Source organism: Peromyscus leucopus, chromosome 3, assembly GCF_004664715.2.
Source record: "Peromyscus leucopus breed LL Stock chromosome 3, UCI_PerLeu_2.1, whole genome shotgun sequence".
Taxonomy (NCBI): Eukaryota; Metazoa; Chordata; class Mammalia; order Rodentia; family Cricetidae; genus Peromyscus; species Peromyscus leucopus.
In genome coordinates, this window is record NC_051065.1 from 136,787,909 (window position 1) to 136,932,087 (window position 144,179).

Genomic DNA, 144,179 nt, shown 5'->3' on the forward strand with positions numbered 1-144,179 from the left:
TATGTGTGAGTGTGAGTGTGTGTGAGAGTGTGTGAGTGTGTGTGTGTGAGTGTATGTGTGTGAGTGTGTGTGTGTGTGTGTGTGTGTGTGTGTGTGTGTGTCCTGGAGGGTAGAGACGGGACACTGAGGGGATCCGGAGGCCGACATGGACTCTGATATGCAACCATATGAAGATCCATGTGCCCCTTCTTCCAGAGGCAAGGGAAATGACTCCTTTTGGGGGTGGAAAACCCATTTCACAAGGTCCTAAGGAATGCTGGCTTTTATCTAAGTGCCGTAAGTCCTTCTGTAGTCTAGCTTGAGTTCATTTCTCGACATATGGACTTCCTGATCTGTTTGGTAAGGCACCTGTTTCGCACGCATGAGGCACAGGACAGCAAAGCACTCCAGGTGTAGTCTTAGGAATCCAGTTACTTTACAAAGTACATAATGAGAATGAGCAGACCCCTGCTGTACCTCTCCCTGCCCCCAAACGTCTGCTTTGTAGAAATCATGAGCAACTGAGTCGCACAATGTGCCTCATGTATTTAAAGGGAATTCATTATTTTCCCCACAGATTTCATTTTTTTTCTTTGCTCCCCAAAATGTAGGTACTGGGGGTTCTTGCATCTTCAGTCCTCCTGCTGCTGTCAGGTTTGAACTGACTTTCACGGAATGCAATGCCCCTAGAATTTAGTGTTCATAAAACTGATATCCCATCTGTTCTGAGCGAGTGACAAGCCATCCACCTCTGTTCACTTGGTCACTTTCTAATCCGATTTCTCCCACGACTTGTAGCCACCACTTCAGAGACAGCCAAGGACCCAGCGTTGAGCTGAGAACATTGTCTGCTTACTGTGATCCTCACAACAGCTTCCCCCAAATAACCTTGTTCACCCCGTATAGACTGAAGGTGTTAATAAGATCGACACAGGAGCCGAGTGGCGATGGCGTAGAGCCAGGTGAATCTCTGTGAGTTCGAGGCCAGCCTGGTCTACAAAGCAAGTTCCAGGAAAGGCGCAAAGCTACACAGAGAAACCCCACCTCGAAAAAACAAAACAAAAAGATCAACACAGGACATAAAGCTAGCAGAGAAGCCTTGATTTAAACTCAAATCAGCTTTAATTCTCAATTCAATTAGCTTCTATTGTCCCAGAAGAACATGTGTTTTCAAAGTAAATGATTATTAAGTTAAATTAACTAATTAGTTTTAGAATAGTTAAAAGTTTGTGTGAACACAGGCCTAAATTAACCCAGAACAATGCTACTTGGCAAAAATAAAACATCATGATGTGAGCAACATGCAAAATTTCAAATTTTTAGTACTATGTTGAAAAAGTAAAAAAAAAAAAAAAAAAAAAAAAAAAAAGAATTTAAAAACAAAAAGGTGTAGTCAATGTTAATGAAATATTTTATGGGACCACTATGTATGTCAAAAATATTAGTATAACCAACTAATTATTGTATAATCAACAAAATTATTGAGGTGTGATATTTTATGGTTTTTGGACTAAGTTTTTGAAGTCTGGTGTGTATTTTATACTCACTAACAGCAATGTCCAGCAGGACACTAACTTGTTTTGCATATATATGTATTTGCGTGTGTGTGTGTGTGTGTGTGTGTGTGTGTGTGTGTGTGTGTGTGTACCCTGTGCATGCAGTGTCCATGGAAGCTAGAAGAGAACATCTGATCCTCTGGAGCTGGCTGGAGTTATAGACTGTTGTGAGGTGCCATGTGGGTTTGGATTCTTGAACATAGAGTTCAGGAACCATGAGGTTCAAGATGTAAATTTAAGATCAGCATATAAAGAGGGAATGTACCAAGGAAGACGTGGAAATGGCTACTGGTGCAAACCTATAGCTCTTATTTTTGATTTCTAAAATTGTTTTTATTATTTTTATATAAGCTAAAGACACCAGTACAAAGTACATAATCACGTCTTTGCTTAGCACACATTACACCGTTTTCACTGCCCTGTCTTGGTGTCGTATGTTCCTGTTAGCCTTTATATTTAATGTGTCAGGTTTTCTTCATTTCCTCCTATATATTCTTTGTTATTTAACTGAGTTAACGTCATGTCTTCCTAGCCAATCCCAGACCTGCAGTCTCAGGAGGCTCTCAGTAGAAAGATCCAAGGAAAAGACCCTGAAACTTGCCAGCACTAATCAAAACATTGGCTCCATCACCTTTCCTGCCTCCATAAAACACAGAGCGGATAATAAAGCCTCTGAAATGCGGCTGGGAAAATCAGGCAAATGGTATGTGGAGAAGCATGGTGTGAGAAGTAAGTTCTCAGTAAACACCGAGGTTGATCCTATGACACAGCAACATGCTTCTCCAACGCTCGAGTTGGAGGCACTTTGGGGCCTTTCCAGCCTCTTAGTTCAGCCGATACTCAGTGAATGAAAGCCGTTCCTTTTTACACTCTGGAACTCTCACACTCACTTCCACCTCGACAGCCCTCTAGCCATGGCCAAGCTCTTATCTTTAAAGCTAGCACTTTCTGTTTTCAGTACCGACTCCTTGTTTGCCTCAAAGATAGACGTGTAGTAAGCATATGCTAAGCCAAGACCAGGTCCGAGAAGTCAAACCCTGTCCTCGATCAGGCCTTATTAGTTTCATGATTTTCCTCCATCAAATGCTCCTGAGCTTCCACGTGTGCTCACAGATGGTATACCCCGACCCCTACCTCACCCGCACACCCCATCCCCTCAGCGTTATCTTCACCTGGCTCTTCCACCTCCTGACACACACTTCCCACCCTGGTACCAAGGATTAAACCTCTGGCCATCACACGAGGTAGGCGGTGCTCTGCCACGGAGCTGGTCCCCACCTTCTCTTTGTATGTTCTGACTGGAATTGTTTTTTTCTCTTGGTGAGGACACACCATCCCCAGGAACTGTGCTTCTGGGACAAGGGGCACTTAAAACTCACTACAGTTGCTTCCTCCTTTTAAAAGTCAAATTCATTGAGGTGCAAAGTGATTTGGTGTTCCTTAACATCCCTTTCTCCAGAGCACATACAGACTTTAAAAAAATAAATAAATAAAACACAAGGAAACCATGATTTTTCTGTGGAGTGGCAGGTGCACAGCAGGAACCCAAGAGAACACTGACAGCAAACACCTGCTTGATGGGTACGGACCCTGTGGGCTCGTGTGCTATTGGGAGAATAAGACAGGGCGCAAGTCACAGAAAAAAAAAAAAAAAGGCTTATTCTTACACAAGCACAGAGGAGCCAACGTGAGAAAAGACGGAAGCATACTCCATGCGTGAGAGGAGGGGCCTGCCGATCTATCTGCCTGAGGTTGACAGGTACTCAGTCTCAGCATCTTCGCCAGCCCAGCCTGTACCAGTGCCCTGCTTGTCCTGACTCCCTGTGAGGTTAAGTCTACACCTGGGGCTGTGAGTTTTACAATGTTAATGAGATAAATGTGCCTTAGTGATTTTTTTAGGGTTCCACTATTGTCTTAAACCAGCTGCCAGCTAAATATCTTAAAATATTAAAATCTGTTTAAATCTATTGCTTATGACGGCTTTTCTCACTTCCCTTCACCTCCCACGCTCCCCTATTTCCTGCAAGCTTGTTGACCATGTGGTGTTTGAAGATGGATTTGAACTCATTTATGTTCTCTTTGCCTTTCATAACTTGCTGTTTCCCTCGGTTTAGAAGCTGCGTTGTCTCATTATGACCCATGTTCCTTCATTTTCTCAGAGTGAAAACCAGACTCTGCTTCCTGCCGCCGCCCATCCACCTCCTTGCCACTCTGGGGAAACATCCTTGTTTCTGGGGAAACATCCCCAGTTTCCCCAGACTCAGATGGACCCCAGCTGTTCTCAGGCCCCGGGCAACCCCTGCACCTGATTTGGGGACATCAGTGCTGCTGTGTGTAGAGAGAGCAAAGTGTACCAACCCGGGTTTGTTTCTCATGAGGCGCTGACCTGTTTATTACATCCTGTTTCCTATAAAATACAAGAATGGTGATAAAATCCAACAACTTGGAAAAACAATCAAACCAACATTATGGCCACCATACCTACCATTTTTTAAAAGATTTATTTATTCATGTGCTTTATATATCTGAGTGCTCTGTCTTCATGCACACCAGAAGAAGGAATCTGATCCCATTATCGATGGTTGTGAGCCATCATATGGTTACTGGGAATTAAACTCAGGACCTCTGGAAGATTAGTCAAGTGCTCTTAACTGCTGAGCCATCTCTCTACCCCCCCCCCCACACACACCTACCTTTTTTATACCAATGTTTCAATCTGCCTCTGCAGCTTTCTTGATGACTAAAATTAAAATTTTTCAGTTACATTTTATTTTCTCAGAGAGAGAAAGAGAACATGAATATGCAAAATCACAGTGTGTGTGTGTGTGTGTGTGTGTGTGTGTGTCTCAGAGGACAGCTTAAGAGAGCTCGTTTTCTCCTTCTACCATGCTGGTCTTAGTGTTAAGTACCTTTACGGACTGAGCTCTCTTGCTAGCTCTGGGATAGTCTTTTAACTCACATCTTGCCCTATCCTTGTTTCTTCTTCTTTTAAAGATATATTTAATTTTTAAATCTATATGGTACATGCCCAAGTATGCAGGTAGCTGTGGAGGCCAGAGATGTCAAATCCCCGTGGAGCTGGATGTATAGGCGGCTGTGAGCTGCTTGACATGGGTGCTGAGAACCAAACACAGACCCTTGGCGAGAGCCGCACGTGCTCCCGGCCACGGAGCCCTCTCTCTCCGACCCCCACCATCTCTTCTTGAAGAAGACCGACATGCCTTCCCACTCCCACTCTGTTACGCTGGAGCTGGCGTTTTCTCGTCACTCAGTTAAATTGGTTTCAGCTGAACACACTTTAAATCAACTACAGAAGATACAGCTATTGTGCGCACAGGAAGGGGAAATCACTTCTGCAGTTTAAAGGGGGCTTAAAGAATACCAACAACAGTGGAGCTGGCGGTGAAGTTCAATGCGTAGCCTGCTTCCTCGCCATGCATTGAGCGCTGGGTTCCATCCCCAGCACCACACCAGCCAGACGTGGTGTGAGTGACAAGCCTATAATCCCAGCAGTCTGCGATGGAAGCTCCAGGAACAGAAGTTCAAGGTCATCCTTGTTCCAGGTCACCCTTGTTCCAGGTCACCCTTGGCCAGCCTGGCACACATGGGACCCTGTCTCCAAGGAGGAGGGGATGATTGGTTGAACACCTGCTGGGCACCCAGCACTTCATAATACTGTGTTTTACCTGAATGAACACACTTCCTCGCCTGAGCTCTGTTCTTGGCTGCGTTATTAGTAGCTCACCTCCACCGGCAGCTCTGGGGTTGCTAGAAGCTACTAGGCATGTCTTGAAGCTTCTCCAGGAAGCCTGCTTACGCTGTGTTCTGCTGTGGCTTGCTGAGCAACAGGCTCTCTCCAGAGGAGGCCTCTGCCCCAAGCAGAGGCCAGTTGGTGCCATACTGTAATGTCCCGTGTGCTGCCACAGCTTTTCCAGTTCCTGACACTGTGGACCCGCAAAGTGACGAAGCAGGCAGGGTAGGCATCTTTGAGCAAGCAGGGATCATCACGTTCTGAGTGTGATGGAGCCTGTTAGATGCAAAGATAACTAGATTTAGTATCCACCAAGTACTCTGTCAGGTCATCCCTTGAGGTTTTCATTTTGTTGTTGTTTAATTCCAGGCTCTGTCCGGAATCCCCCTGGACTGTGGTATTCATCTACAGAGCTGGACTAGAGACACATTTGCATAATTTGGCAAATGAGTGCTATAGTTCAGTGTTTGGCTGTTTCCCTGGGAAACAGTGAATTGCCTCTCAGGCGGCACCTCAGCCTCACGTAAGTGGCTTCTCTGTGGGTAAATTCCATTAACCACTTGGCTCACCTGCCCATGTCCAAACCCCAGCACCAGTTGTGGCTTAGTATTAAACTGTCGAATGTGCTAGAATAGACATTAGTTTCATTAGATTCACTTTGGAAAGCAGAGAGTGAGCACTGGCAAGTTTAGGCAACCTGCCGCCATTCATATGTATGTTTAGCAAACAGCCAAATAAGGTTCAAGTCTGACCCCTCACATTGCATTTATTAAGAATGTCAAGCTGCATTCTGGAACTTCAAAAAGCTCTTCATTGTCTCAAGCAAGACACACCCCACCATTCTGATGCTTTTCCTGCCTTTGCAGACACCTTCTAAGAATGCATCACTGGCCGAGCAGTAGTGGCGCATGCCTTTAATCCCAGCACTCAAGAGGCAGAGCCAGGTGGATCTCTGTGAGTTCGAGGCCAGCCTGGGCTACAGAGTGAGTTCCAGGAAAGGCACAAAGCTACACTGAGAAACCCTGTCTCGAAAAACAAAACAAAACAAAAAAAAGAATGCATCACCGAACCAAGCTGACAGTGCCTCTGTCTGTACTTCAGAGAACGTACCATGCTTCTTTACTGCTCTTCCAAGCTGTCGCTTCAGTCACTGAGAACATAATCCCTCAGGCACTCCAAGGGACAAGAACTAAAGGAAAACCTGCTTTTCCACCAGAAGGCAGAGACCCTTCATCAGGATCAAAGAATCACCCCACCCCTCACCCCCCTACTCCCACCCCCCAGCTAACTACATCAATGAAGTCCACATCCCTGTTTCCTTCCATTGTGTTTGAGGTGAGACAAGAGAGCTATTTGCAAGACCCAGGGATCTTTATTACAGCTAAATGACCATCTCCAACTTATATTTGCGATAGTATATAAACACAGCCAGCTGAGTGGAGAGCAGGCAGGAGGAGGGAGTACCAGCAGGAAGAGGAAGGAGGGAGCTTCACAGTGACCCGTGGCAGGTGCAGCAGTCCTCGGCTCCAGCTCCGCCATGGCGCACAGATGCTGTACAGGATGGAACCGTGAGGTTGAGGCAGACATTGCTCACAGGATACACAGAGGATTTTCCTAGAATAAAGGAGAGGAAGAATCCAGGAAACATGGCCACCAAGGGAAAGAGACAAGCCTTTCGTCTTGAAGTATCACAGGCGCAGATGTACAATGCTAATCAATAAGAATGTTCGGTTGTTTATCCCTTGCTGTTGATTGAGACAAGACTCCTCTATGGCATTCCAAACTCATCAGAATTCTACCAGTCATCTTCAATATTTTTTATTAAATCACTGGTCTTTGTTAAAAATACATTTTTTAAATTTTTTGTTATTTATTAATATTTTAGCATACAAAATAATGGGTTCATTATGATAGTTGGTTTATTATCTATCATCTGTGTATGTATCTACACATCATTCTACCTTAATCATGTTAACCCCCACATTTCCCTCCCCTAGCCCTTCTCCCTATTCTCACTGGTTCAAATCCTTAAATGCTTTGCTATTGTTGTTGTATAGTTTTTGTTTTTTGTTTTAAGACATGGTATCACATTTTAACCCAGTCTGGCCTAGAACTCACTCTAGCCCAGGCGGGTGTTGATCTTGTGCCTCAGCCGCCCGAGTGCTAGGATTAAGCCATCACATCAGACTTCAAACTCCGAAGTCGTGGGTCACCCTGACTGCTCTGACTTTCAGCAGCTGCCTCTGCAGATCTCCGGGGATCCTGTTGCTGTTTGTAGTCCACCAACCAGGCACAGATCTGGACATCTCCTCATATTCCCACAAGTTGGGCACAAGAGACAAGACACAGATTTGAAGGATTCGGGGGTGTTTTAAGTTACTACGTGGCTGGCTAAAACACAATCACCACAACTGGAGATTTGTTCATTCACACTCTGCACCAACACAGACCAACTGCAGGGCCCTCAATACCTACATCTGTTCACAGAAATAAAACATACTTCCTTAGGGGAATACACACAAGTTCTTGTTTATTTTACACAGCTTGCTCCCTAACATCATCAGACTTCAGACCAGTGGGTCTCCCCTGACCAGTTCTGTCTGGGCAGACCCCAGCCTCGCTGCTGTGTTCCGCTCACTCTTCCTACTCTTCCCTCAGCTCCTTCTGCCTGGAGAGTCCCTGAGAATCCTTAAAGTTTCCTTTTTTGTTATGTAAAATTGATGTCTGTATAACTAATTTGGATAGTCTGCGTGCCAGCCCAGGTGCAGTGGCATGCACTTGTAATCCCAATTCTTCCCCCCCCCCTTTTTTTCCTCCTTTTTTTAAAATTAGATTTTCTATTCATTTTACATATCAACCACAGATTCCCCTGTCCTCCCTCCTCCCACCCCCCCATCCTTCCCCCCAACCCATCCCCCATTCCTACCTCCTCCAAGGCAAGGTCTCCCCTGGGGAGTCAGCAGAGCCTGGTAGATTCAGTTGAGGCAGGTCCAGGCCCCTCCTCCCTGCACCAAGGCTGTGTAAAGTGTCTCACCATAGGCCCTAGGTTCCAAAAAGCCGGCTCATGCACTAGGGACAGGTCCCAATCCCACTGCGTGGGGGCCACCTAAACAGTTCAAGCTAAACAACTGTCTCACTTATCCAGAGGGGTAATCCCAATTCTTGAGAGCAATCAGGAGGTCAAAGCCATCCTTGCTACATAGGGAGTTGAAATAAGCCTGAACTACATTAGCCCCTACTAACTACCACCAAGGAAAGAAGGAAGGATGAAAGGAAGGAAGGAAAGAAGGAAGGAAGGAAGGAAGGAAGGAAGGAAGGAAGGAAGGAAGGAAGGAAGGAAGGAAGGAAGGAAGGAAGGTTATATGTCTAAACCCAAACTGGCATTGGGCTTCCCTATGTAAATAGTACCTAAAAATAAGTATTTCTTCTACAGAAAAACATGAATTTGTTAACACAGGAATTGGACTGGGCGTCGGAGCTTATGTTTGTAATCTGAGTACTAGGGAGACGGGCAGAAGGATCTCGAATTCAATGCCTACCTGGGCTACAGAGCGAGTTCAGATCCAGTCTAAAGTTAGCAAAGACCTGTCTTAAACTTTGTTATTTAAAGTGAATAAAAGGGCTAAGAGTATAGCTCAGATGTGGTGATATTTTATTTGTGCTCTAACAAATAAGCTTGCCTGGGGATCAGAGGGAAAAGCCAGCCACTTTATTAAATATAGTGGTCAGGAAGTGGTAGCGCATGCCTTTAATCCTTGAATTCGGGAGGCAGAGAGTCATCCAGATCTCTGTGAGTTCAAGTTCACACTGGGAACAGAGCCAGGGGTGGTGCCACACATCTTTAATCCCAGCACTAGTTAACCATAGAGGTCTGGAGGTCTGGACAGACAGACAGGAAGTGATAGAGCTGGGCGGAAAGAGGAAGTAAGATGGCAGTGCACAGAAAGGTATACAGGGCCTGAGTATACAGGAAGTAGCTCTCTCTGGAGACTGAGGATTTCAGTCAGAGGATTCGTGGAGTTGGTGAGGTAATAGGTGGTGGCTGTGACTTGTTCTATCCCTCTGATCTTTCAGCGTTCACCCCAATATCTGGCTCCGAGTTATTTTTATTAATAAGACCGTTTAGTAATTCGTGTTACGCTCAGAGGTAGATCACTTGCCTAGCCTCCATGAGGCCCTATGTTCAATCTCCAGTAAATGGATGAGTGAATAAATGAATGAGAGGATGAATGGGAAAAAAGTAAAACTAGCAAATGTGAGTGCAGAGGGAGCCTTAGTAAATATACAGCGTATACGGGAGGAACAAAACTCCATGCATCCCCTGGCTATGAGCAGTGATTGCCCGTTGTGGTTGACCTATCAGGCAATCGGCTCAGGACGACTTCCCTGAAGCATTCTTCCTCTACAAATCCAGAGCAGAATCTCTTCCTCGGTGCTCACCACCAAGTCTTCAAATTTCAGTCTCATTATTCTTTGGTAAAATTTCCTTTGAAAGGTACCCATGCTGAGACGAGGAGACGAGAAGTGAGGATTCTGGACCAAGCAATTGTGTCCTTTGGGTGCAAATATGGGAGCAGCACTGTAGCAGAAGCGTGGGAGAGCCCCTCCCACGTGCTGCCCAACATAAGCAGCACCAGATGAGGTCGTTTGCTCAGCACAGCCCCGCGTGGGACCCCGGCCTTCATTCCCTCCTGTTTTTGAGGGTGGGCTGTCTGTGGAGGGCTGCTTTCTGGCCCATACACCGACGGCTGTCTTTGGTGTGTGACCTCACAGGTCTGCTCCTGAGCCTCCATCTCCATGACATAGTCACCCCCAAAGCCCCCCCCCCTCCTGACATCATCACCTGAAGCACAGGATTTGGGCACACTGATTTTAGGGGCAAACATGAAGGACACAGAACACTGCTGTCAACCACGCCAACCCACTTGCTCCACTGTTTGGTTCTGACCCTTGAGACTCTCTTAGTACAGCCTGCCTCCCTTAATTACGGCCTATGTGCTAATAGTTTTACAACATAAAGACGTACAATTCCGTCTTAAAGGATTCAGGGGAGACTGTTATCTTGGTCTCACATTTGAAATTCTTGTCCCAGTAACACAGTATCGCCAGAGGATTCCAGAACTGCCTTTGCTGGTTGTGATTCTTTAGTCCACCCCTTTGTTTCTCGTTGCTCTTTGTATTTGATTGCCTTCCTTCACACTTGTAATTTCCAGGAGAAATTTTAATAAAAACAACATAGTTTATGCCTCCTCTTCTTCTCCTGCCTCAAAAAGTGAGACGAACAATGGGTTAATAAGAACAAACCCAGTAACGGTAGAGCCACCACCCACAGCAAAGGCGCCTACATGCTTCAGATGAGTGCGTGCTTTCTACAGCCTGTGTTCGTTTTCCAGGCATCCACCAAAAGGTTCACTTTGTTGCCATGGCAATGCCTGACAGACACAACTTAGAGAAGGGACAGTGTTTGGCTTGCTGTTTGAGGGTGTAATCCATCATGTCGGGGAGAGAAGCTGTGCCACGAAGAGGAGCTCCAGGTGGGATAACGGGAGCTGGTCACATCGTGTCAGCATTCAGGAATGAGAGAGAGGGAGAGGGAGAGAGAGAGACAGAGAGAGAGATGACCCATTCTATACCTACTTTCTCATTTTTATTCCATCCGGAACCTGGGCCATGGGATGGTACCATTCACCTCGGCAAGCAGGTCTTCTCTGTTCAGTTAGTCCTCTCGGGACACACCCTTGCAGACATGTCCAGATGTTTCTAAATGTCCCATCCAGATGATTTTAAATCCCCACCAAGTTAACAATGAGGATTAAGCACCACAAATCCAGGCCTTGTCAAACTGTCACTTTTAAATCATAGTATTCCACTCTCATTCCTAAAGTCTTGTGATCTAATAATGCAAAATGAAAGAATGTATTGCTAAATGCCTTAATATTGTTCAAAAAGACCCAAAGAATCTTGTGAGACCCATGGCAACCCATGTAAAATCAAGCAATAAGCTACATGTTCCATTACATAATAAAACAAATTGAACATTCCCATTACAAAAGGAAAGAATGGGGAGCACAGCACGGAATATCACACTGAAGCATGAGAAAGCCCGACAGCACAACACCAAGTCCTACATCTCTAGGTCCATCACGAAGGGCTTGTGATGGAATCATCTGGGCTCCAAAAGCCTTGGGTAGCTACACCCCTCCAGCTCATGTGGCCTCTCCAACACTCCAGCAGCTTTCCTCGCAGATATTCCACAGTGTTGGCACCTCCAACACCCCGGGGGTCCCCACTGCAACTCAAGCCTCACCAGTTTCATGCAGTGGCCTCTAGAGCTGTATCGCTGAGAGACTCTGACTGTACCTCATATCACTTGGCCTCAGAGGTTTTCTGGGACCTTGGTGCAAGCCTCTATGTCTTCCTTAATCTCCACATGTACAAAGCCATTTTGATGTGGGGGAGGGGACCCCTCTGGTGGCAGTCTCAGTTGATGGCTCTCTCCTTTCAAACTAATTTGAATACAAGCTGGAGCCATCTGCAGGTGGGTCTTGGACTCAGGCCACCTTACTATGTCCCAGTGCAGAACAGGAGGCTCCCCTTTATTGACTCGAATCCTTTTAACAATTGCAGCTGCCTTGTTTGAACCCTTCTTGTCTGCAGTTTTAAGGCCACCCATGTTCCCTCCTTCATCAACGGTACATTTTTCAGATTGTTCTGCTCTGTCTTCTTGTAATTCTGACTAAGAGCACTAAGCAATAACCATGCCACAACCTGTTGTTATATTGTCTTGAAATCTCCTCCACCAAACAACCTGGTCCCTTGCTCTTGAATTTAGCCTTACTCAAGGTTTCCTTCAAGACACTGGCTGAATAAAGCCAGATTCTTCTCCATAATATAGCATAAACGGCCTCTAGTCTCATTCTCAATGGAGGCCTTTTTCCCTTTGAAATTTCATGAGCCGGCTGCCACTTTCTGAACTTATCTCAGCATTCTGGTCTTCTGGACTCCCACCAAAATGGTCTTTGAGTTCTACTTACAGCATCCTAGGGCTTCTTAGTCAGCGCCTGCGAACTCTCCCACCCTCCCTTCATAGATCGCCTCTGAGAGTTCAAGACCCGCCTGCTCAGGTTTACCATAGCCACGATCTCACTTCAGTACCAAGCTGCTCTATTCCTTACTGACTCGTTGCTGTGGCAACATATTGAACAAAAGCAACTTCAGGAAGGCAGGCTTTATTGGCTCGTACCTTGAGGGCACAGCCCATCAGAGTGAGACAGGCATGGTGAGGAGAACAACTTCAGCTATGGCTGAAAGGAGGAGGCCGGTTGTGGTGGTATTGTGTTCCCCAAAATATTGTGCACCCTAATAAACTTATCTGGGGTCAGAGAACAGAACAGCCACTAGATAAACATAGAGGCCAGAAAATGGTGGCACACACACCTTTAATCCTAGCATTCCAGAGGCAGAGATCCGTCTGGATCTCTATGAGTTCAAGACCACACTGGAAACAGCCAGGCACGGTGACTCACACCTTTAATCCCAGGAAGTGATGGCAGGAAGCAGAAAGGTATATAAGGCAGAGGACCAGGAACTAGAGTTTTTAAGCTTTTAGGCTTTTGAGCAGCAGTTCAGCTGAGATCCATTCAGATGAGGACTCAGAGGCTTCCAGTTTGAGGAAGCAGAATCAGCTGAGAAGTTGGTGAGGTGAGGAAGCTGTGGCTTGTTGTGTTTCTCTGATTTTTTCAGTATTCACCCCAATATCTGGCTCCCGATTTTTTTTTTATTAATAAGACCTGTTAAGATTTGTGCTACAGCAGGTCACACTGTGTCCATAGCCAGGAAGCACAGCAGAATCAGTGCTGGTACTCCACCCACTTTCTCCCTTCCATCCAGTCTGGGACCCCAGAAACCCACCTTCCTCCCTCAGCTAATCCTTTCTGGAAATGTTGTTCTAGCAGTTTGTCTCCTAGGTGAATCTAATTCCCACCAAGTTAATAATCAGGACTGACCATCACACTCTCTAAGCACCATGGCCACCATCTATCACGCAGCACAGCCCACCCTGACTTGTAAAATGACCACAGCAGCCTCCTCTTCCATAGAAACGGAGCCTGGTGAAGGCTGAGTGCCCACATGCTTTCTCTGGGAGACTTGGGATTGAACTCATCATGCTCCACATCAGCCGTGCCCAGAGCTCCAGCCCTCAGTATTGCCCCTCCACCAGCGTTCTTTCCTCACCATGCTGCTCTTTCTCCCTGATCTCCGGTGCCTCCCGTCCTTTATCCAGCCCCCTGTGTCCTCAGGATTACCTGTGCCACAAGCAACAAATGCCTTGTTATGCTTTATTTCTTCATAGACTATTTCCTACAGCCTTTGGCTATCCCGGCAGGAAAGAGAGATTAAAGTCTTAGGGATATGGTGCAAAGGTCATAGAAGTATCTTAGGTATTGGAAATGTGAGTCTTCATCTTACCTTTTTTCGGGGGGGGGGGGCCGTGAGACAGGGTTTCTTCATGTAGTTTTGGTGGCTGTCCTGGATCTCACTCTGTAGACCAGGCTGGCCTCGAACTCACAGAGATCCGCCTGCCTCTGCCTCCGAGTGCTGGGATTAAAGGCGTGCATCACCGCTGCCCGGCCCTCATCTTACTCTCTTAATCTGCCCGTGTTCACCGCCATTCTCCAGTCTGCATATTTATCCTTTGTATACTGATGTGCTTTGTCATCTGAAAAGAGTTGTTTAAGACACAGCCTCTGGTCTTTGATTTTTAGACGATGTAGCACCACTCTCTGGCCCTTGCTGTGAACTGCTGCTGCGGTGGTTTCTGTAGTTTACTCTCCCCAGGCGGCTATTGCCTGGAGTGGTCTTCTGCTCTAGCAAGGCCTGCTGTGTACCTCACCGATGCTCTTGCCAAGTGGGCGTCCTGCCCAACAACCAGACTCCAGCTCCTCTAGCCCTTTTATTCAATGCATTGCCCTCCATCTCCTCAGTCGGCCACCCTGAGGTGTTTGGACCCGCAATGCAGGAAATGCAGCACTGCTTCAGACACTGCCCTCAGGTCCTGCCCCCAGACTCTGCATCCGCACTTCCCTGGCTCATCTGCCCTTCCAGATCTGTCCCACTCAGTTCCCTCACTCCCTTTCTGCATCCACGTCCCTCCTCAGTCATTTGCTTGTCGTTGCTGTTGTGTGGTTTTTAGACAGGCTATCAGGCCGGCCTTGCTCACAGGCCTCCCCACCCACCTGGTGCCGGGATTGCTGTATACCGCTCCGCCTGGCTCTTCATTCAGTTTGCTGTTCATTACAGTCGCCTCTTTAGATACTTTCCCCCCAATTTTTCGAACCCGCTAATTTTTCATTGTGCCCACCTAGAAATTTTCCACTCCTAAACAGGCCCAGTCACTCACTTTCCTGTGCCTATTCCTAAGCAGTTGAGCTTTGCTGGAGAAAAATCATAAAACTGAGTGACAAGAGTCAGTATCCACAGTCACTGACCTCACCGCTCACAGCTAACCAGCCTTATGGCATGCCTCATAGTTCCTTCACCCTTCATTACAGGAGCTTTCCAAGGTCACCCTTGCTCTGTAGGCCTATGGCTGCTCGAGCTCTCCTCTGACTCTGAGGAAACCCGCCTCCTTCCTCAGGAGGTGAACTTAAACCAACACACACACAGACCACTGGGGCTCGAGGTCCAGCGGCACACGTGTTTTAAGCATCACATAAAACTGTCTTCAGATGTCTTGAGAATCCTTTGCTTCCCGGTTGCCTGAAGTGTGCTCTCTTAATTATCTCTCCTCAGGTATGCCCCTCCCCTTCCTTTATACCAGCTCTTTCCTGTCAACATTTAAACAACCCAACTTACACTCTAATAAAAATACCCCCTGTGCTGAGGTCCGATTTCCAGGTAGCACTGTTTCCCCTCCACTTTTGGCAAGAGAGACAGATCTTTTCAACGGCTGAGTCAACTTCTGGGAGCAGCCTCATTTTCAGGTTCTTGGCTTCTATGAAGAGAGAAGAATCCTGAGTGCATGGATCCGGAGAGTCACCTCCACAGTTAAAGTGCTTACTGCTCTGGCCGAGCTCTTGGGGTTGGTTCCAAGCACAGAGCCACTGTAACTATGGTTCTGGGGATCTAACACGATCTTCTGGCCTCTGTGGGTACCTGGATGCACATGTTGCAAATAAACTCATGAAGGTACAAACACATAGACAGATAAGTATACATGAATCCCATGTATAGTGCCAGTTATTTTTAGTAATCCTATCCACTGGCATTTGATTTAAGGAGCAGCTCAAAATACATTTTTTGGGGGGATTTGTTTGTTTGTTTGTTTTGGGGTTTGTTTGTTTGTTGTTGTTTCTTGCCTGCACTAACCATTCCTGGCCCAAACACCAGGACCAGGACCAGTTAGGCTAGGGCAAGGGAACCAGTGCTAACCAAGCAACCCTAATCCTGTGCCAGAAGGCAGAATTCCTGCCTATAATCACCCACAGGGTCTGTCCCAAGCTATATCCTAAAGAAGACCATATCCCTGAAGGTCCTGCAAAGGTGGATGCCACCAGCTAGGAAACAGACATGCCAGAAAGGCCATTCAAGTGACCTTGTAAGGGGTTGCAGTATAGATTTTATAAATTTCATTGGGGTGGGGAGCTTACTTCTATTTAGATTGATTGGATTTTCCAATGGTTTAAATACTTTGCTTGGAAAGACTGAAGATGCACACTTTAAATTACTTCTATGAAAGATGCACACTGATAATAACACACTTATTTCCCCAACTTTAAGTCAATGTTGGAAGCAATGATAGTTTGACCCACCAGTGCCTCTGTTTTTATCCCCTAACCTCAATTTAAATGTAAGCTCTCCTCTCACATCTGCCCAGATGGGTATAAAATCAATGTCCCAAGACAGAAGTCACGATCTCTGTTAAATCTGCTGCCCTTTCAGGATCCTAGTGCTCAGCAAACCGCTCTAACAGCAACCTTGCTGAGCCTTTCAGATGTCACCCTTGAGTCCTTCCTCTCCTTGATGTCTCAAATTTCATAAGACATCCAGTCGATCTGTTTCACTTTTTGGATGAGTTGAGCCCATCTCCACCGTACCCATCCTCCCCCGGGTCTCCTTTAACTCGTGTGTACCACAGAAACAGACTCCAAGGAATTCTGTGGTTCTGTGTCTGCCCCTCTCTAGGACATTACCTCCTTGACACATGAGTCGTCTTTTCAAAAGTCACATGGTGGCCTGAGGAGTTGGCTCAGTAAGTAGGGAGCTTGCCACATGAGTGTCAAAACTTGAGTTTGGATCCCCAGAGCCCACGTGCAGTCAGATGCAGTAGTGCTCATGCGTGACCCCTGCCCGGTCACAGGGGAACTCCCAGGCAGCCGGTTACTACTGTCCACGGCTGCAAACCAAGAGACCCTGTCTCGAGCTGGAACATTAGTACCGACACTAAAGGCTACCCTCTGACCTCTACATGGGCACCATGACATGTTCACAGACACACATGCGCATACAGATTTTAAGTGACTTGATTCATGTAGGGGACTAAGTTAAATCCTCAGCATCACAAATTTAAAACAAAACATTCACCCTGTAAAGTCCCCTCTCTGACTTATCCAGCCCACGGCCTGCCTCCTCCGCCTGTTCTGGTGTCTGTTACCACCTGACTCGTAGCTCTCAGTTTCTCCAACACACCTCGCCCCTTCCCACCGCGGCGTTTTGCACAATCCATTCCCCCGCCCAGCATATGTTCTCTTCCTTGCCATTTCCCTAGAGCTCCGCTTAGGGACACTTACGGTCTCAGGGGAGCCTCCCTCACTTTCTGGAATAGATTATGTTAATTTCCCGTGTGTTCCCAAAGCACTCTCTACTTTTCTCACCGTTGACCTTAGCTATCCACCGGTCTGGTGTTTGTCTGCCTCAGTAGATCATGAGTGCATGATCCGCAAGGACACTCACGTATCCACATCATTCACAATTGTGTCCCCAGAGCCTTGCTCCTGAAGGAGCGCGGAATGGAGGCTGGCTGCATGATGGATGCACACCACCCAGCTCTTCCTGGTAGAGGTTTCCATTTTGATGTGCAGCCGGAGCTAAAGTACTAGCGGGCCATCACGTGTATGCTTTCCATAAGCCCTTCGACCTTTATTTTCCATTTCATAGAGCTTGTTATGTAAAATATACTGCTCCCTTCCTCTTCTCTCTCTTCCCAGGGATGTGTCATGGACTGGTGTGTTTTTATTGGACGAGGCCCTGGTAATCCTGCTGTTTATAGCTCTGACCTTTCTGTGTGCAAACACACAAAGTGAACTTTGCTTTACCTCCAGCCATAATGTACCTGCTAATTACCGGCAGGCAGGCTGAGTCCCACGGCCCCTGTGACCAGTGTGGCAAGACCAGAACGGTGTGGGGGGAAGAGAGGACCAAGAGACTCTGCTAGCGGCTGTCCAGAGGGGCTCACCGCGTCTCCACAGGCAATCAACTCCAGGGGGCATGGTGCTGAGGTGAGCCGGGTCATGAAGACATCACTGCTGGCCTTGGCTGTGTGGATACTGCTCTCCCAGCCTGGGCGGACAGTCTGGACCCAGGTGAGGCAGAACTGCCACGACGGTAACTACCAGATCAGTGTCCTGATGATGAACAATTCAGCCTACAAAGAACCTTTGGACAACTTGAAGGACGCTGTGAATGAAGGCCTGGACATAGTTCGAAGGCACCTGAGAGAAGCCGGTAAGAATGTGGCGAAGGAATCCTCCTTTCTCTGTACCATCCCTTGCTGGGCTTCTGGGCAGAGACCTTGCAGACTGCCTGACTGTCCAAACTCCACTAAGTTTATCTCAAAAGCCCCATCCTTTCCTTCCTCTCGCCCAGCCTGAGACACCATGCTTCCTTCTATAGCTAATCAGATGCAAGATGTGGGCTGGACCTGAGATCTCAGAGGGGTTCTGGTCAAGAAGGGAGAAACTCATGTAGGTATTGAACCTTTCTCTGGACCCTTCGTTCGTAGAAAGATTTTTCTCTGGCCATGTGTGTTCGTTCTTTCCACCTCCCATGGCTCTCACTAGCAGATATAACCAGGGCTAGAAGTTTGCAGTTGAATTAGTTGTTGCCTTTCTTGGCCTTACCTTTTATAACTAAAAGTCAATTTTATGATTTGACATAAAATATGTGAAGGAAAAACAAGAGCCTACAATAATTGTGCAGCGCCTGTATACTCTTTCTTGGCGTCTTGCTTGGGGGAATATGATGAGGAGGATGGCACCGGGACAATTGTGCATCCTCTGTGTCACCTCGCATTATCCCACGAGTGACTTCCTTAGTCATCATGTGAATGCTCACAAGGTGTCCCTTAGACTAGATACCTTTTTTTTTTTTTTAAGATTTATTTATTTATTTATTATGTACACAGAAGAGGGTGCCAGATCTCATTACAAATGGTTGTGAGCCACCATGTGGTTGCTGGGAATTGAACTCAGGACCTCTGGAAGAGCAGTCGGTGCTCTTAACCTCTGAGCCATCTCTCCAGCCCGAGATACCTTTTTAAAGTATCTAAAAATTCTCTTATAGAAAAATAACTAATTGTTTTTAATTTCTTGTGATAATTTTTACAATACTACAAACCTTTTTCTTATAGTTTTCTCTGTTCTCTGAGACTACATTACCACAAATAGAATTACTGAGTCAATAAGCACTTGATACATCCTAATGGTTACTTTTGGTCTTAAAGATGGTGTATATTTAATTTTCTGTTTAAATCTTGTGGGATTGAGAGCAAGGGTCAGATGTAAATAGGAACTTACTATGTGCATATACGTCATCTTCCAGTTGTGTCCAAACTAGATTCAGATGCATATGAACCAGTCTGAGCCAGACCTGTAGTAGAGCTAGGAGGCTGTGTAATAACATGTACATATTTACTGAGGTCATGTAATAACACACACATATTTACTGAGGCAGGGTGGTCCAATGGGAAGGATGTTGAGTTTGAAATCTAAGAACTTGGGTTAAGTTTCTCTGTGTTATCCCGTATTAAGCATCCCCATCTCTCTGAGACTCCATTTGTCTCCTGAGTATCTGTCATGTGCTAGGGAAGTTCTGGAGAATTTCTCACACCATCTCTTCAGTTACCGCAACCCTGTAGGGTTGCCATGTCCATCACTTTCCGTAAGGTCCATTTAAAGGAGATGTAGATGCGTTTCTGTCTGAGTCCCACAAGTGTATCATACTGCCACTGTAAATAACACACCATTAACTACACTTCTCACCAAGACAAAGCAATGGGATATTATCAGCAGCAAAAATGTCCATTCTGATAGAATTTGGTTCGCATTCCTGACTATTTACCACCTGTACAACCTGAAGCAAGTTACCTAGCTTTCCTGAAGCTCAGTTTCCTCATTTATAAAACCAGGATAAATGTCAGTCATGGTGTGTGTGTAAAGTGGGGATTCAATGAGAAAACCTAGGGAAGGCCTTCCAGCACCGAGTACTCAGTAAATGACAGTTGTTTTCAGTGCCTTTGGGAATAGTGTTGATGTCATTAAAAGAACATGTTGCCTGATGCACCAAATAGATAGTGAAGGGGATTGGTTCACATCTCGGTATCCGAGTTCATGCAGCCTGAATTAGAAAGTCTGCTCCACCACTTACCAATGGAGTGACATTTTCACTCATCTCTTCTCGTCTGTAACAGTTATAACGTGAGGTGGGAGACTGGGTTCATATGTAGACAGTTGCATAGAGGTGGAAGAAGAAATAGAGATGTCTAGAAGCTGGGACTTGATAACCCATTTGTAATATGATCATACATACTAAACACAAATGGAGCGCTTTAGAGAAGAGAAAGACAGGTTGTAGTCTAAATTTGTCGAGCATGTCATTTGAAAACTAGTTTAAAACACTCTATGAGGGCTATGTTGGGAATATTGATAATTTAAAGATTGTGTATGATATCCCAACATAAGTGATCAGGGTTTTTGTTTGTTTGTTTTTAGGACTTAGTAAAGCTATGTGGATATTGAAGAATAATTAGAAAGTACTGTGCGGAAATGGTAGAAATAACGTGAAAAAAAGATTCCTTCAGTCCCAAGGCCTCAGCTCCTTGAGGATATGTGTTCCATGGCTAACTACACAGTCCACACCCTGTGTATGGTCTCATGTGCTGAGGCCCTTCCTCCCCAGACCTCAGCTTGCAGACACCACTTCATATTGACCCAACCCCATACTCAAAGCCCGGGGGAAGAGAGTGAGAGCTCTGAGACCCCTGTAAATTCTTCAGCTTTCTCCCATCTTCTGAGGACCTAGCTCACTGGTGGGTGGGGGGTAGCTAGGATAAGGATGGAAAACATTACTTGGGGGATGTCTTATTTAAGGTTTCAACTGCTGTGATAAAACACCATGACCAAAAGCAACCTGGGAAGGAAAGGGTTTATCTTGTCTTACACCTTATAGTCCATCATCAAGGGAAGTCAGGCCAGGAACCCAGAGGCGGGAGCTGATGCAGAGGCCATGGAGGAGTGCTGCTTCCTGGCGTGCTCCCCGTGGCTTGCTCAGCCTGCCTTCTAACGGAACGGCTGCATCTCTGCAGCAACTGAAGGGCAGAATTGCTTCTCTTCTGGGGAGAAGGAGGCCTCAACTGTTAGGAACACATACTTGTAAATGCTCTAAAGAATCTCTTCTGTTTTGAGTAGACTTTACTCTTTTAAAGATATTATTCAAATGTGTCATGTCTAACAAACCTGGTTTGACCTCACCTTTACGTGTACGGAAACCAGAGTCGGGGAGATTCAAATGGCTTGTGTAAGAACACACAGAATGTCCCTCATAACGCCACTGGGCTTTGCTGACTTCCAGGCCATTCCACATTTGTTCTAAGCTTTCCTGTCACTGTAAGGAGACCAACATTTCAGAGAAATCGCTGTTCAAATAGTTCTGCCAGCTTTTAATTATCTTTAAGATGTGGTACTTAGCAACACCCAGGAATTTTACCAGCATGACTTTATCTTTACCTAAATATAGAAACTCTGTTATCTAAACACCCCAAGCATGGATAAACACAGGTCACTTTGGCTTTGGGACATGTTTAATATAAAGAGTGGTGTTCTAAGCCAGGCACTTTAATCCCAGCACTCACAAGGCAGAGGCAGGTGGGTATCTGTTGAGTTTGAGGCCAGCCTGGTCCTCAGAGTGAGTTCCAGGACAGCCAGGGCTACACACAGAGAAACCCTGTCTCAAACCAACAAAGAGTGGTGTTCTAGGCTGTGAGATGGCTCAGTCTCTAAGAGCACTTGCTGTTCTTGCAGAGGATCTGGGTTCAGTTCCCAACACCCATAGCAGCTCTCGACTACCTAAAACTCCAGTTCCAGGGCATCCTATGCCCTCTTCTGGCCTCTGGTGGTACAAGTCCAGGCAATCATGCTTTCAACGTCAAAGCCCATTCTTTATTTCACATGAGCCAATGGGATGGTGCTCCCGATGCAGCTTTGGGCTCAGACTGGTTTCCTGACATTTTAAAATTACTAAGTGTACCTGCACTAACAACTATTCCCACATCCAAAATGTACACCTGGTGAGTTTTTGTTTTCTTTTATAGTTTTGTGTTTAAAAAGAGGTTTTTGTGTAGCCTAGGTTGACTGTGAATTCCAGATCCTCCTGTCTCCACTTCTCATCAAAGCTCCAGCTCCCTTCAGCACCACTCCATGTTCCCGAACACGCCCTTCCACTCCACGGTGCCGTTCCCAAACATGTCCTCCACTCCACGGTGCCGTTCCCGAACATACCCTTCCACTCCACATTTTCGTTCTTGAACATGTCCTCCACTCCATGTTCCCAAACACGCCCTCCACTCCACGTTGCCGTTCCGGAACATGCCCTTCCCCGATTCGTCCCTCATTCCCTGGTAACAGTCCCGTCATCCACTTCCTCAGGACACCTGCAACCTCTTTTCTCAAAAAGCATCCATAAGCAATTTCTTACTGGCTCTACCCTCCAAATATATTCAAAATGCAACTACCTGTTGCCTTCAGTTTGCTGCTACTAGTTTATTCCAAGCTAGTCTAAGTTGTCAGTAGTCCCTAACTAGTCTCCCTGCTTCTCTTTTTGTTCTGCACAATCTAGTCTCCCATCAGAAATCCTTTAAAAATGATTCTGAAATATTATAATTTCTTTATTCAAAATGCTCCAGAACTATCCCATTCTACAATGGCACATACATGCCTTATACGATCTTTCAGTACCACCCATGTCTAGTCTACTCCTCACTCACTAATAGCAAGTCCTCGGGCTTACTTGTTGCTTCTGAGACATGCCAAGGATGGCCCTTATCTGTTCTTTGTGTGTCCCATATCCGGAAACTGTACCTTTGTGTGGCTCACATTCTTACATCTCTCAGGTCCTGGCGCCCAGAGTGGGGCTCCCATCACCACGCCAGCGGCACTAGCACCAATCTGTGCGGCCTCCCAGAGCGTGTGTAGACCTCAGGGAGCCAGGGTCTGGTTTTACTCAACGCTGTGTTGTGAGCTCATAGGAGAGTTCAGGGAACAGTGCAGGAGTGGAGTAGCCCCGAGTTGACTGTTGGATGGATGCTCAGCAGAGACCAAGGAGGAGTGCACCTCACATGAGGGAGCAGCAACTTGGGAACATGGAAGAACAAGGCGCCATCTGGATCTGCTTTCCTAACGCTTTCCAGTCCATGATGGAGGCTTGCAAAGCCATAGTTATGAGAAGATGAGAGCTGTGAACATAATCAAAGTGTTCTTACACTGGACTGTGGTGATTTCTTCTCTATACATACACTGAAAATTATCAAATCACACTTTGATCCAGATTGTCATAATGGATGAGTTCTATTATGGGTAAATTATATCTCTATAAAATGAGAGAAAGAAAATTTTAGCGAAGGTAGGAGAGAGGGGAAAGAGAGAAAAAGAACTCAGAATTAGAATATACTCAAAGCTAGACTTGGGTATTGTGTCAGTCAGGGTTCTCTGAGGAACAGACTGATAGAATGAACTAACATATATCTATATATTAGTAAGGGATTGACTGGAGTGACTCACAGGCTGTGGTCTGAATAATCCAGCAAAGGTCGTCTCCTGACAGTGAGGCCATGAATCCAGTGTTCAGCCCATGAGACTGGAGGTCTCAGCAGTCCCAATCGGGTGCCGGAGTCCCAGGGAGTCCTGGAGAGCGGCTAGTCCTCAGTCTACATTAAATCCTGCAGAAGTCGGCTCTAACACCAGTGAAGGAATGGTTCAGGATGGACGAGCTTGCCCGTGAGAGTGAAGGCAGGAGATAGAAAGGCTCACACTTGCTCCCTCTGTCCTTTGCATGGGCTGCCACCTGAAGGAGTGGCCCAGGTTTAGGGTGGACCTTCTGACCTCCTACGATCTGGACCCAGGGTGGGTCTCCCACCTCGAGTAATCCAACCAAGAGAAATCCCTCACAGGTGGGCCCAGCTGCTTGGTTTTAGTTATTTCCAAATGTAGTCAAGTTGACAACCAAGATTAGACATCACAGACACCTTCCCTCATCCCAGAAATCCATTAGCAAGGGCTGTGTCTCACAGCTGGGTAAATAGTGGAAATATAACACTGCTTTCTGATTCGTTTCCCCTAATTTCTGGTAACAGGCCTAAATGTGACTGTGAACGCGACTTTCATGTACTCTGATGGTCTGATTCATAAGTCAGGTGACTGCCGGAGCAGCACCTGTGAAGGCCTGGACCTGCTCAGGGAAATCTTAGTAAGTGCCTTCTTTTTGTGTGTGGGTCACACATGCCTAGTCTGGGGTGATCACCGTGTGAAATGCAGGCATGGTTACACAAAGCATCTTCTGCATCATTTCCTGTGTAGATCACACATGCCTAGTCTGGGGTGATCACAGTGTGAAATGCAGGCATGGTTACACAAAGCATCTTCTGTATCTATTCCTGTGTAGATCACACATGCCTAGTCTGGGGTGATCACAGTGTGAAATGCAGGCATGGTTACACAAAGCATCTTCTGCATCTTTTGCGAGCATGCTGCTGTATAATCTGATGCCAGGGTACCCTGACTTTACACCACAGAGTTCCCAAGGGATGGGGGTTCTCCTGGAAAACACTGTATACACTGTGGTATAAGGGGAATTTTTATTTTAAGTTAATTTTAAAAGTTTTAAAAATTTATCTTTTTAAAGATTTATTATTTTGGATATATGTTTAATTTTCATTTGTTATCGTTATATATTACTTCAATATCCTACTGTTACTAATAGACAGATCATCCTGAGGGGGAAAAAGTGAATAGGGCCAGGCAGTGGCGGTTCATGCCTTTAATCCCAGCACTATGAAGGCAGAAGTAGGTAGGTCTCTGTGAGTTCGAGGCCAGCCTGGTCTACAAAGCAAGCTCCAGGACAGCCAGGGATGTTACACAGAGAAATCCTGTCTCAGAAAAACAAACCAACAGGAAAACATCACAGTTAAATGATTTAATAAATTAAATGGACCTAAGACACATATAAAGAGCATTCCACATAACACTGTGAAGTGTATTCTTCTCAGCAGGCCATGGAATAGTCTCTAAAACAGATAATATGCTAGGACACAAAGCAAGTCTCAACAAATGGAAGAAACACAAATGGAATATAGCTAGAAGTCTACAGCAAGAGAAACTGCAGAAAATTGACAGACCTATGGAGATTAAACAATATACTATTATGTAATGGATGGGTTATTGAAGACATTAAAAGGGAATTTGTTTACTCTCCCTAGAATCAAATGAAAATTAAAATACGACATACTAAAATCTGGGGTACAATGAACACGTTCCTAAGAGGGAAATTTATAGCTGTGAAGGCTTACATTAAAAAATCAGAGAACACGAACACACACACACACACACACACACACACACACACACACACACACAAATAACCTAATGATGTATCTTAGAGCCCCTGAAACACAGGAGCAAGGTGTAGACAGAAGTAATTAAGATCAGAACTCACATTAATTAAGTAGAAATGGAAAAAAATACAAGAATCAATAAAACAAAAAGTTAGTTCTTTGAAAAGGCAAACAAGATCAACAAAGTCTTAGCCAAACTAGCTGAAAGAGAGCTGGACCAAATTAATAAAATTAGAGGTGAAAATAGAGACATCATAACACAAACCAGTGAAATTCAGAAAACTGTAGGGACATACTTGGAAAACTAGTTTCATCAACTGGAAAATCTAAGAAGTTTAGGTAAATTTCTAGATGTGTATGGCCTACAAAGTGAGACAAAGATGAAATTAACAACTTAAACAGATCTGTAACAAGTGATGGAATTGAAGCAACAATTAAAAAAAAAAATCTCCTAACTAAAAGGAGTCCATGATGGATTCAATGCAGGATTCTACCAGGCCATTAAAGAACTAGTACCAACCTTTCCCAAATTATTCCATAAAACAGAAAGGGAGTGAACACTCCCAAACTCTTTTTATGAAGTCTGTTCTGATACCAAAGCCAGGTAAAGATAAAATAACAGCAACATTACAGCCCAATCTCCCCATAAGCATAAACACAAAGATTCTACAAACCAATAAAAAGCCCTGTGAACTAAATTGAAGAAGACAGCGGAGGACCGAGGAGGCAGCTCCGTGAGTAAAGTCTGTAAGTATGAGGAGACCTGAGTCTGGCTCCCTAGAACTCCCATAAACAGCCAGGCAGGGCCGTGTGTGCCTGACTGTAATCTAACAATGGAGCGGTAGAGGCAGGGGGATCCCTGTGGCTTGCTCGAAAGCCAGCCCAGAAGAATTAGCAAACCCCAGGTTTAGTGAAAAATCATATCTCATGAATTAATGTAGAGAGAGACTGAGGAAGGTATCCAGTGTCGATTTCAGGCTTGTACCTGTACCTGCAGTAGTAGGTATGCACAACACACACACACACACACACACACACACACATCCATCAGAAAGATCATTCACAATGATCAACTAGCCTCATTCTACAGGTACATGGGTGAGTTTAATAATAAGTCAATAGATAATAAAAAAATCAATAACCCCAATACATCACATACAGAGACTCAAGGACAGAAATCTTATTACTATTTCAATAGATGCCTTTGAAAAAACATCCAACATCCCTTCATGATAAAGGTCCTGAGGATATTAGGAGTGGAGGGGATATATGTATGTATGTATATATATATATATATATATATATATATATATATATATATATGCATATATGCATATATATGTGTGTGTGTATATATGCATGTATATGACACACATACAGTTGTCATAACAGATGAAGAAAAAGGCATTTCCACAAAGATGAGAAACAAGAGGCAAAGGTGTCCACTTTTTCCACTCCTGTTGCTAAAATGTTGAAAGTCTTAGCTACAGCAATAAGACAAGAGAAGGAAATAAAGTGATACTAATAGGAAAGGAAGCAGTCAAAGTATTCTATTTGTAAATGGAAGATTCCATGTGTGAGAGCCCTAAAGACTCCAGGAAGCTCTCAGAGCCACTGAATACTTTCAGTAAAGCATCGGGACACAGCATTAGCATAAAACCCAGGAGTCTTTTTCATATGCTAGTAGAAATGCATATAAGAAATCAGGAACACACAATCGTGAAAATCACAAATTCACAATTTCCCAGAACATAAACCTTAGAATAAACTTAAGTGAAAAGCCTCTACCGCATTCAACTTAAAGCCTTGAAGAAAGTTGAAAAGGACAGACACCAGAAAACGAAAAGCTCAAGTGCTCAAGGATTGAAGGAATTAACTGTAAAAATGTCTCTTTTATAAAAAAAAAAAAAAATTTACACATTTAACACAAGCCACACCAAAAATACAATACCATTCTTCACAGAAATAGGAAAAACAATAACAAAAAAAAAAACCTTAAGTCTTATATGGAAGCACAAAGACCCCAGGTAATCAAAGTGACTAAAAAGAATAATGCTGGATGTATGGCCGCATCTGATTTAAGTTATTCTACAGAGCCGTGCTAAGGAAATCATCATGGTACCAACACAAAAACAGATACATGCATCAGTGGAATGCCATAGAAGATCCAGATAGAAAGCTGCACAGCTGTGGTCACCTGATTTCAGAGATGAGAAAAAGACACATTGAAGACAGAGGATAGCCTCTTCAACAGATGCTGCTGGGGAAATTGGATATCCACCTGTGGAGAAATGAAACTAGATCCCTACCTCCCACCTGACACAAAAATCAACTTACAATAGACCCAAGACCTGTTGGTAAAACTGGAAACTCTGAAACTGTTAGTGGGAAAAGTAGAGAAGATACAAGATATGGATACAGGCAAGGACTTCTTGAACGGCATTCTAGTTGTTCAAGAGTTAAGACTAACATTCAACAAATAGAAACTCACCAAATTAAAAGTTTTGTACAGGAAAGGAAACAGTCAGGTAATGAGTCAGTCTTTGGAATAAGAAACCATTGCTAGCTATACATTGACAGAGGATTAATGTTGTAGATTATTATTTTAAGGTGAGTTACTTTTGTTTCTGTTGCATTTGTTTAACTCTGTGAAGCTGTGTTGCTGTGTCTGTGTGAAACACCTGATGCTCTAATAAGGAACTGGCCAATGGCAAGGCAAGAGAAAGGATAGGCGAGGTTGGCAGGCAGAGAGGATATATAGAAGGAGAAATCTGGGAGGAGAAGAAAAAAAGAGATGGAGGAGTGAGGAGTTCTATCAGCCAGAGAAGCAGGAGGACTCCAGGGGCAGCTATCCAGCTACACAGCAAGCCACGGAGTAAGAGTAAAGCTTACAGAAGTAAGAGAATGGGGAAAGCCCAGAGACAAAAGGTAGACGGGATAATATAAGTCAAGAAAGCTGGCAAGAAAGAAGCCAAACTAAGGCCAGGCATTCATAATTAACAATAAACCTCTGTGTGTGGTTTATTTGGGAGCTGGGTGGCAGGCCCCGCACAAAAAAGTAAAATATCAATAACAACAGATTAATACCTACCATATACAAAGAACTAAAAATACTAAATACCAAAAAAGCCCCAACCCTAACAATTAATGGACCAATGAAATGAACAGACACATCTCAAATGATAAATACAAATAGTCAATAAACATATCCACATCATTTTTTCTCCCTTGGACTTCATTATCCCCAAGTTAGAGTCTGCCTCCCAAGATTAAGAGTCAATATGATACCCATGTAGTAGATGTAGTATCCACGTCCTGACATCCATGCTATGTATGACCCATCAGGGCATTGTGAAACTTCTAGAGTCGTAGTCCCACAGTCTGTAATCTTTGGAAGCCCTTTCACAGGATGCCTGGAGTAAGGGATGTCTTGCATACCCACATAGTTCTAGAGAGCTTGCAATTCTTTTGAGCTCTTTAAAACCCCTTTTGGGTCAGAGTTAGCAATGAGGAGGAGGAGCAGGCAAGAGTCTTCCTCCTCCTACCCCATCATTTGAGCAGCTCCTCCCTACCCTGCATCTAGACTCTTCGGGATCCCATTTCTCCTTGTGTTCCTACCCACCTCTTTTCTGTCTATGGATTGACTGGATTTGTTTTAGGCCTCAGTATTTTTCTTTGTCTCCCACAGAGAGAACGTAATATGGGCTGTGTCCTCATGGGGCCCTCGTGCACGTATTCCACCTTCCAGATGTAGTAAGTACTTTGGTTGAGTGTTAAATGATTAGACAAACAACCCTGTTGTCAAGGCAACAGAGAGAGGCACACTGGGCCCCTTGTATTTTGCCATCTCTGCCACTACTGTTTCCCTTCCCCGGGGACCTCCTCCCGGATCAGTGTGTGGTGACTGCAGTAGCTGCTCAGGTCCAGTCATTCACGTCTGAGAGAGAGAGAGAGAGAGAGAGAGAAAACGCTGTGAGTGAGAATCCCGTCAGGAAAAAAGAAAGTCAGCCGCCTTGAACCCTTGAGTTTAATAAAGGAAATCCTCCACAAGTATGGGCAGAGGGTAGGACACAGCGGAGGGAGTCTTAGAACTCTGCTCTGTGATTAGTTCTGAGATGTGGGGAAACAGCCAGCTGCTTATTCCCTATACTTATTTGAGATGAACAGTGAAGGAGACGCCCCAAACAGTGGGGGCTTCCTCCCAGGCCCTGGATTAGGCACACCCAAACACCTGTTTTCACAGAGAGACCCTTTATTAATCTGGGAAGAAAAGTTAAAGTGGCTGCTTTCTGACTCAGGCAGAAAACAGCAGCAAATGACCTTGCAGGTGTAATTTTTAAGAGGAGAAGAAGGGGGGTGTCTGTGTTAGAATGGGCTAGGATACAGTGGTAAAGGAGATAGAAGACGAGGGAGATGGGGGAGGGGGCAAGGGACAGGGGTATTTGTCCTAGAGGGACAAAGGACTGCCTCTGGATAAAGGAAAGACAGACATGGCCCGTGGGCAAATGGCAAACAGCCCACCCCACCCCCTGTGTTAGGATGAGGTGTTTAATTTTAATTGGGCATATTAATTAGGTGAACCAAAGGGGTCTATTGATTGCTGGACTTTGGTAGTCAGTCTCATGATGAGGAAGTGGCCAAATAAGGGAATAGACGTTGGTAGCTAGTTTTGCCATGTAATCTCATGGGTTTTTTTGTTTTTGTTTTTGTGTTTTGTTTTTTTTTGTTTGTTTGTTTTTTTGTTTTTTGTTTGTTTGGTTGGTTGGTTTTTCGAGACAGGGTTTCTCTGTAGCTTTGGAGTCTGTCCTGGACTAGCTCTGTAGACCAGGCTGGCCTCGAACTCACAGAGATCCGCCTGCCTCTGCCTCCCGAGTGCTGGGATTAAAGGCTTATGCCATCACCACCCGGCTAATCTCATGGTTTTTAGCAAGGCAGAAGGAGTGGGGGAGAAAGGCAAGGCCTGCCAGAGTCACATCCTCGAATGAGTTAGTGTCCCTTCAAATAGAAATACAATGTTGAAGTTCTCTATGTGACAGACATCCTTAGCAGCCTAGAGAAAAGCCTCCCATCTATTCTAGAATGGAAAATCTTTCTCTAGCTTTGGGAGTCTTGGCCCCACCCTTCACTGTATTTCACGCAGTGTTTGGTTCTGTCAGATCATACATTCTCCAGTCAAAATTCCTCTCACATCCTTTCTCCCCTTGCTCACTCTTCTGAATAAAGAAATGCCATTTGCTGCTCCAGAGGAAACCACACTAGAGTAGGTTTCACAGGGCTGACATGAACCTGAGATTTCTATTGAAAGTCGGCCTGTTGCCTCATACCCGGTGAGACTGCAGCCCTAGAAGCTCAGGCCCACCACATCAGGCACACTATACAAGCATTTCCAAACCATTCTCCCACACCCGAACAGACACACATGGAATCTTGTTCTTCCTTATCTCACAGATCATATATTGATAATTGCTCAAAACGAAAGGGGAATCTGGAAAGTTGATTCACCACTATGAAAGGTTTCTACCCACAAACAGTTTAGTTTTGTCAAGCAGAAAAAAACCAAACAAACAAAAACAAAACAAAACAAAAAAACATTGAGTACCACACTCCCTCCAAATAGATAAGGTGACAGGGACACAGGCCAGTACAAGGCAGAGGGAGAGAGCTTCCTTCAAAGAGGAACAAATAAGAGGATGCAAAATGTACAGAAGGTAGTGGTCACCTCTGATTGAGGGCTGAGTTTCAAGAAGGGAAATACTTCATGAAGAAAATCATTTGAGATTTGTGTTGGGGACAGATAACGTCTTAGTTTGCTGTGATGAAACACCATGACCAAAAGCAACTTGGGGAAGAAAGGGTTTATTTGACTTACATGTCTTGAGTCACAGTCTGTTGAGGGAAATCAAGGTAGGAATTCAGACTGGATGGGAACCTGGAGGCAGGAGCCGATGCAGAGGCCATAGAGGGGTGCTGCTTACTAGCTTGCTCCCCATGGCTTGCTCATCCTGCTTTCTTATAGAACCCAGGCCCACCAGCCCAGGAATGGGTACCACCCAAGAGGGGCTGAGCCCTCCCCCATCAATCACTAATTAAGAAAATGCCCTACAGGCCCTCCCACAGCTGGATCTTGTGGAGGCATTTTCTCAGTTGAGGCTCCCTCCTCTCAGATGACTGTTGCTTGTGACAAGTTGACATGAAACCAGCCAACACAGGTAAGATTTCAGTGGACAGAGGTGAGGCGATAGCTTTCCAGCCAGATAGAGGAGAAAGTGAATGCAAGACAAAGAATTGGGGTGATGAAGGAGGTTTGCAAGTGTTTATAGCTGCTGCAGTCTGGGAAATGCACAGAAGGATGATAAAGACTAGAAAAATTACATTGACTGCATTTGGATCATTAAGTGGCACTTAAAGAGAATGGCAATAGACATCACTAAGATTTTGAGTGTGGGAGGGCTACGGAAAGATTGTTGCCTTGACAACACTGCAGTTTGTCAAATCATTCATTTATTTTACATTTATTTTATTAACTGTTTACAGCTAATAAAAATTGTAGCCGGGTGGTAGTGCCTTTAATCCCAGCACTCGGGAGGCAGAGGCAGGCGGATCTCTGAGAGTTCGAGGCCAGCCTGGTCTACAGAGCTAGTTTCAGGACAGCTAAGGCTGTTGCACAGAGCAACCCTGTCTCAAAAAACAAAACAAACAAACAAACGAACAAGCAAACAAACAACTCAACTGTGTGGGCAAACACAGCAGAGACTGAGGAGAGAAAAGACCACAGGAAACAGAAGAGGGGCCGGACTTGGCCAGACCAGAAGGCAGGGGAAGCCAGCTAAGGCTGTAGAATCAGTGATATTTGACAGCACTGGATGCGGAGGTGAGAGCTGGGATGTAATCAGAGAAGTCTTTGGGATGTTAAAATGCTGAAAGAAATGGGAGCACAATTAAGCTGAAGTTTTGAGGGACAAGAAGAAAGGGTAACGCTGACTAGAACATGACTGGAGATGAAAAGAGGCAGCCGGTGGGGTGGGCAGAGCATCCTGAGTACCTGTGTGAGCTGGGTAGACAGGGAGAGCCAGCCCAGACACCCCCACCTGAAGGAACTTCCTGTGGAGCGAAGGAAAGCACCATCAACAGCTGCTCTCTCAACACCATTGGCCTTGGGGGTCAGGGAGAGTTTCCGGGATGAAGACAGATTCAGTCAAGGCCCTGAGTGTTTAAGTCAGTCAGGAAGCCAGGCTGGGCCCTGTCTTGGTTGAGTTGCTGTCTGAGAAGAGAGCTTGGTATGTTTAAAGAAAAGTAAGAAGGCCCCACTGAGCAAGGGCAGAAAGGCCTTAAGCTCCCCAGCATATGCCCCCTCTCAGAAGCAGAGCCAAGAGGCAGGCACTTCGAGGAAGAAAGGACATAGGTACACTTTCAGTTTCATCACAATTATGATGGCTCTTCTGGTTTGCCTTCTGTTGTGGTGATAAACTCCTTGACTGAAAGCAACTTGGGAAGGAAAGGGTTTATTTCAGCTCACAGTGCATAATGGCGAGAAGTCAGGGCAGGAACTCAAGGCAGGAACCTGGAGGCAGGCGCTGATGCAGAGACCACTGAGGATGCTGTTTCCTGGCTTGCTCCACGTGGCTTGCTCGTCCTGCTTTCTTATAGAACTCAGGACCACCTACTCAGGGGTGATATCGCCCACATGGGGCTGGGCCCTCCCACATCACTAATCAATCGAGAAAATGCCTCACAGACTTGCCTACAGTCCAATCTGATGGAGGCAATTCCTCAATTGCTCCCCCTTCCCAGATACCTCTAGCTTGTGTCAAGTCGGCAAATAGAAGAACATAACTAACACCAGAGCCATGGTTAGTTAACCTGTAGATTTCACTCCTACCCCCATCTAATGTCACAGTTCTCAGCCCAGCCAGCATGAGAAGTCATTCAGAAATGAATCAAAGTGATCAAGTCACACAGTCATCTTGCTCTACACACAGAATATGACCGATCGTTGTTATTTTTAAAGTCGCCTGTGTGAGAGGGTTACCCGTACACTTGTTTTACTGACCCCATTCCATCCTTACTGTTGATGCACACGTGTTAAAAAGTCAGTCAGAAAGACGGACTCTTCTCGGTGCTTTTGGAGTTAACCCGGGCATTGGTTTCTCTCTCACCTTTGGCACAGTCTTGACACAACATTGAGCTATCCCATGATTTCAGCCGGAAGTTTTGGATTGTCCTGTGACTATAAGGAAACCCTAACCAGGGTGCTGCCTCCAGCCAGGAAGCTGATGTACTTCCTGGTTAATTTCTGGAGAGTCAACGATGCGCCATTCAAAACCTTTTCCTGGAACTCTTCGTATGTCTACAAGAATGGTTCGGAGCCTGAAGATTGCTTCTGGTAAGGAAGGCTGTTTATCAGTGTATGCCATGGAGAAATGCCACCTTTTATCTGGGACAGTGTTGGAATGGACACCCGTCCACTTTCTTACTCATCCAAGGGGCAAAATGAATAAAGTATCCCGAGAATGCTAACATAGACTGCATTTGGAGCACTCTCTCTAGTTTGAAAGTGAGCTCTTGTTAGTCTTAATGATTCCCCAAGGTAAGTCCTCTAAAGACCAAGACAAATGATCTTGTTTAGAGATCGTAAAAGTGAAAGCCAGAAGTCAGTGTTTCCACACTACTGCGGAAGACATAACACTGGAGAATGTTCATTCTGCCTAAACCAAGAAGCAGTTAGAATGATGTCTCTCACATTTTCTTAGAGGGAAAGGGTACAGGAGAATGCAGGAACAATGGGTCCTAAAAAAAAAACCAGAAGTCTGGGCCTGAAAGATGGCTTAATGTGTAAAGTCACTTGCTGCCAAGCTCGATGACCTGATTTCCATCCATGGGATTCACTAGGTGAAAGGAGGGAACCAATTCCTCAGAGTTGTTATCTGATTGCCACACAAGTGCTGAGACACACGTGTGTTCACATATGCACATAAGCCACAACACAAATAAAACATAACTTTTAAAAAAAAAATCCTAAGCCCATGCGACTTTAGTAAAAATAGGGAAGTAGCGTTTGGTTGTGGTGACCCGGGATGCTAGCTAGTTCTACCCTCTCTCTCCACAGAGGACTCGAAGGTTTGAGATAGGGTGTCCTTAGGCTCCCACATCTGGGAACCCATGGCAATCAATCCCAGGAGCTCCCCCTAGAAACCTTGGTGTGAAACTGAAATATATAAACGTCCAGTTCACACAAGAGCAGACATCATTTTACCAGCTCTGAAGTTCTGTACTGCAGGTTCAGAAGTTTCTCGTTTATAGCACAGGCTAGATCCTTCTTGCCATAGCAGGAGGGAAACATTGTAGGGACCCCTCAAATGTCTACAATCTGTGCATACATATCAAGAGTCCTGAACACTTCCCCCCAATGCTCTGCCTCCTTTAAGTAGCCCCAATTCAAAGCAATGGTATCATGGTGTGTGCTGTCTATACACAGAGGAACTGGGTGTTAGATAAATATTCCAGCACAGAAATGAATGAATGAATGAATGAATAAATAAATAAATAAATAAATGATGTGATTAGAGGTGGAGTGGCCATGAGGAAACAAAGCCGATTCTAAGCTCCTCTTCCTCCTGCTCCAGGTACCTCAACGCGCTGGAGGCTAGCGTGTCCTATTTTTCTGAGATGCTCAGCTTCAAGGAGGTATTGAGACGCACCGATCAGTTCCAGGAAATCCTAACTGGACGGAACAGGAAGAGCAATGGTAAAATGGCACTCGGCCTGTCTCACGGCCACCGCCTCCTTCCAAGTCCTTCAGGCTAATCTGTCCCTGGAGAGCTGCTTTCTCTGCCTGCCTACAAGCTGTGTATTTGCACACTCTTCATCATGTTGTGATTTCTGTGATTGACTGAAACCCAGCTCTCTGAGAGAGGTGTGATGAAGTCACATAAAACAAACATGGACGTAATGAGAATAGATATGCCAATGGCCAGCCCTTACACACCAAGTTCATGACCTACCATGGGTAAACCACTTTCAAATTCACTTCAACCTGTAGCAGGAAAAGGCTTCTCTGTCTTGTCTCAGCTGAAGCCTTCTTTGGTTCCTACCCCCTGCCCATGATCTTCAGGATCATGAATGGTTTTATGTCCCGACCCCCAGATCTTGATTGACTGATACATTCCTAAAATAACAAATACTTGGTCATGGCAGCAAATGACTATTTAAATGATGTCAGTAACCTGCCAAGTGAGGGTCTTTCCTTACAGGAAACCACCACAATTTGTTCTTTACTTCTGATGTGCTCTTGCTTGGGAAGGCACCCAACCCTGTTCTAGAAACTCAGGGTTGAATGCCCCAGCTAACTGCATGCTTTGGGCTCTGGATAAGCTGCTTGGCTGCTTCCCCCTGCCAGCCAGGAGGTGGTTTTTCTGTTTGTCTTTAAAAACTCCTGTACTATGCCTTGGCGCTGCTCTGTGAGAAGAGTTTCTCTCCAGGCAGTCTCTTGATACAGACTCTCAATTCAAACATTGGCCGTGCCTAGTCGTCTTTGGGTCTTTACCCTTTAACGAATCCAGTGTATTACTGGATTTGTGACTAGACCTCAAACATCTTCAACTGTGTTCTAGTGACCAAGGCTACTGTTACATAGCCCCTCAGACAGAATCACAATGCAAAGATGATCTCACTTCCTCATTTTTCTGAACCAGATCTCACCTGTCCAATGACCTAAAGGTTAGGTGTGAAGGGCTAATGGATAAAAGCATTCTCACAAGCTATACTTCACAGGGAATTCCCTTCCTAAGCATATCACAAGCAAAGAATGAAGTGTGGTGATTTCCTGTAAGGAAAGACCGTCACTTGACAGGTAACTGACATCATTCAAATAGTCATTTGCTGCCATGACCAAGTATTTGTTATTTTAGGAATGTATCAGTCAATCAAGATCTGGTTGGGGGGCAGGGGAAGCATAAAACCGGGCAGGGGGGTGGCACTGAGAGAGGAGCTTAAAACCATTCATGATCCCAAAGAGTTTACAGTTCACCTGGGTGGCACAGCATATAAAAAGATCAAACAAGCCAGGCGGTGGTGGTACACACCTTTAATCCCATCACTCGGGAGGTGGAGTCAGGCAGATCTCTGTGAGTTCAAGGCCAGCCTGGTCTACAGACTGAGATCCAGGACAGGCACCAAAACTGCACAGAGAAACCCTGTCTTGAAAAACAAAACAAAAATCAAACAAAAGCCTGTATGGTAGTGCTTACCTTTCTTCAATTCCAGGACTTCGGGGACAGTGTAAGGCCAGCCTAGTCTATGTAGCAAATTCCAGGACAGTCATGGCTGCATAGTGAGACCCTATCTCTAAATAACAGCAAAAATCCAAGTGTCCCCTCCAGCTCTTCCCACACCTGAACGACATGTGCAGGTTTTGGCTGGGTTAGTGGTAGAGGCTCAGAGTAACTCTGTCATTCGAATTTCTAAGACTGGGTTCTGAGTGAAGGAACTACGGGCATGGACCAAAGATGGTTGCTTAGGGGTACTATAAACTATTCTCACATTCCCTTTTTCTTTATATTTCCAAACACAAATAATGAGACGTGGGCCACTCATTGACAAAAATAGCATTTGAAATCACCCCACCCAGTATGATAGAATACACACTGACGCAGAGCTCATAATCGTGAGTCCTGCTCACCAACTGTCTCTTTCTTCTGGCCCTTAGCCCCTTTGGTATTGGCTTCTTTTTTAAATATTCTACACAGTTCTATTCTGACTCTGTAACTAAGTGCAAAATGCAGAGGAGATTTAGGGAGATTTGGGGGTTAATCTTTAAAAAGGAAACATGAGAGACAGGTGTGGTATCTCATGCCTGCAATCCTAGCACTCAGAATCTGAGGCTGGAGGATCTCCATGAATTAGAAGCCAGCCTGGACTATGTAGTGAGTTCAAGTCTGGAATACACAGTGAAACCCTATCTCAGAGAGAGAGAGAGAGAGAGAGAGAGAGAGAGAGAGAGAGAGAGAGAGAGAGAGAGAGAAGCACCATAACAACAACAAATCATATGAATACACTGGGTTCAAATTCAGGATGCTGGTTACCCCTGGATGATGTGCATGTTATCTTCCATCACTCTGTCTCCATTTCTCACTTCCAGTGATCGTTATGTGTGGCACGCCAGAAACCTACTATGATGTGAAAGCGGACCTCAAAGTGGCTGATGACACTGTTGTCATCCTGGTAGATCTGTTCGGGTTGGTATGACGGCATTCTTGGGAAAGCCTCCTCCCTTCAGAAGGGTAGCATGTCAGTGGCTACCAGAACATCCTCCTCTCTCTTGTGTTAGGCAGCCTCCATGATGGCCACATTTGAACTAGAGTCTCATTCCTTTCTCATAACACCTCACGTTTACCTAATCCTCTGTGATCTAAAACAGAAATGTATTCCTTGACACCTGCCTCGCATTACATCCCTAGTCCATTCATCTTTGAGGTCTACTCAGTACACAGAATCCTGAGCCCCAGGCTGATCTCAAGATCTTTGTTCAGGAAACAACCTAGAAACTCAACAGTAGTTTACCTGGGAATGGAAACCTCGCTTCTTTACTGTAGTTGCTAATGACCTTTGGCCTCAGATTAATTTTTCATCAGCCATCTTTGGAAAGACTAAAGTTGCAGTCAACTGGATCTGATTTATACACGTATTCTTTGTCCTTCGTGGTACAGTTACTCAATGATGGTCCTTTCCTCTGGCACTAAGCAGAGAGAGAGAGAGAGAGAGAGAGAGAGAGAGAGAGAGAGAGAGAGAGAGAGAGAGAGAGAGAGAGAACCACTATACTAACACACTGTACCAAAGTAATACTGAAGTCATGCTTAGAGGAGGTGCCACTGGGACACCTGTGCCCCTTGTCCCGTAAGTACATCATCCGACTCACTTATCTCCCTGGACCATTAATCATTACCTGTGTGCCTTCAGACCAGAGAAACACACTGCTGTGGCCTCCTGTGCGTGCCTAGTCATCACTCGATACCCAACATACTTTTCCCAGCATGACAGGAAAGGAAGGAGGGGAAGTGCAGGCCTGATTGACAGCTAAGCGTTCATGAAAATAAATAATCCGCCTGTCTAGTTCTTCAGGGGCAGAAGTATAGGAAACAGAGCAATGCTATCAGCATTTTGCTCCCACCCCCACATTGATTCCAATAGCTGGTTTGTTTTGGGGAAGGAGTCGTCAGTGTGGCTAATTTGGTATGACTTCATTTTCTGCCAACTGTACAGGCTTTCCTTGTGACTCCTGTCCAAGGGACAAATGGCTACATTTAAAGAACGTCACATCTCACACGATTCAAAACAAAACCTAACATACTCAACTTCTAATTCTGACGTCGTATTCTGTTGAGTGTTTGTTAGTATTTGAGATTGAGTTGCACTGTGAAAAGAAAATTAGGGTGTCTATTTTTAGGGTAAGATCAGTAATGTTAACATAAAAGCTAACACATTGGTCAGCACAGAACAGCCTGTGTATGAGATGATGGTCATCCTAATTATAACAGTTTAGCTGTGTTACACTGTTTGCATGCTAAAGCACCCACATGATTGGGAAGCCCAGAAACCCTAGCATTTTCAGAGTGATCTCAGTCTGCAGTGTGCCGAGTCTTGTCTATGAGTTGGTAATACATATTCTGTGAGCTGATTAGTCCCATCTCCAGAAGCTTACAGTCACAACAAAAGATCCATCTCAAACAAGTTAGAAGGCATCTGGGGTTGTCCTCTGACCTCCACAGGAATGCCATGGTACAAATGTGTCACCATTCACACCCATGAATGCACACACACACACACACACACACACACACACACACACATTGTACATACCTCCCCCACCCTTGGCACATACACGCACTTCTAAGCTTGCCGTGTTAGAGAAAATGTCTAGCAGTTCTGTGCCGTCACCCACCATCATCAGTTCAGCCCAGAGCATAGCGGCAGCATCCTACATTACTCTGCATTGCCTGTGCAAGTAATACTATATCCATGTTGCATATCTCAATATTTCCAACTTGTTTTGCACACTTAAGCAAAAGAAAATTTTCCAACAGAAATGAAGGGAGTTAGGCCTTAACAACAAACACAAACATTCCCGCAAAGTGTCAGTATGCTGAGTGCCCTTCCATCTGGAGTTGGTAACAGAGTGGCCTGCATTCTGTTCTTCACTTTAGCAGGGGGAAGAGGGGATCCGAACTCGGGAAAGTAGGAAGGCTTTCTGACAGCTAAACTTAACAACAACAACCACTATTTTCAAAGCTCACACTGTAGTTTGCAAGCATTATAAAGTGTCCATCTCTATTGGCGTGCTAATTTAACAAGGAACCTGTGTTTTTACTGTAGTAACTATTACTTTGAAGATGATGTTGAGGCTCCGGAATTTATGAACAATGTTCTTGTTCTGACACTACCTCCTCAAAACTCCACCTCAAACACCTCTTCCTCCCAGTGGTCCTCAACGGTGAGTTAGTTTTGTGTGTGTGCTCGTGTGAGTGTGTGTGTGTGTGTTTATGTAAGTATTCATTAAAGATTATGCAGGGTAAGGTAGTTAGTCTCTTATCTGAACTCAGATTCTTACACTTGCAAGTAATTTTTTTTGCATGTGTTTATGTGTTCATTGTGTGGGTGTGCACATGCATGAGGAAGCCAAGGTGGATATTCTCTTCTTCTATCAATTGCCATTTTCTTTCATTATTTTATTTGTGTGTATATGAGAGAGAGAGAGAGAGAGAGAGAGAGAGAGAGAGAGAGAGAGAGAGAGAGAGAGAGAGTCGTGTGGGTGAGAGTGCTTGCCAAGGTCAGAAGACGGTATCAGATCCCTTGGAGCTGGAGTTATGGGCAGTTGTCAGCTGCTGGGGTATTGGGAACTGAACTTAGGTTCTCTGTAAGAGCAGCAAGTTCTCTTAACCCATGAGCAATCTCTCTAGTCCTCCGTAGTTTATTTTTTGAGACAGACTCCCTCAGTGGATCTAGAGCTCACTGATGCAGCGGAACTAGCTGGCCAAAGAGCTCCAGGGATTCACCCGATCCTATCCCTGCACTGGTCCCAAAGCCCCCCCACCAAGTGCTGGGGTTACAGGCGTGTGTCCTGACACCTCACCCCGTACATGGCTGCCAGGAATCTGAGTGCAGGTCCTCATGTTCTTTACTGAATGAGCCATCTCCTCAGCCCCTGCAAGCACTTGCACGTACTCCACATCACTCAGCAGATGTCACTGATCCTGCTGTGTGTAGAGCTTCGGCAAGCACAGGCACCCCATCATACCTCATACTGCAGGTCACTGTGTTAGACTCTAGACCCTGAGAGCAACAGACACTTCCGCAACATCAGAGTGCAAGTCCCCATGTGGAAATATAGAAAGAAGAAGCCTTGCTACTCAGAGTCAGTCTCACACCTAAAGGAAGTAGGAATTAAACAGCACAAAATAACTAAAGAGGTACCAGAAGGTTCTCTCTATCCTAAAGTAATGCTCTCCTGTTGCTAGTACCCAAAGTCTTTGTTTTGAAATAGAATACTCCTAGGTGAAGACATCACAGTGCGGTCCATCATAATGAAGTTGACCATTGTCCAGAACTGTGCCAGGAGAATGCTAATGTATTCTGATTGTCTCAGTGTCCTATCTGGTTTGACACCCAGAAAAGGGCCTCCACTTCCCTTTAAATGACAGTCACCTTATTATACATGAAGATCTGAAGACACACTGGAATCCGCCAATCACTGAGCCTTAATGAGATGCAGTCTGTCATGTGCCTTCTGCTCTCAGTTGACAGAGGTTTACAGTAAAAGAAGAAGGGACAATCCAAAGACCTCCAAACAACTTTTCAAGGCAGGTGAAGGGCAAGTCATAAGTGTTGTAAGGATGTGTGAGCATCACCCCATTACCTAGACCATCTACTCTAAGCACTCCAGTTCATGGACCTGTCAAACTTAGAGGTTTTAAGCACCTTAAATGAGAGGTCTCAACTAAGTTCTGTTCATCCCATGAAATGATGTTTTTGTGGGCTGTCCACATGGCTCAGTGGGAAAAGACACCCGCCACCAAGTCTAACCAGAGGAGTTTGACCCCAGGGTTCCACATGGTGGATGGAAGGAAAGACCTGAGCCCTAGGAGTTGTCCTCCGACCACTATAGGCAGCCCCCCAATAAATAAATAAATGTAATAAAATGATGATTTCAGCAAAAGAAACAGGGGTTTATTTTTCTGTTAATATTTCTGCAAAGTGTAATTCCAGGTGCAGAGAACTTTGATTGTCTTTTGGCTTGGGCAATAGGGAGGTCCAAAGTGCATGAGGAAACGGAACCTATGGAATTCAGGGAGACAAGGGTTTTCAATTCATATTCCTGAACAGCCATCGTACAGTGGGTGCAGAGGCAGAAAGGTGCTAACTCTATTATTTTGTCAGGATAGATGTTAAGGGACTGAAGTGACACTCAGAACCATCTTCGAAGCACATTCAGTGAAATCAACCAATCAAAATTCCTCATATCCCGCTCTGGATACTGGAGGCAGGGGTTGTTTCCTGGTCTTTGGTTTTCTCTCTTACATTTCAATGAAAACATTAACTTGAAGAAAATTGTATTTCTGCATGAAACCCTATAAGCACGAAAATGCCAGCTGTTGATTTTCTTAGCTACATTGTATATTTTTCCATTATGAGAAGGAAGCATAATTAGTTCTAGATTCTTCTCTAAAGGCAGAGGTCTTGCTTATTGATCCCATGAGAAAGGAAAATTGTGACAACAGAGCACTAACCCGAGATGGTATTCCCAGTCCTCCTTACCATCACACTTCCAGATCCCCTGAAGTTATTTGATCTTTCCAAACTCACTGATGTCAAACGCATTTTGCTCCAGGCTCAAGACCAGAAACCCACCCCTGTTTTCCCATTAAAAGATTTTTTTTTCTTTCTCATTCAGGAAAGAAATGACTTTTCTCTAGCTTACTTGGAGGGAACCTTGCTGTTTGGGCACGTGTTGAAGATATTTCTTGAAAATGGAGGAGATGTCACCTCTACCGAATTTGCTCATGCATTCAGGAATCTCACTTTTGAAGGTACTTGATCTCTTTAAGAGCAAACAACAATAAAGTCAAAGAAATTCAGGCTTTGGAAGGGGACAGGTGAGAGACCAAGAGAGTCTTCAGCATTTGATGCATCAATTGCAAAAGAGCCTGGAACTCAATCAGAGGAAATGGCATTGCATAAACTTTGCGGGATGTTGTGATGCGTAACTGGACTTGCATATTCAAGGAGGTGTTGCAGAATGAGCTTGCAGCTTGAAGGCTGTATTCATGAGCAGCCTTTCACAGAGTATTGTTATAAGTAGTGGTGTGCTGCCTATGCTTGGAGATTAGCAAGAGGAGAAATATTGCAGTTTATTTTTATATTTTAAATTGACATACAAGATATAACTCCAGCATTTTCAAGTGAAGTGTGTTTTAGTAAATTCTCTTCTCCACTCATTGCCTGCAGTCTCCTGGTCCCCTAAAGCCACCTTGTGACCTGTCCCCTGGTCTCCTTTCTGCCCTCATGTCACAAGTTCATGTTTGTCATTTTATTTGTACCTCTTTGTGTCATGATGGATGTATCTCCAGCATCTCCTGTGTTAAGTCTCTATTTTCCAAACCCCTCATGACAATACCACCCAAAACAGCATGTGCCCACCCCGCACACAGTGAGCATGTGTGCGTGCCACAGGGTGCAGAGGCCAGAGGGTGACCTGTGGGCATCGGGTCTCTCCTACCACGTGGGGTCTGGGGATTGAACTCAGGTTCTGAGGAAGCTCCTTCCCACCTGAACTGTCTTGGCAGCCCAGATGTTCATTAGTTGTTAGGCTGAACATGTAAGCATTTCCCACCTCAGCACATGTTCTGTATGGTCAGTCTACACGGTTATTATTTTGTAGTTAGGAAATTGAAATATAAACAACTTGTATCTTTTTCAGTGTTTTAACCAAAGAATGATAATGAAGCAATTTTGTTCTTTGTACAATGTAGACTGTGCTGTGTCTATATGCTGTGCGGCTGATTTAGCTGGCATTCTTAGTAATACGTCTCATGGACAATTGAGTGATTTATTAACCTGTCACATCCTAAATGAATAGAAGAGAACTTTCCTTCTAAATGAGCATCCCCCGTAAAAATACCCTTCACAAATCACAGGGACAAAAAGCAATTGTGGGCTGTCTGATAAGAATATAATAGAGTGATTCGAATCCATTTTACACTCTCCATCAGATTCTGCTGGTGTCAGGCCGAAAGGCAAGGATGTTCTCTAACACACTCTCTCTCTTCTTAGGCTTTGGGGGACCTGTGACTCTGGATGACAGCGGGGACATTGACAGCATTATGTATCTTCTGTATGTGTCTCTGGACACCAGGAAAGTATGTCCGACCCCTTATTAGAAAATGTGGGGAGATGAGACTGGGTGAAGGATAGTTAACCTGGAACAGGGCCAACACTGAAGGAACTAAAGGGATTCTGCTCGAAATCTAAAGGGAGATGATTGTTTGATGTCGGACGTAGGGGCTGCAGGAGAGAGAGAAGCTCACCAAGATGCTAAGCCTTCATTTTCCAAAGAAGCAGGGGGGTTCAGCCTTCTTGGAAAAGACTGACAGCCCGCTACCTCACTCCAGCTACCTTAGTCAAACACATGCAAGGTTGTTAATTGGGGCTGGGAAAGGCTCCAGCTGCCAAAGTCCCCTTGCTCTTGCTGCCCATGAGAGCAGACGACCCACACGAATCCCAGTCCCCTTTGATTATGGCTAGTCATTTGGCTCAAAAGGAAGAACTCCAGGTCTGCCAGGAGTGTCTTAGGACCAAGGTCAGTGCAGCTGCAAGCTCTCAGCTAGCACCAAGTGCAGATTCTGCAGAAAGATAGTTCTTCAAGTTTGAACAACAGTCTCAAAACAATGTCTCAGCCTCTACCGATTAACCCAAGCATAGCAAGGCCTTTGCTGAATCATTTCTCTCAAAGCCAGACACAAAGGCCTTACTATACATTTCACTTAAAGCCAGACATAGAGGCTTTATTTACATCTCTCTAGAGTAGATCATTTCATGTCAGCTTTCTCGGTTTTTATATTTCTATTTCACTTGGGGTAGTATTCCCCAAGCATGTTAGCCCATAGAACCTCTAATTAGAAATCAACTATATATCTCAGACTAGTGATGGAGTCAATGAAAAGATAACAAGCTGCTGACAAGCATTTCCTAAAGACCATAAATCACTCTTACAAACTAAAGATTTTAAAGAAATAGCTCTCTTCATCAGCACTCCCAGGAAACTTGTGAGCTGTGTAGTGCCTCAGACACACACATCAAAGTCTTGTTGAGAACACTGTCACTTACATTATGCACCTGTTTTCTTCACTCCTATGTTAGGGCCTGTGCTGGACAGTTTTATGTCAACTTGGCATGAGCTGTAGTCATCTGAGAGGAGGAAACCTCAATTAAGAGAAGGCCGCCATAAGACTGGGCTGTAGGCAAGCCTGCAGAGCATTTTCTTAATTGGGGATTGATGGGGGAGTACCACCCCTGGCCATTTTAGTCCTAGGTGCTATAAGAAAGCAGGCTGAGCAAGCTATGGTGAGTAAGCCAGTAAGCAGCACCCCTCCATGGCCTCTGCATCAGCTCCTGCCTCCTGCCCAGTTTGAGCTCCTGCCCTGACTTCCTTCCATGATGAACAGTAAGGCAAATAAACCCTTTCCTCCCCGAGTTGCTTTGGTCATGGTGTTTCATCGCAGCAATAGAAACCCTGACTAGGAAGGAGCCTCTAAGGAGGGGCAGTAGATCTACTCTCTGGCCAAGGCTCCCACACAGAGCTTCCTGTCTGGTACAGAGCTCATGGCAGACCAGCACTGAATTGAAAAATGAGACAGCTGTCTTCATGCCCTTCCAAAGCTATGCCCATATAAGCCGTGAAAGCCACTGTTCCAGCCAGCCGAGAAGTGGTCACTGAACACCTTCTTCCTACAAGAGGTCAGGCCCTGACAACACTGGAAATCTGGAAGAAAATAGCATTCATTTGTAAAATGTTCCAGGGCGGACATTATAACAAGCTTAAGTCATACATGAGCATACGTATTGGCATTGCTTTTTGAGAGATACTTACAGTGCCAAATGTGGGCCGGGTGGTGGTGGCGCACGCCTTTAATCCCAGCACTCGGGAGGCAGAGCCAGGCGGATCTCGGTGAGTTCGAGGCCAGCCTGGTCTACAGAGCGAGATCCAGGACAGGCACCAAAACTACACGGGGAAACCCTGTTTTGAAGATCCAAAACAAACAAACAAACAACAATAACAACAACAACAAAAAGGAAACAATGGCAAATGTGAAAATTACAAAAAAAAGGTGTCCATCCTGAGAAAGTGACACAAGAAACCACAGGCAGCATCCGTAGAATCCACAGATTTTGTTACTAGATTGGACCTTTAATGAAGTACTGTATTTGAAGCCAGCGAGGACAACCTGAGTTTGATCCCTGGGACTCACATGGGAGGAGAGATACGACTCCTGAACATTGTCCCCTGACCTCCACATGCAAGATACACATTCCAACCTCCTAAATAAACAAATAAATACATACATACATACATACATACATACATAAATGTAAAAAGGAACATATAGTTGGCCTCCACGTCCAGGGGAAACCTTTGAGTCGGATTCCCTTAATGCTTCAGTCACTAACAAGAACCACAGAGACCCACATCCTTATCCAACTGGATGAGACCCTTGCTGCCCATGGAACAGAGGCAAAGACATGTGTGAGATCTTTCCTAACCCACACCACTGCTCTTCATATGAGAACTGTTCCCTTACACAGCTCTCCCAAAGCAAATTTGGTCAAGCTTTTTAGCAAATGACTGCCTCCAATTGCATTACACAGTGCGTATATTTGAGGGAACCTAGGGATTAACTCTCAAAATAGGGGAGCTATCAAGATACCAGTCCACATCCAGGGTAGGGTCAGCAGAGCATCAGTATGCCATATCCCAGCATGCAGGCTAATTCTGATCTTCCATGCGTGCATTTATGGGTTCAGTTCTCCAGTGTAAAGTTCTTTAAATGTAGATTTCCTGTGGGGAATGTCTTGAGGAAGTGTTAGTAACTGTAGAAAGGTGGTCATGTTTCAGACATATTTCACACAACATTATTGATGTCTGCAACAGAAATTCAGGCTCTCCTGTAGCAATGTTTCCATTAGCAGATGGGTTCAAATGAAGACTTGAATCCAGAGGTGTAAGTAGTAACCGGAAATGATGGCTCACATTTGCAATCCCAGAATTTGGGAGGCTGAGGCATGAGAATTAAGAGTTGAAGGTCAGATTTGGCTACAATATCAAGATCCTGCCCGCCCGCCCCCCCTCCTTCCCCCGAAACCACACACACATATAGTCAATCTCATCACACATTGCTCTAAAATGTTTTCATGTTTTTCTTTTCTTCTTTTTTTATGCCCCAACACAGTATGACATTCTTTTGATGTATGACACCCATATAAACAAAACCATCCCGGTGGCTGTGAACCCCAACTTCATCTGGAAGGACCACAAACTCCCTAATGACGTTCCCGGACTGGGTAAGACATTCTTACCGGTTTCCTTTCCCCAAACTTAGTTTCCATGTAAGCTGTATGGAGTTAGCTTGTTTTGTTTCTCTTCTCATCTCACAGAGGCTTTCTGGGCTTGTAAATGTGGGTTTTACATAGACACAGCCACATTCTAATTTAGCTAACCCTGTTTTGAAGATGGATCCCATATAAGCAGTTCCCCTAGAAAACAAGGACATAAAGTGGGCAAAATATAAATAATCATAGAAACACGTGCTTTACTCTATGTGCATTTTAATGCAACAGACTCAAGGAACATTCTCTAGATTTTAGCAAAGAATATTTGCCCTATCAGGGTGAGAGGTAGTCAGTGATCGTTCCTCCATTCCTTCACAGGACACACATTCGGTGATGGTGACGGTGACACACAGGAGGTGAGCTTCTAAAGGCCTTAACATGGCGTGGCCTTCATGTTAGCAAGACACAGTGAGAACATACAACATTAACCCTGGCCTTCAGCAGGGAGGTCAGGGGGCCTCCATGGACCATAAAATTCACAGTACATTCTGTCTGTGTCTGGCTTGGCCAGTGCTTAATGTAACGATCAGTAATTCTGTATTACTAGTCTAGCATCTTTAAGACAAAGATCTTAAATCTGGACACACAATCATACTCAAAGATGTGAAAATACCATTAATGGACTCCTAGAAATTTATGATATATTCTTAAATTGAACGCCATACAACCAAATGAAATTTATTCTTTGCAAAGAATTTTAAGTGCTAAGAAACCAGTAACATTGAAGAATAGGAAAATGCAACACTTTATTTAACAAGACCCTAACTCTGTAGAAGTAAAACCAAAAAGAAATACATAAAATTAGCCGGGTGGCGGTGGTGTCCGTCTTTAATCCCACTACTCGGGAGACAGAGCCAGACGGATCTCTGTGAGTTCGAGGCCAGCCTGGTCTACAGAGTGAGATCCAGGACAGGTGCCAAAACTACACGCAGAAAACTTGTCTCAAAAAACTAAAAAAAGGCCGGGCAGTGGTGGTGCACTCCTTTAATTCCAGCACTCAGGAGGCAGAGCCAGGCAGATCTCTGTGAGTTCGAGGCCAGCCTGGGCTACCAAGTGAGTTCCAGGAAAGGCGCAAAACTACACAGAGAAACCCTGTCTCAAAAAAACAAAACAAAACAAAAACAAAAACAAAAAAAAACTAAAAAAGAAGAAAAAAATACATAAAATTTTAATATTAGTTACCATTGAGTAATAAGATTCTGAAAGAATTTTCCCTTTTACATGTTCCTGAAGTTTTGTTCTTTTTCACAATACTTGTATTCAGTTATCACCTTTTAAAATCTTAAAAACTGAGTTAGAAATATTTCTATTCTTGCAGTGATCTGTAGCCAGGAATTGGAAGTTTGATCTGCTTTTAAGAATCGCTGGTCCAATGGACTTGCTTGTATTAAAACTATAACTGTTTCTAGCCGGGCGTTGGTGGCACACGCCTTTAATCCCAGCACTTGGGAGGCAGAGCCAGGCGGATCTCTGTGAGTTCGAGGCCAGCCTGGGCTACCAAGTGAGCTCCAGGAAAGGCGCAAAGCTACACAGAGAAACCCTGTCTCGAAAAACCAAAAAAAAAAAAAAAAAAAAAAAAAAAAAAAAAAAACTATAACTGTTTCTAAGTTTCTTTTGGTCTGTGATTCCTATGTGGAAATGACTGACTTAAAGCAGGATAGAAGGTGTGGGTGGGCAGGGCATTCTCCTGAACAAAACGACCCGGAGACAACTGCAGATTTATAGTTGCTTTTAAGCTTTCTATACATTATCCCCAAAGCTATCTTCATGCTTCTGAGTTTTCAATGAACGTTTCAGCCATCTCTGCCTCTCTGTCCCTGCCTGTGCCTCTCTGTCTGTTGGTCTCTCTCTGTCTCTCCCTCCCCATCCCCCACTTTCCCTTTCTCAGCAGGGGAGATGGCTCAAGATGGCTCACTGGGCCAAGTGCTTGCTGAGGACACACGGACACACACACACACACACACACACACACACACACACAGAGTTCCCACCTTTAAAAAAAAAAGCTGCATGCACAGGTGTGCATCTGTGACCCCAGGGCTGGAACAGGCGGAGGCAGGCAGATGCCGGCAGATGCCAGGGGCTCAGGGGTCAGTCCAGGTTCAGTGAGAGACTCTGTCTCAAAAATACAGTGACAGATGATAGAGGAAGACATCCAGTGTTGACTTGTGACCTGTACATGGGGAGGGGCGGGGAGAGGGAGAGAGAGAGGGAGGGGAAAGGAGGGAGGGAGAGGGAGAGGGAGAGGGAGAGAGAGGAGCAAAAGGTCTTTTTTCACAGACTTCTGCAATTAAATACATAAACAAGTAAGAATATAACTGTATATAGTAGTGCTGGGTCCAGAGTAGAACTATATTTACAGTGATGCATAGCCAAAGACTATGCATTAACACGAGTCCATTTGTTTTTACTCTGTGACTGAAAGCTCTTCCTCTGGTAAAGCACATGTTTAAAGCTGGCTTCGAAGTTAGCACACATTCATTGTGAAGCCGGCAGACTGTAATAACCACAATAGCCACTAGAGGGCAGCAGAAGGTTTGCCTTGGAAGTACTGTGAGCCTGTCTTAACCAAGGCGCCAAGTGAAAACAACTGCATTTAGCCAGGCCTGGTGGCGGCTCGCACCTGTAATTACAGCATTTGGAATTCTAAAGTGGAAAGTCTGCCATGAGGCTGAAGCCATCCTGGGCTACAAAGTGAGTTCCAGGCCAGCCTGGACTACAGAATGTGACCCTGCCTCAACAAGCCTATTTGGTTTAAATAGTATGTTTAAATATCTAATTATGGTAATTGGTGCTCATTATGCAGATAGAGACCCAAATGACCTGAGTCCCTGGAACTCATGCTCTGGTATGGAGGTATAGAATGCCACACTGTGGGGGTGTATTTCTTCTACAGGCTTGTTCTATGTCTGGGGCTAGGGGTGTGTAATATAGGAGTGTGATGGTAATGGGTATGATGGAGTGCCCATCACAGTCCTGTACAGAAGCCACCCGAAGAATATGACTATGAAGGCATGAGCCCTAAGGCGGGTGTATTTTTCTGCCGAGATGAGAGGAGAAACGTCCCTTAGAAAGCAAGGTGATATGCAAACCGGGGCAAAGCTGTGCACTTACAAAGCAGCCCTCACCAAAAAGTGCTCTGGTTTTGCCACATGATAAATTTCAGCTTGGGGGTGTGGGGGGAGGGGGGAGAGAGGAGAGAGGAGAGAGAGAGAGAGAGAGAGGAGGAAACTTTTTAGAAGGACATAGCATGACTAAAACACATGACATGGTAGAGCAGTCTCTTAATATTTGGGCACCTTTTTCTTGTCTCGACAAAATAAGGAGGGACAAACTTCTGTTCAAAAATTTCAGCCATTTAAAATTAATAATTTACTCATGATGGGTGCAGGTGAACTGGTAGACCCTGGGCTGCTGCCCTGAGGATTTGTGTGTCCTGGTGCCATGTTAGAGACTCATGTGAGGTGGAGTGCATGATACTTTAAATGGGAAATCTATTATCTCTTTTCCTGGAGAAACTTCATTCACTATTTAGAAGTGATCTCCTGCCTTTTTTTAAAACAACAACAACAACAACAACAACAACAACAAAAAAACCACTCTCCCTAAGTACTCTCTCTCTCCCTTCCTCCCTCCCCCTCCCTCTCTCCCCCTCCCTCCTCCTCCTCTCTCTCTCTCTCTCCCTCTCCCTCACCCCCCCCCATATGAAAAAATCACATCTTCTTTACCCCATATCCATTATCTTCCAGCTTCCCACACGTCCCACACTTTGGTCCTTTCACTGGAAGCTCTGAAGTGTTCCTGTGAGCCAGGACCGTCCTGTGAGGGTCACTGCTGTGCCTTCTCTCTCTGAGCCTGTCCCCTTGCATCTTCAGATGTCCTCCAGTGCTTCCTTGGGACAGATTCCCATGTTCCTGGATTCCACTTACTCTTCTGAGAATCTATGAACTTACGACATGTACCCGACACACACACACACACACACACACACACACACACACACACATATACACACACACATAATACACACACATACACATATACACACACACATATACACACACATACACACACATACACACACATACACACACACATATACACACATATACACACACACATAATACACACACTTACACATATACACTCACACACATATACACACACATACATACACACATACACACACACATACATACACACATACATACACACATATACACACACACATAATACACACACATACACATACACACACACACATATACACACACATACATACACATACATACATACACACATATACACACACATATACACACACATACACACACACATATACACACACATTATAACAAATAAAATCACATTATTGTCATCCCCCAATAATCTAGAAATCTTGGAAAGGAATAGCGTGCAGCGCTGTGGTCTCTTAGAATGCATGCCCTGCATTTGAAAATAGCCATCACTTTCTTCCTGCATAGACCCTCCTTAGACACACAGGTCTGGAGAATGTTAGGTAGGCTTAGATCCCTCCGAATTATGTGTGTTGAATACCACTTAATGTTCTTATGACAGTTGTTGCTGGAGGGCTTTTCTCCAGCTTCCACCAAACCCCACAGTCCCACAATCCACGTCTAAAATAATCACTCAGATGCTTATATCACTTATAAACTGTATGGCTGTGACAGGCTTCTTGCTAACTCTTCTTTTATCTTAAATTAATCCATTTTTATAAATCTATACCTTGCCACGTGGCTGGTGGCTTACCGGCGTCTTTACATGCTGCTTGTCCTGGCGGTGGCTGCAGTGTCTCCCTCCTTCCGCTTCCCAGAATTCTCCTCTCTCCTCGTCCTACCTACTTCCTGCCTGGCCCCTGGCCAATCAGTGTTTTATTTATTGACCAATCAGAGCAATTTGACATACAGACCGTCCCACAGCAGACAGTGGTATTTTTTTTTTTTTTTTTTTTTTTTTTGGTTAGAAATAAAGAGCTACATAACTGTGTTGGCATGTACCTACAACCCTACAAACCACAATCCTACAATCCTACAATCCCAGCACACTGAAAGGAACTACAAACAATGCTGAAAGGAATCCTTTTTTTGGGGGGGAGGGGTTCAAGACAGGGTTTCTCTGTATAGTCTAAATGGGCCTTGAACTCACAGAGATCCACCTGCCTCTGCCTCCAGAGTACTTGGATTAAAGGTGTGCACCACCACCACCACCACCACACCACCACCACCACCACCACCACCACCCGGCTAGGTCACCACTTTTCCTGGGCACACACAGCAGCTTTCTTCAGAGCCTGGGGATACAATGAAGAGATTAATACAAGATGAGGATTTTTCAAAGGGACTCTTCCTTCTCCTGTCCTCAGACTGTGTTACAGCAGGAGAGGCTTTGGAATGTGTTCCCACTCCTCTGCGGTCCCGCTAATGCATCAATATTGCCTTCCTTCCCACAGGCCCTCAAATCCTGATGATTGCTGTCTTCACACTTGCAGGAGTGGTGGTCCTGATGCTGCTGATTGCTCTCCTGGTGCTGAGGTACCTCCTTCCCTCAGGCTTTCCCTCCTGGTGGGGAGGAAAGGGGACAAGTCTGGTGTCTGTTGGCAAAGCTTGCTGAAAAAGGCAGGCCTGGGATCGTAAAGGCGTTCTGCATCAAAAGCCGTGTCAAAGGCAGAAGCCAATATGGGTAGATTAGAACTGTGAGTCAAGGGATTGATCGGCCTGTGTGAAGTCTTGTGTGTACTCGGGAAGACTGCGAACACGCCGTGGCCACACGGCCACATTATAAACAGTGTGTAACTAGCTAGCTTCAGAGTTCTATTGGTGTGTCCTGAGAGATTGCAGAATCGTTGTACAGTATAGCGTGGAGGCTAGAAGAAGCTAAGAAACCATCCATGCCACCAGGTGTGGTGGTCCACGCCTATAATCCTAGACTGAGGCAAAAGAAAGTAAATTTGAGGCCAGCTTGCACTATGTTGTAAGACTGTCTCAAGAAAACAAGCAAAACCAATAACAACAAAGAAATCGTCTCCTCCAAATGTGCAGAGCATAAGGAAAGAGAAACACAGACTGAGTCCACCAGGTAGTGATGGGAATAGTTCAGTCAGGCCCTCTGCACATCAGAGCTGTGGCTTATCTGCATGGCATGGGCATAGCACGCGCCTAACTGGAGATACAGACTTGGACTTGTAAATATGTGTTGACTCTATCAGCATTCCAGCTTCTGCTGTACACACTAAACAGAACATTCTTTCTCAATTGTGGTATCGGGATATCCTAAACCAAGTAGCAAATGTCTGTGTGTGTCACACACCTTGGGAAGAGTGTCATTAGACTTTCTCACAATGGAAGTGCCCAGCCTGTAGCATGTTTTCTCCGGAGAGGGGCCAAACTGACTTCTTTGCTCTGAAGGCAGAGTTCGTCTCAAACTACAGGAGACCATCTACAGTGTGCCCATGTAATTTAGTGGAGGGGGAAAAAACCCTCAGAGATTAAACCCAAATGGGTTGATCAGCTTTCCTTGGTAGAAAGTCCTGAGATAAAACAGGAGATACCCGTTGTTGTTTCTAGGCCTGGAGACAGAGGCAGGGATTCCTAATGGCTGATCTCAATAAAGTGGCCTGGCAGAGAAGACGAGGTATACGTGGTTTTCCATTTCAACTACCAATGCATGAAAACAGTGAATTACTTATAGTGTTCCCTAACCCAGCATGAATAACAACTCTGTTTAACCCCAAGAGTCTCCTGGGCTCGAACATGACAGCCTGGCAGGCTTCGATGTCTTGATATTCACCCCACCTGCCTCTGCGTAGGGTCACGGTAGCTGGTCAGCGGTGTGCTATTTTACACATATTTAATAAAGGAAATTGAGTGAGGTGGAAGCAGAGGAGGAACCTGAAGCATTCCGTTCAGGGAACATTGAAAACGGAATGGCAAAGGACCTTGAGAATGTAAGTCAGAGTTTGTCTCATGACAAACGAGTAAAGATAAATTCAGGGGCAGACAAGTAGGTCAACAAAAAGACTGAGAAATGCGACAGGGTGGAGTCACAAGCCAGCTGGGACAATTGACTTTCCATCCAAAAATCAAATTAAAACTGCCTAGTACAAGGTATAGAGATACAGCCCATTTTGTGTGGAGCTTTAAGTGTTAAGGCCCTATGTATGAAAACCGAACTTCAAATTTAGAAGAATGGATATGGGGTGACTTTATGAGAGTAGTTCTTAGATGGGATCAAGAAGAAAGTCCTAGAAGAAAAATGAGTAACTATGCCATGATAAAATTAAAACTTTGCATACAACATTAAAGAGGCAGTGGTATAGAGGAGAGTATTTGCTAATTTCACAAATACACAAATAGGATTTGTTTTTTTTCATAACACATAAATAAATTCAAGGGGCTGGGAGATGGCTCAGTGGGCAAATGTAGTTGAGCAAGTATGAGGACCTGAGATCAAATTCCCAAAACCCAGGGGTGGTAGTTTGAATGTAACTGGCCCCCATAAGCTCAAATGGAATGGCAGTATTAGGAGGTGTGGCCTTGTTGGAGTAGGTGTGGTCTTGTTGGAGGAAGTATGTCACTGTGGAGGTGGCCTTGAGGTCTCCTATACACTCAGAATACTGCCCAGTGTCTCAAACCACTTCCTGTTGCCTTCTGGTCAAGATGTAGCCAGCACCATGTCTGCCTGCATACCACTGTGCTCTCTACCATGATGATAATGAACTAAACTCTGAACTGTAAAACACCACCTCAATTAAATGTTTTCCTTTATAAGAGTTGCCATGGTCATGGTGTCTTTTCACAGCAATAGATACCCTAACTAAGACAGAAGTTGGTACCAGGGACTGGGGTATTGCTGTGGTTGGCCAGACCATGTGTTTGTTTGGAGTAATATGGACTTTGGGTTAGGAAAGCAGTGGAATGCTTTAAGTGCTGCTTAATGGGCCGTACTAGTAGGAGCATGGAAGACAGTGGTGCTGACCGTGATGATGAACTGTGGGGTCAAGAGGTTTCAGAGGAGAAGAATGTTAGTGTGTGGCCTAGAGACGGGTCTGGTGGTATTTTGGTGAAAAATGTGGCTGCTTTTAGCCCTTGTCCAAAAAGTGTGCCAGAGGCTAAAATGAAGAGTTTTGGATGAACTCCCTTGGCAGAAGAAATCTCAGGACAGCCTAGTATAGATCCTGTTGTATGGTGGTAACTCTAATGAAGATTTATAATGAAAAGGAACAAGCTGAGGAGGGTAAATTACAAAAATGTAAAATTTAAGGAACTCCAAAAAGTGGAATGGACTCAAGTCCTGTGTTCAAGGAGAAAAACAGATTAAGAAATGGAATAAAGGGAGTGGTGACCTCAGGGCAAGATCCCAAACAGCTGAGTTTCCATCTTGTGGAAGGGAATTAAAGAAAAGCTTAGAGCTGGGTGTGGTGGTGCACACCTTTCATCCCAGCACGGGGAAGGCGAAGGCAGAGGCTGATGGATCTCTGAGTTTGAAGCTGACCTGGTTTAAAGAGCAAGTTCAAGGACAGCCAAGCTTAGACAATGAAGGAAACCTTCAAAAACAGAAAGCTGATGGAGATGTAATTGAACGAGGGGGCCATGCTCCAGCCTCAGAAAGCAGCAAAACTTGGCAGCTTCAGCCACCTGGTTCTGGCTTTAGAATTAAGGATTGAAGAAATGGGTTATGGAATTTACCTCTGCACCTGAGGAAAGCCGCTGAGGCCAGGCATATGTCAGGGGTGTCCCTGAATGGGGAGGCCTAGAGAGGCCATTTCGTGAAGCTGTGAAGTTGAATCCTCAACTTCTTGGAGACCCCAAGATGTTAGAGATGTCAGAGCCATGGGATACCTGCCAAGGAGAGCTGCTAACAGGAAGTGGAACCAGCCCAAGAGAAAGAAGTGTGCTGCAGTCAACAAAGCTGAATGGAGTGGGACATCTGAAGAGCACGTTGACATCAGACGTGGAGAAGCAGAGTTTGGAGTTTTCAGGCTTGCTTTGCTCCGGTATTTCCTCACTGTGCTCCCTTCCTTGTGTTTTGGAATGGTGATGTATATCCTGTGCCATTATATGTTGGAAGTATGTGATCTGCTTTTTTATTTTGATTTTACATTTTACAGTTAAGAGATTACATGAATCTCAGAAGAGAATTTGAACTTTGGACTTTTAAATAAGTTTGAGATTGTTCTATGAGATTATGGGGACTTTTGAAGTTGGACTAAACACATTTTGCTTTATAATATTGTTACTAGCTTATGGGGGCCAGGGAGTGGAATGTGGCAGTTTGAATGTAATTGGCCCACATAAGCTCAAAGGGAATGGCAGTATTAGGATGTGTGGTCTTGTTGGAGTAGGTGTGGTCTTGTTGGAGGAATTGTGTCACTGTGCAGGTGGCTTTGAGGTCTCCTATACACTCAAAATACTGCCCAGTGTCTCAAACCACTTCCTGTTGCCTCCTGATCAAGATGTAGCCAGCACCATGTCTGCCTGCACACCACCATGCTCCCTACCATGATGATAATGGACTGAACCTCAGAAATTATAAGCCACCACCCCAATTAAATGTTTTCCTTTATAAGAGTTGCCATGGTCATGGTGTCTTTTCACAGCAATAGAAATCCTAAGACATCATGTAAAACCAGAGACAGTGTGTGCATCTGTAATCCCAGCATTGTTACAGAGAGATGGGAAGGGAGACAGAAGAGTGTACTCACAGGCCATCTGACCTGGAGTGCAGAGCAGAGCTCCTGCCTCAAATGGGTGAAAGGTGAGGGTCAGAAGCCAAGGTGGTCCTCTTATCCCACCGGCAGTCTGTGGTGTACAAATGAAACACACCAACACACACACACCCCAATCCCCAGAGACACACACAAGCTCACATGCTCTCATATACCCACCCTAACCCCCACTAATCCATAAACACACACATATATATACACACATGCACACACACACACACACACACACACACACAGGCACACACATCAATCTACACAGACATAGAGACACACCAGTCCACATACAAATACACACATATACATGCACACACACTCCAATTGAAATACATACATACACATACTAATCCATAGACATACACACAGAAAGAGATTAAAATTCATGTAAGGTAATAAAAGAAAATGATACAATAATGAAACTGAGAAAATCCCAAACAACTCCATACAACTCTTTGATGCTATGTATTCTATAACATAGTTGGTGAATATTTGGAAATATCCTCTTCAATGACATCAAACAAACACAAAAGTAAGCAACAATAAACCACCATTTCACACACATCATAAATGTTTAAAAATATAAAAAAAAAAAAAAAAAAAAAAAAAGGGCCGGGCGGTGGTGGCGCACGCCTTTAATCCCAGCACTCGGGAGGCAGAGGCAGGCGGATCTCTGTGAGTTCGAGGCCAGCCTGGTCTACCAAGTGAGTTCCAGGAAAGGCGCAAAGCTACACAAAGAAACCCTGTCTCAAAAAACCAAAAAAAAAAAATGTTTAAAAATATTTAACAATATCAAGAACATTGGAAAGGAGAGTTCTCAAGTTGGGAGATTGGCACATCACTTTGGAAAAAAATTTCATGGTATCAGTGAAGTTGAAAGTGTGTTCCTCCACTGTAACCCAAGAAGGTATCATGTGTAGTGCCTGAAGGAAGGAATTAGAAAACTATGTAGCATGAATCTTAAAAAGTTCTTATTAATAAGATCAAACCCGGACCAGGTATTGGGGTAAATTCTGGAAGATCAGAGAGACAGAACAAACCACAACTAACCTCACCTGGCCAACTTCTCAGCTGGTCTTGTTTCCTCAGACTGGATGCTTCTGTGTCCTCATCCCAATGGCTCTCAGCTGAACTGCTGCTAGAAGCCTGAAAGCTTAACCAGCCAAATGCTGTTTGTTTCTGGTCCTCACCCCTTATTTACCTTTCTGCTTTCTACCACCACTCCCTAGGATTAAAGGCTTGCTTTCTGGGATTAAAGGTGTGATGAGTCACCATGCCTGTCTGCATCCTTGAACACATGGATTCCTGCCTCTGGAATGTTAGGATTAAAGGCGTGTGCTACCACTGCCTATCCTTTATGTTTAATATTGTGGCTGTTCTGTCTCTGACCCCAGATAAGTTTATTAGCATGCACAATATTTGGGGGAATACAATACCACAAAACTATTTTTGTATGTTGGGATAAATGTTGAAATTGGACCTCATTTAGCTCAAACTGGCCTTGAAATTGCTATGTAGCTGAAGATGATCTTGAGCTCCTGATCTTCTTGCCTCTACCTCCCAAATGCTGAGTTCCAGATGTGATCCCCTTGGCATGGCTTAAACTTCTTGTTTTAAGGGTAAGGCATGAAACAGGAGCTGGATTATTTAGGAGTAGAGTGGAATCAACGGTGGCTTCAATTTTACCTTTTTCTGCCACTCAAGGTTGTCAGGGTTTTGTTTCTGGTTTTGCTTTTATTGTCTTTCATTCTTTTCACCATCAGTTCAGATCTTTTGTTATAGAATTACTGTCTTAGTGAAGAGCTTGGGAAAGTAAAATAGAGAAAAGCCCAAAATAGTCCACTTAGCAGTTGGAAGAACATGAAGCCACACCTCAGTGTCTGCTGGCCTGAGGACTGCAGGGTCAAGGTCCTAAGTTCTTCCTAGTGTCTAGGAGCCAAACGGAATGGATTTTGTGGTGGTTTGAATGTAATTGCCCCCATAAGCTCATAGGGAGTGGTATATTAGGAGGTGTGGCTTTGTTAGAGTAGGTATGACCTTGTTGGAGGAAGTGTGTCACTGTGGAGGCAGGCTTTGAGGTCTCATATATGCTCAAGCCACGCCTAATGTCTGAAGTCCACTTCCTGTTGACTTTGGATCAAAATGTAGACTTCTCAGCTCCTTCTCCAGAACCATGCCTGCCTGCATGCTGCCATGTTCCACCATGATGATAATGGACTAAACCTCTGAACTGTAAGCCACCCAATTAAATGTTGTTGTGGTCATGGTTGTCTCTTCACAGCAATAGAAACCCTAACTAAGATAGATGCTCATAAACACCTCCTGATGGTTCTATTCCTTTTACAGAAAATACAGAAGAGATAATGAACTTCGACAGAAAAAATGGTCCCACATTCCTCCTGAAAATATCTTTCCTCTGGAGACCAATGAGACCAACCATATCAGCCTGAAGGTAAGTCAGGTGTGCTTTACATGTTGATGAGTATCTGACAGGACTTTGGTAGCATGATAGCAAATGTACCAAGCATGGACACTTTAGTTCATTTGGGAATCCAAGATTTAGACCTTTGCAGCTTAAAGGAGGAAGGATTATTTTGCCCGTGGTTTCTGGACCACTTCTGGCTGTGAAATTAGCAGCTTGCTTGCTGCATGACAGGGGAAGGCCAGCCCATTATGGGTGGAGCCACCAATGGGCTGTGGTCCTGGGTTCTATAAGAAATCAGGTGGAATGAGCCAGCCCAACCTTAGAAGACAAGCTGTGTGTGCTATAGAGGATGTGGAGAGACAGCCCAGTGGTGGCTCCACCCATAATGGGCTGGCCTTCCTGTCAATCATTAATTAAGAAAATGTCCTACAGTCCTGCCTGCAGTTGGAAAATGCACATGCACAGAAGGAGCCAGCCTTTCCAGGAGGCGACTTTAACCTCATAATCTCAAGTTGTCTTTGTAGGACATGATAGCTCCCCACCCCCACTCTCCAAACACAAAAGGAAACATGAGACTTGCAAAGAGACATGGTGTCCAGGGACCCTGTTCAGAGGAATCCTAAGCTCTGCCTTCTTTACCATTCAGCTAGCAATGTAGGCAAAAGGAAAATGGAGGCGTTTCCTCAACTGAGGCTCCCTCCTCTCAAAGGACTATGGCTTGTGTCAAGTTGACATCAAACCAGGTAGCATAATTGGTCCCTTGCCAACTTGACACACAAACATATCGTTATTAAGCCATAATCTTTTTTTTCTTGTTCATCCCCAAGGTCACACATTAATATCAACATTATAATATAGAATATTTTATAAACTTAAAATTTTAAACACTTTAAAAGTTGTCCTTTTAAAAATATCCAGTCTCCTTTAAAACGTGGTATCTATAAAATTACAAAATCCCTCCCTTTTTTTTTTTTAAGTTTAAAGTCTCTCTACTGTGGGCTCCTGTAAAATCAAGAATAATTAAATACTTTCTCACTTCAAGAGGGAAGAACACAGTCACAATCTGAATAAAGCAAAACCACACTTCAACAGTGTAAATAACTCGATGTCCAGATTTACTCGGAGTCTTCTGGGCTCCTCCAAGGAGCTTGGGCCTCTTCTCTGGCTCCATCCTCTGCAGTACACACAGCTTGTCTTCTAAGCTCAGGTTGTCTCACTCCACCTCTGCTGCCGTCCTTGGCGGTCATCCCATGGTCCTGGCATCTCCAAAATGCTGGGGCCTTTTGCTGCACCTGGGCTGCACTTTTCCCAGTAGCCTCCCCTGGGCCTCTTCAGAGACTCCAGCCTACCACACAGTACCGAGCCTCAGCTGCTTTCCATGACCCCTCACGCCTTCAACACCAGTACCACCTGGGTGACTCTCACACCACCAAGTTTGGCTGCCAGCACAAGGCACGACCTTGCTCCCCTCTAGAACACAGCTTCTGTGTGCTGACTCTGAGGAAGCACTTCCCAGAAGATTTTACCTCAGTGATGCTGGTTCTTCTTTATCACTGCTAATCTCTCAACTTCGGCGGACCAGTTGTCCAGTAGAGCAAAGGTTTTACTTCAGTGGTTCTGGTATCTTGTTAATCACAGCTGACTCTTCAGTGCCAGCTAGCCAGAACCGTAGATTAACTCTAAATAGTAAATGGCCCTGATGGTGACTCTCAGACTTTCCTCTGGAATTCCACAAGCCAGGCATCCTTCATCTGAATTTCTCTCAACATTCTTATCTCCCAAGTGCCTGCAGAACAGCTCACCAAGGTTTGAACACTCAGTGGCTTTTCTGGTCCAAAGACCCAAAGTCCTTCCACAACCCTCCCCAAACAACACAGTCAGGTCTGTCACAGCGACACCTTACTCCTGGTACCAATTTCTGTCTTAGTCCAGGTTTCTATTGCTGTGATGAAACATCGTGACCAAAGCAACTTGGGAGAAAAGGATTCATTTGTCTATGCTTCCACATCACTGTTCATCTTTGAAGGAAGTCAACACAAGAACTCACACAGGGCAGGAACCTGGAGGCAGGAACTGATGCAGAAGCCATGGAGGAGTTCTGTTTATTGGCTTGCTCTCTGTGGCTTGCTCAGCCTGCTTCCTTATATATGGAAGTACCCAGGGGTCCCGGGGTTTAGCTACGTCTGGTGTGGGATATCTGAGGGAAAAAAAATCTACGTACACTATGTTCTTATGTCTGTTAACTTTATTCCTCTAAGACAAAATTCCATCAATTCAGTTATAGCTCCACCAGGCACTCAAGGCAGGAATAATTCTAGACATACCAAGCTCTTTATCTGTCTACTTTATTTCTCTGAGATGAAATCCTGTCTCCATAACTACAGTTCCGTTCAGTTCCCCAGCTCATAGTCCTGCTAATGACTAAACTCCTATGCTTCCAGCCTCATCTTCATCCTCTGTGTCCTCTTTCTCCATCTCTGCTACTCTCTACTCTTAGCACTCAGAAAACTCTACCCGAGATCTGCTTACCCTCTACAAAATCTCTGTTGTCTTCTCTTCTGACAATGCTGTTCTTTCCGTTTCTACAGAAAATGCCCTCCCTTTCTTTCCGTGGGCACTGCACGTGGTTCTCTGCTTCTTCTGGAATATTGTTTTACTTCCCACCTTGATATGTAAAAATCCTCTTTTGTTCTCAGTCAATTGCTCTGGAGAACCACTAGGCCTCCTCCTGGTGAGGGGGAGGGCCTGAGCTTCATTAGCACAAGAAACAAAGCTGTGAGTCTTCCACCAGATTGTCTCCTAAACTCAGCAGGGCAGTTAGTAACTTAGTTCAGCAGGTCTGGGGAGCTGAACTGTTTACCAATTAGTCTGGACATACAGAATTTCATAGCAGAAGACAGCTGAAATATTAAAGGCTGGGTATCACCAAATATTCATAATAAATGGCTTGCCTCATGACAGACCCTTGGTCTGGTCAAGGTATAGCTTTAATACACAGCTGAATCTCTATGATATATTCTTGCAGCCCACAAGACTTACAGAACCCAGGACCACAGTCCAGGAATAGCCCGACCCACAAGGGGCTGGATCCTCCCCCATCAATCACTAATTAAGAAAATGTACTACAGGCCTACCTACAGCCAGTTCGTTTTCTCAACTAGGGTCCTCTCCTCTCAGGTGTCAAGTTAATCTAGCACTAGCCAGCACAGCACCCCGAGTTTTTATGATATGCAAATTGAAAGATATACAAGTCTTAACTTTTTTCCTGTGTTTAAACCAGAAGTCAGTGGCAGGAAAGGCAGGAGCCACATCTAACCTGCAGTGGTATACATATGTTCATCTATGTGTTGTTTCTGTGTTGACATTTTTTAAATCAATTGCCAACATATAAAATCACAGCATATCATATAAAAATCCACATCTCGGGCTTTTTTTGAGAAACCAGCTGATCTGGCAATTCTAAGCCAAACCCAGGATTGATGGACACCAGGTCCTGACACCCCGCTGGCATCTCTGCTGGTGCCTTTAGGCATAAAATTGCAACTCTGAATGCAGTGAGCTTTTGTAGCATCCTTCTCCAAGAGCATCTGCCTGGAGATGGCACAGGCCAGGGTTTCCAACAGGGGGAGAATGAGAGGAAGCAAAGCATAGGAAGCAAAGAGAATTCTTGGTACCAGTAAGACCATGAGAGGGAGGGAGGGGGAAGCCCAGAGAATGGCGTGGTGGACCCCTGGGGAAGGGTAGGCGTCAGGAAGCAGAGGAAGCAGAAGGGTGCACCCAAGATGCACATCAGGGGCAGCTGTGGAGCCCTCGCAGACACACCCAGAGAGCCTCTTAGCCTTTGGCAGTGAAGGGAGACTGACGTTCTGGACCAATTGGTCTTTTCTCTGCCAGATCGACGATGACAGGAGAAGGGATACAATCCAGAGACTGCGACAGTGCAAATACGACAAAAAGGTTGGTGTGGTGCCCCGCCCTGCACCCATTGTCCCGAACCCTTTCCGTGAGTGTAGCACCCCACCGTCCTGAAGCCTGTCAGTCAGTCAGGACAGTCGTCATCGCCGCCCCCCTCCCCCATTCTAAACCCTTTCAGTTAGTAGGGGTGAGTTCCCCTACCCCACCACACCCCACCCCTGCTCCCTGAACCCTGCCAGTAGTTAGACTAGGCCTCACTGCCCTGATCCTGTCCAGGGACGTGCTGGGTGTTCTGACACACAGTTGTCCTGGCCTCTGACCTTGGCAGTACAAGGTCGGCAGAGGCTCCCAGGTCGCTGCAAGAGTTTCACATGGAAGGCGCTCTGGGGACGTGGACGAGCAAAGGAAACATTCTTGTGGGAAGTAGAGGACAGGAAACGTGAGATTCAGGTCACTCAGGGAAGCCCTTATACATGGGTTTCAAGAACCCCCTGTCAGGGAGGGGCTCCGTTCTTCTTCCCTTGTCTTTCCTTTCTTTTCTCCTTCCTTCCCACTTTCCTCATTTCCTCCTTCCTTCCTCCCTCTTCCCTTCTTCCTTCCTTCCTCCCTTCCATTCCCCCTGGTCATTCCTCATGAAATGTTTAAACTCCAGCCTACTCTATCCCAGTTACTAGGCACCAGAGATAGAAGCCTTAGTCAAACACTGTGAGTGCTCCAGAAAGTTTCCGATACAACGGGGCCCTCAAGCAAACTTCTACGTTATGCATATAATGAATTGCACCACACTCTGCTGTCCTGTGGCTCGACTGGTTGGAGATTGTCCACGAAAGACTCGGGCCACAGCAATCCCCCTCTTTCCACAACTGATCTCTGCAGAAAGTGATTCTGAAAGACCTCAAGCACAGTGATGGCAACTTCACGGAGAAGCAGAAGATCGAACTCAACAAGGTATGCGCCCTGTTAGGCCTCACCCCATTCCCCCAAACACTGAGGTCCCCTGATGAGAGAGAGTCCCCAGGCAAAGGCAAGGGTGACCTGGCTTCTTGTTGACCATCCACCAAGGGATGCTGGAGAGTGAGGCTTCATGTTGCCTACAACACAGCCCTGGTATTATTTAAAGGTTCTTAGAATTTTTATCCAGTGTGGTTGAGTAAGATGTGATGTGTGTGGGAAGGAGAAGATGCTGGCATTCAGTTATTATGTTGAGTCTTCTTGCCAAAGACTTCAAAGAAGCACATTTCACTGGCACATTAATCTCCATGGTAGCACCCCGCCCCCACCTGCCCCCTGCTGCTTTGCTTTGTAACCTGCCGGGTTGCTTGTTCGCTGCCTGGCACACCCCACTCCCCCCACACCCCACCTCCTATCCCCCACTCCCCACCCCCTCAGCTTTGCTCTGTAAATAGCTGATTCACCTGATCTCTTAGTTGCTACAGTCCGACTACTACAACCTGACCAAGTTCTACGGCACTGTGAAGCTGGACACCAGGATCTTTGGGGTGATCGAATACTGTGAGAGAGGGTCCCTTCGGGTAAGGAACCATGGTCACTTCCTATAGCCTAAGTGGTCCACTAAATGAAAAAGAAAAAAAAAAAGACGTGCTGGAGATGGCTCCATGTGCACCTGTAACTCCGGTTCCAGGGGATCTAACGCCCCCTTCTGGTCTCTGTGGGCCCCACACACATGTGGTGCTCATACACGCAAAACAAATGAAAAATCGCACTCAATGAAATGACGTCAGAGGGTTGTCAGGAGTAGTGATTGGATTGCATCACTCAGTCCTATGATATCATCACAGGCAAGCCAAAGATATTCAGAAAAGCAGACCAGACATAGGAACGCAAGCAGAGGGGACAAGTGACTGCTTTGAGACACACACTTTATGGTACTTCACTTGCTTTGGGGTTGAACGCACAAGGGACAGGCGCTCAGCTAGCATCGGATGAGACACACACTTTATGGTACTTCACTTGCTTTGGGGTTGAACGCACAAGGGACAGGCGCTCAGCTAGCATCGGATGACCTGTCCTAAGCCCTGCTTCTGCTCCGTCGAGGTCTAAGTCCCTCTCTCTCTCGGGAGGAGTGGAAGAGGACTCAGCAGGGCCAGGTGGGCTCCAGTATTCTGGATGAGAGGTCCAGAGCTGAAAAAGTAGGATAGGGCTGAGTCAGGTTTCCAGAACCTAGCACTAAGCTGGGACCCTCAGGCCACTGAGCACTCTGAAGGGCAGACACAGTTGACCTGCATGGAGCAGATGTCAGAAACGGAACTAGAGGAAAGCAAGAACAGGCCGGGATCCAGAGCCAAGGGGCTAAAGCATTGGATCCCGACTCTGCAGAATGGCTGGGTGCATGCTCTGGGCCTTCAGACACCTTTGGGCAAGGTGGCCACGTAATTCATCAGGACACTTTGAGAGCAAAGGGAACTATGTTTATGCCAAGCAGACATGAACTGACTCTGGCAGGGGCGTGTGCTTTATGTGACTATACATTAAAGAATTAAAGAAGTCCCAGAATAATAGGTCAGGTGACGCATCCAATGGCGACTTTCTGTTCTACCTTCTCATATTTTGTAAATTCTGTTCATACTTTATGAAAGATACATTTCCTTTTTGTATTTGAAGCAGAGTCCCACCAAGGAGTGCACGTTGGCCCATGAGAACAGGCTAGGACGGGCAAGTGCTGGGCCAAGGGGAGAAAGTTCCTGCAGATTCTGGCTGCTTACGGCTGGCTTCCTTCTTGCCCCACAGCCTCATCTGAAATGACTAATAACTCTAGAAGCTCCTGAGAAATCGCTGATGCCACACCCAAGTTAAACCAAGACTCCAGTCAGGCTGTTTCCTGAAACAAGAGCGTTCTGTTCCAGGTCATACCGAAAACAGTTGCCTGCTAGTTTAACTAAACCCGTATAGGAACCACCTTAATGTTAGATTAGTTCAAAGCCCAGCTCCTCCAATTCCTAGGAAATGCAAGAGCTCTCTTAAGGACAGAGATCCTAGCTACTTAAAGAAAACTCAGAGCAATTAAGTCAATTGAAGTAATTAGCATAGAGAGTAGAGACTAGAGCCTAATGAAGGAATTCCCAGGAGCAATTCCCTGCTTAGAAACACTGGTCCAGCCAGGTGTGGTGGCACACACCTGTAATCCCAGCTCTCAGGAGGCAAATGAGGGGAGAAGCTCAACTTCAAGGCGGCATAGGAGTTCTGCCTACATGCTGTGTGCCAGATACAGGGCACTTCAGGCCTTGTGGACTACCAAGGGAGACCCTGCCTCAAAAACAAAGTGTCTAAAAACATACAAAACGAATCCATTCATCCAGTCTTCATGAGATGGAGCAGGCAGGGCAGATGCTTTTTGGGCAGACTTCCCAAGGCCAGCCTCCAGGCAGAGTCTGCGTATCTTTCTCTCCTACCCGATGCTGAAAATCACCCAATCAATGCCTGTTCTGTTTATTTGGAGATTGTGAGACAGAGTCTCACATAGCCCAGGCTGCCCTTGATATTCTGGTCCTCCTGCCTCCACCTCCTACGTACAGTACATGGTTGATAATGACAATCAGTGGCTATGGTTCTGGTTCATGTATTTACTGTACTATATGCTTTATTGTTATTTTAGGTTACTATGCTGTAGTGTTATTTTAGAACATACTTCCATTTATTTAAAAAAAAAAAAAACTTACTGAAGAGCAGCATGCTGTATTAGCCAGCAACACAATACATCTCATCTTTCTTTTCCTTCCTCTCTTTTCTCTTACTTGAGAGAGGGTCTCACTACATAGTTCAGATTGATCTCAAACTGGTAGAAATTCTCTTGTTTAAGACTCCTGAGTCGCCGGGCGGTGGTGGCGCACGCCTTTAATCCCAGCACGCGGGAGGCAGAGCCAGGCGGATCTCTGTGAGTTCGAGGCCAGCCTGGGCTACCAAGTGAGCTCCAGGAAAGGCGCAAAGCTACACAGAGAAACCCTGTCTCGAAAAACCAAAAAAAAAAAAAAAAAAAAAAAAAAAAAAAAAAAAAAAAAAAAAAAAAAAAAAAAAAAAAAAAAGACTCCTGAGTCATTTTGATGGCACTTGATCTATTCTGTGTCATTTTGTTCCTCATGACCCTGGGAGCAAGATTGTGGAGAGGGGGGGGGGGGAGAGGGAGAGAGGGGGGGAGAGAGAGAGAGAGAGAGAGAGAGAGAGAGAGAGAGAGAGAGAGAGAGACTCTGTGTATGTGGGTGTCTGTGTCGGCGTCAGAGCGTGGGAGAGAACACCACTCTACACCAGAGCATGTCAGCGATATACAGGTGTTGTGCCCCGTGGCCTGGCCTTTGAAGGTCCTAGGCTCTAGGTTTATGTGAGAACACCGCATGACAGTCACACAATGAAAATGTCAAACATACTCCTCAGCCTGTAGCTCTGTCCGACAACCTGTGATGGCATGTGATGATAAATGATGGTGGTGGCAACCCCGTTTTTTTCCTGACTCAACAGCCTCATGATTGGCTGATTTGACTCATGATCTCTCCATCTGTCTTTCCCTGCAGTGGTTCATCTTTTCATTGTGTGTGTGTGTTTGTGTTTTCTCTCCTATTCAGGAAGTTTTAAATGATACGATTTCCTACCCTGATGGCACATTCATGGATTGGGAGTTTAAGATCTCTGTCTTATATGATGTTGCTAAGGTAAGAGACATATGTACACAAACACATTCGTGAAAATAAAGTCGTCTAACAAGCTGTGGGCATCATCCATGCTGGTTTCGTCCATAAACTACAACAGTGGTAGGTAGATGTGTCATACGTGGGACTTGATGAAATAATGTGTGCGCTCACACATTCTCACAGATTTGTCAGAAATAAAATACCCTATGAAATAATTTCCAAATCTGCTAGATTTTAGGAAATAATTGAGTCTAGTCATTTCCTTCATGAATGTAAGGTTGTCTTATCAGTATTTTTAGGTCAAGGCAGCAGAGAGCTAGAGACATGTACTTGATCACAGTTCACATAAGCAGGAAGTAAGAACATGTAAACAATAAAACCTGATGAGATGGCTCAGAAGGTAAAGAGCTTGTCAGCCAGACAGGGAGAACTGAATCCAGTTCTCAGAACCCTGTAAAAATGATCAGATATGGTGGCACACATCTGATTCTAGAACTGGGGAGGAGGAGATAAACAGGTTCCCCAGGGCTCACTGACCAATCAGCCTGGCCTAATTGGCAAGCTCTGGTTCCAGTGAAAGACTGTCTCAAAACAAGAGGTGGGGGCTTTCCAGATGGCTCAGTGGCTGACTCACTTGTCACACAAGCCTGACAATATGAGTACAATCCCCCAAATCTGCAGCGGAAAGAGAGACCAACTCCTGAAAGTTGTTCTCTGACCTCCTCATGTGTGCTGTGGCGTACATGTGCCCACATGCATGCTTCAAACACACAACAATAATAAAACACAAATTAAGAAAAAATAACAAGGTGGATGGAACCTGAGTTGTAGCTAGAGTTCTCCTGCCTTGCCCACAGTCAGGACAAATCTCTGTCACCAGCCAGTCCCACAGCCGCTCAGACCCAACCAAGTAAACACAGAGACTTATATTGCTTACAAACTGTATGGCCATGGCAGGCTTCTTACTGTTCTTATAGCTTAAATTAATCCATTTCCACAAATCTATACCTTGCCACGTAGCTTACAGGCATCTTTACATGCTGCTTGTCCTGGCGGTGGCTGGCAGTGACTCCTTATGCCTTCCTGTTCTTTCTTTTCTCCTCTGTTAGTCCCGCCTACACTTCCTGCCTAGCCACGGGCCAGTGTTTTATTTATTGACCAATCAGAGCAATTTGACATACAGACCATCCCACAGCACAGCCAAGTGCAGACCATCTGAGACACCTGTACTCAGGCCCGTGGTCCTAATCATCCTCTATGTGGACCTGCTGGGTAAAGCCACGAGGAACCCAAGAACAGGCTCCCACAGGACATACAGAACATCCCACACACTGAGTAACACAGCCAGAGGCTGACCTCTGACCTTCTTACCCACCCACCCACCCACGTGTCCCAACCACACACATGCATAATCACAAAGCCGTTTGCCTTGTATAGCATGCAGCTACTCAACTGGAGTTTACATTCAACTTTCTTTTTATTTTTGTTATGGAACTATACCTCACAGCGTGTAGGCAAGCAGTAGGGTTTTCACAATACCGTTAAAGCAAAGTCCACAGCACCGAATTTAAAATTGGATAGCATGGCAACATGTACAGAGAAATAGATTCAAAATGTCACGTCTTTCTTTCAAATGGTCATTCAGCCAAAGCAAGTGATGTTTCTTTGTTTTCCCACCATCTGGAAAACCTCAGGGCATGTCGTATCTGCACTCCAGTAAGATTGAAGTCCACGGGCGTCTGAAATCCACCAACTGCGTGGTGGACAGCCGAATGGTGGTGAAGATCACAGATTTTGGGTGCAATTCCATCCTACCTCCAAAAAAAGGTCTGTGTCTCTCTTACTAGCATTTTTTTTTCTTTTTTGAAATTTCTACTTAACTTGTGTAGAATATTCAAAACATGGCAATGAAGCAGGCAACATTCTGACTCACTCTCCAGCACCGCCTGTCAGTCAATGAAAGATTTAAAAAATGTATTTTTTAAAAAAGTTTTATGGGTGTGGGTGTTTTGCTTGTGTGAATGACCGTGCACCATGTGCACACAGAGACCAGAAGACGGCATCAGATTCCCTGGACCTGGAGTTACAGAAGGCTGTGAGCTGCCATGTGGACACTGGGAACTGAAGTCAGGTTCCTTGTAAGACCAGAAAATGCTCTTAACCACTGAGCCATCTCTCCAGCCCCTCAACAAATGCTCTTTGAGTTAAACGGTATTCAGCTGTGTCTCCTGAGATAAGTGAAGAAGCTTGAGGAACTTACAGACCTGTGGAAGCTAGGATGGGAAGAACAGTAGAACCATCTCACTGAACTTGTCCTTTGTAGGAGACGGGAGTGAGGTTACAGGCTGGAGATTTTCACAAGAAGATAGAGTACAGAGGCCAGTTCCCATGTGGACATTACCACTCACTTGTCTGTGGTGACAGGATACATATACATATATATACATATAATATGTGAAGTAGAGCCTCATTGGTCGTTCTCAGTATTGTGGGGAGGGTCCAGGAAAGGAACATGAAGACTCATGGGTTGGATGAGGGAAGTCATACAAGCATTTCTCCTCCATTCTTTACTATAAGTCAGAGCTAAGCGGCCTCAGAAATCTAGACCTCGTTTCAACACACTTCCTAGCTCCAAAAGTGAAGGTCTTTTTTCCAATTCTGTGTAACAGTCTTTTGGGTTTCATTCTCCTAAATAGAAGAAAAATTATAATTCTGCCTCTATTTTCACAATCCTGTGAAGTTTAACATGATATTGGACTAAATATTTCCATTTTTGTGTGTGCACATACATGTGTGTGCTCAGCAGAAGGCTGAGGCTATGGCAGGAGCCTTCTCCACTTTATTTAGCAAGGCAGTCTCACAACTAAACCCAGAGCTTGTCGATAAGGCCATTCTGACTGGCCAGCTTGCCCTGGGGAATCCTGTCTCCGATTCTGAACACTGGCATGGCAGGCGGTCACCACACCCATCCACTGTTCACACAGGTTCTGGGGTATCTGAACTCAGGTCCTTGTGTTTACACTGGAGCTTTGCCTACTGGACCATCCTCCTACGCCCTTATACGTTCTTCCTAGCTGGACTAGCTCATGCTGGGGAGAGAGAGCACCTGGGCTGCATTCTCCTGGGAATCGTGGCTTAGCGTTCTGTCATGTTCTCACTGAAGGAGAGCACTTCATTTGTTCCTCCAGTCTTCACTTTCTGAGCATGTGCTGTGTGCTAACTCATGATTGTCTTGGAGGTCAGATGATTGTCTTGCTGGGGTGCCAAGTTAATTCATTAAGCAAAGAACCAGAGCTTTTAATCAGATAAGACATATCCCATCCTCCTTAGCATTGCTAAGCTGGATCTGCTGATCATGGATGCCTGTTACCTGAACGTTCAGCCTATGTGAAACCCCCTCCCTCCAACTTTGTCGCTGTCTCCCCACAGACCTGTGGACCGCTCCTGAGCACCTGCGCCAAGCCAGCATCTCTCAGAAAGGGGATGTGTACAGCTTCGGGATCATCGCCCAGGAGATCATCCTTCGCAAGGAAACTTTCTACACGCTGAGCTGTCGGGACCAGAATGGTGAGTCAGACTTCTTTCATAGGCTGGCACAGAGCCAGAAGACCCCAGGCCTCTCCTCTGCTAAAGGAATGACTCCTTCTCGGAGTTGCACATTCTAAGAGGATTGCAAAGCCCTGGTGTCAGAGGGCTCAGCCAGGTGCCATTATTCCGTATATCACACATCGGCGTTAAAGGATCTTCCTTTACTGGCTAGCTGTGGTGGCCCACACCTGCGATCCTAGCACTTGGGAAGTGGAGTGTCTTAGAGTTTTCTATTGCTGTGAAGAGACACCTTGACCACAGTAACTCTTGTAAAGAAAACATTTAACTGGGGTGGCTTGCTTACAGTTTCAGAGGTTCAGTCAACTAGCGTCATGATGGGGAGCATGGAGGTGTGCTGAGAGTCCTACATCTTTCAGGCAACAGGAAGCTGACGGCTGACAGTCACAGGGAGAGAAGCTTGAGCATGAGAGACCTCAGAGCCCACCCACACAGTGACACACTTCCTCCAACAAGGCCACGCCTCCTAATAATACAGCTCCCTTTGGAGGCCATTTTCTTTCAAACCACCACACGGAGGCAGCAGAATCAGGGGTTCCTAAGCACTCTAAAGCCAGCCTGGCCTGCATGAGACCCTGTCTCAAAAGGCTAACAACAAAAGAATGCTTCCTGCCCTCCCGGCTCTCCTCCTGATCAGGGAGGGTAGTCCTAGCTCATGCTGGGGAGAGAGCACACCTGGGCTGCATTCTCCTGGGAATCGTGGCTTAGTGTTCTGTCACGTTCTCACTGAAGGAGAGCACTTCATTTGTTCCTCCAGTCTTCACTTTCTGACCATGTGCTGTGAACTAACTCATGGTTGTCTTGGACATCAGATGACTGAGGGATCTGGCAGCCAGGGAAGAGTGTGGGAGAGAGAGAGCTTGGTGAAGCAGTAATAGAATCTGAGGTGTTCACGTGATAGCTGCCTACTTGTACACCGCTCCCGGGTCGTAAGTGGGGGAAGACTCCCCGACTTCACTCACATCTGTAGAGGCTCTGTCACACTCCTGTCAGCTAAAGAGTCATCCAGGGGCGAACCAGTTCAGATGTGCTCAGCAGTCCTCGCTGCGGGTCTTCTTGTAATGGAATTATTCTCATCCAATCAGAGAAGATTTTCAGAGTGGAAAACTCAGACGGGATAAGGCCTTTCCGCCCAGATCTGTTCCTGGAAACTACAGATGAAAAGGAGCTAGAGGTGAGTCGATATTCCTGGTATTCAGTAGCCTGTCTACCTGTAAAGGTCTACCGCAGAGTCTGTGGGCAAAAGAGCAAAAATGTGTCCCTGTGGAGTTTTAGAAGCTCCACACAGCCTCCAGGTTCTTTGGAGGTGGCCCTTTCCTCCTTCACAAGCTCCTGGTGGCTTCCCTTGGGTCATAGCCCCCTGTCACATCCTCGTACCTCTCCTGTCTTGCTTCTTCTCATCTCGTCCTCCAATTAGAACGGGCGTCACTCCATCTGGACCCACCCAGGGAACCCAGTGCAACTGCCCAGTCTCAAGGTTTTTCAGTTAATCCCATTTGAAAAGGTCAAACAGTCCCCTCTGTTGGTAGTCTTTTCTTTGTGGTTTCAGTTACCAGAAACCACTGAGGTCCAAAATTACTAAGTGGAAAATTCCAGAGTAAACCATTTATAAACTTTACGTTGTGTGGCATGATCGGAGTTCATGCCATTTTGCTCTGTCTATTGAGACATAAGTCATTCCTCTAACAAGTCCACTCTATATGCACCCCTCCCGTTAGCCACTCAGGGGGCATCTAAGTTATAAGTTCACTGTAGAGGTGCTGAACCATGAGTTCAGCACTGTTACTTAATATTGGCCCTCAAGTACATGAGCAGTGATGCTGGCAGATCTTGTCATTATAATTGTTTTACATTATCATTAGTTATTATGACTTAGAGATTATATCTAATGATAAGTCTGTACAGGACTACTCTCTACACTTGAAGTTATTTGATGGGAATGGAAATTGTCCCTCCCAGACAAGGAAGGGCTACACTTTGGTGGCATTCATAGGACACAGGGATTAGGACGCAAAGATCTGCGACAGTTGTTCTTACCCCTCCCCCAAGCCCCGTTCCTCTCCCCCCCCCCAGGAAAGAGCTGGTGGTTAAAGTACACATCACAGTCCACATGTGTATGTGACATGTGCATGAGACTTATAAATACCTCTATTGATTTAAAAAGAACTATGAGCCAGGTATGGGTGTACATGTCTGCAGTCCCAACACTCGGAAGGCAGAGGGAGGAAGAGCAGGCATTGGAGACTGGGTGCATGAGAGCGTGTCTCAAACATTAACAACAAACTCTCACGCGTGCAGATGAGGAGTTAATACTCAGATACAACTGATTTAATAGTCAGGACTAGTATTTTATAAGCTAAAAGAATTTGAGAGTATTTTGTTCTAATTCTACTTTAAAAATTACTAAGCTGGGTGTGGTGGCACATGCCTGTAATCCCTGCCCTGGAGGGGTAGAGGCAGGACAATCAAGAGTTCAAGGTTATCCTCAGCTACATAGTGAGTTAGAGGCCAACCTGAGCTACATAAGACTTGGTCTCAAAATAAAACCAAATCAAAACAAACAAATGAAACTCAAAAATAAAAAAAGTAGTATGCTTCACTTAAAAAACAGAGAGAAACATTTAAACAAGCCTTCAAGAAGACTTTTAAAAGCCAGGCATGGTGACTTATACCTATAATCCCAGCACTGAGGAGTCTGGGGGCAGGAGGATTTTGAGTTTGAGGCTAGTGTGGGTTATATAGTGAGGCCCACTATAAAATTAAGGAGAGGGGAGGGAAGGGGAGGGGAAAATGAAAGGAAGGAACAGAGGGTAGGAAGGAAAGAGAGGGTGAGAACACAAGAGAGGGAGTCAGGGAGGGGACACTGTAGCCCGGATTCAGGGATTCAGAGCCACTGAGATACAAGTGCCCACCACTATTCCCATCACTGCCCTTCCCTGTTTCCCAGATTCCTCCCCACTCACCAGCAGAGTCTTCCCGCCATTCCCAGTAAGAAGAAGAGGTGGATTCCAGGATCCTGCGACCTCCCAAATGTTGCATGCTAGAGCCCCTGTACCATCAGATGGTGTGGCGTGTGCAGATAACCTACACTTTAAACAACCTCTGCACTACTCATGATCCCACAACAACATACAATAAATCCCATGACAAATCACAGTTATATTATATGATATTGTATGTGTTCAGCACGGACTTAGTTTTCCCATGAATAGTCCCAGCCCGTAGTTAGTTGGATCTAAAATGTGGGAGAATAAAGAGGGCTGGTGGTGTGCACAGATGACTAAAGCCTCGGCCACCAAAGCAGCATCCTCAGTTCAGTTCTGCAGCCGAATGGTTCTGCAACTGGAAACCAGGCAAAGGTCTCAGGCCAGGACCTGGTCTCAGCAGGAAAGAAGTCGGAAGCCCACCCCTCGGCAGTCCCCATGGCTCTCTCTGTTTTGCTCCCCAGAGGTGTGTGGCCGTGCTGAGGCAGGGGCATCACCCAGAGGCTAGGTAAGCAGACAGAGGCAGTTGTGGCCTTAGTTCCCTCCCAGCAGCCATTTGCCAAGGAGAGGAAGTATGTACTGAACCATTTCTCAGCCCGCTTTTAACCAAAGTGAAGAGCAAACTTTAGTTAATAAATGACTGTCGCCTCCCTGTTGGATCAAGTCACAAATATCGTGGCAGGTGAGGTGATGGTCCCACAGGCCTCCCCTCTGTCGGCCCCTCCTCTCCGCCCCCCTTTCTCTGTACACTTCACCACCACAGCTGTGCACCACTGCTGTGAGGGAAATTAAACATACACATCGCCTTTCGCCCGTGCAAAATTCAAAGCGTACGTATGTGCTCACAATCGGGGTAAAGCCTGAACACAGGAAGTCTTTTGTGTGGTCCTCAGGGGAGTGACTCCTCGCTGCAGTTGAGATGAGCGAACCCTCAAGCTTTGTCCTTATGGACACCCACTTGTCTCATGTGTCATTGAGACACATTAGTTTTTGTTTATTACGTTTACCTCTGGTGTGTGTGTGTGTGTGACCTTAACCTGTTAAGGTGTCTCGCCAGCCAGAGCCTTATTATTTGATTACCCTCCCCGACACCTAAACACCATGTGTTCTCATAAAGCATTTAATCCCTCCCATAAACCCAGCCTTTTCCAAACTGTCACTGCGTTTCAATGAACTGCACCGGCGAACCTGGCTGGGTGTGGTAGTGTAGGTGGCGGGGTCCACACCATGAAAAGGAGAGAACCACAGACAGGTCCTCGTGGCAATCCTTGTGGGATATCCCCTGCCTTGGTCGCGCCCGTCGTGGAGGAGAACAGAGTGAGACTCTCTCCTGGAGTTTAGCATCCCCAAGCTAAGCTGCCCGCTCTTCTTTGCAGGTCTATCTACTCGTCAAAAACTGCTGGGAGGAGGATCCCGAAAAGAGGCCAGATTTCAAGAAAATCGAGAGCACGCTAGCCAAGATATTTGGGTACTGCTGACACTTTTACTTTTCTTCCCCTATTTTCGATTCCTTAATGATAGTTGACATTTAGTGGCACCAAGGAATGAAAATGCTTATGCTTATGCCAATAAAATTCTCATTTGAATTCACATAAAATTCAAATGTTCAGAGATAAAAAGGCCATTTCTCAAGGACATACTCATAAAGTTAAACACTCAAGGACAAAATAAATCATAATTATAATTTTTTTTATTAAAAACAGTTTCCAGGGACTAGAAAGATGGCTCAGCAGTTAAGAACATGTGCTGTTCTTGCAGAGGACCCAAGTTTGATTTCAATAACCCACACCAGGAGGCTCACAATGTGTTTAACTCCCCTCTCCAAGGGACAGAATGTTTCTGGCTTTCCTGGGCAATTATGTTCAGGGGCACAGTTTCTCTCTGTCTCTCTCTCTCTCTGTCTCTGTCTCTGTCTCTGTCTCTCTCTCTCTCTCTCTCTCTCTCTCTCTCACACACACACACACACACACACATATGCGCGCGCGCATGTGTGCACATTTGAAATGACTGCACATTTGCACATTTGAAATCTCCTGAGGAGTTTTAAATGTTTAAAAAAATTAAGATTCCAAGAGAACATAAAAGTTGGGGTGCATGGGCAAGTGGGGAGGGCTGAGAGGAGCTAAGAGAGGGGAAAAACGTGGTCAAAATATATTGTGTGAGAAAAGTTTAATTAAACATATAATTTCCAGACCCTCTGTAAGTCTAACCCGGGCCCCGAGATTCTATGATGCTCCTGGGCAATTCTTTTTTAAAATTTATTTATTTTATATGTACGGGTGTCTTGCTTGCCTGTAGTCTGTGTGTCATGTGTATGCAGTGCCCACAGAGGTCAGAAAAGGCATCTGACCCTGGGATTGAAGTTACAGACAGTTGTGAGCTTCCACAAGGGTGCTGGGAATCGAACCCAGGTCCTCCAGGTGAGCACCCAATGTTCTTAATTACCCACTCATCTCTCCCGGCCCAAGTGGCTAATTCTTAAGATTAGCAAGTTCTTAATTTTTTTAAGGTCTAGTTTTCATTTTTTATTATTTGTGAATGTGTAAGTTTGTGCACATGTGTGCAGGTGCCCAAGGACAATAAAGGCATCAGATTCCCTAGAACTGAACGGGGATTGCTGGAGGCTGTGAGCCACCTGACTGGGGTGCTGGGAGATGAACTCGGGTCCTCTGGAAAACCAGAACGTGTTCTTAATGAACCATCTCTCCAGCCCCCAAGGTCAGCAAGTTTTAAAGATCTCCAAAATCACCAGGTTTGGACCTAGACAATTTAGATTTGCGTTTCTGAATCAGAACAGCATTCAAGGTTAAAGTGTGTATGTGGGGGGGGGGTTCCCCATTATCCAAATTCTGAGTGCTATGTGTTTTCAGGTAACTCAGTGCAGGTGGGAGAAGGGTAGTGTCATGAGAGCTAGAAGACCACGTTTCCACGGGAGGACACAGTAAAGGCTTGCTGGGAGACAGAGGGAAAAACCCCTCCCCTCACAGGCTACCAACTTCGTCATTCATAAAATTGGAGTGAGCTGGACGGTTTCTACCATTCTTCCATCTCTGACTTCCTCGAGGGATCATAGGTCCGAAGATTGAGATACCTGCTGAGTAGCCGAGGCTGGGAAGGCAGCTGAAGTTAATTGAGACCATGGTCTGACTGGCAGAACTGTCCACTGACTAGAGCAGGAAATAACCACAGATTAAATTCTGGCCTTTCACTCCTTCCCTGACCTGTCACTGGGGTCAGAGGAGGCTGTGCAGTTTCAATGACACGGACCCTCATGGAGATACAGGGGCCCCTAGTCTTTAGCCTTGACTATGGTTCTCAAACATGGCTGCACATTTGAAATCTCCTGAGGAGTTTTAAGGAAAATTGACACCTGAGTTCTACCCTAGAGCATTTGATGCAATTGGTCTCAGGTGTAACCTGGCATTGGAAGTTTTAATAGTTCCCTAGGTGATGAAGAGTCAGTCAAGGCAGGGGAATCTATTCCTATGGAATAAAACAATCTCTCATTATTCCTTGTACCTGCTCCTGATCCCCTTCTGCTCAACTAACCTCTATGGGTGGAGTCAAGTAAGAATCCCTTGGGAGCTCATTAAAAAAAATCCTGTCTCTTGGGACTGTTGAGATGGCTTAACATGAGGCCCTTGCCACACAAGACTAGCCACCTGAGTCCAATCACCAGAACAACCAAGTTGTCCTCTGACCACCTCTAAACCCATACCATAGCACTCATACACACACACACACACACACACACACACACACACACACACACACATTCACAGAGAAGTGGGGGAGGGAGACAGACAGACACACAGACAGGAACACAGACAAAGACAGACAGACAGACAGACAGACACACACACACACATACACACACACACACACACACACACACACACACACACACACACACACACACTCACACAAAGCAAGCCTTCTCCTGAGGGCAGAAGTGGGAACTTGCTGATGATGTGACATCTCGGAACCTTCTCCCCATGCTTTCACACGCTGTAAGCATTATCTTTAATACACACAACATTGTGAGAACCTCACGGGAACCTTCCCTGAGAAATGTAAGAGTTCTTTGTTTCCACCTGCAGCCTTTTTCATGACCAAAAAAATGAATCTTACATGGACACCTTGATCCGGCGTCTACAGCTGTATTCTCGAAACCTGGAACACCTGGTGGAGGAAAGGACCCAGCTGTACAAGGCAGAGAGGGACAGGGCTGACCGCCTTAACTTTATGCTGCTCCCACGGTAAGACGAGTCTTCTGCTCCTGTGGCTTCCCATGATTCCACAGTCGGGCTCCTTGACTCCCCGCTGAAACCTCCAGCATGCCTGCCTCTCACTGCTGCTGGTTTGTCCTGGATTTGGTCTGGCCTTGGATTTGTTTGGAACTGTATAGGATGGTTTCCTTTTATAGACCGAGGGCAGATTATTGGGGTTGAAGATGCTTAGGTCTTGCTGAGCCCCCTTCTGATTTCACTCTGAATTCCTAAAGCAAGAAGTTTTGGGAGAATCGCGGACTAAGCAGATGGCCGTGAGTTCCAACACCTTATTAAGCCTGCAGCCTTCAAGCAAGGCACTGTCTGTCTGTCTGTCCTCAGTCTCAAAGCGGTGATTCAAGCCTGCCTCTGCGGTGTGTGAACTGTGAGGCTTTCAAGCATTAAGCATTAGTTTCTTTGTTTTCCTTCTTTAAATCACAAGGGAACGCCAAGTCAGTAGGAGAGGAGATGGGTAACACTCGTCAGCTGTCTCACCACCTAGGCATCCATGAGCCAACGTTGGCCTCTTCTGTGTGAAGCCATGGCTTAGTCAGGACATTGACACAGAAATCCCAAGATAGATTCATGTTTTCCAAACACTGACATTGGAGTAAGTTCCTGAGGAATGTGAGGATGAACAAGGAATTACACCATGATGGTTTGGCCCATGGCTTAGAAGTAATGATCTCTTCCCATTAAGGTGTGGCAAGCTGTTCCCTCAGTGTAAGGAGAAGCTCTATAAAATCATGGAAACTGAGGCCAGTGTCACAGAAAGAAACCATCACTTGCCTGTGACACCCACTGACATCCATGCTGGACTACACAGTAATGGTGGCCTGTCCGAGTTACCCCTCTCTCTCAACCCCTCCCAGATCCACCCCCTCCCATACCAATGACTGGCTTCGAAATAAAAAGGAGTTTCTTCTGTATTAGCCTGGACAAACAGGTGGGCATACCCACATGCCCCACTCAATCCCTGAAACTAAAAAAGCCTAATCGGAACCATGAGCCTGTCAGCTCCTCCATACGGGCTGGAAGAGCATTCTGAAAATATACTAGAACCTTGCCCCCACTTCCACACCCCCACTCTCTCACGGCCACCTCTGTGTCAAAGAAAGCAGGTGTTGCCTGAGCCCCATAGCCTTGTTATATTATGCAGAATTCCTTGCCTGGAGACTAATGCCCAGTTGACAAAAATAACACCTTGGTTACCTGGCTGATAGGTATGGGGTTTCTGGAAGATCTACAGGCATTCTACAGTTGTTATTCTCGTCTCTAAATCTGCTCCATCTCCCTGAATACCCAGGGTCTGCCTGGGTCACAGAAGGCTCATAGTGCACAGGATTGATGTCTCTTGGTTCTAGTAATAGCTCTGTCCAATGGGATCACTGGATTCCCACTTCCTTTTCAGCCCTTCATTTTCTTATCTATATAAAAAGGAAGGATTTGGGAACTGGAGAGGTGGCTCAGTGGTTAGGAGCATCTGCTGCTCTTGCAAACGACCTGAGCTCCCAGTACCCACATGGTAGCTCACAACCATCTGTAACTCCAGTCCCAAGGGATCTTGTGCCCTCTTCTGGCCGCTGCAGGTACCAGGCACATGGGTAGTACATATACATACATGCAAGCAAACACTTGTATGAAATAAAGTAAAATGAGGGATCTGTTCTCATAGGCTGCTGTGGCATTTCCCAGCATCTAGGTTCTGATGCTAATGTTCTATATTTCTGCTCAGGCCCCCTTCAAAATGACCCCAGCGGCAGCAGAGAGTGCCCAACCCCAGTCAGCCCCCATGCCTCTTCTTCCATGTGAAAGGGAACTTGGCCCCTAAAGGAAACCCCAGTCCATGTGGTTGCTTCTGTTGTAGTCCCTGCTCTGAGAAGCTGCACCTTCTGTCTCTTCAGTGAGGCTTTTCTGGGTGGCTTCCTTTGGCATTCTTTGCTGTAGTTGCAACTTATACATGGTGTGGTTGACTTTATTTTACTTAACATTATGTGCATTGGTCTGAAGGTTTCAGATCCCTTGGAACTAGAGTTACAGACAGTTGTGAGCTACTATGTGGGTGCTGGGAATTGGACCTGGGTCCTCTAAAAAGCAACCAGTGCTCTTAACCACTGAGCCATCTCTCCAGCCCTGGTAGACTTTACTTTTCAAAGGACCCAAACCTAGCTCAGAATATCCAATGAATTCTGATATAAACATATTAAAATTAACTTTGAATGCATTATTCATTTGGCATGATATTAAACAATACCATGAGGTACACAAGAGGAGCAGAACCATTGGCTCTGATGAGAGAGGCAGTACTCATAGCCTTACATCAGGGGTCAGTTTCTGACATCCATGACACGTTCCTCATCTAGCCTTCTGAATATGGTGCTGTGCTTGGTTAACACTGATTATCAGTGGAGAGGTAAAGAGTGGATATGTGGGTGTTAGAGCTAGACAAGTGTCAGTGTTGTGGGTTTATGTGGATTATTGACAGTCTGAGTTAAAGTTGAAATTGCTTCTATTCATCCAAGTTTAAATACATACACACGTGTATGGGCCATGTATTCATATACACAGTATATGCAATCTGTTCTTTTTGCTTCCTGGACACTTAATGGAATTCATTAGAAATCTCAAATTTTTAAATCTGGCTGATAGCTGCTTCAATAGGAATTGCTTATGTAAGGCAAGAAAACTCTACAGAGGTTAAAAGTGGTTTTCTTCCCTCCCTCCTCTAGGCTGGTGGTAAAGTCTCTGAAGGAGAAAGGTGTTGTAGAACCAGAGCTGTATGAAGAAGTCACAATCTATTTCAGTGACATTGTCGGTTTTACAACTATCTGCAAGTACAGCACCCCCATGGAGGTGGTGGACATGCTAAATGACATCTACAAGAGTTTTGACCAGATTGTGGATCACCATGATGTCTACAAGGTGACTGATTTCCCTCACGCTGAGACAGTTGGGCAGCCCAAGGCCACCAGAGCCTGGCACAGTTGCTCCTGTTAGGTACAGCTCCTGTCTCCCCATCCAACAAATAACAAAAGGCCAACTGAGAATGCTTCCTATTCTTCCACAGGTCCTGAGTTCAGTTCTCAGCACTCAAGTCAGGGGGCCCAGAACTGCCTGTGACTCTAGCTCCAAGGGATCTGGCTTCCCCAGGCACCTGCATGTGTATGCACAAACTCACACGTAGGCACATACAAATGTGCACATAACAATAAATAAATCTTTAACCTTAATGAAGTGATGGTTGCATCCAAGCTGAAATGGGGGAGATGTGGAAGAATTGAGAAAGGTCAAATGTCAAAATGACCCCCTACCTTAAAGAAGTAGCACAGAAGGAACAAATTGTAGCAAAAATGAATTTGGGGTGACAAATGTAGAGGAAACGGCAGAATTTCAAATCACCTCCAAAACAATGGGCAGCATTTAAGGTGACTGAAAAATCAAGTGGAGACAGTGGAGTTATGATAAACACAGCACAAGACTGCAAAAATGCTTCATTCCTGAAGGAACCTATAATTACTGTTGGTAAAATACTATGTAGGAAATGACAATCACTAAAGATGACTTTTCTGGTAATTTAGTGTATTGCCAAAATTATATAGGATTAGTCAGATTGTTTAATTATTTAGCTTTAAGTTTAGTTAAGTGTATGTGTGTGTGTATGCCTCCTTGTCTGTACAACTTATATGTAGGTGTCCATGGGGGCCAGAAGAGGGCATCTGATCCCTGGGAACTAGAGTTACAAGCAGGTGTGAGCCACCATGTAGGTCTGGGAGCTGTACCCTGGTCTTATGCAAGAGCAGCAGGTGGTCTCATTCACTGAGCCATGTCTGCAGCCCCACAACCAGATTATACGAGCATTTACAGAATTTTCACTACAGATGCACAATCTATGTAATTATGAAACCATGCTATGTGGTTAAAATCTTCCATAGTTGTTTTGTCATCCAGTTAACTAGCCTACTAGAAAAAACAAAAACAACACCTGGTGAAACTGCCATAGAACTGGTCCTGAATGATGTGGACAGAATTGTGCTCATATTGAATTCCCAACCCCTATCCATATCTGCATTCAATGCAGAGCCATTGATAAGAAAGTGTCCCCACAGGTAGAAACCATCGGTGATGCCTACGTGGTGGCCAGTGGTTTGCCCATGAGAAATGGCAACCGACATGCAGTAGACATTTCCAAGATGGCCTTGGACATCCTCAGCTTCATGGGGACCTTCGAGTTGGAGCATCTCCCTGGCCTCCCAGTATGGATTCGCATTGGAGTTCATTCTGGTAAGGAGTTGGGCATCCTAACAAGTGGGGGTCACGCTCAGCAGAGCACAGAAGAGCATCTTGATGTGGTTGGTTTTGGATCTGAGACTTCTTAGATTCTGTGTGCCAACTGTGGGGTTCATCACACATCCTGACACATTTAGACCCGGTCCCCAGAGAACACTTGAAATAGCACCGTGGATGACACTGTCATTGCTGGATGCACAAACACTGATCACCCAGGAAACAAGAAGTTCTGGACTTCCCATTTAAACCATCACGTCTACTGTCTCACTTATTGCCTCTCCACACAGTCCCAACTGTAAATGGACGATTCTCTCCCACCTGCCAGTTCCTGAATACCTGGCAACCACTTCCCAAATTATCACACAGAGGCTTATATTAATTATAAATGCTCAGCTGATATCTCAGGCTTATTACTAACTTGCTCTTACACTTAAATTAACCCATAAATCTTATTTATGTTTAGCCACGTGGCTTGGTACCCTTTCTCAGTATGGCATTCTCATCTTGATTCTCCACGTTTTCTGGTGACTCTCTCATTCCACCCTTCTCCTTCTAATCATCCTTTTGGTCACCCCACCTATACTTCCCGCCTGGCTACTGACCAATCAGCATTTTATTAAACCAATTTGAATGACAAATCTTTACAGTATACAAGAGGGTTATTCCACAGCACTCAACTCCTGTTCATATTCCATTAAAATAATACAATACTGGGGCTGGCGGGATGCCTTAATGGTTAAGACAGTGCTACACTTGTAGAGGACCTGAGTTTAGTTCCCAGCAGCCATGCTGGGCAGCTCACAACTACCTGCACCTCCAACTCCAGGAGTTCTGATGCCCTCTTCTAGCCTCCTCTGGCACCTGCATTCATTTGTACCTACCCACAAACAAATGGACACACACACATAACGAAAACTAAAACCTTTTTTAAAAAAGAAAGAATACTATCTTAAAAATATGTGGTTCGTAGATGTAGGTTCACACCTACTCCCCTGCAGTGCTACAGAAAGCACATGTATCCCTAAGAGAACCAGGGAAGTTTGATAGCCCCGATGAGAGGAAAACTTTAGACAAAACTAATGAGTTTATTTAAGAAAGAATAATTCACAAATTGTGTCTTTCAGAACCAAAGTGCTTTAGCAGACAATGCGGGCAGGTAGTATCTACAGACAGAAAACAGAAGTGAGTGGTGCCTGCTCAGAATCCTAGCACCACAAGGCCAAGGCAGGAGGATCTCAAGTTTGAGGCCATATGAAAGAATGAGGTAGGGAGAGAAAGAGAGCAGAGGTGAGAGACAGAAAGCATCTGATTGGGTTAAAGCTCTGGGCTACCACTATCTGAGGATCCGATTGGTCAAAGTTTTGAGTTACCACTCTCTGAGGATCTGATTGGTTAAAGTTCTGAGTTACCACTATCTGAGGATCTGATTGGTTAAAGTTCTGCGCTACCAATATCTGTGGCATCATTTTATCAGTCATCAGCCTGTGACTCATTGGAGCTTGGGGACTGTGACTACATATTTCTAAATTTGGCTTTTAGTTTAGGTAGCAAGTTAGGATGCCTCAGACTTCCAGTTTAACTTACAGCCTTGAACATAGAGACTTGAGAAGATAAGGAAGCAGTCTTACAGAAACACATGGTTGGAGGGGAACTCAACCAACTGATAGAGGAACAGAAAAAGAACATGTGGCATGTATGCACAGTAGAATGTTTTTCAGCCATAAGGAAAAGGAAGTTACATTGTTTGCAGGAAAATAGATACAACTGATCATAATCATAGAAACGAAGCAAATTAAGCCAGTATCAAAAACCAAAGACCATGTTTCCTCTCATATGTAGTTCCTAGATTTTATATACATATGTAAAGCTGTGTGCATGCATATAACATGAGAGAAGGAAAGCTGTCTAGGGAGACAGAGGAGACAGAGCAGACTAATGGGGGGAGAGGGGGAGGGAAAGAGAGGAAGATATATGAGCAGTGAACATATAACTATGAGAAAATGTCTTTCTGCAACACGACACCATGTACAATGAATATTTAAGAAGAAATGTGTTTTAAAGTCATCCTCACTAATACTTCCCATGACACACTGTCTTGCCTTTCACACACACATGCAAACACAAGTAAGTCTTCTCCATTTCATCTCTTCTGCATTTTTGTTAGGGGCTTGTTTGTCCGTTTTTGTTTTGTATCAAATCTGACAATGTAGGGCTCAAGACTCCAGGTAAAATCCAGTATTTTGAACTGTTTTTTTTTTTTTTTTTATCTTCACTGGTAGGATAAATGTATAAAGAAACCCTTGTGCTCTAGGGTTTTTAAATTATGTGCATGTTTGTGTATGTCTGTACACGTGAGTACAGGCACCTGTGGATGCTAGCAGAAGGTGCCAGATCCCCTGAAGCTGGGGTACAGGCAGTTATAAACTTCCAAACTTAGGGCTGGGACCCTACTCAGGTCCTTACTCAGGTCCTCTACGAGAACAGTACACATTCAGTCATAACAGCAGCACTCAGGAGGCAGCAGATCTTTGTAAGTCTCAGCTACCCTTGTCTACATAGTGAATTCCAAGACAGCAGAACAACATAATGAGACCTTGTCTCAAAAACAACAACAATAAAAGAAATCCATGTGTGTTTAAATAAAAAAAAAGCCAATCAAAAAACTAGTAAGTTCTCTAGTTCACTGATTCTCAATCTGTGGGTCACAATCCATTGGAGGTCGTATGACCCTTTCAGAGGGGTCACCTGAGACTGTCAGAAAACACAGATGTTTACATTACAATTCATAACAGTAGCAAAATTACAGTTATGAAGCAGCAATAAAATAATTTTATGGTTTGGGGTCACCACGACACAAGGAACTGTTTAAAGGGTCTCAGCATTAGGAAGGTTGAGGACCACTGCCCCAGCTGGAAAGCCAGTCTTCCATTTCCCTGTTGATGTTTACCTCTGCATCCAATCATCCCTGCAAATGCTGATGCAATGACCCTTCTTCTCAATGGTCACATTGACCTTTCTTTCCTGGGGAGCTGTGAACATCTACTTAGAGCAGCTACCAGAGAAAGCACTAGCGATTGACCAAAGAAACACTGACATCTAGCTTGGTGGGCCAGGGAGTAGTTTATTGGGTTTACTTACAAGAGTTTGGGTGACACCAAATAACCACATCACTCAAAAGTCCCCAGGACTATGGCTCCCTACAGCTGCATAGATGGTGTTCCTGCTTCAGATCGTCTCCCACCTCATATGTATGTACTGTGGCATCTCCCTAGAACACATGCAAATGTGCAGAACCACAGTTGGGAGGAAGGCATGGGAGGGAGGGAAGAGGGAGGGAGGGAGGGGGGAAGGGCTGGAATATCAGATAAGGGTCTAAGGATCCTCCTATAAGGAAATATCAACAGCAGTTCTGATCAAGACCATTCCCTTTATACTTAAGGAAGGAAATCCACAACACCCACACTCTTTTCTTGGTTTTTGTTCTCCATTTTAGAACATCCTTGTGCCGCAGACTTAGTCCTGCAGTATTTGTGTGGCCTGTGATGCTTATGGAAGACTGCCAAGTCTTTGTCTGTAGTCGGAACTTTCTCGGGTCCCATCGGGTCCCATAGCCACTTACAAAATAATCACTCAGAGGCTTATGTTAATTACCAACTGTACGGCCTTTGGCCGGCTTCTTCTTGGCTAGTTTTTTCATCTTAACCCATTTTTATTTACCTGTTTACTGACATGTGTTCCGTGGCTTTACCTGCGTCCCCTTACCTGTTGCTCCTTGGATGGCAGTTAGGCATCTCCTCCCCACTCTCCTTCCTCCTCTCACTATCTCTCTTGGATTTTCCTGCCTGGCTCCATCCTGCCCTGCCATAGGTCAGTGCAGCTTTATTTACTAACCAATGGGAACAGCATATATTCACAGCATACAGAAAGACATCCCACAGCACTTGTCTCCTGAGTGTTCTGTTATATGCCACCAATCCTAGAAATAGCACCATGAAACAAACACAAACATGGGCAACTGTGTCTTCAGCTCTATGTCTTCTAACAATCCAGAGTTCAGGGTGGTATGCTTTGGTACAGCAGGCAAGCTGTGGGGTCACCTGAGCTCTTCTTGAGAGCTCTTGATTTTTACATGTTGGCATTTTTGTGACCTGGACCTATGAATGCCTTTGTGTTCAGTGAAAATATAAGTATTTTTTTGCTATAACCCAAACCTAAAAGCATGCATTCATTCATTAAAAGAATCACACATGTGTTCAGCCATGTCTCCACGCCTTGAGTATTCAGCCCCATGACCTGACTGTGAGAAAGGCTCACCGGTCCCAACTCCATTCTTCCATGTGCAGTGATGCCTCCTCTTCCTTCCTTTACTCCAGGCCCCTGTGCTGCTGGTGTTGTGGGGATCAAGATGCCTCGTTATTGCTTATTTGGAGATACCGTCAATACTGCCTCGAGGATGGAATCCACCGGCCTCCGTAAGAAGGGGGATTGCTGTTTTCCTTAGAGAACAGAGATTCTCTCTTCCAGGAGATGCACTTGTGGAATTCACTTCATAGTGTTGAGATGTAAAGTGTCAGCAAAAGGCAAACAGATCCCTCTCAAGGGCTAGACTTGAGCCTGTGTTAACAGGATTCTGACATTTGCATTTAACACTAATTATTTTAGCCTTTTTTTTTCTTCAGTTTTAGACTATTTCTGTATTTTTGGTCCACTTTCAATGAACTCAGGAATGTTCTAGCTGCAATAGCCATTTAGCATAGATCTATGTAAACTGTGTAGTATACAATGGGAAAGATATGGACCAGACACACCCTGGATCACCTTTGCTGTTTATTTGTTTTTTCTAGAAACTAGTTTTAGCAGAAAATGTCTAGGGATTTATTAGTACACAAAGGTTTCAGGTTCCTCTTCAGGTTGGATCAATTTTTGACATTTTACAAAGGCATGTGTCTGGTAAAATTGAGGAACCGTGCACTACATGCAGTAGATGCTCTATCAATATTAATAACAGTAATAAGAATGAACGTGTATAGTAGAAGGAAGAAAAGCAGTGGTAGATGATGTTTAAAAGCTGACAAAAACAGGATCTGGGACAGGATTTGGGTAGTTAGACTGGCAATCTGCTCTTAGCATGTACTATAAAATCAAATTATCAAACAGACTTAGATTAAAATAAAAACTGTGCTAACCATCCTCTGCATATGTTGGGGGGAAGTTATTCCATCTTTCAAGGCCTCAGGTAGATGAACATAGAATGAGAGCCCAGAGCCCAAATCTTCCCCTTGTTCGCAGCACCTTGGCTGTTTCCTGGAACTTTAGACTGCAGACTAGTCAGCCAAAGCCCAACCCCAGGCTCAGCAGGAGAAGCTCCATCCAAAGCCAGGTCCAAAGTTCCCACTCTGAGCTGGAATGAGACTCAGTGGGCAAAACTCGGGGAGTGACAACATTCAGAACCCTAAAAACACAGTGCCAGACCCTTTTTCCTATGTGGGTAGTATTTCCTCTTCTCACTGACACTGTTTTTAAAGGCCCATTTACTAAAATAGACACACATGTTTCTCCATGATGGAGAATAGGTGCTTAGGGTGTTGTTGACACCTAGAATCAGAGAGAAATAAATGTGGCCATATCAGATTTCAACGTGGGGAGATTTTCATTGATCTGGTTTGTGTTTCCAGCCTTGAGGATTCACATGAGCAGCTCTACAATAGCCATCTTGAAGAGAACGGATTGCCAGTTCCAGTATGAAGTGAGGGGAGAAACATACTTAAAGGTAAGGAGGCTGCAGACATGTGTGAGCAAGCACTCAGACACATGTGGGCCACGTGTGACCCTCCACCAAGAAAGCCCATTTCTGTTCATCTGTATGTCAACACGTGTTCCGTGGCTTTACCTGTGTACCATTACATGTTGTTCCCCGGACGGCTGGCTGGTGTCTACTCTGACTCCTCCTTCCTCTTCCCAGAATTCTCCTTCTCTGCTTATCCTGCCTATACTTCCTGCCTGGCTACTGGCCAATCAGCATTTTATTTATTAACTAATCAGAGCAACACATTCACAGCATGCAGAGCAACATCACCCATCACTTCCCCTTTTCTTTCTATTTAAAAGGAAGGTTTTAACTTCAACAGAGTAGAATTACATATAACAAAACAGTTATCCAGCAAGAATTACAGTTAGGATATCTAAGTGGCTGTGGGGTCCATGGGGCTGGTCAGGACCAGAGAAAACTTTCAGCTACAAATAACACACTCAGTTTTTGAGTCTTCTACTAATATATTTACTAATGATTCAAGATCATTCCCCTAAAATGCTGCTTATAGTCTTGTAAAAATGTAGATCTATGGATACTCATTTAATCTCGACCCATTTGATCTCCTTCTCAGATGCAAAACTTAGCAAAAATGGAATTTCTTGTACATTTCCATTCATTTCATGACCCCACCCACCCATCATGAACCAAACAAATGTTACTTCCAGGTGCTTATTGTGATACATGGATTTGTAATTACACACTAAGATAATGAAGCTGTGGCAACAATTTTGTCTCAAAACTTTGTTGTAAAGGGTTAAAAGAAAACACAGAGCTGGAGAGAGATGGTTCTTAACTGCCAAGTCTGACCACCTGAGAGTGGTCCACATGGTAGAAGAAGACAACCAACTCCTGAGAGTTGTCTTAAGTGCTCGTGAACACACACACACACACACACACACACACACACACACACACACACACACACGCACACGTAATAATCAAAACAGAGAAAACATACACAATGGAAACTGGTTATGTTCATTGGCATGGCAGAACTGTGGGTGGATTTCTTCCTTTCTTTAAAATTTACTTTTGTGTGTGTGTGTGTGTGTGTGTGTGTGTGTGTGTGTGTGTGTTTTGAATATGCTCTTGTGTGTGGATGTACAGATACCAGATGTCAACACTGGGTGTCTTCTTCAGTTGTTCTGAACCTTATTTACTTTATTTATTAGTGGTGTGTGTGTATATGTGTGTGTGTGTCTGTGTATGTGTGTGTCCGTGTGTGTGTGTGTGTGTGTGTGTATGTGTCTGTGTGTGTCTGTGTATGTGGTGTGTGTCCGTGTCCATGTGTGTGTCTATGTGTCTGTGTGTGTGTCTCTTTGTGTGTGTATGTGTGTGTGTGTGTGTCTTTGTGTGTGTGTGTCTGTGTGTGTCTCTTTGTGTGTCTGTGTGTGTGTGTCTCTTTGTGTGTGTTATACACTAGAAAACACCTCTCTGGAGTCTGTTGTCTCTCTCTCACCTCCGTGTGTGTCCAGGGACCAAACTCAGGTTGTCAGGCTTTCATGGCAGGTGACACATGAGCTGTCTGTCCTGCTGTGCTCACCTTCATCTCCCTCTAAACCTGGAGCTCACCAGTTTGACTAGACTGGTGCTCAGTGAGCCCCAGGAACCACCTGTCCCTGCTCCCCAGAATAGGGGTTACAGACATATGCCGTACCCCGCTTTGTTCTGGGGTGCTGGTGATCTGAACTCAAGTCCCCATCCTCTCACAGCAAGCACTCTCTAAATGAGCCATCTCCTCGGGCCTGAACTGCTTCCTCTTTAAGGTAGGGTTCTCCAAATATTGCTATATTGTAATCTGAAATATTTTCTGGGGAGAAAGGAAACTATTTTGAAAACAGCCAATCTGGCTGGGCATGGTGCCTCATACCTGAAATCCTGGTACTTAGATGTAGATAAATCATGGTACTTAGATGTAGCTAAAGCTTAATGGCTTCCCCATAGTCCTTGTGGGATCATCAATTGTTGTTGGGTCCCATCATCCTTTTGTAGATTTCAAAGTTGCTGTTATGCATGATCAGGGTTCCCTGAAGAATTTTGTGTGTGTGTGCCTCCTCTGTGGTTTGGAGCAATCACAGTCTGATAAATGTCTGTCTCTCGGAACCATGAACATTCTTCCCTAGAAGAGAATATCTTCACAGCAATTTCTCCCCACCATTTGTCATGCCAAACTTTTCCAAACTGACTTTTGCCAATGCTTTCTTGTAACACGATGGTCCTGGCAATTCTTCTCTGAATAAGCAGCAGTAAACCCTTTGTCCCGGGTAGCAGCATCACCGCAGTAACCAACACGATGAGAAACAGCCAGAAACTCAGAGCAGTAGCCACTGCGTCCATGATCCCACCGCCACCATTTGTGGCCAGCTCCAGCCCTGGCCATAGCTTCTCCTTAGCAAGCCTCCTAGGCTGGCCTCAAACTTGGGATCCTCCTGCCTCTGCCTCCTTAAGTAAATCCTATGGGCATGCACCACCACAACCGGCAACGTATAGGTCAGGTCTGAGTTGGGGCCCACAAGGCTACAGGCAAGCGGCTTTTTCAAGAATTCATACCATGAACATTGGGCGCCAGATGTAGCATGAATTGTTAGAAGGTCTTATTACTAAAAACAAACCTGGCGCCAGGTACTGGGGTGAATGATGAAGGTCAGAGAAGCAGAACAAGCCACAGCTACCTCACCTCACCAGTTCCTCAGCTGATCCTGTTTCTTCAGACTGGAAGCTTCTGTGTCCTCATCCAAATAGATCTCAGCTGAACTGCTGCTCTAAAGCCTAAAAGCTTAACCAGGCAAAAGCTTCTAGTTTCTGGTCCTAACACCTTAAATACCTTTCTGCTCTCTGCCCTTACTTCCTGGGATTAAAGGCTTGCTTTCTGGCATTGAAGACTCTTGTTACCACACCTAGCTGTTTCCAGTGTGGCCTTGAACTCAGAGATCCAGGGGCATCTCTGCCTCTGCAATGCTAGAATTAAAGGCGTGTGCTACCACTGCCTATCCTCTGTATTTAATATTGTGGCTGTTCTGTTCTCTGACCCCAGATAAGTTTATTAGAGTGCACAATATTTTGGGGAACACAATACCACCACACTTAGATATCTGAAACAGGAGAACTGCTATGAGTTTGAGGCAACCTGGGTTACATGGTGAGCTCCAGACCTGGTCTGAACCATAGTGTGGATTCCTGTCTCCAGATAAATAATAAGTTAACTAGTTAATAATAAATTTTAAAAAACAAGAAAGGGAGGGAAAAGAAAAAGTAAAAAGGCCAGCCTGGTGGGAGACTTCTGTAGCTTGAGTTTTCCGCCTTGCCCACAGTCAGGACAAATCTCTGCCACCCACCAGTCCCACAGCCGCTCAGACCCAACCAAGTAAACACAGAGACTTATATTGCTTTCAAACTGTATGGCCGTGGCAGGCTTCTTGCTAACTGTTCCTTTACCTTAAATTAACCATTTCTTTTTATCTATGCCTCGCCACGTGGCTGGTGGCTTACCGGCACCTTCACATGCTTCTTGTCATGGCGGCAGCTGCAGTGTCTCTGGTCATGGCGGCGGCTGCAGCATCTCTGGTCATTGCGGCGGCTGCAGCGTCTCCTTCTGCCTTTCTGTCCTTTTATCTGTTAGTCCCGCCTATCTTTCCTGCCTAGCCACGGCCGATCAGGTTTTATTTATTAACCAATCAGAACAACTTGACATACAGACCATCCCCAGCACAGCCAAGTGCAGACCATCTCAAACACCTGCACTCAGGCCCATGGTCCTAATCATCCTCTATACGGACCTGCTGGGTAACGCCACAAAGAACCCGAGAACGGGCTCCCACAGGACATACAGAACATCCCACAGCACTTCCCCTTTTTTTTTTTTTTTTTTAAAAGGAAGGTTTTAACTTTTACACATCTCCAAAGCCAGCTTGGTATATTTGGGAATTTGGGCGTAGCTTCTCTTACTACTTCCTGCTGGAGGGGGCGCTGTATCTTATGGGGACACGAAGAAAATTTTAGGATCATGGAGTAGTCCGTGAGGCTGTATCGTCTGAGCCAGTTGCCTTGAAACGATTCTGGATGTTGGATCATCTGGGCCATGGTGTCATCAGAGACCTTCAGGGGTCTTGGCTGGTCAAACCTGATGTATCTTAATCTGGAACAAATCCATAGCCTCTGGCTTTCTGTAGAGACAAAAGCAGAATCTCTTTTCCAAAGTAACACATCCTTATATCCAAATTTTAAAGTCAAAGTATCTTTAATATATACATATTGGTTTAACTCAACATCTTTTACGATCAAATGTTTTTCTGCAGTTAAAAGTCCCAAAGACAATATAATCCAAACTCTCTGTGTGATATCCATCTTTACATGGCTTATTTTTTATATTACTTTTACTTTCTCTTTAAAGACTTTATTTTTTTAAACTTTCTATTTCTTTATATAACTGTCTATGTTCCTTTTCCTCTCTCTTCCAAGCCTATGTACATTTTAGCAAAGGCTAAATCCACCACGCAGCTTAATGTGCCACTTGCAGAGGCCTCATTTCCGCCTTACTGCAGGTTAAGTGCACATGCCAGGAACCCGCCAGTAACTCAAACCGGCGGCTGCCGCTCATTTGAGAGAGAGAATTAGGAACTGTGGGGCGTTTACCGACGTCACCGTTCCTGGAGAACTTACCGACGTCACCGCTCCGTGTGTTGAGTTCTGAATCCTCTTTACCACCATGCGAGGATTCTTCTCAGATCACACTTTATTGGAGCGCCTCTTGGTTAAGGGACTTTGTCTTTAGTATTTTTTTTTTTTTAACACCGGCCTTTATCCCTGTTCATTTGTCCTTTTTCTTTAGTCCCTCTTTTTTTCTTCCCTTTTTTTCTTTAGCCCTTTTTTTCTTTAGCCCTTTTTTTCTTTAGCCCTTTTTTTCTTTAGCCCTTTTTTTCTTTAGCCCCACGTTCGGGCGCCATTTATTGATGTAACCAACCTTCTTATTAAATAAGAAACACAGAAACAATGGAAAAGAGAAAGCCGAGAGGTCAGAGCTCAGAGCCAAAATCTCACCCTTCCGCCTGCGGTGTCCCAGCCTCCTGAATGAGAGCCCTATTTCCTGTCCTGTTCGTCTATTTAAAGAGACAGAACAAGCCACAGCTATCTTACCTCACCAGTTCCTCAGCTGGTCCTGTTTCCTCAGACTGGAAGCTTCTGTGTCCTCATCCCAATAGCTCTCAGCTGAACTGTGTTGCTCCAAAGCCTGAAAGCTTAACCAGCCAAATGCTTCTAGTTTCTGGGTCTCACGCCCTATATATCTTTTTGCTTTATATCACCACTCCCTGGGATTAAAGGCTGGCTTTCTGGGATTAAAGGCGTGTGCCACCACCGACACACTCTTGCTATGGCTCTAATAGCTCTGACCCCCGGGCAACTTTATTTATTAACATACAATCAAAATCACATTTCAGTGTAATTAGATTACCACCACAGACTTCTTAATTTTTTTCTAAATTTTAGGGGTATATAATGTGCTTAAATACAGGCACTGATGAGAATGTGTGTGTGGGGGGGTGTCTCCTGGAGTAGACCATCCTTGGGGCAGTGGGTGAGAACAACACCTTCACAGGACATTCTTCTGTCTCCATAGGGCAGAGGGACAGAGACCACGTACTGGCTGACTGGGATGAAGGACCAAGAGTACAACCTGCCAACCCCACCGACGGCGTAAGCTTCAGGGGTAGCGGGGAGGGAGAGGAGCCGGAAGTCCTGGGTCGGGGGGCACACTTTGCTACTTAGAGGTATTTAACCTGACAAGTGCCTGGGGGCATGAGGAAGTCAGAATGTTCCCATCTCCAGCTGCTGAACTGGAGGGTCCAGAATGCCTGTATCTTTCTGAGACTCGGTGACACAGAAGACACCCAACCTCTGCTACTCCGGAGTGCTAGATTTCTCTCCTAAGTCAGATGTGTACTCAGTGAAGTCACAGGGGGCTACCGTTGTCCTGTTTTCCCAGGGAGGCTCCACCTGGAAAAGGAGGAGGGGATGCTCAAGAACTGGAAGAGATTCTGTTCTTATTTCACCAATTTTGGCTTCATTTTGTCTCACTGGCTCCATTTCCTTCTGTCCTCCTAAGGGTTAATTTCTAGTTGTGCCAATGATGTAGTTGCAAGATGATAAATTGACAGATGAAATAGAGTACATACTACATGAATACACACACACACACACACACACAGAGAGAGAGAGAGAGAGAGAGAGAGAGAGAGAGAGAGAGAGAGAGAGAGAGAGAGAACATCATTATGTAGCCCAGACTGGCCCCTCAATCTTCCTGTCTCGGTCCCTCAAATGCTGGCTTTCTAGACATATGCCACCATGCCTTGCCCAGTTACATTTTAAACAGCTTATCTCCATTAAAATCTACCTGATTTGCCAGATGTGATGGCACATACTTTTAACCCCAGCACTCAGGAGGCAGAGGCCAGCAGATCTCTGTGAGTTTGAGGCCAGTCTAATTTGCATAGACACTGTCTCAAAAACAAAGGTGGGCAAGACACTGGAAAGGTGTCTCAGTGATCAGGGGACCTGAGCTCTGTTCCCATCTCTACATTGGTTCTGTAACTCTGGTCCCAGAGGATATGACGCCCTCCTCTAGACTCTGTGGGTACTGCAATACATGCTACCCCACCCCCATCCACACATAATTAAAAATAAAATAAAGTCTTGGGGCTGGAGAGATGGCTCAGCAGCTAAGGACACTTGCTGCTCTTCCAGGGGACCTGAGTTTGTTTCCTAATACCACATCAGGTTCTGATTACCTGCAACTCCACTTCCAAGGGATCTGATACTTTCTTTCTGGTTTCCACAGGCACCCACACACATGTGGCATACATTCATACAGACACAAAAATACACAGAAGTAAGAATAATGAAAACACAATCCTCTTTCGCTGGCTGAGAAGCTGGCTGAATTCTGCTTGTGAAGCATCCGAAAGCTTGGGTTGTGATCCTGGCTTGCTCAGGAGAACAGAAGGCAGCTTGGAGCCCACTTCATGCCTCTGCTTCTTACCTGGGAGCTGAGAGGTGCCTCAGAGGTTAAGAGCTCTAGCTGCTCCTTCAAGGACTTGAGTCAAGAGGACCCAGGTTTGATTCCCAGCACCCACATGACAGCTCACAACCATCAGTATCTCCAGGTCCAGAGAGCCTCTTCTGGCCACCTGGGCACCAGGCACACACACACGGTGCAAGACAGACAAGCAGACAAAGCACCAATACACAATCAACAACAAGGACAAGGATGGAAGGTGCCAGAAGCTGAGAGGCTCTCTGCATTTCCACCCCTGCCTCCTGTCTGCGCTGTCCCCAAAGAGGAAGACACCAGCCTTGCTTAAAGCCCCGGTTCTGGGTCTTAGCATGGCGCCTGCATCCTCCCTATGACAGGAGGAAGATTTCCTATCTACCTAGCAGGTTTCCGTTCTGAAGTTGACTCAAGTTGTCCTGCTCCATTAGTAAGCCTCCAGCCCTCAGCCCTGTGGCTGTGGTGATGGCTTTGGCGGGAGGAGAGACCCGATCATTCAGAGGCCTAGAGGCCAGACAGACAGGAGGCAAGCTACCAGAGATGCTGCGTCAACCTGGGAAGCCTGGCTTCAAGCTAGGATTGCCTAGATCTGTTCTAAACTTTGGAGACCTCCTGCCATCCTGAGGCCTCTCCAAACAGTCCTGGCACTCACAGTTATGTAGGTACCAGTGTGTTTACAGGGCTGTGTGGTGAAGTCCTGACCTCCTCTCCCATGTCTTCCCGGGTCTCAGGGGATCCTCTACCGTGTTCCCCAATTCTAGCAACATGTTTCACTTTGCAAAGGAAAGATCTGCTTCCTGTCTGTGATATATTACACTAACACATGGCAGGAAAGACAGTTCTTTGGAGTCATCGAAGGCAATGGTGATCTACTCCCTCCATTTCCTGTGTGTAGCACAGAGCAGGCACCCACTGGGTCAGGTCTGAAGCTAAGGAACATTCTGTGTGGATGGCTGACAACTTTCTCTCCCCACCCTCTTTCCAGGGAGAACCAACAGCGTCTGCAGGCAGAATTTTCGGACATGATTGTCACCTCCTTACAGAAAAGAGAGGCCTCGGGCATGAAGAGCCGGAGGCCCACACGGGTGGCCAGCTACAAAAAAGGCACCTTGGAATACCTGCAGCTGAACAACTCAGACCATGAGAACACCTATTTTTAGACTGAGGTGAGGTCTAAGAACTGACAGTAGCAACCTCCAATGTCTCGAATCTGCGTTTTCCAGAGACCTCAACAACACAGACAAGTGCCTAGGCTTGCTGCCCTGCCTACACTTAGAATTCCTCTGCAAGGCACATGGGTGTTCTGGTTTTGCTTTTTGGTTTGTTTGTTTGTTTTATCGAGACAGAGTCTCTTGGATCCCAGAATGTCCTCAGTCTCACTGTGTGTAGCAGTGGATGGCCTTGAACTTCTAAGATCCTCCTGCCTCTACCTCCTGAGTGGGATGTGTGTTCTTGTTGGAGTGATAGCCCTGTACTCCAGAGCTGTGTCCCATGGTTGTCTATGGAGCATCAACCTAGAAAAGAAGAGGGAGGAATATGCTACATAGAACTTGGGGTTTTGTTCTTATTTCTTGTCTTGTTTACTGGCTCTTTGTTCTGCACACATGAGAGAATTTTTTAAAAACTTGTCTTAATTGTATTTTAAATGGCCTATCTCCATGAAAGTGTGCTTAACTCGTAGTTTTTGCAGAAATCATGCAGGATATTAAGAAAAATAAAAGTTTTTAGAGTCTTGTATATGTTTCTACTGTCTGTTCTTCCTGGGGTTACCAGCCATCAACTCCTGCTTGCTGAAAGACAAGTGACCCATGGAGAAATAGGGCAAGACTAACATCGCTGCTCACGACAAGAACCTTGAAGGTCACTAGCACCCTCTGTGCATGGTGAGATTATTGATTTTAAACAATGGTTTTGCCTTGGCCTGTCTACTTAGCATCATGTAGACAGACATTTCCTCTTCTGACCACCTGGTTGGGAATAATGGACTCAGAGGCTGAATATGAATTATAAATGCTCAGCTGATAGCTCAGGCTTCTTACTAGCTAACTCTTACATTTAAATTAACCCATATTTCTATTTGCTTTGCCACATGGCTCATGGCTTGTTACCTCATTTTCTACATGTCCTGATTGCTTGGCAGCAGGCTGGCCAACATCTCTCCTGACTCTGCCCTTCTCTTTCCCATCATCCTTAGTTTGGTCACCCTGCCTCTCCTTCCTGCCCAGCTACTGGCCAATCAGCACTTTATTAAACCAATTCAAGTGACAATTTTTTTTAAGATTTATTTATTCATGATGTATACAGAGTTCTGCCTGCATGCCAGAAGGCAGCACTGGATCCCATTATAGTTGTAAGCCACCATGTGGATGCTGGGAATCGAACTCAGGACCTCTGGAAAAGCAGTCAATGTTCTTGACCTCTGAGCCATCTCTCCAGCCCCCCAAGTGACAAATCTTTACAATGTGCAAGAGGATTATTCCACAGCAGCAACATGAATGTGTAACACATGTCATGACGGAGACCTAAGAGGTTTGATTCCTATGCTGCTCTGTTCTGTCTAGGAAGTCACCAGTATCCCTAAGTGTCTGCTTTCTCTGACCATGTAGCTCCTTCATAAGTGACACATGGCTCTCCCTGAGTATATGACAGTTTATACATATCACATGTGATATATATATAATATATATACCCTATAATTTTAATGTGTGTATACATACTCTGTATTAGCTAGTTTTTGTTGCTGTGATAAAAATACCCTAACAAAGGCAACTTACAGTTAGAGTTTATTTTAGCTTGTGGTCCAGAGGCAAAGAGTCCCCAATGGCAGGGAGTCATGGCAACAAGAGCCAGAAGCTGACAGATCACATCTTTATCAGCACTCAGGAAACAGCAAGAGTGAACTGGAAGTGAGGGAGGGAGGCTATAGAAAGCCCATCCCCAGTGATGTCCAACCTCCAGCAAGGCTCCACCTCTTAAAGGTTCCACAACCTTCCCAAACAATGCCACCAACTCAGGACCAAGTGTTCAAATACATAGGCCTATTGGGCACATTTGTTCAAATCACCACACTTACCATATAAATTTTTAGATTCAGCTTGAATGAAATCAATGTGGAACCATTAATTAAACATTTTTATGGTAATTCTAAAAGTAGTGTATATTTTACAACACATTAAAAGCCCTCAGTGGTCACACATCACTCATCACTACCAATGACTGCACAGCAGTGCTCAACTGCACAGGCATAATCAGCATGTGATAAAAATCAGGTGCATTGTGGGAAGGATCATGTGCAGTAAGAAAAATCAATAATATATGACCTAGCCTAGACCCAAACTTTGCCCTTTAATAACCAGCTCCTTCTCTTGAACCCCATAAAAATAAGCCCCAAACAGTAATTGGGACTCTTGAGGACTATCACTTATGTGCCCACATCTGGACAGTGTCTCCCTCTATAACCTGCACTATCGATTCGCTCCAAGTAGAGCTGCCTTGCATCTTGTGCAAATCTGTGTGAGCCCTTACTTTCTTTTTTTCCAGCCGAGACCACCACCATTGACAACAAGGCAGTTTGAAATTACATTGCAGATCTTTTTTCTGTTTTCTGGCTCCCTCTTCTGGCCTCCTTGGGTACCTGCACACAGGTGAAACACACATAAAAACAAAAACACATTTTTTTTTTTTTTTTTTTTTTTTTTTTTTTTTTTTTTGGTTTTTTCGAGACAGGGTTTCTCTGTGTAGCTTTGCGCCTTTCCTGGAGCTCACTTGGTAGCCCAGGCTGGCCTCCAACTCACAGAGATCCGCCTGGCTCTGCCTCCCGAGTGCTGGGATTAAAGGCATGCGCCACTACTGCCTGGCCAAAAACACATTTTAGAAGAGGAAATCTAAGGTCAAATAATGGAAGACTTTGAATCCCAGATTCAAGGATTTGGTTTGTTCTTTGACAGATCGGGAAATATCATAGAGAAGGAGCATGACACATGGAAAGCTGTGGTTTAGGAAAGGCAATCTGACAGAAGCACATGAGAACATATGTGATAGAGAATAAAAGCCTCTCACATCCGTGCAGCTGGAAGTTTTCTTGTGTCCCACCTAGTCCCTCAGCCACTTGGTCCCAAGTAAACACACAGAGGCTCATAATAATTATGAACTGTATGGCCTATGGCTCAGGCTTCTTGCTGGCTATCTCTTTCATCTTAAGTTAACCCATTTCTATTAATCTATGTATTGCCACATGGCTGTGGCAGTACCAGTCTGTTGGCATGTTGGTGGCAGACTAACATCTCTCCCATCCCACCTTTCTCTTTCCTGTCTATCTGCTTGGATTTCCTGGCTGCCTCTAAGCTGCCTTGCCATAGACCAAAGCAGCTTATTTATTAGCCAATGGGAGCAACACACATTCACAGCATACAGAAAGACATCTCACAGCACATCTGCCTTTGATTGGGAACCTCCAGGAGTCTGGGCCTGAGAAGACATGTACCTGCTGTGGTAGCAATGAGTATTTGAAAATTCAAATAGACAGAATTCAGTGACCAATTAGAACTAGAATGTAAGGAAATAGGAAAACAAACAAAACCAGCATTTGCATTTATGCAAGAAGGGAAATGTAATATTCTTGGTGTGACAGAGAAGCCATGTAGCAAGGCTGCCTCTAGGGAGAAGGTGTTGAATATGACTGTGACCTTGCAAACCTTTTGCATGGTGGGTATCCTGTGGCATTTTGATCTCAGGGTAGGAAAGCAGTGATAAGTAGTTTGGGAATGATACATGAACAAATGGACTAGTGGTTAATGAACATACAGATGGGTATGTTTGTCAGGTAAGAACTTAATGGCAGAGCACGGCTAAAGCCAAAACTCTTAACATAAATATGGTGATATTTTATTTGTACTGAAATGTGATTTTATTTGTATGTTAATAAATAAAATTGCCTGGGGGTCAGAGCTAATAGCAAGCCATCGCAAAAGCTGAGCGGTGGTGGTGCACACCTTTAATCCCAGCTCTTGGGAGGCAGAGCTAGGAGGATCTCTGTGTGTTCTAGGATACAGCCAGCATGGAGACACACGCCTTTAATCTCAATACCAACCATAGAAGACCTGGAGGTCTGTACAGACGGGCAGTGACAAGGAGGTCATGTGATTGGGTTTACAACCAATGAGAAGGCAGAACAGAAAGTCTATATAAAGACAAACACACAGGAAGTAGGTCCCTTGGCTGAAGAGGATAGTTACAGCAGTGAAGGGTAAGGCTCTTAGCTCTGATCTCTTGGGCTTTCATCTCTGCATTGGCTCTGGGTTTCTTATTTAATAAGATGGTTACTTCTACACATAAATTTTGAAATGGTGCGTCCACCTTTTACAACACTGAGGCCAAATTCCTGGTAGAGGTAACTGAAGGGAGAAGGATTTATTCGGGCTCATGGTTCAAGGGCTGTCATCCACTATGGTACCTGAAGGGGAGAGGCCTGACTAACATACACCATTTTTGATGTTTTGTATAAGCTTGTGCACCTTTTCCTGTGCCATGCATGTAGTTATTGTATCTGGATGAATAATGCGCGTAAATAATGAGTTCGTGTTAACGAACCACCGAGCTCACAGAGGTTCAGAGTGACCCCGTCTTGGCATCTTCTGTACTCTTTGTCACCTCTACAGTCTCATGCTGTCTTCTTTCCCCAGGGGACTTCACGTGGCCTTGGCTGCTCCAGCAGCTACTATTTATATCTATTCCGAAATACATTCTAGTCCTCTGCCTCTCAGCATAAGGCCTGCTATTGATTTCAGATATCATCGTTCAAAGACCCACAGCATGAGAATTTTGAAACCTCTGAGATTGCACAGATCATCATTTCACAGAGTAAGAAGAGAAATATGGGTGTGTGCTGCTCAGCTTGTGAGGGCCAAAGTTATATTTTAAGTTTTAATTACTGGGACTAAGAGATCCATGAAACAAAAATATCTCTGATCTGCAAATTCCTTGCCCAAGGACAGATAGTTTCTGAAATGCTGGAGGTTGTTGTTTATGGGAGATAACAAGCCATGGGTTTTCATTCCCCTAAACAAGTTTCTTTGACCCATACGCACTGGATGTGCTTGGTCACATGTGGGCAGGAGGTTCACAGGCAGGAAATATGTCAGGATGTATGCTTGCCCCTGATTGGATGTAGGCCAGAGGAACATCAAGATGTACACTTGCCCCTGATTGGACCTGATAGGAAATACTTAAGCCACTTCAAAACTTGATTCAGGGTCATTTTTCTGGGGAACCAGAAATGGTGGACCTGGCCAGAGCCCATCCACCTGGCCAGTATTTAATTAGAGCTTGCTTCAAATCTGGCCCTAAGTTGTGGTAGTGGTCTTATCCTCAACAGGTAGGATTAACAAGTTCCCATCTGAAGCAGGCAGCTGCTTGCTCTTTTTCCTCTGATGTCTGAATCTAGAGGCACTATTGGACACGCCAGTCTGTAGCGTGATATGTTTTCATCTGTACAAACGTTATGCTTACTGTGAGTGAATGCACTCATTTTTGTGCAGTTCACTCCTGTTTCTTAATGAAGTGGTCCCCAGGAGAATAGCACCTACCAGTCAACTCCCTGCATATGCAAAGTTGAATGAAAATCCCCGACTATGGGGATACCACCTAGGTGATCTTCTCACTGGCGGTACCCCATCTGGGCTGCCAGCCACCGGGTTCCATAGAATGTATTGTACCACTCTGCCTGCAGCAATTTCTGCTCTCTGCCACTCCTGGCAAGGAAAGCTGCGTCTCCTTGTTACACCATCTTCTAACACCTTGTTCCTTACACATCTTTCTCACGGGCCAGAAAGTGTCAAATGACTTCGTAGGGTCATAACTTTGATTTACTAAATAAAGCGTACGTGCCTTTCAATTGAACTGTGAGGACGGAGACACTTTAAGCCGGTCCCCAGCATGCTTCGGTCTATTGCTAACATCCAAAAATCATCACAGTTGGCCTCACTCCGGGTGACCTCTTGCATGCCCCTCCTTAGTCTAAGCCGTGCGCTTCCTTCTTTGAACTTCCAGAACAGCCTGTGCTTCTCAATTACTGAAGTTACTAAACTGCATTTGAATGGCGTGCTCACACCCTGCCTGACCTAAGACTGTGAATCACTGAGAGGTCAGCTTCTAGTCCCTTCTTCTCTGTGTTCCCAGTGCTGAACAAATGACAGTTCTAAAGTACTCACCCAACTTGTAGGCCAAGGACTGCTGAATTACTGCGTGTTTATCTGCATTTTAGCCATTTAGTATATTTTCATATCTAGTTGAGCAAGCCTGTCCATCTAATCATATAATTATATTCCAAAAACAACGATGAGAAACTTTAAACATATGCTGGATGCAGGGCCTTGGTATCCATTAGAAAATCTGGATAGAGGCATATTCTCAATTGAGGATCCCCTCTCCAAGATAACTCTAGTGCATGTCAAGTGAAAAACACCAACATGGACAGCTGGGTTAACAACTGTAAGGCCTCCATTTTGGTTGGTTGGTTTGAGACTAGGTCTCACTATGTAGTCCTCAACCACCATGCCCACACCTGTATCCTTTATCCTTTGAATCTTCAAAACAATGCCACAGCAGTAAGAAGCAGCTATTATTTGTAGCTAGAGTTTTCCTCCCTGACCCACAGTCAGGACAAATCTCTCTCACCCACCAGTCCCACAGCCGCTCAGACCCAACCAAGTAAACACAGAGACTTATATTGCTTACAAACTGTATGGCCATGGCAGGCTTCTTGCTAACTGTTCTTATATCTTAAATTAATCCATTTCTATAAATCTATACCTTGCCACTTGGCTCGTGGCTTACTGGCATCTTCACATGCGGCTTGTCATGGCAGCGGCTGGCAGTGTCTCCCACAGCTTTCCTGTTCTCTCAATTCTCCTCTCTGTTAGTCCCACCTACACTTCCTGCCTGGCCACTGGCCAATCAGTGTTTTATTTATTGACCAAGCAGAGCAACAGATTTGACATACAGACCATCCCACAGCAATTATTCTCTTAGATTTTCAGACAAAGGGATAAAAACCAGACCCATATGAAAGTCCTGGTCTTTGAAATACACTTTATCAAGCAACAGTTAAAGGTCTCTCATCAATGGAGACACCCAGACCCTCTGGTCATCTATTACAACCTCACATTTCCTCTTTAGCTTCCCCCTCTTCTCAGTGTCCAGGAATTTGTGTATGAGTTGTCTCTATTATGTACCATAAACCCCAAGATCTATGACTTGAGAAATTAGACTATGAAGAAAAGAAAAGAAATATGGCCATTGCTAGGAGGAAGGAGGTGTATGGTTTTGTTACTGTTGAGGTTTGGGTTGGCTTTTCTGGTGGTAAGGATTGAACCTAAGGCCTTGCACATGCTAAGCCAGGACTCTACCCCCGAGCTGCATCCTCAGCCCTGCCCTGCCTTTAGAGTTATGTTTGAACAGGCTGGCATGCTTTACAAATGGAAAGTGTAAAGAGGGAAGCCAAAGATAGATCAGAGAGACTAGACCCTTAGACCCTAAGGCTCAGTCATGAGTGGAAAGGGGAAAGAAGCTGGAAGGACCAGAAACCAAGTAAGGGGGCAGGACTTCGAAGGTAGGGGGAGAAAGCATCACTGGAACAGCAAGATGATAAGTGGAAATCTAGGTAGTTGTCTACAGTTCTTAAGGGGAAGTTGTGGGGGTTCCCACACTACAACTTCTGCTTTCTCTTTGTAGTAGGAGGTGGGCTGCCTACTCAGAACAAAATCAGTGCTAAGGGAAGTTTGAAAACTGAAAACAGCTTGAAGAACCTTGAGGAAGTGAGGAAGGTGGGCTGAGCAAGGAAACCTAATAGGATGGCTAAGTAGATTTTTCTTCATCCATTTTCTGCTACTGGCAGCAGACAGAGCAGATAGCTGGATTCATCTGGGTTTTGGGGGGGCTGATGTCTTACTGTCTTTTGTTCCTATGATAAAACACCATGACCACCAGCAACTTAGAGACAAAAGGGCTTGTTTTATTTTATGCTTCCAAGTATTAGTCCTTCAGGGAGGGAAGTCAGCAGGAACTTGAGGCAGGAACTTGAGGCAGGAACCAAAGCAGAGGCCATGGAGGACTGCTGCTTACTAGCTTGCTCCTCATGATTTGCTCAACCTGCTTTCTTATACAGCTAGAACCACCTACCCAGGGGTGGCAACCTCCAACCAGCATGGTCTGGGCCCACCCACATCAGTGATTAATTTAATAAATAAAACAAAACAAACAAAAAAAACTGCACTACAGACTTGCCAACAGAAAATCTGGATGGAGGCATGTTCTCAGGTGAGGATCCCCTCTCCAAGATAACTCTAGTGCAGGTCAAGTGAAAAACAACAACATGGACAGCTGGATTAATAACTGTGAGGCCTCCATAGGTCTGTTGTAATGCACAGAGGTCTTAACCAAGCCCTAGGAACTTGATAATGTCAGTTCTGTCTTTTTCAAAGCAAGTTATTTGGTGCAAAGAAGTCAGTTTACAAAACAAACAAGAAGTCTGAATATAAGACAGAACCATAGCAAACCTTACCCAAATTCACGTCAAAATAAGTGACCTGGTGACTTGACATTTATGTTTTTCCTTTAATGGAAACACAGCAGCGGCACGTGTGTTTTACTTATTTACACATTACATAAAAATCTAGAATTACTCTTTACCTCATCTCCGGGGGTCAGCACAACACCTGATAAACATTCAACGTTAAGTTTTTTAACTGAAAACGTGTTCTTAGGATCTGTGCTCTGAGGTAATGAGATTCATCGGCATAAAGATGTAAGGGTCTAGCCTGGGTGTGTTTATGGGTGCCTTGACTCCCAGCATTCAGGAGTGTCTACATAGGAAGTTCCAGGCCAGCCAACAATACAGTGAGATCTTGTTTAAAATAAATAAATAATGTTGGACTTCTTAAACTAATTTATGACATGAACATGATCTCAACAAATACCAACCAAACTCTTACAGAGGTAGACAAGGGTTTATTAAAGTATAAATATGAAGAGCAGACAGGAAAACACTAAGACAAGAAAACCAAGGAGGACAAAGAGGAACAAATAGTGTGAAACCCTGATGGTGAAACCAGCATGGGAGATACAAGCAGCTGGACAGAAGAGGAAAGAACCAGAGTCAGTTAAGCAGAGAAGTTAGTGCGTTGTAAAGATGGTGTCCCAAGTCCCCTGGGCAACTAGCATGCTGAGGCAACTGTGCAGCCGTTTGGAACAGAGACAATTGTGTCCCTCATGCATAAGAATAAACTTCAGCAGGGCATGTCGCTGCACACTGCACACCTGTAAACCCCAGCGCCTGGGAGACTGAGGCAGGGGGATCATGGATTTGAGGCCAGCCTACGTAGCAAGACTGCATCTCAAATGAATAAAATCTCCAATTGCATCAGGCATATAAAAGTAAAGAAAGAGGCTATGTAAATGTTGAGGCAAAGCTTGGGTGCAAGCCTGTTCAGCAGTCACATGGGGAGGAACTTTAAAATCAACAACATGCAGAGAAAATAAAATTAAAGGTTTATCATTGTATGAAGGAGTGTTCAAGTTCACTGCCAGGGAAACAAGCTAAAGCCATCCCGAAATGCCCACCTTGCCCAGGAGACTGGCGTACATTCTTTAGGCAAGGCCTGAGGAAGCAGGCACTAACACACTGGGTGCTGGGCACAGGGTCCAGCACAGTCCTGTTCAATGGTAGGTGTCCAGAGGAGCTAGCATAACTAAACTACACAAGTATTTACCTTTTGAATGTGAAATATCACTTCTGGAGACTTGACTTGAAAGTGCCCTTTGATGAAATTACCTAGCAATGAATAAAGAATAAAGCAGTTGTTCTCCCCCCTCCTGCCCCCTCCCCTTCCTCCAGCCCACCCCCCATTCCCATCTCCTCCAGGGCAAAGCCTCCCCCGAGGACTGAGATCGACCTGGTAGACTCAGTCCAGGCAGGTCCAGTCCCCTCCTCCCAGACTGAGCCAAGCATCCCTGCATAAGCCCCAGGTTTCAAACAGCCAACTCATGCAATGAGCTCAGGACCCGGTACCACTGCCTAGATGCCTCCCAAACAGATCAAGCCAATCAACTGTCTCACCTATTCAGAGGGCCTGATCCAGTTGGGGGTCCCTCAGCCTTTGGTTCATAGTTCATGTGTTTCCATTCGTTTGGCTATTTGTCCCTGTGCTTTATCCAACTTTGGTCTTAACAATTCTCGATCATATAAACCCTCCTCTTTCTCGCTAATTGGACTCCCGGAGCTCCACCCGGGGCCTAGCCGTGGATCTCTGCATCCAGTTCCCTCAGTCATTGGATGGGGTTTCTAGCATGACAATTAGGGTGTTTGACCATCCTATCACCAGAGTAGGTCAGTTTGGGCTGTCTCTTGACCATTGCCAGCAGTCTATTATGGGGGCATCTTGGACTGCTACTCACATCACCAGGGAGGCTACCTGGAAAACAGGACCCCAAGAAAGACACAGGGATCACCCAATGACAGAGAAATGGATGAGATCTACATGAACAGCCTGGAAATGAGTGGGGGTAACGAAGGGTGAGGGTCGAGGGAAAGAGAGCTTGGGGGAGCGGGAGATCCCAGCTGGATCAAGAACAGAGAGGGAGAACAAGGAATAGGAGACCATGGTAAATGAAGATCACATGAGACTAGGAAGAAGCAAAGTGCTAGAGAGGCCCACAGAAATCCACAAAGATACCCTTACAATAGTTAGTATATTTTTTAGCTTTAAGCTTTCTGCTTTATTCTTTATTCAGAGGACACTGGTTAAGACAGACCCAAGGAAATCCACAACAAAATCTATTATAATAAAGCTGCTGGACATCAAAGGCAGAAATCCTAATACAGCAGGGAAAAATCAGGAGCTTCCTGGGGTTTTAAATGGACTAAACGAGGAACTTCCAGGGCTGGAGGCATGGCTCGGCGATTACAGCGATTTGAATGAGAAATGTCCCCAATAAGCTCATATACTTGAACATGTAACCTACAGGCAGTGATGCTGTGTGGGGAGGTTGTGAGACCTCCAGGAAGTAGAGCCCTGCTGGAGGAAATACATCACTCAGGGTGGGCTTTGAGGGTTTATAGCCTCACCCAATGTCCCATCCATCACTCTACTCTCAGGCCCTTCTTCCTGTATGTCATATGAAATAAGATCATCCATCATTCTGATCCTGCTGCCATGCTCTTTCTGCCTGTTGTGACACCTTCCCCACCATGGTGGACTCTGTCACTCTGGAGGGTTAGAGTCCATAATGGCAGAACCAAGGCAGTGGGTAGAGGGCAGCAGACAATGGGCAGTGGGCAGCAGGCAATGAACAGAGAGGCAGTGGTCAGCGGGCAGTGGGCAGCGGGCAGTGGGCAGCAGGCAGCAGGCAATGGACAGCGAGGCAGCAGACAATGGGCAGCAGGCAGTGGGCAGCAGGCAGCGGGCATCGGACAATGGGCAGCAGACCACCAGCAGTGGGCAGCGGGCAGCAGGCATGGTGGCTTGTTGTAGAATACTATTTTAAGATATGTTGCATTGTTTATGTTGTGTAACATTTGTTTAATGGTACAAAGCTGTGTTGCATTTTTTTAATGTTGTATTTGTGTGTGAAGCTGTGTTACTGTGCCTGTCTAAGACACCCAATGGTCTAATAAAGAGCTGAATGGCCAATAGTGAGGCAGGAGAAAGGATAGAGGGGGCTGGCAGGCAGAGAGAATAAATAGAAGGAAAAATCTGGTAGGAAAAGAAGAAGAGCAAGAGAGATCAAGGATCGATAAAGAAGGAGCCTGCCACACAGCCACACAGGCAGACACAGAATAAGAAGGAAAGAAAAGATATAAAGAAATAGAAAAAGGTAGAACGCCAAAAGCAAAAGGTAGATATGATAATTTAGGTTAAAAATAGCTGACTAGAAATAAGCCAAGCTAAGGCAGGCATTTATAAGAAAGAATAAGTCTCTGTGTGTAAATTATGTGGGAGCTGGGTGGTGGCCCCTGCCAAAAGCCACAAGAGTAAAGAGTAAAAACAACCAACTACAGTGGCCAGAAAAGCAGCTGGAAGCTCACATCCTGAACCCCAAGTACAAAGCAAAGAGAGTGCATTTGAAATGGCCTTGGTGTCTCTTTACAGCAATAGAAAAGTAGATAAGACAGAGTACAAGGCCAACCTGGTCTACAGAGAGTCCCAGGCCAACCAGGGCTACATAGCAACACCCTGTCTCAAAACAAAACAAACAAACAAAAAAAGCGTGACAGCATAAACCATTAGGGTAATGCAAACTAAATCAACAATGAGATGTAATTAAATGACTATTAGTAAGTAATGGCTAAAGTTTGACATAGATCATAACAAGTGTTGGCAAATACCTAAGGCAGTAGTAGTATTCTTACCTGCTGGTGGAAGTGTAAATTGTGCAACCTCCTCATGGAATGAGTTGGAGAGTCTTTAAAGGTTTAACATATTCATCATGTAACTCATCCACTTCACTCTAGGGCAGTTTCCTAACTAATAGCCAATGTCCATACAAAGGCTTAGACATACATGTTAGAGAACCCTTAATTATAACAGCCAAACACTGGAAACAATTCAGATATTCATAAATAGGGTAAATGGTTTGCCAGCTATGGTGGTTCATGCCTGCAATCCCAGAGTTGAAGAGGAAGATGTAGGGGGATCGCTCCAAGTGTGAGACCACCACCACCAACAAATGTCAATGAGTAACGAATTATGGCATCCGGACACGACGAGACATTGCTCAGCAACATGCAGAAACGATTCCTGTAGGTGTTACAGTGATTAGGCTCCACAAATGCAATCAAGTGAAACTAGAAAAGGAACATAGAACGCAAAATTCCACCTACAGAGAATTCTAGAAGCTGCCAAGGGCACTCACTGACCGGAAGCAGATTCGTGACACAGGATGGAGAATGGGATAGAAGGATGACCAAGTAACTCAAAGCACAGGGCTAGCCAGCTGTGATGAGATGCAGCTGCAATCCCAGCACTTGAGAGGTTGAGGCAGGAGGATTACAAGTTGGAGATGTGCCTGAGCTAAATACTAAAAACTGCCCCACATCCCCGTCAAAAAAACAACAAAATATCGAGAGCCTTCATCTTGATACAACAACAATATTCATGTCCAAACACACTAAGTTATACTTTAAAGTGTATGGTTTCTTGTAGCCCAATTACTATTCAACAATGCTGCGTAAAACAAAACAAATCCATTCCGCAAAACTCAGTATCAAACTTGTTGGACGGCATCCTGGTGTCTTCAACAAATCAACAGTACGACAAACTAAACAAGAAGAAACATAAGGGATAGGCTGAAACGACTAAAGATGCGTGTTAATAGCAGTCGTATGTACTCTGCTTGGATCCTAGTCCAAGGAAATGAAATTTTAAAAATCTACCTAATAAATGGAGAAATTTATAAATTGACTCGGTAGTCAATATTCACTGTTAACTTTTGCATGTAACAATGGTATTGCAAATTTGTGTGTATACATATACATGTATAATAAATATATTATGTGGGAGGCCAGTTCCCACCTTTTCCAGGGTTCCTATGAGGAGGAGAGAGGGATAAGAAAATATTAGGTAGAAAGATAGCAAAGAGGAGAAAGACAGAAACACAGGATAGCTTCAGGAGGGCCTGGGTCAATGCCCAACAGCCCCTTCTGCCTCTTCAAGAGGCTTTTTATAACAATGCCAAGGGGCGGGGCAGAAGACCTCTCCCTTGCTAGATCAAAGCACACCACACAGCCAAGTGCAGACCCTTCCACACACCTGGTAACCACCCCAGGTCAAATCATCCTCTTATGCAGCTCTGCTGAGTAAAGCAAGCTCAAATCCTGAGACCCTGAGTAATTTGGGCCTCTACAATATTATGTCCCAGTGCTTAGATCAAACCCAGGGCTTTGTACATGGTAGACAAGTGCTCTGTTCCTGAGCTGATCCCTAGCCTTTTCCTATTATATTTTTAGAAAAATATCCCCATTGTATAGGGAAGAGGATACCAGGCATATTAATAGATGAATACCAACCAGATTATTGAACTGATATGTACAGTGTGGCTTAAGATTCAAGATTTCCATGATAAAGCTGGATTTTCATAACCTGGACAGGATGGGGACACAACTGTGGTCCTGGCACAGGAAGTGGAGAAGGAGGATGAGGAGTCTGTCCAGTGGTTACTTTTCCCCTTGTAAAGGACAAATGACAACAGCCACCTAGGGAAGGAGGGGTTTGTTTGGGCTCACATTCCAGAGCTCAAAGTCTTTAGTAGAAGAAAGGATATTGGGAAAGAAACGGAATTGAACTCGGGCTCTCATGCGTAGCAAACACTGGTTGAGACATCTCCCCAAAGGCACAGCTTTTGTTTCTTAGGACCTCCAGAGAGAGTGCAAAGCCACAGGAGGGCTGTATTTGCATTTGCAGTTGGGCTCAGGTGACCCTGAATGATGGGGAAGGGTGTGCCTAGCAAGTAGGATGCATTTAGCTCAGTTTGGGGCTTCCTGGGTGCTTGCAAGCATTTTTACAGGCTGGAGACCACTGACAGGATGACTTGGATATTGTGAGTCAAGGGTGGTTATGAGTCCAGAACTGGACCCTGACAAGGGAAGCAGCTGGCATGGAGGAACGTAGCGAACTGCCCACAAAGAGGGACTGGGAGAGTTGAGCTGTGACTTCAAAGCTGAGTCAAGTAACACTGAAACATCACATAGGCATCCTTCAAACAGGGGAGGCTGAGGCAGGAGGATTGCCAAGAGTGTGGCTTCATAGTGAGTTCATAAATAACCTAGCCTGAGGCCCTGTCTCAGAAAACCAAAACAGCTAAGCTAAACAAAACAGAAAAACCTACGCACTGGAGATTGTCTTTATGATAGTTATGCAGAGAGAAAACAACCCCTGGCACTCTAAGTTACTTAGTAGTTAGTGGCAAAATGAAATTTTAAAATGGTATGATTTTACCCCAAAGCCATGTACTTTTACCATGTTTCACTCAGCAGAATAAGAGGATGGAAGGAAGGAAATAAAAGGGGGTGCCCAGGAGCTGGAGAGATGGGTCAGTGGTTAAATCTCATACTGATCTTGCAGGGAACCCCAGTTCACTTCCCAGCACCCATATCAGGAGGCTCACATACCTGAAACTCCACCGACAGGGAAATCTGGTACCTCTGCCTCCTCAGCACCTGTACGCACATGTACATACCCACACACAGACACACAGGCATACGCATAATTTAAAATAATTTTTAAAAATTCAGTCTAAAAGAAAAAAGGGGGGGATATCCAATCTTGTCACACTGTGAAACATTATAATCTCCAAAGTTTATACCTAAGAACAAGAAAATCAAGTTACAGAAGAAAATCTCTACCCTACCCCACCCCTCTGCACACCACCACACACCACCGCAGCTCACTGCACTCCCCGCCCACCCCCACTACTGTGTTAAGTAAATTTACCATTTTGTGTGAGGCTGCTTTCAGAGCTGAACTCGGCCTCTTGTGGTCCTCTGCTGGGTTGAGGATCAGACACATCTCAGTGTCAACAAGGGATTTGTGAGGCTGGTGTGCCCGCGTCACAAGACCCCTGAGCAAGACCACCACAGAGTCGATATCCGATGCAAAACATACAGGAGTTTATTGATAACAAGCAAGCCCAGGCTTGGTCTGTGGAGGAAGATGGCCCTGAGCTCTCAGAGCAAGGGGTTTTTAAAGGGAAAAACCGCAAACAGGGTGGTACAAGTCTTTGCCTCATATGATTGGGTGAGGGTGTGTAACCCTTGAATTTACTGGTTGGTGGTTACAGTTATCATTTTTGGGCAGGCCTGGACAAGTCCCAGGCTCTGTCCTTGAGCTGCCATGGAGGCTGGCTGGCCTCGCACGTTCACATTGACCCATGCACGTAGCTCTAAGTTGGTGAGGGGGTCTCAGACAGTAAACAATTGGCTGAACCTTGAGCAGTCAGAGTACGTGCTGAAAGGGAGCTACTGCCAGGACTAGGTCTTTTGTTCATGGCCCTCCCAGAAACTGCTTGCTCAAGTCTCAGGAAACTGAAATTGAGGCCTGATCTCTGAGAAAACACTGACAGCCTGTTATGGCATCTGCCTGGTCCTTTCAAGGCATACAGAGAACATCCAAAGGCAAAACTCCACCTTCATCCTCTTAAGCACACCAGAATTTCTGCATGTGAAACTTGGTCCGTGGTGGGGAGGGTAGAGAACAAACTGGCTGTTTGATTTTTTGTCACTCAGAAAGGCAGAGTCATCTCTCATGGGAGGGTGGAGAGTTTAAAGCCATTTACTGTGGTGGTATTGTGTTCCCCCAAAATATTGTGTACCCTAATAAACTTATCTGGGGTCAGAGAACAGAAAAGCCACTAGATACTTAGGATAGGCAGTGGTAGCACACGCCTTTAATCCTAGCATTCCAGAGGCAGAAATCCATCTGTTCAAGGATACAGCCAAGCATGGTGACTCACGCCTTTAATCCCAGAAAGCGAGCCTTTAATCCCAGGGAGTGGTGGCTGAAAGCAGAAGAATATATAAGGCATGAGGACCAGAAACAAGAAGCATTTGGCTGGTTAAGCTTTTAGGTTTTGAGCAGCACAGTTCAGCTGAGAGCCATTCAGATATGAGGACACAGAGGCTTCCAGTCTGAAGAAACAGGATCAGCTGAGAAGTTGGCCAGGTGAGGTTAGCTATGGCTTGTTCTGTCTCTCTGATCTTCCAGTGTTCACCCCAATAACTGGCCTCAGGTTTGATTTTATTAATAAGAACTTTTAAGATTCCTGCTACAATTTCCTTTTCAGAGCCATGTGAGGCCATCATTCGGACTTGATAACCCTCCTCAGCTGCAATCCCATTACAATCCCGAGCACAGGGAGCCCACTGTGTCAGGGTGCTTTAGGGAAAGACAGAATTCATTTTGGTTTGACTTTGAAAGCCAAGCATGGCATCACTTCTGTAATCCAAGCACTTTGGGGGCTGAATCAAGAAGATCTTGAGTTCATGGCAAGCGTTGACTACAGAACAAAACTCGTAATTCAAACAAACAAAAAACCAAAACAGCAGACTTAGCTTAATCTCAAGGACTCTAAAGGTGGATCTGTCTGCACCAGGCATGAACTAGATGCTGGCCCAGACGGGACATACAGCCGTAGTGTATGGAGGAGTCAGTCAGAGCTAAATCAATTGAGGAAGGCTGTGGGCCACTATTTCCTCCCTCTTGGAAGCTTTTGGGACTGAGGATTGCTGTGTGTCTATCTGTCTAGCAGGGAAGCCCTGTGTGTAGGGAGTGACCCTCTGAGGGCAGTGGCTGGGAGCTTTCGATGAGACATCATCGCAGCGTGTAGCATTGTTTGCCACGCACATCTCACTTGGATTACAGCTGAACTCAGAGATCTGTATAGGTCAGGTGATGTTAGGAAAGGAGGAAGGAGGTAAGATAGGGACAAGCTCTACTCAAAACCAAAGAACAAAGCAGACGAGTGGTAGTTCTGCAGAGAGTTCACTTGGCAGAAAGAAAACTCAAGAAAGACTGACTTGTGCTATGAAGGCTCAGATGTGGAATCCAGCTGTCCCAAAAAGGATGTGGACTTTCAACAACGCTACCAATATGGGAAAGCTAGCGTTCCAGGGAAAGGTTTTAAAGTTCCAGGGGGCCTTTGTGGTGGTGCACTGTTTAATCCCAGCACTCAGAGGCAGAGGCAGGCAGATCTCTGAGTTCGAGGTCAGCCTGGTCTGCAGAGTAAGTTCCAGGATACCAGGGCTACCCAGAGAAAACCTATCTCAAACAAACAAACAAAACAAAAATCCCAGGGAAAACAAGAGCAAACTGAAAAGCTCACAATAGTGCATTGAGCAACCACAAATGTTTTCAAAATGCTTCTGATGACTCGTATGCCTACTGAAGGCTTTAGGCCAGGGAGTTTCAGAAGGAATATACAGCAACTACATGAAAATGTCACAAGTGCTACCGGCAGTCAGAATGCTTAGTGTGGGAGCCCACAACTGACTCAGTTTCCCAGTTTGAATCTGGTCTATTCTGAGTCAATAGAGTGTAGCTGGAGGGCTTCTCTCCAGGTTCCCCAAGCCCCGCAGTCCCACAATCCACTTATAAAATAATCACTCAGACGCTTATATCACTTATAAACTGTATGGCCGTGGCAGGCTTCTTGCTAACTGTTCTTTTATCTTATATTAACCCATTTTTATAAATCTATACCTTGCCACGTGGCTGGTGGCTTACCGGCGTCTCTACATGCTCTTCTCCTGGCGGTGGCTCAGTCTCTCTCCCTCAGCCTTCCGCTTCCCAGAATTCTCCTCTCTCCTTGTCCCACCTACCTCCTGCCTGGTCATTGGCCATCAGTGTTTTATTTATATAGAGTGATATCCACAGCACTTCCCCTTTCTTCTTTTTTTAAAAAGGAAGGTTTTAACTTTAACATGGTAAAATTACATATAACAAAACAATTACCGAGCAAGAATTATAGTTACAATATTAAAGAAGATGTCCTATCTATCTTATATTTGTGAGTTTAAGGTTTTATAGCTAACTTATCTTTTATCATAACTGAGGAAATTACGACTATCTAGTCTTCAACCACATCAAAGACCTGAGAAGGAACATAATGGTACCTGAGAAATGGTAGATGGATGCAAGCAACTTTCGGGAATCTTGCAAGAGTAGACCAAGACAGCTGGCAGCCTGGACAGTCACCTAATGTTTCTCAGCATTGTTGGTGCATTCAAATTGGCTACAGGCCTAGAGTATCTGACAGACCATTTTCAGAAGCAGGATTTCTGAAAGACCATCTTACCCTGTCTTGGCAGAGTACAGTGGTCGCTTTCCTTGTGTCCCGCTTGTCCAGAAAGGAGAGCATTGCATTTGTACTGTCAGCCATCAAGGCAAGGGCAATTCTTTGCCCAGTAGGCCATTTTGTGCCAAAAAGACAAACTTCCAAATGGAAATGTCTTAGAAGCCCAACATTCTCTCGGGATCAATTGGTGCAGCCAGGAGCAATTGTGTCTCACGTCAACAGAATTCTAAGTTATTTAAATGCCATATTCTCCAGGTCTATGAAGTGTTTGAAGATTACCTATCTATCTGAAATATATCTATGTATACCTAGAAGACTTAACTAACATGGCTACAGATATGATTATCATAGATGACTAATTATTAATCTATTTTTTAATTATCCATTACAATTTTAAATGAGTTATATAAACACAATACCTCAAACAAGAATAGAAACATATATATATATATATATATATATATATATATATATATATATACAGTATAACAAAATCAACCTCAAGTCTGTATCAATGAACCAAAATCTATACCAATGTAAAACATTTTAAGCATAAACTAAAATCTATACCAATGTAAAACATTTTAAACAAGTTGTTCTTTAAAAGTAGGTTCATTAATCTACCCTTTTATCTTATCATCTCCATATCCTCCTATATATCATATCCCCTTTTCTTTTTCAGAAAGAGATCACATTTATAATCAACCTGTTTTAAATAAAAATATTGGTTTTTCTCTGTCCCACACCAGAGGGCTCTTTTGATTTGGGACACAAGAATCACTTAACCATTTTTTTTTTTAAAGCAATATGTCTGGGTTTAGAGGGGAGTGAGCCAATTCCACCTCTAAAGCCAGTTTGGTATATTTGGGAATTTGGGCGTAGCATCTCTTACTACTTCCTGCTGGAGGGGGGCGCTGTATCTTATGGGGACGCAAAGAAAATTTTAGACCTATGGGGTAGTCCGTGAGGCTGTATTGTGTGAACCAGTTGCCTTGAAACCGCTCTGGATGTTGGATCATCTGGGCCATGGTGTCATCGGAGTCCTTTCAGGGGGTCTTGGCTGGTGAAACCTGATGTATCTTAATCTGGAACAAGTCCACAGCCTCTGGCTTTCTGTGGAAACAAAAGCAGAACCTCTTTTCCAAAGTAACATATCCTTATATCCAAATTTTGAAGTCAAGGTACCTTTAAAATATACATTTTGGCATAACTCAACAGCTTTTGTAATCAAATGTTTTTGTTTAGTTATGAATATCAAAGAGAACATAATCCAGATTCTCTGTGTGGTAGCCATCTTTATGTGGCTTATGTTTTATATTACCTTGAGCCTTGAGCCTATTGCTTTAAACTGCACCATTGTAAGCCTGAAATGGCGCTGTGGCTGCTGGCTCCGCCCACTTCAGCTTCCCAACATGGCAGTGGTACAGTTTTTCGCCAGCTCTGGGAGTCATCAAGTCTCAGAAATAGTGGGTCTAAGCTTTTATCAAAGCAGCATGTAGCCCAGAAACCTTTTTTAAAAAAAATAGTAGTAAAGACTAAATCTACTACACAGCATAATGTGCCTCTGGCAGACCCCTCATTCCCGCCATACTGCCGGTCAAACGCACTCGCCAGGAACCCGCCAGTGTTCAAACCTGCGTTTTGCGGCGTCTAGCTGCTCATATGAGACAAGAAGCAGGAACCTGGTTTTGGCTCTGTTTAGAATTGGTTATTAAATATTCTCAGGTTTAAGGTGGAAACTCAAGCCGTTGGGCGCCATTTGTAGCTGGAGGGCTTCTCTCCAGGTTCCCCAAGCCCCGCAGTCCCACAATCCACTTATAAAATAATCACTCAGACGCTTATATCACTTATAAATTGTATGGCCGTGGCAGGCTTCTTGCTAACTGTTCTTTTATCTTATATTAACCCATTTTTATAAATCTATACCTTGCCACGTGGCTGGTGGCTTACCGGCGTCTCTACATGCTCTTCTCCTGGCGGTGGCTCAGTCTCTCTCCCTCAGCCTTCCGCTTCCCAGAATTCTCCTCTCTCCTTGTCCCACCTACCTCCTGCCTGGTCATTGGCCATCAGTGTTTTATTTATATAGAGTGATATCCACAGCAATAGAGTTCAAACTTGTTTGCTCCATAGCTGTGAGAACGTTCTGATTAGCCCACAGAGTCTCCCTGAAGGGCTGCAGGAAAGTCCTGATTAGCCCATAAGAGGGAACATACTATCTGGCTAGACACAAGCTGCTGATGCCAGCCAGAGGTACACTGAGATAGAAAATGAAACTGCCTGCTCCTTGGTGCAAGGCAGGATAGATAGTGGTTGAATGCCTGTGCTGTGCATTGTTCTACCTCTGTCCTTCAAGACTGTATATAAGCTGGCTGTGAAATAAACTCGGGGCTGTCTGGCATTGCTGTCCGGCATTGACCAGCAGACCTCTCGACTCTTTTCTGTCTTCTTCATTGTCTCTTCAATCCGCACACCTCTACCCAGCTACCCAGCTGACTGTCCGCAGGCCCGACAGCTTAGTCAAAGGGGAAAGGCTTGATATGCACTACGTTGTGCTTCAAAGAACACAACAACCCATTTGAAACTCCTGATTTTAGTTATTCAGTTAGAAGATTTATTCAACCAGAGCTTTGCAAACATTTTGATGTTGTAATGGAAAAGCTATCACATCCTTGTTATAAACACTTGGACAATACTAGCATAGGAAGGGAGAAATCATCACCCAAAGCCCAAAGTACAGGGGACAGCCATTATCACATGCTCTCATTATGCATTTCAATAAAGCAGATTCCTGGCGCTGGGGAGATAGCTCAATGATTAAGAGCACTTGCTGGTCTTGTGGAAGACCCAAGTCCAGTTCTCAGCACCCATGCCAGGCAGCTTACAATCACCTGTAACGCCAGCTCCTAGGAATTAGAGACCTCTGGTGCCAATACACAAACACACACACAGACACACACACACACACACACACACACACACACACACACACACACACACACACACACTGTTAAAAATAAATCTAAAAAATCAAAAGATTCTCTTGGATATAATTGACAACTAACTTCCCTTCTCCTTCCGGCCGCCATTTTCGTTTGATTAGCCCCAGCCAGTAAACTGTTGAAAAGTTTTACTCTTCTACGATGTCAGAATTTACTGACTAATGGTGAATTCACAAAGTCCAGTATGCCTGTAACCCAAGTGCCTGGGGAGTGAGGGGTAGAGACAGAAATACCAGCTGTAAATTCCAGTCCATGTTTTTCTGCAGAGTGAGTTCCAGACCAGCCTGGGTTACAGAGGGAGACCCTGCCTCCTAAATAATAACAAAAATAAATAAACAAAAATCCAACAAGCTATGTCAATCTGTTAGCTGTAACTGCCCAACTATTTCTAATTTTCCATGATGGTGTGACCATCAGCAATCTGTGTGTGTGTGTGTGTGTGTGTGTGTATGTGTGTGTGTGTGTGTGACACGTTTGTGAGTGAAGGTGTGTATGTGTCATGACATGCATGGGAAAGTCAGAAGATAGCTTTTAGGAGTTGATGCTCTCCCTCCAGCTTTATGGAGGCTCCGTGGGTCAAACTCAAGTTGCCCAGCTTGCAGGGGAAGCACTCTATGCGGTAAGCTGTCCTGTAGGCCCCAGGATAAATAAGATTTATTTTGGTGGTGGTGGTGATAGTAGTTCTGTTCTGTTCTGTTTTTCTCTTTTTGTTATATACATTTACATATCCACCCATGCATGTCATTTTAAATCTCAGTTCTGCATGTGAGAAAAAATGCCATCCATTGTCTTTCTGACTTTAGCGTGTAATCATTCCCAGTTCCACCCATTTTCTTGCAAATGTCATGGTTTCATTTTTGGCACAAGCTGTTTAGGGTGCAGAGTGTTCAAATGCAGTGGTAGAGGCTGACTCTCCCATTTCTGCCTTCACTATTGATTTTAGTACGGGTAAAATAATTTACTTCACCCACTAAAACCCAGCAGTGCCTCCATCCCTCTTATTATTCAGCTCCCAGACCTGCCCCCAGAGTCCTGATGTCTACACTTGTATTTTTAAGGTGAACTGAGATTCAGGATCCTATTGTGTAGACTGTTTTTTCAAACCAACAGACCATGAAGACCTTCTAGACCAGGTGGACTCGATGAGGCCTTCTGAAACTGGCCAGTCACAATGATCTCAACGACTGTAGTTCAGGCTGACTTCCAACTTGTACAAATCGTCCTGCCTCGGTCTCCAGAATGCAGGAATTACAGATGTCAGCCACCACATCTGACTTCTTTTTACCTATCGCCTTTTGGATTTGAGGCAGTGTCTTGCTGCATGTCTAGGCTGACCTTGAAATAGTGATCTCCTGCCTCAGTCTCCCTTGAGCTACCAGACCCTGCTTCTGTTTGTTTTAAAGTGTTTCTTGGTTGCTTATAGGGCCTACTGTAAGTGCTAAGTAAATAAGTGTTGTTCAAATTTTAAAAAAAAAATCCACACAGCCAGGCACAGTGGTGCAAGGATTGTACTCTCAGCTTGGAAGGGAGGTGGAAGCTATCAAATGTCATGAGTTCTAGGCCAGCCAGAGCTACACAGTGAGAACTTGTCTCCATAACCTAAAGTGTGTACATGTCTAATGTGGTCACCATTCTGTTTCTCCAGTACTTGTTACCTCCAGCTGGCTGACTCTCCAGATGCACAGCCCGTGGACAGTGAGGGCCAAGTGCATAGCTCCCCTCTGTCATTTGCTTTTCATAGCTAATCTTAAAAATGTACGATTCATTATTCAATAGGAGTTGTCAGGATGCACAAAAGCATTGCTCAATTTATTTGGCAATGGAAATGGCCATTATGTTTTTTATGTAATGCTGCTTCTGTTATGTAATTCTTGTTGACTGTGAGCCATTCGTGTTACTTGGTAGTGAGGGACACACAGAAAAGCACTCATTCAAAAGTGCCTTACGCCATCATCATCCCAAAACAGACACTGATGGGAGCCATGCCGTACAGGATATAGCTTGTGGAACGTAACCATATCACTTGACCAAAAAGAGAGGTTAGCCTTGATGGAAATGCTGAGGGCAAGCTGTGCCTGAGTGGCAGAAGCCACTTGAGAAATCCTTCTTTCTTCCTGGATGAGGGTCCAGAGTTTATTAAACTAGGTGGAAGACACCCTTTGATTTTTTTCACATTGTTACTTCTATCTGGTTAGGTCGTAATTTGAACTTGTTAGTCAGTTGACATGCATCAAAGTAATTCTTTCAAAAATGACTCCTAGAAGTTATGTTTCCCATGATTTTGAAAATTCACCTTCATGCCTGAACTAAAATTAACTGTGCCTAAAATGTCATGCTCAACATCTGAGGATAGGGCCGGAGAGATGGCTCCTTGGTTAAGAGCACTGGCTGCTCTTCCAGGAGATTTGAATTCAGTTCTAAGCACCAGCATCATGGCTCACAATCATCTGTATAACTAGTCCTCAGAGATCAAACGCCTCCTTTAGCCTTTGTGGGCACCAGGCACATACAAGGTGCATAGCTATACATGTAAAATGAAATAAATCTAAAAACAACTGAGGGTGGTACTCCATATTATTTTTGAATTTTGTAACAGAAGTGAAAGCCAATTTGACTTTTAATACTCTTCCAATGACATCTCCTCCCTCCCTTTTCTGGAATGTTCACAGTATTTATTTTCTTTGAGTGGGTACCAATTCCAACTTTAAAAAAAAAATTATGTTGCTCTCTCATCTCCTCTCTCTCTCTCTCTCTCTCTCTCTCTCTCTCTCTCTCTCTCTGTCTCCCCCACCATGCGTGTGTGTGTGTGTGTGTGTGTGTGTGTGTGTGTGTGTGTCCTCAGAGGCCAGAAAAAGGGAGTCAAATTCCCTGGAGCTGGAGGTCTAAGCAACTGTGAGCCAGTCAGCATGGGCTCTGGGAACCAAATTCCTCTGCAAGAGCAGTAGCACTCTGAACCACTGAGCCATCTCCGGTCCCCAAGCCTGACATTTTCTTTATAACTAACTGCTCCTCCACTGCCAGTAGCCATCACCTCTGTGGAGAGATGAGAAGAGATGTACAGGCCCCCAAGGGGAGCCTCCGGCTTAGGCAGGAGCAGTGGCATGGAAAGGAAGGTTCTAGACCCAAGAGAAGCTACCTAGGAGGCCAGCGAGCAAAAGTTCATTAAAAGCTGACCCCTTAAAACAATGTGGAAGGTTGGTGTACGGTTCAGAGGTAGAGAGAGCACTTGCCAGTGTATGTGAGGCCTGTGAGGAGCAGATTCCTGCACATTGTTCTCTGTCCTCCACATAGATCCACACACTAAATAATAAAGTTTGATCCCCAGAATGCACGCAAAATAAAGCCAGGTGTGGTGATACTGGGACTCACTGGCCAGCCACCCTATCCTAGTTGGCAACTCCAGCCAGTGAGAGATCCTGTCTCCAAAAACTAGATGAGGGACTGGAGAGATAGCAAAGCAGTTAGGAGCACAGACACCATTCCCAGCACCCATATCAGGGGACTGGCAACCACCTCTAACTCCAGCTTCAGGAGACATGATGTCACTGGCCTCCACAGGCATCTGTACTCATGAGCACATACCCACACACACATGCACACACACATGCATATAAATAAAAATAAAAGAAATCTTAAAAACACACGCACACACAACTAGATAGATGGTGTCAAGAAATGACACCAAAAGTTGAGCTCTGACCTCTGTAAATTGACATTTTTCTCCCACCCATCAGTTCCCAAATAACCACTCAGAGGCTTAATATGAATTATAAACACTCAGCCAATAGCTCAGACTGGTTACTAGCTAACTCTTCCATTTAAATTAACTCATTTCTATTAATTTATGTATTGCCACGGGGCTCGTGGCTTTACCTGTCCTCTAGCATGTCTTGCTTCCTGGGTGACTGGCAGGCATCTCTCTTGACTCTACTCTCCTTCTTCCCATCATTCTCAGTCCGCTTTCTTACCTAACTTCCTGCCCAGCTACCAGCCTTTCAGCTTTTTATTAACCAATGAGAGTAACGCATATTCATAGCGTAGAAAAGGATTGTTCCACAGCAGACCTCTACACTCACTCACACACAAACACACAGAGAGGAACACATACCCAAACCCAGTGGCATAGCACTTGCCAAGTATACACAATACCACAGTTTGATCTCTAGCTGAAGGTGAAAAAGGGGGCTACAGGCATTTGACACAGAAATATTTTGCATCTACAGTCACAGTTAAATACCACGAGGGACGGGCTGTGTCTTGGTGCTTGTCTTTACTTGTCACTTGTACATCTTGTACAATGAAGATAAGCACCAAATGTGTAGCAAAGAGGGGAAGCTGACAACAGCTTTAGGATGTGGCCATCCCACTTAGGAAAGAGATGCAGGAAGATGCCTAGGAGAGTAATGAAGAAAGAAGCCCCCCCCCCACCGTGTGTGTGTGTGTGTGTGTGTGTGTGTGTGTGTGTGTGTGTGTGTGTGTAGTTTAAAGCTACATGCTCTAAACAATGCAGAAAGAGTGGTCGGTTTTTAGCCTCTTTGGAGGTGAGGATGGGAAGAGGATTCGTAACAGCAAGATAGAATGTTGCTGACTTTACCTTTGACCAAAATAAATGAGCAAATCAATCGATCAATTGATAAATAAATAATCCACATGCACCCTCACCCAGTTGGTATCCAACTTTCCCAGAAGCCTCCTCCTTTTTAGCTTCTCCTGTTGTGGTCAGCACATTCTTGGTTCCCATCTGACAGGGTTCACGGAGCAGCGGCATCCCTTCCTTTCTGTGCCCAATTTGCAAGACCCCTGCAGGCTGGATCACAATGGGAGCGGGCATACATGCAGGGCTAGCAAAGATACCACAGGCCCTGGTTTAAGCGAATGAGACCAGTACCACCGGCTGGATTAACCCAAGCCCTGGACCTCTCTGGGATGCTCATTCATACTTCATTTCTACAGTAAGTTGACTCCCAACTATGATATCTATAACCAATGGTAGGTTTAACTGCTGACCCAACATACACAGAGAGGCAAAAAGAACAGAAAAGATAAGCTCAGTGACACATATGAATGAACATAAGAGTAGTTAGCCATTACACTGAAGAGTGCCCTACAAACTTTCAGTCTCAAAACAGTCTTATGCTGGTGAGATGGCTCAGTGGGTGAAGGCCCTTGCTGGATAAGTCTGATGACCTGAGGATGATCTGTAGAACCCATATAGTGGTGGAAGAAGAGGTGACCCCATAAAATTGCCCTCTGACCTCCAGAAATGGACTATGGCATGTGTATTCATTTCTCTCTCTCTCTCTCTCTCTCTCTCTCTCTCTCTCTCTCTCTCTCTCTCTCTCTCTCACACACACACACACACACACACACACACACACACAATTTAATCCAATAAGTATTATTCCACAAGCATCATTCTAAGAGTTGATTGCTCAAGGGAGTAGAAAACAAATGCATTGGAAAAACAGAACATTTTGTGGCTTTTGGAGGCCTCATGTGTACAGAGACAACTGTCTCCAAAGCCACCAAATTGTAAGACTTTGAACAGGGAAAAGTATTTTTGAAATAGTCAAAAGCTTGACTTAGAAAATGGGACAACATAAACAGAGATAGAGGGCGCAGGGCATACTGAAGAAGGGTAAATTAGAATGTGGATACATGTAACACAGGATCAGCTCTTAGGCACAGAGGTACCCACACATCTGTACACATCTGTCGAGCTGCTAGGGGAAATACAGGAGTCAAGACAATGGGTGCAGCCACGCCGGGGTGGGGCCGCACTCTCCAGGGTGTTTCAGGGTGTGGAGATATTTAGTAAGCAAATGCAGGACCGGTTTTTGGATTACCAGGAGACGATACTACAACTTCCCACACTGCAGCCCATGAACTTGCAGGCCTTGTAAAGCAGCTGGGGTCCCACGTGGTGCTGGGGCTGTAGCATGGCAGTGAGCAAGGCAGAGGAGGTGGGGGACGAGCCCACACCAGACGAACTGATGCACACTAGATCAAAACATCCTTAAGTCCCTCCTGCCAGTGCCACAAGGTTCAGAGGAGTTCCTGAGCGAGAGCCCAAGGCCTCAATAGGATCTGTGTTGGGTATCAAGGTCTCCATGGAGACACCAAGGCTGTGTGCTGTTTCTCTAATGATCGGTGACATCTCAGCTCAAAGCTGCACTTCCCAGCCTTGTTAGTGTCCTCATCACTAGGACAGCAGGCCTAGCTCTTGTCAATGAAGGTGAGCAGAAGTGGTTACAGAGCAGATACAATTTCCACTGCCCTTTGCCTCTTCTACGGTTGGAAGGAAAGACTCCAGCCTTTGGGCCGTGCTCTTCCCTATCACCTGACAATCACAGTCAGTTTGCAGAGTGTCATAGCAATATCTTTTGAACACTTCAAACAGAGAAACAGAGGTGAGTGACTAGTATTGAATTGACAAACTATTGGGTAAAGAGGCTGGAGAGATGGCTCAGTGGTTAAGAGCACATGCTGCTCTTCCAGAGGACCTGAGGTCAGTTCCCAGCATTCACATCAGGAAGTTTCCATAGAATCTGATGCCTTCTGACCTCTATGGGTACTCAAATACATACACATGAAAAAAAATTAAATAAATTTTAAAACTGTTAGGTATTTCTTTTGTTCTGAAACCTTGGATATATATTACTGAGACTCCAAGATCATTTATAAATAATAACGAAAAATGTTTGGGAACCTCTGTCTTAGAAGGATGATAGATTAAAGATGAAGGAACACCAGGCTCCTGAATGTCTACATAGAGAAAAGGCAGTTACTAATGAGGAACTCCCACACCAGGTTGGTAGAATAATAAACTTTTGTTGCATTAACTCTATGGAGTTTGTTATCACAGATAGCATTACCCTAAATGATGCCCAGAGTACGTGGGAATCTTTTCCCGAGGCCACAGGTGGTGATAGTAGATAACTCACAATCCCTGACGGTAATGAGCCAAACCACATCCCGCTGGGAGCCACTAAGTCAAGAGAAGGATATACCTATCGAATACTCAGTCAATACACAGCTCCCCTGTCCCTCTCGAGCTAAGACTGACCTCAAAGAAAAGGAGAAGAATGTGGAGAAGGCAGAGGAGGCTAAGGACTTGGTTTGTTCTAGTTTCCTTTCTGTGACTGTGATAAAACACCCTACCAGGAGAGTGTTTATTTGGCTTATACTTCTAGGTCACAGTCCATCACTAGGAGAAGTTGAGGCAGGGTTTCAAAGCAAGAATCTGGAAGCGGGAACCAGGGAGGAACCTGCTTGGTGGCTCACTCAGGCTCCCCCTCAGCTGACTTCCTTATATAGCCTGGGACCACATTTCCAGGGAATTATAGCACCCACTGTGGCCTGAGCCCTCCTATATCAATTAACAATCAAGACAATCCCTCATAGACATGCCCACGGAACCACCTGGTGAAGACGGCTGAGAGTCTTGTCAACTCTGTGTCAAGTTAATCTAACTAGGACAGAACTAAATGGGATCATGAATTGTAAATTAAAAGTAGTGTTCTTCCATCAGAGGGTAAATTACGTAGGGTTTGTGTTGGTTTTGTTTTTTAACTAGGTCCCACTAGCCTAGGCTGGCCTTGAATTCATGAACCTCCTGCTTCAACCTCTTGAATGCTGAAATTACTCGTCCTCTCCACTTCGCTTTGCTGGGGTGATGGTCCAGCTGATGGGGGTTCTCTGCCCACTGGGTCAGGAGCCTGAGCCCCTGCGGTCCTGCCCTGCGGTCCTGCTGAAGTGGCTACTACAGGCCCATTAGCCATTTCTTTAGGGCACAGTTGTTACCAGGGAAATCAGGATTCTATCTTGAGCTCTTATGGGACTTGAAGGACAGGAAAGCAGGCCAAGCCCTGTAACCTGAGTCCAATTCCTGGCTCCTACATGATGGAAGAAGAAAAATAACTCCTGAGAAGGTAATTCTGAGATCCACACATGTGCTGAAGCATATGCCCCTCTTCACAGTGGAATAAATAAATACAGTTCCTTAAAAATTTAAAAACAAATGCAACTTCTAACCCTAGACTCAAAACAACAACAAAAACTGAAAGAAAAACACTGGGGCGGCGCAGGGCAGGGCAGGGCAGGGCAGAGCAGGCAAGCTTTAAACCTCAGTGGCTGCTAGAAGGAGGTAGAAGAGATTGGCTTTTTTTGAAGTCCGAGGAATCAGTGTGTTCGGCAGTCAAGGAACTGTGGGACACTTAGAGGCCTTCAGAGAAAGAGTGAGGAGGCCCAGAGGTCAGGGACCTCACAGGCCAGGGTCCAAACGGGAAAAAGGGAGGAAGATGGACATTTTATTTTGTTTTGTTTGGAATTCAGAAGAGTGAGTGAGGTACAAACTCTGCAGGGGTGTCAGGGGAGGGGCTGTGGGAAGGGCGAGTCAGGGGCTTATTATTCCTCCCATCTCTTCGGTAAATCAGTTTTCCCGAAGGTCAGTCTCCAGGCCAGGCGGTTGACAGGCCCAGCTGCCGACATCAGGATGGGATGTTCTAATCTTTCTGGAGCAAAGATGAATGTCACATCTCCACCCAGGGCCAGAGGCAGAACTCAGACTCCATTGCTTTCCAGAGGAGACATTGCTCCCCCAAAGAGCCTCCACTGATGGGACCAGTTTTTCTAAACCCTAAGGAGGGACAGTTGTGATGTTTCTGGTGTTTCCAGGGGAATGGGAGGCTGGGGTGAGGATGGGGGTCCACCTGGCATACTGTGCCCTGAAGCTGGTTTGTGGTGGTGCTGGGATTGAACCCCGGTCTTCACTCAGGTTAAGCCAGCGCTCTAACACTGAGCCACATCCTAGTCTCCTCTCCAGGGGGCCTTTAAACGACTGCGGAGAGTTTCCACTTCAGTGAAACTAGCAACAGTCTCCGAAGGCTGGAATTTTTCTAAGACTCTCATGCTACAGCAAGGAGTATTGAAGCTTGGTGCCGCCATAGGGGTGTAGGGATACACTCGCACTCCTGAGATTCCACCCGTTTGTGATGACTTGCAGGAGAGCCTGGAGCCAAACAACGATGGGTCAGTGATGGGCAGGACCACACCGTGACCAGGACTGCCTGGCCTTGCATTCCCTTTCCCTAGGGTCCTGGTGGTGAACTTGGGGTGACTGGATCCCTTTGCTCGTCTTCCCAGTGTGGCCACATTGAATGAGTCTCCTCTGTTTTCCACTCTTCTTTGTCTTTTTCATTAGTGTGGTGGGGATGTGTTGCTGTTTGCTCCCCCATTGCTGGGATAAAAGACTGACTTGGGGAGGAAAGAGTTTACTTCAGATTTTAATCCATTATTTAGGGAATGTCAGGATGGGAACCCGGAGGCAGGAACTGAAACACAGACATGGAGGAACACTGCTTACTGGCTTGCTTCCAGGCTTCTTTTCTGTTACCTTTCTCATACAGCCCGGGCCCACCCTGCTTAGGCATGGTACTGACCACAGGACTGGGTCCTCTGCGTCAATCAGCAACCAGACAAATGCCCCCACAAACATGCCTCTAGTCCGATTTGATGGAGGCAGCTCCTCAATTGCTTTTCCCAAGACGTGTGAAGCTGACAAGATTAGCCATTACAGAGTGTGTGGCTGAGGCCGGCCAGCCCATTGGGGCTGTTGACTCTCTGGGTTTTGCCCTATGGATTCCAATTACAATTTTGAACCAATATCCTTGGATTTTAACGTGGCGTTTGCTGTCACTATTCTCCATGTCTAAAACCTCCACAGTTTAAATGTGTCCAAATGAACCACAGCTTACATCAACGGAGCCCAGCTAGGGGCAGTATGTCAGCAAGGGCAACACTGGACATCATCTGGAGCATTTTCAGTGATTGTGTGCAAGGCCTCAGAGTGCATAGAACACACACACACACACACACACACACACACACACACACACCAAAAAAAAAATAATAATAATAATAACTGGGCCAGAATTTCAACAGTACTGAGGTTGAGAAAGTCTAATCCAATTAATTTGCTTGTAGGAATAATCACTTCCTCAACTCAAATGGGGTTCTGTAAGGACGAGGTGTCACATAGAGCTCTCATCCTGGAACACGGAAGACAATAACTATGCACGCAGCCAGCAAATCATCAGGTGGGTGAGCCCAGCTCCCATTAGGCGCCTTCAGAGAGTCACCTCCTTCCTCAGTCATATCCTCCAAACAGCTGGCTCCTTGGATCAGGAGGGTCAGTAAGGTCACTGAGGCTGGGATATGGAGACATGCCTGGAATATTTGAGGTGACACCATTCACCAAGTGAGCACCGCAGGACCCAAAGGTTCAGTTTTTATTTTCTGCACAGTCCCTACAATGCGCTCAGCTTCTCCTTCCATTGAATAAATGTCAGCAAACGAAATTGTGATTTGTATTCCATACTTCACATGTGTCATTTCTAATAATTACAAATATATTTGTACTTCCCCTAGCAAAGGTACTCCTTCATCGGTATTATTTCTTTAGCGTTTATTTATTTACCTGGCATTTTGTTTTGTTTGCTCTTGGGAGACAAAGTCTCATTCTGTAGCCCAGGTCGACGTCAGACTTCCAGCTGTCCTCCCGCCTCGGCCTCTGGAATGCTGGGATTACAAACCTATCTGTAGGGGCTTGCTTTTAGCCGGCTTAACTGGGTCCGGTGAAAAAAACTGCGTCCAGTCAGCCTGAAGTCTGTTGCCTACTTCACAATGTCACCTAGGGCACCCTGGACCAACTCATAATGTTACTTTCAGTGAGCCCTGCCCAGAAATGGGTCTCGATAGAGGGTCAGGGGTAGATCTGCTTCCAGCCCAGTGTGAATCAGTTCCGGCCAATGAAGCCAAGGCCGGGAGGTGTCGAGCTCCTGAGGTTAGACAGGCTGGCACAAGAGGCCCTGGTTCCTGACGGATGAGGGACCTGAGGAGACAGAAGGCCACAGAATCCGATCTGCGTGTAGGCAGAGGCATGCGACCCAAAGCTGCCTGGGGTACCTCATCTGCTGCCACAGGGGCCAAGGCCATCTTGAACTGATTCCTTGGCCCTGAGCCCCAAACCTGCAGGAGGCGGCCAGAAGCAGCGCAGCCCCTGTACTTCCCAAAAGCGCTACTGAGAACTTTCCCGGCCCGGCCCACAGGTGACTAGAGGGTCAGACCAGACGGAAAGGATCCGCCTATCCCAGCCTGGGGCTCAGACGGGCGAAGGTTGGTTCCCAAGGCCACGCGAAGCGCCCAAGCAGGCAAAACTAATGCCAGAAGAAAGTTAAGATCTCCCAGGCCTCTGTCACGCAACGCCCTACTGCCACCCCCAAGTGCGGCTCTTGCAACAGCTGTCGCGGCCGGCGCCAGCGGGACCTAATCCAGCCCGGCAGAGGTCAGAGCGGAGGAGCGATGTCCCACCGCAGTCCTGGCAGGAGCCTCGGGCCGCCAGCGCCGCCGCCGCCGCTGCCGCTGCTGCTGCTGCTGCCCTTGCTACTGCAGCTTCCCCGGGCAGCCGCCCTGGAGCCTACGTCAACAGGTGAGCAGAACGAGCCAGCGGCCGAGGACGGGGGCCGTCGCCCCGTACCCCCTGCACGCGCCCGCCCGCGGCTGGCCAGAGTCCCAGCAAGTTTACACCCAGGGGCGTCTTGGGTCGCACTTCTTGGTGGGGAGCCTGGCGGGTTGCGCTCCAGCCCTGCCGTAGATCAGCGGAGGCATTTAAGGCGGGAAACTAGGGGTCTGTCAGCATCTAAGTTATGTGTACCCCGATCGGACGGAGGTGTGATCTGAGGCCGGCCCATGTTCTGCTTCTACTGGCAGACAAGCGACTTTGGCTTAAGAGAATCGATCGCACTCTGGTAATGTCAGTTTGATATGGGACAGGGACAGGACAGAAGGGAGCTATGCTCTTTCCTCCAGATGGCCTCATAATCCAAGAGGATAAAAATCTCCATTCTATGGCCCAAAGAGCTGGGACCGGGAGGAAGTCGGGAATTTGCATAAAGATAAGACAGCTGAGTTGCCAGAGGGCACTGGTGTAACCCTTCCTGTCAGTAAAGCAGGTCCCAACAAGCGCCCTTCCAATCTCATCCTTCCATTTGCAAGAAGACCAAAATGAATTGTTGGGTTATGCAGACTTGGAAGACTCCAAAAGTCAAATTTGGAGAGGATTAATTTGATTTCATAATCATCTCCATGCTGGCCTTGCCCAAGAATAGGGTGGGCCTTGGGCAGGGTCTCCTTCACCAAATCGCTCCGATTCTTGTTACCTTCCAGTAAGCACCTGTACCCTGGGGGATTTTGAGGCGGTCTGCTCTCAACATCTGCTCCAGTAAGTGCAGGCCCGTGGGATAAGGCACTGTCCAGAAGCACCCGGTGTCTCCCCTGATTGAGCTGCATGCTCTTTGGTCTCCCCCACCACACACACACACACACACACACACACACACACACACACACCCTTTCAGTCCTGAGAAGCCAGCAGTCCTGAAAGGCTCTCCTCGGCATGGGTTTGAGGATAGTTCAGGATGCCGGCAGTGGCTCTTTGAAACACATGTAATTCCCTTTGTTCCTCTTTATTCATCTGTTAGTATTAATGTGGGTTCTGTAGTGGAGCTTCCTCAACCTTCCGGTACATTGCGTAAAATTTGAATCGTAAAGAGCAGGGACTTTGCTATCTATCTCCCTGTGCTCCCTGAAGTACCTAGCTCAGTACTGTGAGCTCAGTCAGATTTTGTCCTCACTTTTCCTGGGGAGAGGTGAACGAACACATATTCACCCCAGACGGACACCCCCGAAGCCATCTTACTGGCTCACTTTCACTTTTCAGTTTGGGTTTCTTTTTATTCTAGAAATTGGCAAATTATTTTACAGCCACCTCTTCATATTGTTCCAGCTACAGCATACAGTTGACAGAGGACCTGTCCTTGAGGACTGAAAGGCCCATATGTATTTTTCAGAACATCCTTGTATGGTTTTACTAAAAGTGTTTGTGTGTTCAAAACTGGGAATGGAACCCAGGTTCCCATGAATGTTAAGACATACCCTCTACCATCGAGCCCCAACACCCCAGCTCTCGCCAGTGGAGAAGAACCTCTTCATGGAATGAATGGCCAAGTTGGATGGTCGCTGGGGAGAGAGAGTCAGCCTCTCTGAGACTCAGAATGTAGCACATTCCTTTGTAAAACTGGTTCTTCATCTGGCCGTCAGCCTTGCAGGGCAAGACTCCAGAAGTCAGCATTTGCAGCATGCCAGATGTGATCAGATCTGGGGGGGGCCAAGTCACCCTGATACACACCCAAGTCTGTTCCCAGACTCATCCTTAATTATTCATTAGAAATATAACTGTCAGACTGACTGGGTGCTCCTGTACCCTGCTTCAGGCATATTCTTCCTGCTAGCAAAACACACAAGGAGATGTTATTGGGTTCTCCATCTGGGGATCTGACTCATCTGCCCTCAGAAGAACCTGGAGTCGGCCGGTGGGAGCAGTCATCTGGGTGGTACTTACCTGGTTGGGCCATCTGACTAATGGTGGACATCTGCCTGGCCACACAGCCAAGCCTCGCCAATGGGCTCTTACTCTCCTGGATATCATTTAGTCTCCTTGAGGTGTCATGGCCGACCGCTGGTTGAGTCCAGTCTCAATGGATGCTTTAACTCTGAATTCACTAAAGTGGGTCTCATGGTTGCTCCCTGGGCTTCTTTGTAGCATGGAAGTTCTTTATTATCTTTTATTCTTTTAAAGACAAGTTATCAGTGTGTAGCCCTGGCTAGCCTAGAACTCACTGTGTAGACCAGGCTGACCCAGAACTCAGAGAGATCTAGCTGCCTGTGCTTCCTGAGTACTGTACTTAAAGTCATGATCCACCGCACTAGCACGGCCGTGTTGTCCTTAAACGGTGTTCCAATTGTTCTGTGGGCTGAATTTTTAGCTTTGGAGGCTGGTTGGTGAGTTATTGCTAGAGTTATTAAGTTGCTACTTCGTACTAGGGCAAAAGAGGAACTTACTTAATATTGTTTAAAAAAGAGAGGTAGTGAAATTATGGGGAAATGTTTGTGCAAAACAAAACTTGTAACTCTGTGTCCACACCGGTCTAGAGATCACGTGACATGTGTCAATCTTTTGGGGGGAAGTTGTGGAAGTCTTTTGATTGAGGTTTGAAAACAGAACAAATCCCTGAGAGAGACTGTCCTGCTCTGCAAGGCATCCATCCATCAGTCTGGCACGTGCTGTGGTGGACCCAGCATGAGGGGCTGACCAGCTACTTAAGCACTGTTCTCCTCAAGATCCTCTGTAAACTCAAGTGACCACCATCTTAATTCATAATTTGAAATCATGAATCAATACACCGGGGCCAGTGGGATTGGCCAACCGGAAAGGCTCCCAGGGCATGAGGCTGACCTGAGTTTTATCTGTGGGACTCACAGGGGTGGAGAGAGATACCGGACTCCACTCTCCACAAAGTTGTCCTCTGACCTCTCCTCTGGGCCGTGGCATGCACACTCACATACATCAGTATACTATGAATTCCATGTGAGTGTGTTCCCATGTGTGGCCTTCCAGTCAGGGTTTGAGTTCGGGATTTAGGTGGCCATGTAATCAAGAAAGAATTGTGCTAGGTCTGAGGGAGTGGATGTGATGACAGATGAGACTCACCTCCCATCCCCAAGGAGCTTGTGATGGAGACTATTGGACCAAACACACACAAATATGCCTCGTTAATGAGTACTCTAGATGAGTGGTGACTCAGAGTACCAAATCTGCCAGGCCTGGTGACACACACCTTAATCCAGGACTCGGGAGGCAGAGGAAAGATGATCTCCATAAATTGAGGCCAGCCTGGGCTACACAGCAAACTCCAGGCCAGCCAGGACTACATAGTGAGACACTCTCCCCAAAACCCAGGGTAGGGCGGGGGTGGGGGACGGGGAAGGGGTTGGAAGGGGAGAACACAGGCCAAATCAGAATGAGGCCAAGTTGATGTTCACGGGGGGGGGGGGGGGGGGGGGGGGGGGTGTAGAAGCGAAGGACAGTTCGGGATCTGAGAACTCTCCAGTCATTCCCTACATTCATGTTTTGTTGTTTCTTAACTATTCTTCAGGGCCATTGGCCATTTGTGCCAGCTTCTCACAGGTGCGCCCTACTGTGGCTCACACCGGCTGCACCCCACCATGTCTTGCTTTCCACCTCAGTGCATCTCTGACTGCAGACTTTACCCGGGGCTCTTACAAGCCTGCAGGAGAGGGCTTTAACCCGAGGCAGGGCATTTTACAACTATGTAGGGCAGGAACAGGCAGAGAAATGTGCCCTTTTCCATCCATGTTTGGATTTTTGTTTGTCTGGAGATGATGTCTGACTATGGAGCCCAGGCTAAGCTCAGATTCACAGTGATCCCCTGTCTCAGCTCCCTGAGGGCTGGGGTGACAGGAGTGAGCATGGTGATGACCTGTTGTTCCTCTCCCATCCTTGGGATGGAGCCTGCAGAAGCTTGTTCCACACACTGCCAAGGCAGGGCCCAGTCAGATCAGTCAGACCACAGTTGGGTGGACTCATCGGCTTCCCCCATTTTCTCTGCTCTCCCAGACCTTCATTCTACTCCCAGGGAAAACTTGTCCAAACACCTCTCCTCTGAGCCAGAGATGTGGGCTTTGATCTCTGCACAGAAAGGCAAGCTGAACACCATTTTCGTGCCTGGACACTGTAAAACTCACAAACCAGTTATTTCCTCAGTAACTCTGATGGAGACTCAAAGTAAGTCTAGAAGCCAGAGTGCAGCTTCCTGGGGGCCCTTGTAGGAGGAGAAAGTATGAAGAACCACCGCACACAAGCTAGGTGCACATAAAAGGGGAAGGAAGTCCGAGGTACATCAATGAACCTGACCTCAACCCAACCCGAACAGAATAAAGCTCAGTGTTGATATTTACTTCTCTCATACACCCCACCTGTTCAGTCCCTCTTCTTCCTCTCTTTCTCTCTCTGAAGGACTGATCCAGAAGGCCAACACTGTCACCTAGAGTTAAAAGCCATTCACTCTTCCATAAAATGAGATGCAAAGAACATTAGGTTCTAAACATGAGAGTCAGCCAGACTGGTAGCTCATACCTGTAATACCAGCCCTCAGGAAGCTGAGGCAGGAGGACCATCATGAGATAAAAGCCAGTCTGAGCTACATAATGAGTTCCAGCTCAACCTGGGCTGCAGAGGAAGATCCAATCTTAAAAGATAAGTGGAGAGAATGCATTTTATAAATTTTAAGGGCTAGGGTTTGTTTGTTTGTGTGTTTTTTCAATTGAAAATGAGCTCATACAGAATAGTAAAACGCACAAGAAATGTAAAGAGGACATTTGAAGTTTGTTTGTTTCATGGAAAATATGAAAACCACTGGAAGTGCCCCATTAAGAAAAGAAAAGTCCTCTCTTTGTAAGGTAACTTTTGTACAGTCTGACAAATGACCTATGACAGCCACATTTTCAGTTTTGAATGAGTTTATTGAGTAGTAAAAGGGGGATGCAAACCATCACCACATGGGGTGCTCAGGACATCCTCCAGAAACCAGCTGGGAAAGCCCTTAAGGTGGCCGGCCAGCTTCAGTCCCAGGCAGAGCTGCCCTGGGCTGAGGCTTCCAGACAAAAGAGCAAACAACTGCTAGAGACACTCTCCTCGGAGGAGTCGACACTCAGGACTTCCTGCAGAAACTGGCCCGGAAGTTGGGGTGTTGCCTGGACTTGGAATTGAGCTTTCTCTCCATGGACGAACATCCACAGCTAAACTTCCAGCCCCCACTACAGGCCCCTTTACATCTCGGGATAAATAATAGTGACCTTGGATGGAAATGGTTTAAGTTCTAAGCTGTTGTGGAGGACACTGGGTTTTTTATTCCTGGGCTGTTTCGCTGTTCTGTGCCCTCCCCCCTCCCCCCCTCCCCCAAGCCCCGGTCACAGATTGGGGTAGGGAACCTATCCCCAAACCTAGGAGGACTTTTTGAGAGAAACATGCTTGGGTCTGAAATGAGGTCAGGGCAACCCTGATCCTAGGTCCAGCTTCTCAGGGAATTCAGAGAACACACAACAGTTCAACAATATGACGCACATTACAGCAGCATTTCAGTGAAGTCAGATGTGGATCCCGTGTGTTGATTTTGAGGGTGTTGCTGTTAAACAAGCTTGATTCTATCTTTCATTGCTGCAATTTTAAAGACACCAATCCACTTAGCACTTGCCTCTTGGGCTAGAGAGGCGTCAGCAGAATGGCTGAGCCATCCTCGGGCCTCTTTCTTACGTTTGCAAACATAATTACAGGAGTGATGTTAGGCCAAGCTCTGTGAATGAATTAATGTCTGAATAACCTTGCTTTTCGTTAGAAGGATGAGCACAGAGCTGAGATTGTATAGCTTGGAAGGAGGAGGCCAAAAGGTCAGAAGTTCAAGGTCTTCCTGGGCAGTATATGGAGTTGAAGGCAGCCTGGGCTACGTGAGATCGTCTCAAAACACATAAATAGGGCTGGGGAAATGGCTCAGCAGTTGAGAGCACTAGTCCCTGCAAAGGACATGGGTTTGATTCCCAGCACCCACATGGAGGCTCATAATCCTCCTTAACTTCAGTCCCAGGGGATCTAACACCCTCTTCTGACCTCCAAAGCAACCAGGCACACATAGGCACCAGACATGCACGTGGTACGCGGCCACACATGTGAGCCAAACCCTCATAAAATAAATCTTTTTTAAAAAAATCACACAATGAGAATCCTCAAAGAAATATCATTTTGTTGGGGACAGCAGCCCTTGGCAGAGGTGGGCACGTATGCTCTTTGCTTTCAAGGAGCTGCTGAAAACGAGGTCAGGGTTAAAAGGACACAGCATTTTCCCCACCAGGTCACTTTCTCCAACATCTGCCCTGCATAGAAATGCTGCTCAACAGTAGAAATGTATGATGGATTAACATGCTAAGGGATTTGGAAAAAAAAAAAAAATAGTACAGACACTAGAAAACAAGAAGGAACTGATAGAAGCCACGGAATGAGTGAAGTTTATTGGGGTGGACCAAACCCCTCAGATTTGGGGTCAATTTTAAAAGCATACCCTGCTGGGTAGTAGGCTGTTTTTGGTGAATTCTCCTGAGGATGGGGCTGAGGTGTCATGTGGAGGTATGCTGCTGTCGGAGAAGCTGGCTTTTGTGCTCAGGGAAGCAGGTCGCTCTAGCAAGAGCGAACTGAGCCCTTGAATGCCAGCCTCAGCATGCAGCGGGGGGCTTGGAGAAAGATACATCTGAGTGTGTTTAAAGGGCACAGCAGAAAGGGAGAGAGACCTGTGGGCTCACTCGCCTTCTCTCTTTCTCTTATGGTTCCTGTTTTGTGATTTCTCCCAGCCTCAGGTTTTGTGGTAAAGCCAGCCAGCCCCGCTTCCTCATTTCCAGAGGTGAGGGGTGTGTGTGTGTGTGTGTGTGTGTGTGTGTGTGTGTGTGTGTGTGTGTCAAGAGGGAGAGAGGACAGGGGAAGGATCGACTATGGCTTCTGGACTCAGAAATAACCTTGGAGAATAGACTATATTTGGAAAGGAATTTTTAAGTAAGGTGTGCACATCTGCTAGATTGTAGCAGCTCAGCTTCGTTAACAATTCGTTATTTGTTGCCAGGATTGAGTGAGAGGTATGTGCGTGTGTGCATGGGTGTGTGCATGAATATGTGTGTGTGTGCATGTGTGTGTGTGTGTGTGTGTGTGTGTGTGTGTGTGTGCTGTTGTTGTTGTTTTGAGACTGTGATTTTGCTCTGTAGCCCTGGCCAGCCTGGGACTAGAAGGCTGGCCTCAAACCTCCAGGTATCCTCCTGCCTCTGCCTCTGCTTCTGCCTCCTGAGTGCTGGGATTACAGTCATAAGCAACCGTGCGAGACCCACCAGGAACGTAATGCAAAGCTTCACTTCAATTTAACCTTTTGCAAAGGCTTTCTGCTTAGGTCTGATGACATGTATTTGCAATTCCAGCAAAGGGGAGTTTGGGGCAGGAGGGTAGTGAGTTCTAGTCCAGCCTGAGCTATATAGCGAGCCTGTGCCTCAAACAACAGCACAACAAAAATCCTGTGACCCTGTTTGTCTTCCGGTTCAGTGTGCATGGTGATTCTTATCTAGTCCAGAATCCTAGCCAGGGGATGGTGCCACCCACAGTGGGTGGGTCTTCCCACCCCAGTTCAGGAAATCATGAAAATCCCCCACAGGCATGCTCAAAGGCCCATCTCTCATGTGATTCTAGATTCTGTCAAGTTGACAGTTGACATTTACCATTACCCAGATGTCAACCACCACGCTGGACTCCTTCCACGGTTATTTACTGAGCACCTACTATGTGTCAGGTACTATATCTGATGGGAAGAAACTGTCTCTGGATTTGAGCGGTTCGCTGTGTAGGGTTAGGTGTCAAGGAGACCTAACAAGGTTGGGGGGACAGTGGCCCCTGTGAGGCGGGACAGTTTCCTGAATCCTCAGTAACCATTTCCACACTGTTAGCCTGCTAACAAGAGAGGGACTATCAGGAGGAGGAAATGGTAGGTTTGCATCAGAAGGGCCGACCCAGTTCCTGGCAGGATGGAGAGCTGGGTGTTTGGTTTTGAGTCCTGAAGTGCTTGGACTGGTGATGTTCCAGCTAGACACCAGGACAGGAAGTAAGATCAAGAGAATGAACTGAGGAGTCTATTTTTAAAGCTTTTTTAAAAAGTGTTTATTTTGGGATAGGATCTCACTAAGCTGCACTCAAACCTGAGATCCTCCTGCTTCAGCCGCCCAAAAACTGGGACGACAGGTCGGCATGTGTCACCACCATGCCTGTCCATGCCTGGCTTAAAACGGAAATCTGTCTCTGTGTCTCTGTCTTTGTCTCTGTCTCTCTCTGTATGTGTGTGTGTTTATGGTGTGTGTGTGTGTGTGTGTGTGTGTGTGTGTGTGTGTGTGTGTGCATGTGAAGCCTAAGGTCACCCTCAAGTGTTCCTTGGGATGCTGTCTACCTTTTTTATTTCTTTATTTTCAAGACCGTTTTCTTACTGGCCTGAGGCTAGACTAGCCAGCGAGCTCTGGGAGCCCACCGGTACCGCCTCCCAGCACTGGGGTTACAGACACATGTCACCACACCTGGCTTTTACTTGGTGCCAGAGATCAAATTTAGGTCCTTATGCTTGCTTGGCAAGCACTTCACTGACCGGGCCAGGTTCCCAGCCTGTAGGACAGAAATCTTTAAAAACAAACACTGGAATGTTGGTCGCACAGGGAAGGCATAGGCCGTAGTTGAGTGGCGTCCCTCATGGCTCCCTTTCCCTACAGGAGTCTACTATGTAACCGCATACTGGCTACCTGATTCGAAGACAGTGGAAATCAAGAATGTGCTGGACAAGAACGGGGATGCTTACGGCTACTACAATGACTCCATTGAGACCACAGGCTGGGGCATCCTAGAGATTAAAGCTGGGTATGGCTCTCAGACCCTGAGAAATTCCATCATCATGTTTCTGGCTGGCTACCTGGAGGGCTACCTCACCGCTCTGTAAGTACACCATCCCTTTGCTTCATCCAGCGATGGCTTCTGGACCCTGGTGGGGTGTGTTAGGAGTGGAAGGTAGCCAGGGTGCGCTCAGCACCCCACTCTACCCATAATCATAGCTGCCTAAAAGACTCAAAGCACCCATTCATTCTCACAACACTTCTTTCTTGACATCTTCCACTTTTGTTTGGTTGGTTTTGTGAAATAGGGATTTTCTGTGTAACGTCTCTGGCTGTTCTGGAGCTCACTGTGTAGACCAGGCTGCCTCAGCTTTCCGTGTGAGTTCTCAGGCAGATATGACAGGCACTCTACCAACAGCCATCTTCTCGGCCACCAGTTCTCTCTTAGGAAACCATTTTGAAAGAGATAAAACCATTGTTGAAACATTATGCCATTCTACTAGCCATTTACTTCTGGGTAGAAAGCAGATAAGATGTGGAATGACATCCTGAGAGGACAACGCAGGAGGATTTATTAAACGTAAAATGTAAGGGGCCGAAGAAATGGTTCGGTGGGTAGAGGCAATTGCCGCCAAGCCTGGCAGACTGAGTTCAATCCCAGGGACCCACAAGATGAAAGGACAACTTTCTTAAGGTGACCTCTGACTTCCTCACGTATACCATGACACACTCAGTTCCTTACACACACCATCAAAGTATGAAGAAATGAAAACATAATGGGGATTGTTTAAATTAACACAATGTAAGAGCATTTATTTTCTTCCATTTTGAAACAATACTTCCCAGTAGACCAAGAGGTTTAAATGGAAATCTTAATGAGTAGACGGTAACTATTCCTCCTAAGTCTATTGTTATTCAATCCTGGTGTCTCCACTTTGTCTTACAAAAACAACAAGGACATAGTTGATAATTCAATCACCACACTTAAGCTTTTCTAGAGTTTGAAGCAGGGTCTCATGTATCCCAGGCTGGTCTTGAACTCATGAAGTCAAGAATGACCTTAAACTTCTAATCTTCCTGTCCCCACCTCCCAAGTGCTGAGATGATAAGTGTGGGCCACCATGCCCAGTTTCCTGCTGTGCTGGGATCCTAACCAGGACTCCCAGTACTCTACCAGTATCAAGCTACCAACTGAGCCGTGTCCCTGGCCACTTTGTTTGCTTGAAACAGGGTCTCATTCCACCTCGCTCTACAGCTAACTGGCCGGTAGACTGGGCATCCTGGCTGGAGTCATTAGAGAGGAAGGAGCCTCAGCTGAGGAAATGCCTCCAGGAGAGCCACTCAATTAGTGATGGGGGGGGGGCAGCCTGTGGTGGGTGGGGCCATCCCTGAGCTGGTGGGCCTGGGTCCTATAAAAACCCAGGGAAGCCAGGGGAAGCGAGCCAGTAAGCAGCACCTCTCCATGGCTTCTGTATCAGTTCCTGCTTCCAGGTTCCTGCCCTGCTGGAGTTCCTGTCCCGACTTCCTTCAGTGATGAACAGCAATGTGGAAGTGTAAGCTACATAATCCCTCCCCTCCCCATTTTCCTTTTGCTCATGGCGTTTCATCACAGCAATAGAAACCCTAATTAAGACACCTGGGATTCGTTAAGCAACCCAGGCTGGCCTCAAAGATGCAGTGATCCTCCTGCCTCAACCTCCTGAGTGCTGGAGAATTACTTTACAGAGAAAAACCTTTAAAGGGAGCAAAGTTGCATCTCGTTCAGGCACATCACATTTGATATAAAACTCTCTTTCCAGCTTGGCTTGCTTCTTTTATCCCCTGTGACCTAGTTAGGTACAGTTTTATCTAACCTTCTGGGGGCTATTAGACGCTCGTTGTGATAAGTTAAATACGGATCTTAACCTTGTTCTGAGCTCCTGAAACAGTATCGGTTCTGGACTCCGGCTCCTCTTTTATTATTTAGACATAAGTGAGCCATGTGTGTGCGGTACTTGTGAGGACTAAAAGAGGGCATCGAGAGCCCCTATAACTGGAATTACCACGTGCATGCTGGGAACTGAACCCAGGTCTTCCGTGCGCTTAACCACTGAGCCACCCCACCCCCGGACCCTTTGGGAACACTTTTAAAATGTGTTTAAACCTATATTATATGTGACATCCAACCTCTAGGCTCTCCTCGAACTCTGCACTTCCTTCTCCACTGAGTTGTGGCTGTGTGATTTAACCGAGTTGCAAGTTTGGAAAAATAATTCAGAGCAGAATCGTTTGACAATAAACAGATAAGGTTAAGTTCTTGGTGACATGTAGAGAGGCACTGAGGGAAAGCGAATTCTGAGGGAGCAGCTTGGGTCTGGGGGACATGCTAAGGATAAAGGCGTCTTCCTTGGGTGTTGAGAGAGAGAGAGAGAGAGAGAGAGAGAGAGAGAGAGAGAGAGCGCCCATGGAGTTTGGCAGGCCTCTGATGGGTGTGTGATGTCATTCTTGTGTTGTGAGATCTCACAGCAGACACTGGGGGTGGGTTAGTGTTAGGGTATGGATTTTTCAATACTTCTCTTGTGTGTGTGTATGTGTGTGTGTGTGTGTGTGTGTGTGTGTGTGTGATGGCATGCATGCGGAGGCTAGAAGACACTCTGTGATACTTAGTTCTCTCCTACCGTGTGGGTTCTGGGAATCAAACTCAGGTTGTCAGGCTTGCTGGCAAATGTCTCTACCTGCTGGGTCGTCTCACCAGCTCTGTACCTCCATTCTAGATATAAAGCGCTTATCTTTGAAAAACCTTAATCATTTGCCCCACCACCACCCAAAAACTCCATTAAAAGCATGTCTGTAGTAAATATTACATTATTTTTTTGTCCCTCTGGGTTTTTGTTTGTTTGTTTAAACAGCATCTCACTATGTAGCTCTGGCTGTCCTGGAACCCACTAGGTGGACCAGGCTGGCCTTCAGCTCACAGAGATCTGCCTGCCTCTACTTCTCAAGTAAGTGCTGGGCTTAAAGGCATGAACCACTGTGCCCCGCTGCTTAATTTTATTTTTAAAAAAGCAGCTATGATTCAATAACTATTTCTTTTTTTTAATTGATCAGCTTTATTTTGTTTTTTGAAGTAAATTCTCATGTTTTGACTCTGTTTTTGTTTTGCTTTGTTTGTTGTTTTTGTTTGTTTGGGTCTTTTCTTATTGTGAAAGGGTCTCATTATGTCGCCCTGGCTGTTTTGGAACTCACTCTGTAACCCAGGTTGGCCTCAAACTCAGAGATTCACTTGCTTCTGCCTCGCAAGTGGGATGATGAGGGCATTGTGGCTGCTACAAGCGATCTGTGAGCATAGTATGCAGAGTCCCAGGGAACAGATATCCAAAGGAACTGCTCCTCAAGATCTGTCGTCCTGTTGACTGAAAGGCAGATGCAGGCAGGAATCTCAGCGTGAGGGTGGGTTTGGATCACCTTTGTGCTCAGCACAGAGCTGCAGAGTCGGCCACTTTCCTAGTGACCATGCATGCTTCAGACCCACACTTGGCCAGAAGAGGGCATCAGATTCCCCCAGAATTGAAATTGTAGGTGGTTGTAAGCCACCTGATGTGGGTGCAGGGCACCAAACTCAAGCCCTTTGCCAGAACAGGAAATAGCCCTAACCACCAAGCTATCTCTCCTTCCTCCAGTGATGTCTTCTTGATAAAGTTTCTTAGGATTGTATCCCCACTGACTTACAGCTCTGTCTCTCTCCTCCTCCATCTGTGGGAGCTTGAAGGTAGGGTTCCTGTCTTAACCACATTTATGCACCAGACACCTGGTTTGGTGCTTATGCCCAGCTGTTAATTATATGCTCATTAAGTTTAATTCAATCCTGTTGTTGCAGGTGAGGAATCAGAAAGAGCATGTATTTCCCTATAATAGAGCAGGTTGTAGCCCCAGCCACGCTGAGTTTCTTGCTTTGTTTTTGAACTTGATTGGGTGGCTCCCTAAGAGTTGTAAATTCACTCTCTGGTGTTTCCTTGATGATCTAAAGTTAAGTGGTCTTGGATTGATAAAATGAGGCATGAAACCTTTGGATGGGTCATTGATAAAAGGAGGCATTGAAACCTTTCTGGGAAGAAAGGGGAATGAGGATGTGGGGCCCTAGGATGCTCCTTCTAGTAGTTTAACTAAAGTAGCTTAAAAAAATGGGGTGTCCAAGGCAGCTACTGAAGCCTCCTCCTCGGCATTACATGGAAGCAGTGAACTCAACACCACACACCCGTGTTGTTGCTCGGATGGAGGGACAGAGGTGGGCACAAGGGCATTCTTCGGTGGACAGTGTTTAACATGTTGGCACACGTGTTGCTCAGGCTGGTACAGTTTGCCAGCACCATGGCCCCAACAGAAGAAGCAAACAGTCCATCTCTTGTGTTTGGACACTGTCAAGAAATGCCTGGAGAATGTCTCCCCCAAGCCTGGCTTGCTCCTGTTGATGTTAGAAACTGAATATGCTCCCAGGTCAAGTCCATAAGCAAAGGCAACAGTGAAGCTAGAGCCCCACCCTCAAAACTATCTAAGCAGCTGTCAACTTGTAGATATTTGGAGCTTGGTGAGGACATTGACTCTAGAAGACAGGATGACAGTCCTGAGAAGCACGACAGTAGTCACCGCCAGCTAGCTGCGAGCCGACGAGTGCACCGCACTCCAGCGTTCTGAGAATCTTCGTGTTAACTCTTCCCTGTACTAATTCTATGTTCACCGGTGTCCACACACTAGGAACATGAAAACCTGGCCACAGAGAAATGTGTTAGGTAGTTGAAAGTTAGAAAGCCAGTAAATAGGTGTCTTAGTTAGGGTCTCTGTTGCTGGGATGAAAGACCATGGCCAAAAAGCTTACACTTCCACATCACTGTTCATCATCAAAGGAAGTCAGGACGGGAACTCAAACAGGACAGGAACCTAAAGGCAGGAGCTGATGCAGAGACCATGGAGGGTGTTGCTTACTGGCTTGCTCTCCATGGCTTGCTCAGCCTGCTTTCTTATAGAACCCAGGACCACCAGCACACCTACCACAGTCTGGGCCCTCCCCTATCAATCACTAATTAAGAAAATGCCCTACAGCCCAACCTTATGGAGGCATTTTCTCAATTGAGGTTCCTCCTTTCAGATAACTCTAGCTTGCGTCAAGTTGACATAAAATTAGCCAGCACCATAGGATTCCAGATCAGAAACCAGGCTGTTCAGTCAGAGTTTGTCCATTTGTGCAAATATATACATGTAGGTTAATTACTGTGGAAAATACTAAGCACCCTGTCCGGTCCCTGGCCCCAGAGAGCCAGACAAAAAGAAGAGCAGGATGCAATGCTTGACAAGTGCTAAATGATGTGATATTGACATGAGGCAAAAGATTTAGAAAAAGATGGGTAGTCAAGCGTCTTTGAGATTTTCCACATCTGAATGCGTGTGACAGACACAG

At 45.5% G+C, this 144,179-nt stretch overlaps 2 protein-coding genes across 2 annotated transcripts in view; both read left to right on the top strand.

The window, feature by feature from the left end:
- Positions 1–17,609: 17,609 nt before the first annotated feature.
- Gucy2c (guanylate cyclase 2C) lies at positions 17,610–97,274 on the top strand. The gene is made up of 27 exons (XM_028872249.2): positions 17,610–18,009; positions 23,909–24,021; positions 28,854–28,918; positions 33,333–33,548; positions 34,789–34,910; positions 37,302–37,398; positions 39,533–39,650; positions 42,108–42,243; positions 43,487–43,572; positions 46,660–46,771; positions 52,290–52,371; positions 58,905–59,010; positions 62,878–62,940; positions 63,775–63,846; positions 64,326–64,430; positions 67,473–67,559; positions 69,233–69,365; positions 70,968–71,105; positions 72,230–72,318; positions 75,505–75,596; positions 78,229–78,387; positions 81,126–81,318; positions 82,503–82,677; positions 87,057–87,155; positions 88,359–88,453; positions 94,110–94,186; positions 96,523–97,274. Exons 1-27 carry the CDS (start codon positions 17,796–17,798, stop codon positions 96,695–96,697), a joined length of 3,219 nt encoding a protein of 1,072 aa, XP_028728082.1. The 5' UTR covers positions 17,610–17,795; the 3' UTR covers positions 96,698–97,274.
- Positions 97,275–129,226: 31,952 nt separating this feature from the next.
- The window catches only part of Plbd1 (phospholipase B domain containing 1), a 53,931-nt gene continuing 38,978 nt past the window's right edge, over positions 129,227–144,179 (top strand). The window contains exons 1-2 of the mRNA XM_028872166.2: positions 129,227–129,866; positions 138,632–138,851. Of these exons, the coding sequence (XP_028727999.1) occupies positions 129,740–129,866; positions 138,632–138,851 (347 nt within the window). The 5' untranslated portion in view covers positions 129,227–129,739. The remainder of the gene's footprint in view (positions 129,867–138,631; positions 138,852–144,179) is intronic.

Excerpts from the sequence above, each read along its gene's own strand:
- Gucy2c (XM_028872249.2), top strand. The coding sequence starts at position 17,796 with ATGAAGACATCACTGCTGGCCTTGGCTGTGTGGATACTGCTCTCCCAG. Across the intron at positions 33,549-34,788 it reads GAGCCTGAAGATTGCTTCTG|GTACCTCAACGCGCTGGAGG; the intron begins GTAAGGAAGGCT and ends CTCCTGCTCCAG. Across the intron at positions 34,911-37,301 it reads ACGGAACAGGAAGAGCAATG|TGATCGTTATGTGTGGCACG; the intron begins GTAAAATGGCAC and ends TCTCACTTCCAG.